Below are 121,028 nucleotides of genomic sequence, written 5' to 3'. Positions count from 1 at the left end.
GGAGCTGGTGGAGACCAAAGCAGAGCTGAAGGGATAGTGCGTATTGGAGTGTATCAAGTATATGATCAAGAGCAGGGGTGCCCACACTTTTTGGGCCGGTGGGCTACTTTTGAAATGACCAGCTCACCGAGGTCTACCAACCAAAAATAAAATCCCAAATTGCAAGGAGCTGAATAACACGTGTTATGTATACATGGGATAACTACAACAACTCTATTTGGGTTCTTGAACAGAAACAAATACATGAATACATAAAACTAAAATGGCATGTCAACTATTTCTCTCTCTCTCTGTTAAGAAACACATAACAAGCAGGCTAAGAAACCACTCTCCATGTCCTGAAATCTTAAACATAAAACACAAATATAAGTACAAGGAATACAATAAACGAGTAGAACAGTCAACTTAGATACCAGACTCAAATGGGTCCTATGAACAGTCTCTCAAAGTTATAATGAAATATACATAGGTCCAATATAGGTCGGTCTCTCTCTCTCTCTCTCTCTCTCTCTCTCTCTCTCTCTCTCTCTCTCTCTCTCTCTCTCTCTCTCTCTCTCAAGTGAACGACGGGAGCCGGCTCTCGCCCGCGAACGAGCCGTTTTTTTTGCGGAGGGATCTAGATCGGCATGAAGGCACATTATGCAATCTGCAATGTGCACATTATCCCGCTTATTACACATGGCCACATTCTCAACAACAAGTAACAAGTAACGACATGACTCCCAATATTAATTGAAATGTTTTTATGGATTTAGAAAATGATTTTAGCCTAGCAGCTGATCTCAGAGCACGCTCCCCTCTCCTGCAGGGGGGCGTGGTCAGCTGCAGCTCACAGAATCAGCCCCCTGCAAAAACAGCGCTGGAAAGAGCAAATGGAGCGAAATGAGGCATGGCATTTGATTTAATTATAAAAGGTATAATATGTGGTAAACTGAAGAGCCCTTTGGGAGCCGAAAGAGCCGGCTCTTCTTGGTGAGCCGAGCCAAATGATCCGGCCCATCACGACCCGGCACTTGACTGATGTTATATCGCTTTGCATTCTGGGTTAACAGACTGGAAAGCGATAGGTCGCTTTTTCTGTCAATCAAGTAAACTCCTGAATTAAGTGGCAGGGAGGACAAGGGAGGAGGGATCAAAACCTGTTTTGTCTATTTTAACGGAGTTTTATTTTTTTTATTTTAATGAATGACTCGCGGTCTACCAGCATTGCCCGGTCGCCCGTACTGGGCACCTCTGATCAAGAGTATATGTCAGACATGTTTAGAGCTTACCAAAAAAAACAATGAATGCAGCTCCAACAGCAGAGGTATTATTCAATCAATGCTGAGTGATGACTGACCTTAAACAATGCAGAAGGTTGATTGGATATTTAAAAAATGGATTTGTTGAGATCACAGCTTTCAGATGCAACATTAAGTATTCAGCGTGGATGGATTTATACATGTTGTTTTCCTTCATGAATCTATTGATGCCTGCCAGGATGTGAGGTGCGGTCAGGCTCTGACACCTTGACACCATGGGGGGCCTGTCAGTGTGTCAGCCCCCCCCCCCCCAACTGCAGCACAGAACACAGTCATGAGAAGCCCAAAGTTCACTTCTTAACATAAACAGTTTCACCACTCAACGCCTCAGGAGAAGAAACAAAGCTCTGATTGAGTGATGGTAAGTAGCTCTCATTTCTCTCTTTTGCAAAAATGTAAACCTATAAAGTTTTTGGCGCAATTCATGAAAAAAAATGTTTGGGAAGTTTTGTATTGCTTTAAATATTTTCGGAAGAAACTTAACATTCGACCGACAGCCTGCCCTGGGAGCCACTTGGTTAGAAAAAGTGATGGGGACACTTTCAGATTTGAAAAACCACTACTGCATTAAGGGCCCCCAAACAAGACATGTATACATACATATGCTTACAATGCTTTTTTTGAGAAATAGTGCAGTAACTATGCTACGCTGCAGCAAAGCTATTCTCTATTCAATGATCACTAATATTAAATGTGTCTCAGGTCCAAACTGCACCTTTTGGGTTACCAGAAGTACAGCCACAATGTGAGAACAGTCCTCCAGGCTCTACATGTTCTCTTGTCCAAATAAACCTCAAAGTGTACAATTCTCTGTGCAAACTATCTTCAGATCATTTTAACAAATGATCCTAATGCAAAGTGGTGGGGACGAAACTGGCCACTTCCAAAAGTGGAGGGGACATGTCCCCAGCGTCCCCAGTATAAATGACGCTTATGGCTGACACATTGTTCTGCGGCAGTAGGCTAAATGGAACAATGTCATCAGTCAGGTCAGCATGGATGAGGGGCTTTGAAGGCTTTTGTCTCTCCAACAGGGGGCGCTGCCGACGCCTTTCTGTAACTGACTGAGGCTCTCCCTCAGGGCCGGTTTTTGGCCTAGGCGACATAGGTGGTCGCCTAGGGCGCCAGATCCAGGGGGCGCTGCGCTGGCAGTGCTGGGAGGGAAACAAACATTTTTGACCGTTTGCGTTCATCCTAATTGTTGGCCTTGATGTAACAATATTCATAATTAAGTAAATGGAACAGCCTTCCCCCCTGTTTACACGTTTCATTTGCCCTGTACGATGGGCGCTGTAAGTGATGAAAGTGGGGGGTGTTGGCTTATCAGGCGCCCGCAGCTCACGGCCAAAGTGGGCGTGGGAGCGAGCGAGAGAGATAAATGCAATTTATGTAAACAAATATTTCCAAGGCACTCCTTTATAATTATTGGGATAAACAGGTTTGAAATAATTTCAATGTATACTATAGGACAGTAAACCAGACATATCGTTTAAAACTTGATACAAAAATATCCATAAATAAATGTAAAGGTAAAATAGGTAAAATAAGATATGAATGAACAACAAATATAAAATAAGTTACATTTATTTGTTATTGGTTATGGTAGGTTATTGGTTATGTTCACATATTTGGTTATTAAAATGTAAACTGATCTTTTTCATGGGTGTTTAGAGTTGTACCCCCTAGTCTCTAGTAATTGTCTGCTCAAAGTGCACCAGATTGAAGCATTTTACTTTAAAATCTTCAAACATTTTAAAGCATACCCCCGGACCCCCCCCTAGAGGATGTGACGTCCACACTCCAATTAAAACATGTTCATACAATACTGAATACATTTGAATCCTTTTTTATGTATATTACCTACGTCCAGGGTTCGAGTTCTGTGGGAGCCAATGGGAGCTGAGCTCCCATAAGGAGGGGTCTGAGCTCCCACGGACGCAGTGAAATCATACATCTGTGGGGTTCGCTAATACATTACCAACAACCATTATTTTAATCACAAATAATGCATGTGTCAATGTAAGTATTATTTACGTTAACGAGGTAAATAGGCTAAAAGAAAAACATGTTTTCCAAAAGAACAACGCATCTCTTGAATGACAATATGCCTGCACTGCACCTCCAAGGTGCGCAATACATTATTGCGCAATCTATGCCTGTGAGCGTGCTGCGCGAGCCGAGATGATGTGTGTGTGTGCGTAGTTGAACCTTTTCATATTTAAGTTTGTAGCAAGTAAAGGGCTGCTGGCAGGCCCGGACTGGCCATCGGGAGGACCGGTAGGTTTCCCGATTTTTTTTTTTTAATGTAGGCTATTGTGAACGCAACGCTGCGCAAATGTGGGTTTTCCTCACACAGGGTGACAGTCTGTCTACATGATGTGGCATTTGTTTCATATGGGTGTTTCCATAGGTCTAGTCTCTTTATTTCCCCCTCAAAATGCACCAGATTAATGCAACCTTATCTCACCAGAATGCGTGACTCCACCACGACTCTTTAACACCACATTGCGTGGTGGAGTCACGCATTCTGCTACATTTACGTGTCACCACGCAAACAACCCAATGTAAAGTGAATGAGGCTCCTTTGTCGTGGTGCACACACGCATTTCTACAACGTCCCGCAGTGAGCTTTTATTCTATAAAACGTTTTTAAAATCTACTTTATAGCTTGTAGTAACTCACGGGAGGCTTCTTTTATTTTATTTGTATTCATAATTATTTTTATTTTTCGTCAGAATGTAAAAATTACATTAGTTACGAATTTTTTTTCTCAAAAAACAGTGCATTGTGTATAATACAACTCTGATTTTTATTAAATTAGTTAGTTTTTAAGGAAGGCCAGAGCTTCAGCTGTGTCAAATAGATTGTTCCCTTTAGTTAACGTTATTTAAAAGATAATGATCATGTCCCCTTTATTGTATTACGAGCGTCCATTCCCATTGGATAACGGAGGATTTTTCACCCGGAAGTAAGTATTCTCCTTAATGTCGATTGATTTTACAGTGATATCTGAACTACTCATCAACTCAAACACACCAAATTATCCTTGTTAATTACACAACATTGATTGGTTTAAATTGTGTACAATGCTTTTGTATTTTTCCCCTTCGATTCGGAGAAACGAATATTTTTTCGGAGTTTTTGGATGGCAGAAGACACTACACTACCCAGAATCCTCAGCTATCGTTTGGGACTACACCATGGCCCTTTCTCATTTCTCTAACTCCCCTCCTCGACTCCTATCCTCGAGTCCCGCCCACAGGAGATGGGAGCGGAGGAGCCGAGGAGGGGAACCGAGGAGAGAGGAGGGGAAGCAGCAGGCGGTTAGAGAAATGAGAACTCCTCTCCTCTGAGCGGTCATTTTAAAGAGACGTCCATTAATGATGACAGGAGGCACAGCAGCCCTCTGTCTGATGGACAGATGTGTTCATGACCACTTATATATTTACTTTGATTCATTCACAGTGCGGTATAATGAGACAATAATGGCTACAGATGCGAACACACACACACATATATATATGTATATATTTATATAAATATATACAATTTCAGAATCAAGCAGAGCACTCTCATAATAACGTAACACTATCAGAGACTGGATATGTCCCCCCCTCTCCCCTCTGGTCGCTACAATGTGGAAAATAAATTACGGGCCAAAAGTTTTATTTACAAGTATTAAAAGTAAGCAGAGGACACCAAACCAACTGACACCTGTCTGTCCGCTGCATCTATGCACACACTGTACCAAACACACCTACACCACACACACGCATATACAGCTCCTAAAACAGGCTACAGCCGTGGTGTATTTTATTGTGAAGCACTAAATGGTTTTAGAAAAATATCGACTCTTTGTTTGTAGATATCTACTAAACTAAAGCAAAAAGAGTAGGCCTGTTCTACTGAGTGATATATATTATACACACTGCTCTGCTTTCTGCACCTCACAGCTGTTCTCACTGTAAACATCGCGTCACGATGAAATCAGTTAATAAAATAATATCCAGGGGATGCATGCAGAGCTGTCATTGGCTGAGATAAGTCTGGCCGTGCGTCACGATTCTTTGAAACATCTCTGTTGCCAGAAATGCATCCACGAAGGAGCCGTGGAGGACCGTGGAGGACCCATCAGTGTATCCTCGGTTATAGCTCCTCCAGAGAGCCTCCTCGACGCTCGGTCCTCGGTCCTCGAAGTGCATTTAGAGAAATGAGATGTCCTTCAACATGGCGCGCTGAAATTCATTTCCGGGTCACTACCGGAGGACCGAGGAGTCGAGGAGGGGGATTTGATGAAATGAGAAAGGGCCCGTGTGCTTAGCTTGACAAACCCCGTGATCAGTCCTCAAGCTCTGTGATTGGATGTTGGAGTGGCAGTGCGCAAAGTTTACACGGAGCGTCAAAAAGCACCTTGAAATGGATGAAACCCATCGACGGCACAAAACAGGAATCGAATGTGTCCTATCCCCCCCCCCCCCCCCCCCCCCTTAGGTCGCAGGCTCCTCCAACAGTGCAACACAATAAATCAGATACACAGAAAAAATAGTGAAATAGTGCAATAAGAGTCTATATACAAGTGATTGGAATCTTTTTATTTTTTTATTTAACCTTTATTTAACAAGATAAAAGCATTGAGATACAATCTCATTATCAATGCTGACCTGGCCAAGAAGGCAGCAACGTTACACATAACACATAACACACACATATAAAAGAGAACATAACTAAGAAAACAAAAGACAAAAAAGCAGTCATTGTGAATATGATATATTAGATAAATAATTTCTAAGTAGCAGCCAGATGAATGTTATGGATGTTGTTTCTAAGTTCAGGTGTTTAATAGTCTTATGGCCTGTGGGATGAAGCTGTCCCTGAGTCTGGTGGTTTTAGTCCGGATGCTGCGGTACCGCCTGCCAGACGGCAGCAGACAGAACAGTTTGTGGCTGGGGTGATGGGGGTCTTTTATAATCCTGAGGGCTTTCTTTAAGGTTAATGTGGTGTTTTTACTCCACTATATTTATTTTAGTTACTTTACAGATTTGGATTAATGATGTGAAATATAAACAACCCTTAAATCAGACTTTAGTTACACCTGAGTAAAATTCAGTGAAGGTGATCGTCAAGTGCCAACAATCAGGCGAGATATTTGATAGTTGGTGCTTGAGAAGACTAAATATTTATATGCAGATCCGTATAAAGCATATTCATTAGGGGTGTTGAAAATAATCGTTTCTACGATGCATTGCGATGCGGACGTGGACGATTCGGTCTCGATGCAGTGACGGAAGATAATCGGTTATAGAGTAGTAACGTTGCTTCCTGATTTTCCGGCCGCGGCTTTACTATAACGTTTTTTCTGTCACTTTAATATCAAATCGGTCGGTGACTCAGAGATCAGGGAACATACGTGACAGCGGCACAGCAACACGGAGCAGTCTGCTTTATCCACCAACACAAGAACACCAGTCCAGAACCGACAACAGCAGGACCCGCTCTGAATCACTCCGTGCATGTCGCTGCGGCTCAGAGACACAGGGAGGGATTTATGTTTTTCAAAAATAATCGCGTTACAATCATGTCAGGTTTTTGGTGGATTTAATTAAGTCTTGGATTGCAAAGTATGAATGTCCTCTAGCAATTTGCAGACGATATATACGTGTGTAAAGTTTGTGAAGGCAGGAGGAAAAAAGCTTCCGCGATCACCGTCTCCTCTCCGTTACTCCAAGCCCCGCCCCCTCCCTGAAAATAATGAGTGACAGGCTGATAGTGACCCGATAGAAACGTTGTTATTCACTTAATCACTGAGATATAATGAAGCTAATTTAATCTCATACATTCATGGGATTTATGTAACAGTAAGACAGAGAATGTAAGTGTGCACCCACATGCAGTATTTTTGTTTGTATATGCTGTTGTAAATACTCCTGTTGTCTGCTGTGTTCAGACTCAAGTCCTGTGTGTGATGCCACATTCAGGACATTGAGAATGGAACAACTTCACACACGGAGGCTAGACCTATACAATTCATTTATTTTGGTTTATAAATTAATGTCAAGACATTTATGTAATTGATTTCTGAAGCACTTTCTAAATAATAAAAAGAGAGTTCATATGTATTTACATACATGCAGTATGCATTGATGAAAAATAAGCCATGTGCAGTAATATAGAAAATTGAGGATGCAACGCATTGGTATGAATCGTGATGCACCGTGATGCACCGGGATATCGAACCGAATCGAATCGTTGACAGGATAATCGTAATCGAATCGAATCGTGAGACCAGTGAAGATGCACAGCCCTAATATTCATTATTCGTTATTCTCTAATCGTTCATTAAAGACTGTATATAATTAATATTTTGCACATCCCTTTCAAGATTTCAAGATTTTCTAAGGTTTATTGACATAATTATCATATACACAACTACGGTGTAGTTATGCAATGAATGCAAAACTTGGGTCACAGGTTCCTCAACAGTGCATTACAAGACATCTATCAATATGTGTATACCTCCACCACTAAACTGTCATATTATGCACATTTCTTATTCTATCTAACATCTTATAAGTGTATAATAAATATGTATAATATCGGTTAAAATAAGTGCTTCAACATAGTTAACATTGCAGGAAAGTTTATTGTCAAGTTCCAAAACAAACCATGCAATATATTAGATGTTAAGTACTTTGTCAGGCTTAATGTGTAGATAGATACCCCCAAACCTTTTTTCTTATTTAAAAGAAGACCTTAGCCTAAAGTATTCTTTAATGTTTAAATAAAGCCTTATTAGTTTGTCTGTTTTGCACATCCTCCTATCAGGCACTACACTGTTTTATTGTAGATATTATTTACAGTATCTTCTTGATATTTTCTATTCTATATATATCATTGACCTTCTACTTTCCCACTATTTTGTATGTACTCTTAATATTTAAATGTTTTCATCAAATATAACACATTCAAAAGTGCTTTACAAAAATGAAAGACATTAAGAAAAAGGCATTTTAAACAGTCATTAAAAAGCAACACAATCTACCTGCATTGCAATTACTCTAAACGTGTAATAACGTGCTTTAACCAGTAGGAGGTGCGGGTTAAAAAGCTGTCAAGTTTACAGTGTTAACAAAATAAAATATACTGCTGTTTTTGGTTTAATTTACGACGGATATATTTAGTTATTGTTTTGATATTTGTAACACAAAAGCGATGGAAAAACCCCACAGCAACACAGAAAATATGGTCTTAACATGACCCAGAGGTCTAGTAGTTAATAAAAAACAATAATATCAAAACAGATTATTACTACTAACTTTATTGTGAAATTAAAACAGAACAGTAAAAGGATAGTTTCCGGTCTATTCTGATGCCCGATCTCTGTACATAAATAAAGAACTACAATAGATGTGTAATATTTAATGCAGCCAAACCATTTATTGCAATGCATTCATGTGATGACTTTCAAAGAGTAAAGCAAGCACTGCTGAATAAAGTATGATTTTATCTTTTACGAAACGTTTTTTTTTTCATATGGAATGCAGTTGGAGGTCAACAATCACAGATCACAGAGCTTGAGGACTGATTACGGGGTTTGTCAAGCTAAGCACATGGTGTAGTCCCAAACGATAGCTGAGGATTCTGGGTAGTGTAGTGTCTTCTGCCATCCAAAAACTCCGAAAAAATATTCGTTTCTCCGAATCGAAGGGGGAAAATACAAAAGCATTGTACACAATTTAAACCAATCAATGTTGTGTAATTAACAAGGATAATCTGGTGTGTTTGAGTTGATGAGTAGTTCAGATATCACTGTAAAATCAATCGAAAGTAAGGAGAATACTTACTTCCGGGTGTAAAATTCTCCGTTATCCAATGGGAATGGACGCTCGTAATACAATAAAGGGGACATGATCATTATCTTTTAAATAACGTTAACTAAAGGGAACAATCTATTTGACACAGCTGAAGCTCTGGCCTTCCTTAAAAACTAACTAATTTAATAAAAATCACAGTTGTATTACACACAATGCACTGTTTTTTGAGAACAAAAATTCGTAACTAATGTAATTTTTACATTCTGACGAAAAATAAAAATGATTATGAATACAAATAAAATAAAAGAAGCCTCCCGTGAGTTACTACAAGCTATAAAGTAGATTTTAAAAACGTTTTATAGAATAAAAGCTCACTGCGGGACGTTGTAGAAATGCGTGTGTGCACCACGACAAAAGAGCCTCATTCACTTTACATTGGGTTGTTTGCGTGGTGCCGACACGTAAATGTGGCAGAATGCGTGACTCCACCACGCAATGCGGTGTTAAGGAGTCGTGGTGGAGTCACGCATTCTGGTGAGATCAGGTTGGATTAATGCATTTAACTCAAAAATGTAAAAAATATCTTACCGAGGGGCATGCCCCGGGACCCCCCTAGAGGATTTGAGGTCCACCCCCAAAATATGTTCACATGGATAGGTTCCCAAATACATGTGCACATTTTTTTAAATAGTAACCCCTGTCCATATGTTTATTATTGGTGTGTGTTTGAGTTTGAGTGTTTCAAAGACCCCCATAGAGCTCAGTTTATAACTCGAACCCTGCCTATGTCAATACGTTTCTGTTTTTGTAGTGTATTGGTCTTTTGTAGAGATTTTTCATTTATTTTGTATCTATTCTATTGTGTATTCCTTGGATACTTTTATCTTTTCTACTGTACGATTTTCTGGCAGGGGGGGCGCCAGCTAAAATCTTGCCTAGGGCAGCAAATTGGTTAACCGGCCCTGCTCTCCCTCTTGTTGTGTGTGTGTGTGTGTGTGTGTGTGTGTGTGTGTGTGTGCGTGCGTGTGCGTGTGTGTGTGTGTGTGTGTGTGTGTGTGTGTGTGTCGTTGTGTGTTTTGGGCTCGAGACAGCTCCAGCCAGTCAGACGCCAGCAGAGTTGAGCCCCCCCCACCCCCCCTTCTGTTCTGTGCTCCTCTAACGGCAGCTACACACGCTGCTGTGTTGCAGACAGGCAGGACATTACGGAGAGGACCAGAGACAGCTAGTGGACACATTCACTGTGATTATACCGGAGACCGAGACCCCGGAGGCCGGTGGACCCGCGGAAGGACCGGGCTGAGTGACACAGCTCCCGGTGTTCACGTTGTACACACCGAGGCGCGATATTGGATCTTTCTTCAGGAAGGACCCTCAGCCTCGCACAGGGATGTTTCTGTCCTGGGGCGGCATGTAGGGGATGTTATCATCTTGGAAAAGTAGAGGTTAGACAACTTTCTCTGTTTCTGGCCTCAGTTTGATAGAGTTGATAAACTCGCCATATCACTCTGTCGGCAGGGAGCCTATGCTGTCACTCATGACAGCTCATGACTTTTGAGATCAATTCTGGAACGAATCCAATTGGATTCCCCCCCGGTTGCATTGAAAACGTGTGTACAAAGCAGTGCCTGTGAGAGGAGCTTCAGAGCTGTTCAACATACCATATGTTGTGAGTGTGACTGTAATTGGAATGATCATTTGCACCAGAGCTGCCAGCCACTGCTCTGTGTGTGATCCGAGCTATGCAGACTGACTGGAGCCACTCTCAGACAGCTCCTCTGCACACCCAGCTCTAAGGTGCTCTCACAGAGAGGAACTTTTACAGCTGAGGAAAGCTCCCTGCAAGCCTCGATCCAGAGGGACGACTGGTGCGGAGTAGCAGATGTTACACAGCTTTGTATATCATGTGTGTATGTGCGGATTATTCAGATGCTGCTATGCAGACAGAGTGGAGCCACAGAAAATCTGCTTGTGAAGTTTGAGTAACTCTCCGGCTGTGCAGCCCCTGTCAGAGCACTCAGTTGAAGAAATGTGTTGCACTGTTGGCAGCTGAAGTTTTCTTTATGAGGGTTTTGTTGTTGCAGGATTGAAGTATTATTTAAAACAAAAACTCGTACAGGTTATGTATATTATGAATTGGTAACTTTCACATAGACTGAGACCCACAGTTGTGCCTGAAACACATGGGAAAATTCCCATCTGTAAAGAAGCAATGTTGTTCACTCCACTGTTGGTTACACTAATTGTCGGGAAATGAAGAACCCTCATTCGCTGAATAATACCTGGAATAGATCCATTAACAAAGACGAAGTACTAATGTCGGTGCCTGGCAGTAACAAGAAGTTCAAAAGAAAGTCTCAGGAGCCTAAAAAGCTTTATAGTGGCCCCGAGTCGGACAGGATGAAAACCCAAGCAGGGTCGGATGTGGACTCAATGGATGACACCCTGCCTGAGGCATGTCACTTCAGCAGGTTGGCACCATTAAGGAGACAGCTGATCCTATCACAAGAAGGGATGGCTGGTTCTACAGCCCTTCTGTCAGGACTACCAGAGAGCGAAATGTCTCCAGCCCAGGGGGGTGCCATAGACATGAGAATTGGAACTAATGTGCCTGCCATCACTTCCAAACTGTCGCAGCTACCTGCCTCTCCATTCTCTCACTCTGAGATCTCCCAATGGCCCACATCCATATCCCAGCCTCTGTCCAACAGACTCAAACTGGGCCTTCGCCCCGCTTTCCTTCAGTCGACATCGACCTGCAGCAGCCCACCCCCCAGCCACCAGGCCGTCTCTCTGGAGCCCTGCCTGTCAGCTCAGGCTCTGTCTATGGAGACCCAGCTCCACTCACCTATGGTAAATATTTGGGATTCATGAGAAATTCAAATATGCTCTGAAAGATATAGCCTTGGAGGAATAGCTATTATTAATACAAATAATAGCTTAAATTATTAATAAATAAGAATCTGTCAGTCAATGAGCAATAATATTGAAAATGGATACTTCATTAAATCTTAATTTATTAAAGGAGCTCTATTATCCTTTTAGGGGTTTTCCCTTTCCTGTGTGTGTAATAATATAGGTTTTTGTGCATGTAAATGGTCTGCTAAGGCTAAAATCCCTGTGTCCTCTCCAGAGGGAGTTTCTAACAATCCCCGCCTTCCTGAAACGCCTCTATTGGACTCCTTTGTTTACTTCCATACCATAGTGACATCACTTTGTAATAATCACACTTCTATTGGCTAGCCCTCCAACACATTGTATGTGATAAGCTAAGGCAGGGCTATTCAATGAGTTTGGAATGGGGCCGGTTGATGGAAATGATCTAAAGCAAGGGGCCGGGAAAAAGATGGCTTGAAATATGAGCAATCATATTAAGAGCTTCAGATACAGAAAATACTACAACAGCATAGTGGAGTGCATATATTGTGTTTAATGAAATCAAACAACATCGCCCCAAGGCCTTTCTAGATCTAAATGGCAAGTTCAGAACTCAGTAGGCCGACATGTGAAGCTCATTTAACCATCAACATCATTTAGGTGAAATGATCTAATCGTTCACGCAGAGATGCAATAAATGACAGTTTGTCACTACAGTAGCTGGTAGGTGGGTTCGAAACCCGAGCCCGCCGAAGTTTTCAGGCAATGTCTTCCCCTCTATGTCTCAATTTAACACCCTCTCTAATAAATAAAAGAATAAAGGCACTCTTTATCTTTTAAAAAAAGAAAGAAAATGTATTTGATGATTACTTTTTAACGTTATACTCAAAGGGCCAGTAAATATCACCCCGGGGCCGGATTTGGCCCGCGGGCTGCCAATTGAATAGCCCTGGTCTAAGGGGCTGGACATCTCTAGGCGGTTGACCAATCACAGCAGAGCCAACTGTTAACCAATCAGAGCAGACTGGGCTCTGGTTTCAGACAGAGGGTGAAAAGAGGTGCTGCAGCACAAGCAGTATGAGAAGAATAAAGAGCTTTTTGAACATTAAAGCATGGAGACATGTCCCAGTAGAGACACTACGTACTGATATACACCTGAACATCAGCAGGAGAGGACTCTTTAAAGTAGAGACACTACATACTGATATGACCTGAAAATGAGCAGGAGAGGACTCTTTAAAGTAGAGACACTACATACTGATATACACCTGAACATCAGCAGGAGAGGACTCTTTAAAGTAGAGACACTACATACTGATATGACCTGAAAATGAGCAGGAGAGGACTCTTTAAAGTAGAGACACTACATACTGATATACACCTGAACATCAGCAGGAGAGGACTCTTTAAAGTAGAAACACTACATACTGATATACACCTGAATATCAGCAGGAGAGGACTCTTTAAAGTAGAGACACTACATACTGATATACACCTGAACATCAGCAGGAGAGGACTCTTTAAAGTAGAGACACTATACTGATATGACCTGAAAATGAGCAGGAGAGGACTCTTTAAAGTAGAGACACTACATACTGACATACACCTGAACACCAGCAGGAGAGGACTCTTTAAAGTAGAGACACTACATACTGATATACACCTGAACATCAGCAGGAGAGGACTCTTTAAAGTAGAGACACTACATACTGATATGACCTAAAAATGAGCAGGAGAGGACTCTTTAAAGTAGAGACACTACATACTGATATACACCTGAACACCAGCAGGAGAGGACTCTTTAAAGTAGAGACACTACATACTGATATACACCTGAACATGAGCAGGAGAGGACTCTTTAAAGTAGAGACACTACATACTGATATACACCTGAACATCAGCAGGAGAGGACTCTTTAAAGTAGAGACACTACATACTGATATACACCTGAACACCAGCAGGAGAGGACTCTTTACAGTAGAGACACTACATACTGATATACACCTGAACATCAGCAGGAGAGGACTCTTTAAAGTAGAGACACTACATACTGATATACACCTGAACATCAGCAGGAGAGGACTCTTTAAAGTAGAGACACTACATACTGATATACACCAGAACATCAGCAGGAGAGGACTCTTTAAAGTAGAGACACTACACACTGATATACACCTGAACATCAGCAGGAGAGGACTCTTTAAAGTAGAGACACTACATACTGACATACACCTGAACACCAGCAGGAGAGGACTCTTTAAAGTAGAGACACTACATACTGATATACACCTGAACACCAGCAGGAGAGGACTCTTTAAAGTAGATACACTACATACTGATATACACCTGAACACCAGCAGGAGGGGACTCTTTAAAGTAGAGACACTACATACTGATATACACCTGAACATCAGCAGGAGAGGACTCTTTAAAGTAGAGACACTACACACTGATATACACCTGAACACCAGCAGGAGAGGACTCTTTAAAGTAGAGACACTACATACTGATATACACCTGAACACCAGCAGGAGGGGACTCTTTAAAGTAGAGACACTACATACTGATATGACCTGAAAATGAGCAGACATTGAGTTGTTCAAGTTTCACCTAAGAACAAAAGCAGCCAATGTAAACATTGGCTGCTTTTGCATTAGAGGTAGAAGGGGGTTGTCTGTTAACATTATGATTGGTCTGTCTGCTAAATATATGACTTTCAAATATTGCAGGGAAAAAATAGGACCTAATAACTGAGCTTAGAAATGGTGGAGATCACTGTTTGTGACATGTGTGTCATCAAGTTAACCCTATGAGGGAATTGTGGGTGAACATCTCTGTTCTCAAGGTCATTTCAATTATATTGTGCTGTTGTTTCGTCATTTGATTCAGAAAAACAAATATCCTTGTGCTTTCAGGATTCTCCCAGGAAACATGTTGGGGGTCACCATGAGGTCAAAGCCGTCCAGCAGACCAGGAGGCTTCTAGCCAACGCCCGAGAGAGGACGCGCGTCCACACCATCAGTGCTGCGTTCGAGGCCCTGAGGAAGCAGGTCAGACTCTCAGACCACACTAAAACACACAAACAACAATTTATGTAAAAGCTTAAACAAAACGTTCAAACATTGCACAAAACCAAATACAAGACGGTTTGGCTTTCGGTAACGACACATATTTTAAAGGTGGCTTCAATAAGCAGATGCTCGCTCTACTCTGCAGGAAATAAGTCAAGAAAATATGTCACTATCCGAGTCTGTAACTGAAATGAAGCACAGTTTTCCTGAACACATGTTCACTGTACTGTATCATTCACTGGATAATATTCCTACAACAGGCCAACATCAGGCTCGCCCCCAGCAGTATGGACCAGAGATAAAGAGAGACTCCATTCAGATGAGATTTAAACAGTAATGTATGTGTGAAAAGAGCAAACATATTTTGCCACCATGCTATAACAGAAACACTCCCTACGCGCATTAAGCCCTCGTGACGGAATTTAAACTGTAATTAATTTTTTACTGCGTCAGAATAATGTTATATTATAGGTCTATATATATATATATATATATATATACTATATATTAGGCTAGGCTACTGCCTGACTCACTGTCACTCACTGCTGCTTTGTCCTTCTGATCCCAGTCTCCCCATATTATAAGGGAGGGACACACCTTGAGAGGCAGAAGTGTGTTCTGTGTCTCGCTCACAAATGAATCCGGCCTCTGAGAAGATGAGCTCTGAAGATGTGGATGTGGAGGGCAAATATTTCCTTGCAGAGTTTGCATGTCATCCCAGGGGTTTTCCTTTGCTTGTTCCAAATGATTCCACCAACATCAGCCGTTAGCTGTTAGCACTCAAGCTCACAGCTCCTCATATCTGTTCAGAAACTAGACAAAAGTTAAACAAGTACAAACCACAGACTGTCTGTGTCATGGCGAATACAGTCGCTGGTTTATTTATGTCTGTAGGCCGTTGTTGTGAGTGTGGACGGTCGGAGCATAACGTGTTAGCTTAGCCGATCTCCATTCAGAAAACACGCATTTTAAACGGTTTTTTGCCTGCCGTCTGTCTGCAGACTTGTCAAAGCATTGCAGTGGAAATGCGCCATTACATGCTACTTTGTTTTTATAAATGAAAGCAATGTTTGTAAATCACATCATCTGTAGAAATAAAAGTAATGTCAGAGCTCAAAAACGGGCAGTTAAATTGAATGATACATATTAGAAAACATACCCAACTGGAATCAAATATAGCAATCAGCTGTAATATTAACAATTTCAGAAATATCATCATACTTGTTAACATTTAATTTATACAGGTCAACCTAAATTGACAATGAAGCAGGGTTTCTGCGTACTCGTCCCTTCACTATGGTATAATGTAAGGTGTTGAGACATAAGAAAAAAAGTTGGGACTATGATGGTTGCAAGAAAGGACAAATGTGGTGACATTTCACTTTTCTTGGACCTCTGCATTGACTGGTTTAATAATTTGTCTACGTCCTGAACAGCCTGGCTTCACAGTAAATCTCTAACTTACCTATTCAAAGTGTGAATAAAGAAGTTCTGGCTCAGGCCTTTAGTTGTTCCAAGGGTTGAATTAACTGAAAAACCTTCTCGCTGTGCGGGGTATTTGATTTGTTGTGTGCTGTTTAAAGTATATCCCATTGTTTCAGTTGCTTTTGTTTATGAATATGTTCTGTATGTGGGCTATATGTTTATATTTGCCAATCTCCTTAATTTCCTACTCTCTCCAGGTGCCATGTTACTCTTATGGGCAGAAGCTATCCAAGCTGGCAATTTTACGTATAGCCTGCAACTACATCCTGTCTCTGGCTCAATTGGCAGAGCTGGACTACAGTTCAGACTGCGACAGTGTCAGCTTCTCTCAGTGTGTGGAGCAGTGCACCAGGACCCTGCAAGCCGAGGGGAGGAGCAAGAAGAGGAAGGTGAGGCTGCCTTCTCTATATAACATTAATTCTCTGCTTCTCAATCGTGGCTGGGGCGACTGCTACAGGAAGAAACCTATAAAGCACATGTTTTTTTCTGCTTTATATTTGATAAGATTATCGTAAGAAGCCTCCCTATGTTCTCTTTTAATTTGCTGAAACTTCTATCAATAAAAGTTATTTAATATAGTCAATAATATGGATATTTGGAACATAATAACTGAACGCTGCTTCTCCATGTTTGGTTCTGACTGGGGACCGAAAACAGACCAGTCCCAGAAGACCTGAGAGTTCTGAATGGTTCATAATTTAGCAGGAGGTCAGAAATGTATTTTTGGCCTAAACCATTCAATGCTTTATAAACCAGCAGCAGTATTTGGAAATCAGTTATTTGACAGACAGGAAGCCAGTGTAAAGACTGGACTGGACTGATCCACTTTCTTAGTGTTAGTGAGGAAACAGTGTAAAGACTGGACTGGACTGATCCACTTTCTTAGTGTTAGTGAGGAACCAGTGTAAAGACTGGACTGGACTGATCCACTTTCTTAGTGTTAGTGAGGAAACAGTGTAAAGACTTCAGAACTGGACTGATCCACTTTCTTAGTGTTAGTGAGGAACCAGTGTAAAGACTTCAGAACTGGACTGATCCACTTTCTTAGTGTTAGTGAGGAAACAGTGTAAAGACTTCAGAACTGGACTGATCCACTTTCTTAGTGTTAGTGAGGAACCAGTGTAAAGACTTCAGAACTGGACTGATCCACTTTCTTAGTGTTAGTGAGGAACCAGTGTAAAGACTTCAGAACTGGACTGATCCACTTTCTTAGTGTCAGTGAGGAACCAGTGTAAAGACTTCAGAACAGGACTGATCCACTTTCTTAGTGTTAGTGAGGAACCAGTGTAAAGACTTCAGAACTGGACTGATCCACTTTCTTAGTGTTAGTGAGGAACCAGTGTAAAGACTTCAGAACTGGACTGATCCACTTTCTTAGTGTTAGTGAGGAACCAGTGTAAAGGCTTCAGAACTGGACTGATCCACTTTCTTAGTGTCAGTGAGGAACCAGTGTAAAGACTTCAGAACAGGACTGATCCACTTTCTTAGTGTTAGTGAGGAACCAGTGTAAAGACTTCAGAACTGGACTGATCCACTTTCTTAGTGTTAGTGAAGACTCGAGCAGCGGCGTTCTGAATCAGCTGCAGCTTTCTAATAGATTTTTTAGTGAGACCTGTGAAGACACCATTACAGTAGTCCAGTCTACTGAAGATAAAAGCATGGACAACTTTTTCCAATTCCTGCTTTGACATTAGGCTTTTAATCCTAGATATATTCTTTAGGTGATAGTAGGCTGACTTAGTAATTGTCTTAATGTGGCTGTTGAAATTCATTTCGGAAACTATGACTGCACCTAGATTTCTGCCGTTTTCTGTTGTTTTGAACATTGCAGACTGAAGCTCAGCGCTAACTTTTATCCGGTCCTCCGTTGCTCCAAAAACAATTACCTCAGTTTTATCTTTGTTTAATTTAAAGTTCTGACACATCCAGTCGTTCAATGCATTTACTCAGTGTTTGAATTGTAACATCCAGTCTGCTGGTGAAATGGTTATGTAAATGTGTCATCCGCATAGCTATGGTAACTTCTTTTGTTGTTTTTCATTATCTGAGCCAGTGGTAGCATGTAGATGTTAAAGGGAAGAGGCCCCAGGATGGAGCCTTGAGGAACCCCACATGTCATATCTGTCATAACTCAGATGTGTAGAAACAACGTTTTTCTGTCCTTTAAGTAGGATTCAAACCAATTTAGAACTGTTAAAGAAAGTCAGAAAGTCCCACCCAGTTTTTTCAACGATTTTAGAAATCGAAGGTTTGATATGGGCCTGTAATTGTTCATTACTGAAGCATCTAGATTATACTTTTTTAAGAGCGGTTTAATAACTGCAGTTTTTAGGGCCTGTGGAAATACACCTGAGTGAAGAGACTTGTTTGCTATATGAAGTAGATCTGAGGCCATGCAATGAAAAACCTTTTTTGAAAAAGCCTGTTGGTATAATATCAAGGCAGCATGAGGAGGATTTCAGATGTTGTATAATGTCCTCCAGGTCTTTGTTGTTGATCAGATGGCATGGTTTCATGGTGTTTGAATTGATTTTAAGTGGACACAGGGACAACACATTTCCTGCTTGTCATTCAGTGCAGGCCGTGGTGGATAGACGTTCAGAGGCTACTGACACTGGGGGGTTTGTTGTTGTATGCACATGAATTAGTGAGTCATCATTAGTGAGCCATCATAGTGAAAGTAATAGCAAGCCTTATTTATGCTTTTATTTGAGAATCCTTAAAAACTCTTAAGGACCCCCCCCTGTGCCTTATTATCCATTGATAATCAATTTCAAGTTTGTGTTGAACACACTTTCTCTAAGCCATGCTATATATCAAATGTACTTTATAATTGCTATGGGTTGTAATCGATGAAAGGAAATGTTTTATACTTGGAGTTGTTGACAAAATGAAAGTTAAGCCTAATTCTAGGTCTAACATTCTGCAGCTTGCCCTTTTTATTTTATGTTTGTGGACTAATGCACTCTTGTTGCTCTTTTAGATTCAAAGTAGCTGAGAGCTTTTCTCTTCCTTGTGGGCAGTTTCTCTCTGCTTTGTGTGTGTATGTGTGTGGAAGCACATTTATGCATGTATGAGTTCTAAAAGTTCCAGACACCAGATGTTTAGAGTGGAGGGGAAGTAGAGCTGGCGCCATGAAGGGCAGAGGGCAGGGAGAAGGCACGCGAACAGAAACCACACAAACACACACACACACACACACACACACACACACACACACACACACACACACACACACACACACACACACACACACACACACACACACACACACACACACACACACACACACACACACACACACACACACACACACACACACACACACACACACACACACACACACACACACTTGGCACATTCCCCAGCAGTCTCTCCAACACATTCCCCCACTCTGCTTCTCCAGGCCATCTGCTCCAACATACTTTAAAACAAGGAGGGGAAAAAACAGTCATCATCGGCCTGTCAGACACCGGCAGCTGGTGGAAAGACCGGGGGGGGGGTGGGGGTGGGGGGCTGCGGGGGGGATGCGTGTAATAGTGTGAAGTGGGTGTGCTGGGGGGTCAAATACTTTTTTTTCTTTTCGCAGAGACAAAGAGTCTATGTCAGCAGGAAAAGAAAACGTTTTACTTAATTGTGATTTTTATATTTTTCCACCCCTCCCTGAGGTATAACAAATGATTGTTTGCTTTTTATATTAAATCATTGTTTTGAATGCAGAGTCTATTATTCGGCATACCTATTGATATTATTATTGTTATGTGTGTGACTGGTGAAGCCCCACAATTACTAATTGTAATCAATATTAATAGAACTATTAATATTCACAAAACCGTATATAGGCTAGAAAAACACTGGCTCTAAAGTTTAGTATGGGTGCAATGGCTATCAGAAAAAAAATCATAATATCAAAATAATAATTATGATGTTTAATATAATTATTAATTATAGTAAGAATTGGTTGAAGGGTGTGGTAATTCCTAACTATAAGAGGTTGGCAGAACTCACGCTTTTGCAACATTAAACATTAAACCAGCATATCAATTCGAAAAGCATTTAATAAAAATAACAAAGAACTTTCAGTCTTCATCCATGTATGTGTTGTTGCGTTCAAAAGGCAAATTCACAATGTGTGATCACAACGTGTATGGTAATGGTTCCAGGTTAAATGATGGTTAGTTTGTATTCGAGTCTGCGTTTTCACAAAATGAACATAAACTGGAATTAACCACATGTTAACAATACGCTCACTACAACAGATCATACAATCAAGCTCAGTAAATACAGCCAAACAGCACATGTACAATGCAGCTGCTACTTTGCTGATTAGCTGAAGAAAGGCGAGTGTGCTGTACTAATGGTTGCAGCGCGTTGTAGATTGTACGGACCTGTCTTTGGTGTTCAGGTCCGTACGCTGTGCGCAGGACAGAGGAACCAGTTGCGTCGTTGTGTTCCTAGAATGCAGTGAGCTTGTTGCTAACTCGTTGCTGTTCTTTGGAAGTTAGCCATTTGTGGCTGACTCGTTGTGGTGGTTAGCAGTGCAAGTTACTGGATGGCTCTCAAGCAAGTTCTCGTGTCTGTGAGGTTAAAAGATGGGACCAGTGGGGCTATGGCCCATACGCCAAGGAGGCAAGGAGCAGGGTGAAGAGCTAAGACCGAGAGAAAAGAAGGCCGCTGCTGTTTTTAAATTAAGTTTTCACACCTATGTTTTACATGGTGAGGTCATAGGTCACAGCTATACTGACCAATGTCTGCTGGTTTGGGATTTTCACAATAAAAGAAGAACATGTGAATTAAGAATCTATGGCTCAATTGCCATAATAAGTAGTCCCACATCCTCGCGATATGATAAAAATATCTAGTTCAAAACCGAAGACCTTAAAGGAATGGTCCACTCATTAGATAATTAATCAAAACTTCAGTATTTAGTGAAACGTTATGTTTAAACCATACCCTGAAGAAATCAGCGATATTCCCCGGTAAATAATGATTTTATAGCTCTTTTTTATCAAGACCTGTATATTCCGTCTGGCCGCCGCCATGTTTGCCATTTTCAGTAGTCACGTGATGGTCGTGACGTCATCCATGCGTTCACTTTGTCAACACACGGAAACATGGTGGGGTATTTCAGTTCGGACTCGTCAGCAGAGGAACAAGTTTTGACCAATGTGAAGAGATTGGATGGGGGAATTCAGCCATACATATCAGTATGACAATACGACACCCTCTGTCCTTAGACCCTCACATCGTACAAGGAAAAACTTCCGAAGAAAACCCACAGTTTAAAGGGAACATGGGAGAAACCTCAGGGAGAGCAACAGAGGAGGGATCCCTCTCCCAGGACGGACAGACGTGCAATAGATGCCGTGTATAAATTGAAAAGATAATACATTTGCAACATAGGTAGTCCAAATGTTTGGAAATGCATGTGTGTATAATGGGAAGATGATATAAGATACTATATGTATGCATGTAGTACCACCCTTGCTAGCGATTCCCTCTCTAGTTTAGCATACTCAGCTTCGTTGTCCCTGGCCATAGAATCACGATTTTATGGGGCCGGAAAAACTGGGGGGAAATACACACTAGCCGGTACTACGCTATATGGAAAGGCCACCAAAAACTGTCCTGGCCTGGACGTTAAAACGGGGCTAGCCGCTGCAATGGAAATGCGCTATAACATACCTTATTCTTACTCCGAGCACTACTTCTGCTCCTCCGTCGCTTCACACTTGCAGAGGGCGATTTCTCTACTGGCCGAACTGGTGTCCTGGTCGGTGATGACACCAGAAAGACCGATGGTACTGCATCTCCATTGAGTAATGGTTGTTCTTTAAATCCCATGTTATGTTTGATCATACTCTCAGAGTAGTCGTCCGGAAATGTGAAATGTTCGCTGCATACATGAGCCTGTAAATCTCTCGGTTCGGGCCGGCCACATTTCGCTAGCCACTGCCTCCAAATGTACTTCTTATGCTTACCTTTTGGCAACAGATGGAACCGAGCATTCCGTGGATTGTTCCTATCCGAATTATGGCAATATCTCGCGATACAGTGAGGCATATTTGAATAGAGAAACTACAGTAAATAACATGGAGATCAACGTGTCTTCGAAAACCAAACGCATGGATTACGTCACGTCCGGGAAATGGCGGCGCCCACAGTGTTGATGTTATTTCGGTATATAATCAGTTTAAAATCACTGATAATGTCATCGGATTAAAAAAAAAAAGAGAGAGACTGGCAGAGACTGGTCTGTTTTATCGGATGATAATTTTTAAAAAATGAGTGTCATGAGCATACCATTCCTTTAAGGGCAAATCCAAAAACAAACATTTCACAGGTCCTTAAAACAACTTGAAAGTTGTACAGTCCAAAGAAGAAACCAGAGGGCTGTCAAGTTGAAACTTTATTAAAGAAAGTTCACTTTTCCATTCAATTCAACAACTATGCAATTCATTAACCAACTGGGCATTTGTTGATACTTCCTATCTTTGATAGGCAAGAACAGTCTTAGAGTTACAAAAAAATGATAAATAATAATGGCATAGTATAAAATTCCTAAACAGTTTGGTCATTTATTTATTCTAGTAATAAAGCTCGTTTTGCAGTTTATTCATTGAGCAGGCACGTGCAGAGGATGTCAGAGGGGAAGGGTCTCAAATGCATAAAAGGGCACACCGGTGATTTTATTAATTTAATAAATTATTATAAATATAAATTATAAGTATTTAAAACAAATCCTGTTGTTATCTAGCCCCCACTCTAACCCACCTCTCTGACGGACAGAAGCTCTTTCTCAAGCCTCATATTCCTCTCACCACCTTCTCCATAAAGGCATCAGTGCTTCAGTGATGATTGGCATTAAGAAAATGCTGATATTGTATGTATGTGTTCATACATACATACAATATATTCCTTAGCAATATGCTGCGCCTCTCCCCATGTAGGGATGGGTACCGAGCCCCGGTGTTAAACGGGCCCCGGGCCGGAATTATTAAAGACAGTGGTAACGTTAAGCTCCGACGTTATCGGACTTTTGATCGGTACTGGAGACATTTAAAAAATATATGTCATATGTATTATTGCTAAATACACATTATATCGTAGTTTTAGTTTCGCCAACTCCGTTTCTAATATGCAATAAGACTACAACATGCGTCTATGATGTATTTTCGAGCTTTCCAATCCAAACGAGATCTCTCTCTCCCGTCTGTGTGCGAGGAGGCGGGGCCATTTGTAAAGGCCTCCTGACTGTGTTACAGACTGTCATCCTGTTAGTGGTTACTCTGGGTTCTGTCTTCAGGACAGAGTGTTGGATTGTTTTGTTAATTGGATGGGACTTGATTGGATTAATTGGAGTAATTTTCTCATTTGTTTAAATATATTTGGCCTTTGTTTATGTGATTGAATGATTTACTCAAATAAAAAGGTTGATGAATTATCATCTAATGATTTGTATGATGTTTTATTTATGTTAAAGGGCACTTTGAATGATTTTAACTAATGATAATGTAGAAAAACTAACATTTTAAATTTGGGACGGTCCACATTAATTTTGGGACGGCTTAGATTGTATTTCGGGACGGTTCCGGGAGGATGGTGAAAAAAGTTAGTCGAGAGCCCTGGGCCGAGTACGTGAACTCGCCTCGCAGGTGCACATGCCAGAATAGAGGACATCAGACTCCAGAGAAAATTAGCTTGAGTCCGAGTCCAAGTCGGAGCGCCAATGTACAAGTCGAGTCTGAGTCATCGTGGGGGGAAAAATTCACGTGTCCGAGTCCAAGTCAGCGTACGCGATAATTCACGAGTCCGAGTCCAAGTCATCGTGTGTGAGAATTCACGAGTCCAAGTCCGAGTCGCGTCAACCAGTGCGCGAGTCAGAGTCGAGTCACGAGTCCCGAAAAATCGGCACTCGAGTACTCCATCTCTGGCAACAGGCGGACCGCGGTCCGGATCCGGACGCCGACCTATACGGACCCGGACCTATAATCAATACATTAATAGGGGATTTCAATTTTGACGGGGCGATTCTATTTTAACCGCCGCCGACAGGGGGCGAAAGAGATGAGTGAGCGATACAGGGAGAGAAACACAGAAGAAGAGATGAGAGAACGATACAGGGAGAGAAACACAGAAGAAGAGATGAGTGAGCGATACAGGGAGAGAAACACAGAAGAAGAGATGAGAGAACGATACAGGGAGAGAAACACAGAAGAAGAGATGAGTGAGCGATACAGGGAGAGAAACACAGAAGAAGAGATGAGAGAACGATACAGGGAGAGAAACACAGAAGAAGAGATGAGAGAACGATACAGGGAGAGAAACACAGAAGAAGAGATGAGAGAACGATACAGGGAGAGAAACACAGAAGAAGAGATGAGTGAGCGATACAGGGAGAGAAACACAGAAGAAGAGATGAGAGAACGATACAGGGAGAGAAACACAGAAGAAGAGATGAGAGCGCGGCAGAGAGAAAAGTGTGAAGAGAATAATTAGCGATACAGGGAGAGAAGCGGAGAGTGAACAGGCGTGTTAGCGGCAGACAGGGAGAGACACATAATTACACATGGCGCTCTCCAAGAAGAGGAAAGTGGACAGTGAGAACAGAGCTTTTAACCCTGAGTGGACTCATTCATGTTCATCCTGCCCACTGGGAGCACAGAACCAGTGTGTCTCATTTGCTCAGGGACCGTGGCGCTCATTAAAAGTGCCAACACGCCACTATGAGACAAAACACAAAGTGTTTGACCAAACATTCCCTCTCAAGTCAGAACTGAGGTCACAAAAAATAAGCAGTCTCAGAGCCCGATATGATCAGTCCACCAGGATCAAAATTAAAACTAAATATCGTTCCAGGGCAGGCTAACCGAGGCTAACCAATGAGCACCTGCATGTGTATGAGAATGGCCCTGACACCATTTCAGCCCAGATTTAAACTCCTGCAGGACAAGCTCCAGATCAATTCTCGCACTGAATTTAAAAAAAGTGAGTGATGGACTGCAATATAAGAGGGAAAGAAAGAGAAACTTTAAAACTGTTCAATTGTTATGTGTAAAGACTGATATTGTTCTATAATCGTCTGAAACAGTTAAGTCATGATGTGAAACGGTTAACAAAGAAAAAGGGAAACTCAAGCTGCTGCTACACTTTATTTTATTTATCTAAAATTAAGCACTTTTAAGATGCACATATTTTCAAAAGCTATTTTATTTATTTTCTCTATTTCATTTGTAAATGCAGCCAGAGAGGAACGTTACACATATCCACAGCATTTACTGTATATCTGTATAGTTCAATGTTAATTGACAATACATATTGTTGTTTATGAATTGTACTTTCTTTATTTGATTGGCAGTCAGTCGTTGATTACATGCAGACGTTGATAAAGCTACAGCTACTTCAATATATATCACACTAATTCATAAAGCATGTTAGACATTTTGATGTTCCGGATCTTTGCATGGGGACATTTTCTCTAACTGGACCTCGTTGAATTTTAGTTGAATACCCCTGCCCTATACGATCATTTCCTGATAACGATGAAGCCATAGCCCCACCTCTCCCCACCTCTGCTGCTCACTGCTGTAGCATGGTCAGTAGCTTGTCAGTAGCTACTGCTACTGCTACTGACCATGCAACAGATGTTAGTGCAAAATCTACAGCTCCTCTACCACAACCATCAGCAACAAGTGGACATGGAGAATTACATGAACTACATGTTGCTAAATCCACCGCGGGGCATAAACAGAAGGGCAACCATGGCAACCATGCTCGGGGGTCTTCTTCGCTGCTTTTGGTGTATTTTGTGGCGAAAGTACAGCGCCACTTACAGGCCCGGCATATGGACTACAGCGTCTCCAGCACTCCCGAGCGCTCTCGTGTGAACGGAATACTTTTTTGATATCGTATTCGGTTCGTTTGCGTTTCGAATGCGTTTAAATGGGGTCTTAGCTAACTTCCAGTGTTTTAATTTTTGCGTTCTTCTATTTTGATACCTTGGAGAGAAAAAATTCTAGAACAATATACAAAACAAAAATATATTCCTATCAAAGAATCCTCCAACTGAAGATATTTTCCAAGATTACCATTACTTAAAATACAACTTTACATTTGTACCATTGAACAATCACCATTATGTAGATTCTGTGATGAACAAGATGCATTTGTTTTTCCACTGTCTTTATGTTGCATGTGGTCCAAGATTAAAAAAACAACTTTAATTTTACATTTACACCTTTCAACATTTTATTTGGGCTTCAGAATGAAAATAGTCCACAGATTATAAATACAATTATTCTCCTGGGTAAAGTACTTCAAATCAATCAAGAAGTGATCTGAATTCATGGTGTATAAAAATATACAAATTACAAAAACTATTTATTTTGTAAAAAACTATTGCCACAAACAATCAAAAGGCCAACATCAGGACAATCAGCTCGAAAGACAAGTGGGATGGAATAATAGATGTGCTGTGTTTGGGTTGTTGGGTGTAGGGGGAGTTAACCTAGTGATCTGAAACGTTGACGGTGTCCTCTTGGCTGTTTTTGTTGTCTTTTTATTTTATATGTGTATCTTTTTGTAAGTTCGGAACTCCATCTCACCAACACTGTTGTGTCCCTATCTGTGTCTGCTGCCCTGTACACAAATATATCCTTTGTCCAACTGACCCACATTTCCCAATAATAAGGGACACCTACTGTTTAATGAACGAATCACTATTGGCAACAGTAAAATGCTGTTAATTGATGGCACCGTGCGTTAACAAACTCATTCTACAGATTTCGTTCAATCGGCTTCATATTAATCTGTATGTTTATTTTCTTTGGTTTGAGTATATCATATTTGAATTGGCTCATTTTCAGGTCATATCAGTATGTAGCGTCTCTACTGGGACATGTCTCCATGCTTTATTGTTCAAAAAGCTCTCTTTTCTCACACTGCCTGTGCTGCAGCACCTCTTTTCACCCTCTGTCTGAAACCAGAGCCCAGTCTGCTCTGATTGGTTAGCTGGCTGGCTCTGTTGTGATTGGTCAACCGCTTAGAGACTTGTCGGAAATGTCTCTCCACTTTCTGAGTCCATTCATACAGTATCAATAGGTCACATAGCTATTTCAATTTCACTGCAAATATGTAACATTAATATTGTGTGACGCTGGAGCTCCTCAGGTTATTTAGTATGTAAACATGTACTAATCACACACGTAAACACGTGTGATGTGAACACTTCTGAATTCCTGTTAAACTTAAGCTGAGACTGTTTTGATGGACTCTTTCCTCTCTGTGTTTCAGGAGTGAAGCTGAAACAAATGGAAGGCGCCAGGACGCAGAACACTGGCATCCCAAACGACCAGATGGAGAGGATAATGAAAGAGTGATGCGGATGAATTATACTTTGTTTCATGAATAGCTCTCCCCACTCATTACTTAATAATATTTATCTGAACAGAATTGTAAAGGCTCTGTTCATCAAGGGAAAAAAACTGAGAATAAAACAGATGTAAAGTGACGTAGGGACTGAAATACTGAACTGTAGCTGTATGCTACATCCTTTACTGTGCTCCAATTCTGTGTCGAGCAGTGGCTGCCTTGTCAATACCATCAAAGTAGAAGTATGCATTGCCTCGCGCTACACTCCCTTTCAGCTGACACACTTATGACAAGCACGAAGCTCGTCTGGTCACAGATGTGTGTAAAGTTGAATGAGAATCCAATCTGACCTCAAACTGAGGACATTACTGCAGTCGACGCAGCTCATTCTTGAGGCAGTCTTTTTTTTACAATAGATTTAATTATAGTAGACCATAACGTGCCTACTATTACAAATACATTTAAATATTTTTAAAATATATTACCCCGCTGTAATTTTCTTACAAACACATAGCTGCAACAGACTGCAGACATTGTAAGAACAAATAATCAAAGTCCACAATTAACTTTTATAATAAAACAAATATTGAAGGGCCACGAGAGTGATTTAGTATCCCACATATTTAAAGGTAGGGAACTTTTGAGAGACAGACTTTATAAGAAATGTTGCACAGTAAAAGGTGAGAGATATTGACGTTCAGGATACATCCTCACTTGTCGTGTCCATTTTTAAAAGCAAACGTCAACTGCGCTTATGCCTAGCTTCCACACTGCTCTAAGTTTAACAACCCCTGAAACCCAACATTTGAGAAAGATCCTGACTCTGTTTTAGCCGAGGTTTTACAAAAAGAGACGGCGCTAATTTTCCAAAAGGACAAATCAGGATGAAGTTCAAGGTGTTTTAGACTATTCTGCCTGTATCAGCAACACACTGTTGTGAGATTTGGCAACACATTAACATAAGTCTAATGTTTCAGTAATATTTGTAATGCTAAACCTTTATATATACAGTCTATGTGCTAAACATGTTTGTTAGCTGTGTACATATCTAGTTTTGGCTAAATAAACAAGGTTTTTAAGCCCTACCTGTTTGAAGGCACACGTGTTGACCCAGTTTCTTTGTCCTTAATGAAGTAAAACTTTGATTGTAACTGGACACTTTTAAAAGATTCTTGTTGGTGAGAGGAAAGATTGAGAAAGACGTAGGCTATGTTTAGCAGCCTTGTAACTGCACTTGAACATTAAACCATTTTTCCATGGTTTTTACCCACTAAATATATTGTAATTTGTGTGAGTTGAATGTGATTGGTGAGGAGTGTAACCCCGGGATTCCACCGGGTCCGTCTGTGGCGCGGTTTTGTTCCGACCTTCTACAGCGTCAAAACCCACCGGGATCGTTTCAGAAGCGGAGCGTCTTGCATGCCGGCTCGCAGTGTTTGTTGATTTGGGCATATTTCCTGGACAGGCTACTTTGTACAGACAAAGTTAATAATAATTACAATAGTCCAGTTATAAATGACATGAATCGAAAATAGCCTATGTTGCTGTATTTTAGCGATAACAAAATGCATTCATCATCATAATTATTCTATAAATATAATTTCCACAGTGCCTGTAAACCGGAGGAGAACGCTGGCATTTATTCTCCTGCTTGAAAGACTACGGAGGGATAGGGTCTGCAAAATTAGTTTATTTTGGATTGACTGGATGCTCTGACCGGTCCACTTCCTGCCCGGCGCTATGCAACGCCTCGCGTCTAAAATAGACCAGCCGCCTATTTTTAGCGGAGCCCAGCGCCGAGACGCTTCTGGGACGCTCCTGAGCCGTAACGTGGCGCGTCTGGTGGAATAACGGCCCCTACACACGGCGGCGTGCGTTGAAGCTTCAACGCTTCTGCCCATTCACTTTGAATGGGGTGACGTCACGTTTTGTCGAACGGCATTGTGGTTCCGTCGCTTCGCTTTGCTCGCTTCAAAAGTTGAGCAATGTTCAACTTTTGAAGCTTCGACGGAAGCGTCAGCCAATCAAATCATATGCCAGTACAAGCTCTAGCCAATCAAACAGCGTGCTTGTGTGTCCGGGGCGGGAGATTCATGTGATTGGTTATTAGTCGAGTTTCAGATACGCCCGCCGGCAAGCGTCAGCGCATGCCGCCGTGTGGACGCTGCGTAACACCCATTGACTACAGTGGCCGCGATTGCTGTGAACGCCGCGGCGCAGCCGTAACGCGGCGCAGCCGTAACGCGGCGCAGACGGACCCGGTGGAATCCCGTGGTTAGCATGGACAGAGCTCATTTCCTCACAGCACTTACACTAATGGGTCCATAATATGAAAAGACTGGAGTATATTAATAAAGTATATTTCATAAGAACATCCCTGCCTGATGATTATGGCTGAAAATGAAACATTGGCATAGAAACACGAGTAATGGGAACGTTTTCACTTTTTTCTGCATTCAATCTTTATGCTAAGTTAAACACATTGTGCAAGTCTCCTCACAGACTGCTCTGGGATCAGGGTAACTGATGTCATATGTCCCATCTGACAGGAGGTAATAACCAACAAATCAAATCTCCCAAAATGTGAAATTGATCAGGCCATTTTACACAATGATATGGTAAAAGCAAATGTTTACCAGTGTCATGTCCCAACTCTAAATAATGACTTCGCAGGGAGTACGCAGGTACACGTTCAGTGTGATGTTCTGTACACCACTGTACACCACTGTACACCTCCACATTATTAAAGAGCGAACTGTCTCTTTGGATCTGTATTCAGGTGTTGTCAGTGGACCACACATATGTCCAGTATGCAGAACTTGGCTCTACAGGTGGGGCAGGGCACTCGGCTGGAGAGCCAGGTCTCAGGTCTCTGCTGGTCCTGTCGGCTGGCGAACCATCGGCCCAGACAGGACAGACACCACATGGGTCTGCAGAAACACTGCTGGCACTCTGACTCCGTATCAGCTCCTAGAACACACAGCGGTCACAGAGGAAGAGTCACAATCACAGGATATCAACTTAAAACTAACAAGAACATAAGAGCTGGACGAGTCCGGGCAGGGAAGAAACAGGACGGTGTGCAAAGGGCATGGGGACATTACACAAACTCATCCTTTAACCCGGGCAATGTACTTATATACCACTGTTTATATTGTAATATACACAATATATTCTTTGATCTTTTTTTCTTCTTTAATATAAATGTATATGTTTATAAAATGTTTTCTATGTACAAATAAACTTCTTTTCTTATATATGAATAACTTTGAAGGATATTTTTACTCAACTTTTCACGTTAAATATTTGTATTTCTCTGTGATTTCGTTCGGTAACTGAAACCCAACTTCCCGAGATGAACTAAGCGTGGTGACTGACCCTCACCTTCTGCGTGGCAGAGTCTGAGCAGCTTGGTGCCTGCGGGCGCCTGCATGCAGCCGATACAGGGCTCCACCTCCTATAGAGACAGCACGCTTGTGAATAATGGTGCATTGATACTGTGATCAGGATAGCACAGGATGTTAGCAGTAGCATACACACACAGACAGTAGTGTACCTGTCCACTGGGGAGTGTGTACGGGCGATTGAGATCCACCTGAGCTCGAAAGGTTTCCAAGAAGAGTTCAGTGATGGTTTGGTGGATCACTACATTGGCAGCGTTTCTGATGGGAGCGTGGAGCTTCTCCCTGAGCTCCGCATACTCTGTGGAGATGAGCCTGGAAACAGTGGAAAAGTGACTTTTACTGACACAGACACACACACACGCACGCACACACACACACGCACACACGCATACACACCTGATATCAAAGGGTCTAACAGCCGGGTTGATGCTGCCCACGGTCAGGGTGAGGATCTGAGCCGGGGAGGTGGAGTCTGGAGTCAGCTGGTGCTGTCGAGACTCTGTCACGGTCACATGACAGTCCGTCTGTAAGGCCATGTAGACATGGTAGGTGGTCACCTGGAGAAGGACAAAGAAGATCAACCATGTGGATAAAATATATTTTTTATAATGGTTTTTTTGTTGCAAGAATTTCAACAATACTTTGTTGTTGTTGATTTGCATAAAGGTGTTGATTTGCATAACCTAAACATAACATAAGCTAAAGTGTAGCATGAGCCTGAAAGTGCTTACTCGGACTGCCCCTAAATAGTCGACTAAACATTAGTCGACTAAACATTAGTCGACTAAAAAAGTCTTCATTCATCTTTATGTCGCAGGAAGAAAAAGAGAAACCGCTCTATCGGGCGCGGTGTTTTCTTTGTCACCCAGAGAACCAGACTATGAGCTGCTATAACCTATTTCCCTGTCCACTTTGAAGCAGTACAACACCAGAGATAGCATAACGTGTCCAAGGCAGACTTGTACTCAGGCAGAGAGCAACATTAGCTTGAGTTGTGTTCCGTCCCTGATACGGTCAGTCCAACTGAAGGTGGTAATTAATGGGGTCTCAACAGCATTGCTTGCTGCTGGAGCCCTGCGGTTTGTGTTCCCTTTATTCTTCTTTCCTATTCTTTTTCTATGCCAGCAGTTTTCAAGTCCTGAACATCAACTTGTTTAAATATTGGAACTGTTGCCTGATATGGTTATACAAAAAGGTAAAGCTGTACCAAAAGCCATTGTGGCACAGTGCACTCGGGTGATTCAAAGGTCGAGGGTTCCGTTATCTCGGTGACCAGTTCCTATGATTTCACCAAAATCTTTGAAACACCATTCATACGCTTGGACAACACGGACCGACGCTGAAAAGAACAAGACGCTGGAATGTTTGACGCTGGAATGTTTGACTATTCTTTGTAGGACGGGTGGCGCAGTGGTCTGTGCATCCGATCATCAGATCAAGGGGGAGTGCTGGGGAACTCCAGTTCGAAACCCGCTCCCGCCGCCACTGCGTCAGGCCGTTGTGTCCTTGGGCAAGACACTTCACCCGGATTTGCTCCTGTGGGTATTGTCCACAGTTTCTGACCATTGCATGTATGATATATGTGTAATGTGTGTATATGTAAAGCGCTTTGAGTCATTGTAAAAGCGCTATAATAAATGTAAGGAATTATTATTCTGTGTGGTTCTGGTGAGTCTCTTTTATTTTGCATCTCGTTTCGTGGTGTGCTGGTCCTTCTGCCTCATTACCACCAGAGGGCAGCGTTGAGAAAGAACCACATTCTCCACAAGAATCCTCTCCCACTCAAAGCCATTTGTAATTCGCTTGATAATGTCTTTGTATTCCTTCATCAACTAACAGCCTTGTTTTCCATTAGTTCAAGGTTTCTATGTCCCTCGTTAGAGATGTCTCTTTTGTCTGCCGATACATTATTTGGATGTGCAGTTTATCTCGTCTTGTTATTATGTGTCCTCCCATCTGGGATGCCACTTTTATGTTGATGTTAGACTTCAAGTTGCTTGGGTGCTGGTCGGGCCTGACCATTTGAATATTTAGAGTATGGTCAAAGCCTACAAAGGGTACATGTAACACATAATAAGTATAAATCACATGTCCCCTTTAACACATTGCAATCATTCTCATTCAAACCTAGTTAAAGCCACACCCCTAAACAAATCACAAGAAAGGCAACAAAAGAATAAACGGAACGTTCTGTTATAAGTTAGTCTGCAGTGGGAAAAAGTGTGAATTCATTGAACAGATTCTGCCCAAAAAATGATCCAAAAGTATAATCCACAGAACTCTAGACTTCAGGAGTTCACTCCCAACCAAAGTGAATATTCCCAAATAATGTTTTTTAGATAAATTCAATAAAAACAAACAAACAAAAACACCCACCTTAAATTAGCTTTGGCAAATGTATTTGCAGATCTTAAAAAGGTCCCCTATTATACTATGTTTTAACAATATATAACAGGTCTCAGATATATACAGAACATGTCTCTGAAGTGTTTGGCTGAAACACCAAACAGATCATTGCAGCATTACCCATAATCCCCTCTGTTTCAGCCCTGTTTCAAAAGTGCTGATTCTCTGTCTGTGACTTTAGATGAAAATAAGGAGCCCCTCCCCTCTGGGAGACATTTGGTTAAAAAGAACACAATAGCTGCTTTCACACCAAGTACTTTGCCGTACTTAGTGCCCTGGGGTACTTAGTGCCCCAGGGCACTAAGTACCCCAGGGCACTAAGTACCCCAGGGCACTAAGTACCAATCGCGTTCACACCGGAATAAATTCCCTGAGGGAAGAATACGCAAATGAGCCGCTGACGTCACTTCTTCTTCTTCTGCTTTGGGTTTACTGGCAGGCCGCAGACCACTTCACGGCGTATACTGCCCCCCGAAGTCCCCGGCCGGAAGTCCCCGGAGTTGGGGACTGGCTTCAGTAGAAGCTGCTGGGACTCCCAGCAGCTTCTACTGAAGCCTTCCGAGTAAATCGCCAGAACGCCGACTCCTCCTCATCTCCACCGCTCCCATGTTTTTCTTTGTGTTGCCATAAATCAATCAATGTTTATTTATATAGCCCAATATCACAACTGTTACATTTGTCTCAGTGGTCTTCACAGTTTGTACAGAATATCAGTATGAGAATACGACACCCTCTGTCCTTAGACCCTCTGTCCTTAGACCCTCTGTCCTTAGACCCTCACATCGTACAAGGAAAAACTTCCAAAGAAAACCCAGTTTAAAGGGAACATGGGAGAAACCTCAGGGAGAGCAGCAGAGGAGGGATCCCTCTCCCAGGACGGACAGACGTGCAATAGATGCCGTGTGTAAATTGAAGAGATAATACATTTGCAACATAGGTAGTCCAAATGTTTGGAAATGCATGTGTGTATAATAGGAAGATGAATCCACGAGGATGTCCTGTGGGAGCCATCAGGGAAGTAGTGTGGTGAGAGTCAGGCAGGACTGCATATAAGTCATTCTCTCTCCGTTGGTGCGCGGGGCTAATGCTAATGCCACAAATACAATGGCGGCTTCACAAAACTTTGCAGAGTTTTACGGGGGGCGTGGTTTGCAATTCGCCCAGCCAATAGAAATTAGTACTTTTTTTGGTACCACCTCTCTAGCAGGCACTAACAATGCAGTGTTTCCCCTACCATTGTCTTGGTGCGCCCTGCCAACGGAGCCCTGCCTAAAATTCAAGGTGTTTTTTTTAATTAAAAATATATATATACAGTGGGGCAAAAAAGTATTTAGTCAGCCACCAATTGTGCAAGTTCTCCCACTTAAAAAGATGAGAGGCCTGTAATGTTCATTCTAGGTACACTTCAACTATGAGAGACAGAATGGGGGGAAAGAATCCAGGAAATCACATTGTAGGATTTTTAATGAATTAATTGGTAAATTCCTCGGTAAAATAAGTATTTGGTCACCTACAAACAAACAAAATGTCTGGCTCTCACAGACCTGTAACTTCTTCTTCTTTAAGAGCCTCCTCTGTCCTCCACTCGTTAACTGTATTAATGGCACCTGTTTGAACTCGTTATCAGTATAAAAGACACCTGTCCACAACCTCAAACAGTCACACTCCAAACTCCACTATGGCCAAGACCAAAGAGCTGTCGAAGGACACCAGAAACAAAATGGTAGACCTGCACCAGGCTGGGAAGACTGAATCTGCAATAGGTAAGCAGCTTGGTGTGAAGAAATCAACTGTGGGAGCAATTATTAGAAAATGGAAGACATACAAGACCACTGATAATCTCCCTCGATCTGGGGCTCCACGCAAGATCTCACCCCGTGGGGTCAACATGATCACAAGAACGGTGAGCAAAGATCCCAGAACCACACGGGGGGGGATCTCGTCATTGACCTGCAGAGAGCTGGGACCAAAGTAACAAAGGCTACCATCAGTAACACACTACGCCGCCAGGGACTCAAATCCTGCAGTGCCAGACGTGTCCCCCTGCTTAAGCCAGTACATGTCCAGGCCCGTCTGAAGTTTGCTTGAGAGCATTTAGATGATCCAGAAGAGGATTGGGAGAATGTCATATGGTCAGATGAAACCAAAATAGAACTTTTTGGTAAAAACTCAACGAGACGTGTTTGGAGGAGAAAAAAGGCTGAAGGGAGGGAGTTGAAAGTCCGTGTTGCCCAGCGACAGCCCCAACACATCACTGCTCTGAGGAGATCTGCATGGAGGAATGGGCCTCCAGCAGCAGTGTGTGAACACCTTGTGAAGACTTACAGAAAACGTTTGACCTCTGTCATTGCCAACAAAGGGTATATAACTAAGTATTGAGATGAACTTTTGTTATCGACCAAATACTTATTTTCCACCATCATTTGCAAATAAATTCTTTAAAAATCAGACAATGTGATTTCCTGGATTTTTTTTTTTTTTCTCATTCTGTCTCTCATAGTTGAGGTATACCTAGGATAAACATTACAGGCCTCTCATCTTTTTAAGTGGGAGAACTTGCACAATTGGTGGCTGACTGAATACTTTTTTGCCCCACTGTATATAGCACCAAATTGGAACTGAAGTAATCTATCTACGGTCACTTTTCACATTGAACATGTGCTCTTTTATTACATAAACTAAACGCCTATGTTATTTATCCAATGTATGTGCATGTTTCAGTGTCCACTGCTTTGCGTATTCACATCCTCCCTCCGCTTTGGTTCCTGAAACGTTCAGAATCTCTTAACACAGAGGGGACACATGTTGATGTATGAAATACATAAAGTGGATTTTGCATAACAGGGGATCTTTAAATAATACAGTGTATTGAAACGAGCTCGCAGGGCAGCCAATGATCGAGCGGGGGATAAGTCAAGTCTCTCAGACGCACAGCCATTTTGGTGAGATGGGTTTTTAAAAGTTGTCACAGGACGGGCTTGTTCTAACCAGTTTACCCTACTGCAAATCTTACGCGATAATCAGATGTGTTTTCATTTATACCAGCTGTGTCCACACTTTTCATGTGCCAAATGGACTCAAATGTGTATCGCCACGGGCATGAGATTTTCATGTAAGGGTCAACCTTATGATAGACTTTAAGAACAGCTGATGAAGTGCTATTGATCAGATGAGATCAGATGACATCACCCAGTACTCACTCACCTTTAACACCCAGCTGTCAGTCACTATCACTCGGGCTCCAGGGGCCCCTGTAGCAAACTTGTCGATGCGTCTGAACTCATCGTTGACGCTGGTTGCCACGGAGCCCCAGCTGGAGTGAGGAGGCTGTATGTGGGACTGCAGGGCGCGGCTGATTGGATGGTTGTGCCAGCGACGACGGGACCAGTAGATGACGAGCGTCCAGCTGGTCAACTGGAGGCAGAGGGAGAGCAGGAGGAAGGCTCTCCAGCTGTCACTCACCTGTTCAAACACAACACATCTGAGACCAGGGTTGCATTCCGATAGTCCAAAGATCAGCTCCTAAATTCTAACCCTATCGTCTATTCCTTGACCTCTGAGTGAAACGCCATGGGGTTAAGGGATAGTGGATAGGAGAATTCAAAAGGACCTAGGAGAAGAGACTGCGGTACTTAGAGAATCCGAATGCACTTTCACTATCCGACGTGTTTATGATGCGCCAGCGGACGTCATGAATGTGCGTCTGCTGCTGTGGGGAAACCATGGAAACCACAGTTTTCTATACAGCGGACTACAACATGGATGTTTAATAAGAACGAGGGACTACTGTAAACTCATCTAGAGACTCTGCACCGGGATCTGATGCTGCTGCTTTGCTCTATGAACGTGGACAACAGAGAAACAGATTCTTCAGGACCAAAGTTGGAATTGAAATAAAAAAGGAAAGTGAAACTTCTGCTCGTCACCCTCTCCCTCCGGTCCACATTAATACAAATGATCCCAATACGTATGATTGTATGAACTAAAGATCTTAAAATCAATAAAAATGTATTTATTATAAACGTTAGTCCTTAACATCTATCACTGTGTATATCACCATTCAAACATCTTTTAAAAGTTGAACAAACTCCACACAGCTCAGTAAAGACTGTGAGATGTTGACTTTATTTGATCATTTCAGTGAAAACTAACGTTCATATTTCTCTCTTTGATTATAATACTGATGAACGTTCAAAACAAAGCACTTTGGCAAGTGACTGTTTTTAAATGGTTAATAAGCACCGTAACTTTCATGATATAATTTCTCCGTCATAATCGGTTGTTTCCGTGAACGGCCGAATGTTGTGTGACGGCAAATGCTGCGGCTGCAATGCATTGTGGGGCAGCATTTCTCCTCTCCTTTCGGTGAGGGAGGTCCAGTGGTTCCTAAGCTAAAGGAGGTGATAAAGGACACTGCAACCCAAGCTCTAAGAGAGGAAGTCTGGAGAGCGTCCACAGGACAGCAGGAGCAGGACCGGTGCAGGGAAAGATTGCACATTGAATAGCTGAGGCAGAAACTAAAAGATCTCTCAAAGCATTGTTTCATCAAATCCCTAACTTTTGTTATTACCAGCTAAACATACAATTATGAAGTATCAAAAGTATTGCTCCAAAGGAATATCATTAACTAAATACAAATGTAATAGGGGCGTCAAAGTAATAACACTAATCATCTGAATCTGTAGAGTAACTAGAAGCTGTCAGATACCAATACAAAATATTGGCATCTAAGATAATAGCGAGTAGAAGTTGAACATAGCATTAAAGTAAAATACTAACCAAGTACCTCAAGATGTTACTGTATGTAATACTCAATACTTAAGTGCAAGTTAATGCACACACTTTGACTACAGATTGCATGCCGATTACCTTCAAGTAAATCAATCTTTGTTTGGAATTGTTGCAATTATTATAAATATACATTTTGTGTAAAGTAATTATATTGTCCACGTTAATAAAAGTATAAAAAAACTTGAAAAATATCTGTTTTTGAACAGATTAAACATTTGCGATTATAGACTATAGAAATCATGCCATTAATTGCAATTAACATCCTAATTGATTGACAGCCCTAAAATGTTAATATTCATAAAGAATATCATTTATATGTTTGATGGAGTATTACATCTACAAGCAGTGATGGAAGGCGCCTCACACATGGACACGTGTTGGTGATACTGGAGGGCCGACGGTTTCACGGTGAACATTTCTTATTGCATGAAGTGTGATTTGCTTGAAGTACCATAGATATTGGTAATATTGCACCACTTCCTGTGTCCACTATGTAGCATTAGAAAAAGGCGCTTAATTTATGTTAATGTCGCTCTAAATCATGTGTGGACCAAACCCTGTCATGTTCATGTAAATTGGATGTTGCTCATAAAAGGCTGACTTCCTGTTTTCACCTGGCCACACCAAAGAACACTAGCCAGTCATTTAAGGGGAGAGACTCGACTAAATGCTTTGATGACTTTTCATTTGTCACAAGTCCACTCATATGACGGCTGAAACTAAGATCAACCATTAGTCTGAATATTGGGATATTAAACAGTTGGTCAAAGCGTAATGCTTATTTTCCGACTGATCCAAGTGTGTTCTGCAGACAGACATTAGAGGGACAGGCTGACCTGGTGAATGGATCCCAGGTTTTTCTCTGGAGCAGCGATGCACATCCCCAAATAGTAACCTGCAGAGATGAAACCCATTAGTTCCAGTGACACACACACGTTATTTGCAGCCTGTGACGACACAGTTCTGTTAGTTGTATCTAAGCATATTGGTTTTAAAATGTAATGATGACGGTGTCTACAAGGTGCTAAACGTTCCACTGCTGACACATAAAGCTATCAGGTTCTGTTTTTAGTTTGTAAATAACCGTGGCCAAAGTATAACATGCAACTTAATTTAAGCCACACCAACCAACAAGTTAATTCATTTGATATATTCCGATATATAGCTGTAGTGCAGGTACACTGTGTGACTCCTTCAGTATTTATCAGTAACGCAACATTAAATGAAATGTTGAGAACCCCAAAGTGCTATGTTAGAAATGCACATAGAAACTGTATTATCCAGGAAGTGGCCTCTCGGTGGGCTGATTTTGACTATCATGAGAAGCGTTGTGATGATTGGATACAGAGAGCACAAGATGAAAATGATTACCTCTACTTTGAACAATTATTTTTCAAATAAATAGACAATTTGTCCAATCCAAATGATCCCCTACATCTTCCAAATTGATCTAAAATGTATCAGCCCACAGAGAGTACATACAACTGCCATTTTTTAATAACACAACACATAATTGTCCAACATATGCAGGTTAGCATCCATCAGTTTCTATGTGCTGAGGACCCGACTATACATTCCTTACATAGGACTTTGGGATACTCAACAGTTCCGGGTTCAGGACTCTATGAGCTGGCAGTCAGGCTGACACCTGTCCTGCAGGTACACTGTGGGTGAACTCCTCCAGTATTTGTCAGTAATCGACTCGCTCATTTCCCCCTCATGTTATGTCTCTAAACACATTTAGAGACATAACATGACTTAGATATTACCTAAGGGCAGTGCAGAGTGGACCAGCAGGGTAATGCTGGTCCTCCGGACGTGGTACTGGATGAAGCCCACGTCCTCGCTGCCCAGCCAGGACGAGAAGAGGTTCTGGACGGTCAGTCCGGCCGAGCGGAACTCGTTGGGCGTGAACACGAAGCAGAGGGAGAACACGAAGTAAGCCAGAGTGAAACTTAACTCCGGACTCTCCATTCTTCAGTTCAGGTAGGTCAACCGATATCACATCGAGAGTTATGTTTGCTTTAACTCCGTCTTCTTCTTCTTTGTATGCTCCTGCTGCTGCTGCTTCTTCTTCTTCTTCTTTAACGGCTTTATGAAGGCTGGTAACCAGCGTTAAAGGTGCATTACCGCCACCTACTGTATTGGAGTTTGGACCAGAACTGTGTAGGCTGCGGCCCCACGCCCCCAAAATCTTGTCATAATATGGAGCTAATTTCCTGCCATAACTCCACAAACAAACTAAACAAGTTTTACAAATGCCTTATAATTCACTAACAAACACAATGTGGTTTGCAAATACAAAACACCATCTACAAACTAATGCATTTAGTTTTGCAAAGAAAAAACGTATCTATCAAACAAACACATAACATTTGTTTGATAAATAATGTTTCAGAGACTAATTCAGCATAGGTTTTACGTACAAAACTTTTTTTTACAAGTACAAAACTTTTTCTTCTCACGGTGGAATATTACTGCCAAAAGTCAGGTGACTCACTCCCGTGACTTTTGGCAGTAATATTCCGCCGTGGTTGTGCTCATACCATCAGGGCCGGCCCTGACCAATTGCTGCCCTAGGCAAGATTTTAGCTGCGCCTAGTAATGTGTCGGTCTTTTAAAGCCCTGACACAGCTGTTTTGGCTGTTTTCGTAAGTCAGGAGACGAAGCGTGTCCTGTCGTCCAAACTCAATTTGGTGTGTCCCGCACCGTCGACCGTGACACGCCTTATTTGGACTGCCTGTCTGGCAGTCGGACCAAACAATCACTCTGATTGGCTGTTCAGCTAGCGAATCAGTGCATGAGAAGCGAAACGGAAGTGAGGGACGTAAATAAACGCTTTAAGAAGGCACACACAAGAGGCTTCTCAATACTCAAATTTCCCCTCCTCGACTCCTCGACTCCTCGGTCCTCCGGTAGTGACCCGGAAATGAATTTCAGCGCGCCATTTTGAAGGACGTCTCATTTCTCTAAATGCACACCGAGGACCGAGGATCGAGCATCGAGGAGGCTCTCTGGAGGAGCTATAACCGAGGATACACTGATGGTTCCTCCACGGCTCCTCCGCGGATGCATTTCCGGGAACGGTGGAGGCGTGACGCACGGCCGGACTTATCTCAGCCAATGACAGCTCTGCATGCATCCCCTGGATATTATTTGAGAACCTGCTCTCATCGCAACGCGATGTTTACAGTGAGAACAGCTGTGAGGTCCTGCAGAAAGCAGAGCAGTGTGTAAAATATATATCACTCAGTATAACAGGCCTACTCTCTTTATTTGCTTTAGTTTAGTAGATATCTACAAAGAGTCCATATTTTTCTAAAACCATTTAGTGCTTCACATAATAAAATACACAACGGCTGTAGCCTGATTATGCTTTAGCAGCTGTAGGTGTGTGTGGTACAGTATGTAGGTGTGTGTTGTACAGTGTGTAGGTGTGTGTTGTACAGTGTGTAGGTGTGTGTTGTACAGTGTGTAGGTGCGTGTGTTGTACAGTGTGTAGGTGCGTGTGTTGTGTAGGTGCGTGTGTTGTACAGTGTGTAGGTGCGTGTGTTGTACAGTGTGTAGGTGCGTGTGTTGTACAGTGTGTAGGTGTGTGTGTTGTACAGTGTGTAGGTGTGTGTTGTACAGTGCGCAGATGCCGCGGACAGACGGGTCTCAGTTGGTTTGATGTCCTTACTTTTAATACTTGCAAATACAACTTTTGGCCCGTAATTTCAATTCCCCATTTCAGCGACCAGAGAGAGAGGGGGGGGGGGGGTATATCCAGTCTCTGACTGTGTTACGTTATTATGAGAGTGCTCTCATACTTTACATTGTATATATTTATATAAATATATTTGTGTGTGTGTGTCCGCATCTGTAGCCTGTTATTGTCTCATTATACCGCACTCTCAATGAATTCAAATAAAATATGTGGGGGAACAATGTTCAGCTGATCTAACAGAGATTATAAAATATGACAAAACACTCGACAGCTGATGCAGCTGTTGCCACGTCATAATGAACGGACGTCGCTTTAATATGACCGCTCAGAGGAGAGGAGTTCTCATTTCTTTAAACGTCTGCTACTTCCCCTCCTCTCTCCTCGGTTCCCCTCCTCGGTCCTCCGCTCGCATCTCCTGTGGGCGGGTCTAAGTCTCGAGGAGGGGAGTCGAGGAGGGGAGTCGAGGAGGGGAAATTTGAGTATTGAGAAGCCTCTACAGACTGCTATTCATTTTCATCTCATCATGGCGATCTGGAATGACGGAAACGAAGACCTGCTCTTCACCTTGATCCAAGAGAGGCCAGCTCTGTACGACATCACAGAGAAAAGGTACTCGAACCGAGTAGTGAAAACCGGACTCTGGCGAGAGATTGAAACGCAACTTGGTTTCTCGGGTAAGATTATCTTTTTCATCAATTGAGCTCTTTAGCAGATACTGTTGGCTTTTTATTGTTTGCCAGCGTACAGTGACGTTAACGTGAAATGTAATTAGTTATTTCAACCTTGTGTTTTGTTGTTATCTTGTTGCTAGCTGTTGCTAGCTGTGCAGTTTGGCACTGCATAGATATAGATATGAATTGGACATGCTAACTAGCCACAATGCTTACATTGTTTATTTGTGTGCTTCAGAGAAAGAGCTGAGGAAGAAGTGGGATTCTCTGCGAACCCAGTACACCCGGTACAGGAGACTTGCCCCTTCGGGTAGTTGAGGAGCACCAAAGACGGGCAGACAGCAGTGGATCCTGACCAGGTTGCAGTTTCTAGAGCCCTACACAAGAAGGAAGGAGAGTACTTCGAACCTCACCGTCACGGTAACTATTTTATTTGTTGAGTACAAATAAGTGTTTCTTGCTTCTTTCATTTACAAAAACATTATTTTCATTCATTTGGTGGTTACAGTGTTAAATATAACAATAACAGAATAATATATATATTATTGTATTATAATTATTGATGTGCTCATCACCTTAATGTTGCAGCTGGTAAAGGAGGAGCTAATTGAAATTACATTATATACTGCTGGGTAGCTTATGAAATTCACCATGGGATCAATAACGCTTGTATCTTAACCTATAATAATACATGATAAAATATGTCTTGATTATATTTTGTAGTGTTTGTACGTTCGGTGGCTGCAGAATCAACCCCCGGTGGCACCAGCAGTGAAACCTCGACCAGCACCACCGAGGAGTCCTTCCACTTTGATGCTGAGCCCTGCCTGGCAGAATCCACCATCTGCACCACACCGGCACCGCGGCTCGGAGAGAGGCCAAGCACACTCAGCACTCGAAGGCCTCCGGCGAAGCGCAGGATGATGATACTAAATGAGATACTGTCTACCGCTGTTCATTGTTCAAGATTGAAATGTGCATGTGCAAGCCGTTTTTCTGCCCCTCTATTCACATGTAGCCTTTCATACGTGATGGTTTCTTCATGCTCTAACTGTTCTGGAGCAGAACTATACAGTTGCAGGATTAGTCTCAAGTACCTCAATATAATTATAGTATGTCTGCACTTTGTGCTCATTTCATCATTCATTCATGTATTTTATATTCTACTAAAACTGAATCAAACCATAAACAAGGTGGCCTGTTGGGATTAATATAGATATATATATATATATAGATATAGATATATATATATATATATATATACACAGTTGCAAGAGAAAGTATGTGAACCCTTTGGATTCTCCACACATAGCGTTGTGTGTTCCTTCCAAACAACTCAACTTTGGTTTAATCCGTCCACAGAACATGTTGCCAGGAGTGCTGTGGAACATTCAGGTGCTCTTTTGCAAACTTCAAACGTGCAGCAATGTTGTTTCTGGACAGCAGTGGCTTCCTCCGTGGTGTCTTCCCATGAACTCCATTCTTGTTCAGTGTTTTACGTATCGTAGATTCGTCAACAGAGATGTTAGCATGTGCCAGAGATTTCTTTAAGTCTCTAGCTGACACTCTAGGACTCTTCTTCACCTCATTGAGCATTCTGCTCAGTGCTCTTGCAGTCATCTTTACAGGACGGCCACTCCTAGGGAGAGTAGCAACAGTGCTGAACTTTCTCCATGTATAGACACTTTGTCTTACCTGATGGACTGATGAACAACAAGGCTTTCAGAGATTCTTAACCCTTTCCAGCTTTATGCAAGTCAACAGTTCTTAATCGTAGGTCTTCTGAGAGCTCTTCTGTGCGAGGCATGGTTCACATCTGGCAATGCTTCTTAAGAATAGCAAATTCAAAACTGGTGTGTATTTTTTATAGGGCAGGGCAGCGCAGCTTTAACCAACACCTCCAATCCCGTCTCATTGATTGGACTCCAGGTTGGCTGACTCCTGACTCCAATTAGCTCTTGGAGAAGTCTTTAGCCTAGGGGTTCACATACTTCTTCCACCCTGCACTGTGAATGTTTACATGGTGTGTTCAATAAAAACATGAAAACATATTGTTTGTGTGGTATTGTGAGATGAAGATCAAAACACATGTTATGACCAACTTATGCAGAAATCCAGGTCATTCCAAAGGGTTCACATACTTTATATATATAATATATCTGCATTATTTGATCCCACTTTATGCTTTGCTCTTGCTGCTTGTTTTACACTGATTTTATATCTTATTTCTTACTGATGTAAAGCACTTTGAACTGCAATCCCCTGCATGAAAGGTGCGATACAAATAAAGTTATTATTATTCAGATGGATGTTTCTCTGTTCATTCTCCCATTCTCCTCCTCAATCTGCCTAGAAGTATTTTAATGTTGTAGCTGTTACTATATACAATACTAATGCTAGGGCTGCAACTGACAGTTATGTAGGCACATTGTTATTGTTTCTTATCGCTGTGTGATTAAAAGAATAAACACAAATAGCAGGATAGGCAATGCAAACTTTATTTCGCACCTTCATACACACATAACACATTAGAATGAGCTTTTATCAACGCCTACATGATGATAACCTGTCAACATGACATTAATACAGAGCGGGCAGAACCCAAATCTAGCTCCAGTGCCGCACGAAACATGTTTTCGATGTGAAAATGGAACGCACACGCTATTTGTTGTTTGTTTATATCACGGTCTGTTCTTCTTCTCTGTCTTCCGGTTGTTGCCTCTTTTGAATGACGAATACACACTACCGCCGCCTGCTGGTAAGGAGAGTTATTGCCACTCACGCACTGAAGTCTTTGCGGTGTGTTCCCGTGCGACACATGGCCAAGACGCAGGAGAACACCGCGACGCAACAGCCGACGTCGGCATCGGCGAGTCCTCTGGTGACTGCTTGGTGTGTCAGGGCCCTTAAGTGAACGACGGGAGCCGGCTCTCGCCCGCGAACGAGCCGTTTTTTGTTTTTTTGTTGTGGAGGGATCTAGATCGGCTTGAAGGCACATTATGCAATGTGAACATTATCCCGCTTATTACACATGGCCACATTCTCAACGACATGACTCCCAATATTAATTGAAATGCTTTAGAAAATGATTTTATGGATTTAAAAAATAGTTTTATGTATTGATTTAAATTGACATGCATCCGCTAAGACACATAGTCCGTTGTTACTGTTTGAACTAACGTAGCAACGGCAGGAACTGCTTCGATAGTGTTAAGCTCCGTGATCGCTTTTCAGGACTGAACCCACAATACAAACACGGACAGAAAAACAGGAGTTTGTAGCAAAAGGTTTATTCTTGTATCGTGACAGGGGATATTAACTGAGTAATATAGTCCAGGAAAGGGGATTCAAAAACTAGGGAATGGAGATCCTCAGCCGAGGCTCCGGTGTGAGCTGGGGATATTGCCAGGCAGATGAGAGGTGGCTTGAGCCTGAGTCTGTACGCTCCCGAGAGCGAGTAGGTTGGAGTAAGGGTTAGTGTTTGTCCTACCAGACAGGAGTGTGGCGAGCAGGGGTTTCAGAGCGAGGGGAGCGAGCAGGCTGGAGCGGGTAGCGTGGAGAGCGGATGAATCCGATGAGGAAGTGGCTGGACGTGGCTAGCGGAGGAGGTGATGATGGGTTTCTGGATAGAGAGACAAACAGGTAAGACAAAAACTTATTCCAGAGTTGTGTCAGGCTAAGCTAGAAAGCAATACGTTTACCAATGTAATCTTGACGACGAACTGGTGGAGACTGGATGGTACCTGGCAGGTATGAGGAAACGGCGCAAAGTAGGGGCAATAATTGAGGTAGGAAGTGTACTCGTCAGGACCCCCAAATTCACCGACGAGCACCTGCGTTTGGGCGGACAGGGCAACCGGCCAGGAGATGCCCCAGTTTGCCACAATACAGGCACCCACCTGTCCTCATGCGGCGAAGGCGTTCCTCAGGTGATAATCCTGCACCTCCCACCTGCATCGCTTCCTCCTTATCCAAGGTGGGCATGTGAGATGGCGAGGAAAACGCAGATGGTGTGGAATCAAAGGGAGCACTTCTGGGAGGATAGCTCGGCTTACTGAAAAAGGCACTTGGTGGACGCTGTCCTCGCTCCGCACGACGTTCCCTTAGCCGGCTGTCGAGACGAGAAACCAAATCAATCAGGGATTGAAGGTCTGCTGGCACATCTCGAGCGGCCAGCTCGTCCTTCAGTTGCTCCTTTAATCCTTTAACGAACACTGCCCTTAGAGCCGCCTCGTCCCATCGGGCTTCTGCCGCCAGTGTACGAAACTCAATGGAGTAATCTGCCACGGTCCGATTCCCCTGCTGTATCCTAAGCAGACGATTGTCAGCCGAGCCAGAATAGTCAGTGTGATCAAAAACTAAAGACAGTTGTTCAGAAAAAACTCCAAAAGAAAGGCTGTCATAATCCACTGATGAACTTAGTGCCTCAGCCCAAGTTAAGGCTTTACCACGAAGCAAACTCAACACATAGTTTATCTTGGTAACATCAGAAGAAAAAGACTGGGGGCGCTGGCGAAACACCTTGCTGCACTGAAAGATAAATCCCCTGCATTTCTCCATCTCACCATGAAACGGCTCAGGGTCGGTGATGGGGAAATCCCGGCATGGAGTGGGTACTGGAGGGGGATTAGAGGGGGCAGGAGTTATAGCTGCTGTCGTCAGGGTGGAGATCTGAGCAGCCGTGCAAAGGTTACTTTCCACCAATGCACGGATTAACCGTTCATGTTGACCCAACAGATTGCCTTGATGAGACAGGGTGTGCTGGACAGTGGAAGAGTCCGGTCCGGTGTTTGTGGGGTTCATTTTATGACCAGTTCGTTCTGTTAAGCTCCGTGATCGCTTTTCAGGACTGAACCCACAATACAAACACGGACAGAAAAACAGGAGTTTGTAGCAAAAGCTTTATTCTTGTATCGTGACAGGGGATATTAACTGAGTAATATAGTCCAGGAAAGGGGATTCAAAAACTAGGGAATGGAGATCCTCAGCCGAGGCTCCGGAGTGAGCTGGGGATATCGCCAGGCAGATGAGAGGTGGCTTGAGCCTGAGTCTGTACGCTCCCGAGAGCGAGTAGGTTGGAGTAAGGGTTAGTGTTTGTCCTACCAGACAGGAGTGTGGCGAGCAGGGGTTTCAGAGCGAGGGGAGCGAGCAGGCTGGAGCGGGTAGCGTGGAGAGCGGATGAATCCGATGAGGAAGTGGCTGGACGTGGCTAGCGGAGGAGGTGATGATGGGTTTCTGGATAGAGAGACAAACAGGTAAGACAAAAACTGATTCCAGAGTTGTGTCAGGCTAAGCTAGAAAGCAATACGTTTACCAATGTAATCTTGACGACGAACTGGTGGAGACTGGATGAGGAGACCGGGTTAATAAGCAGGTGTGGATGAGTAGATGATCAGGATGAATGAGAAGCAGCTGCGGAGATGAATTGGCAGGAACCAGAAGTAGGTCAACCACGCCCAGCCCGGGAGACAAACACAGACAGACAGACAACAAACAAAAAGGGAAGCAGAAGGAATAGAGTACTGCAAATCCTTACAGATAGTGTTTTTGAGGAGCTTTTTGATTACAGATTTGAAAACATCGTTGCTTGCTTTAAAAGTAGCACACTTCATGATGTCAAACCTTGGGAAGTATCTAGATATCCCTGCCCTAATGCCAAAGTAACTGCACACTGAATATGTGTTGCCGTTTGATGTCTATGTCTGGACCGCTGCGTAAAAAGGAGGGTTACTGCCCCATTACTTCTCTTCTTACTTCTATAAGGATAAAACACGGAGGACGGAGATCTCTTTTTCTCCCCCTCTTCTGACAGCCCAGCAGCTGATCTCAACATGGGAGCCTGCCTGCAGACCTCCACTCTCAGGACAGTTCCGGTGCAGACCTCCACTCTCAGGACACCTCCACTCTCAGTACAGGAAGTGACGATTCTGACGCGTTTTTCCCCGCCCACCGAAGGACTCGTTTGATGGAAGTTTTTAAATCACAATGGAGACTCATCACGGAGGTGATGAGTCCGACCACAGTGCACTTTGGGTCGGCCTTGGTCAAGCCCTTTTGACCCCCCCCAGCCTGGTTCTCGTAAAAGTGTTTCGCTTAAATGACACCATGGAGGAATGTAACGGGAGTTGACAGGGGACTCTGCCCTCCTCACGAGTGCCTATTTTCGGACACTTTTTTTCACTTTTCCCCGGTTTTATTATTTTTTTGGCTATTTCACCCGGTGTCTACCGGGGACATTGCCCGGTCTCGGGTGTCCCCCCACGGCCTGTGTCCAGCCCCCCCCCCACACTCATCCATGTATTAACGGATTTTGACCATTTTTGTTGCATTTTTCTCCTCTCTCACTGATCGAATGGCAAACGCGACCCACTGTCGGAGGGCCTCCGCGCCGGCCGATATGAAGCGTGACCAAGACGCACCGTCCAAGGGTCCCACGGGTCCCGCAGCGGGGTGGAGGTTCCCAGCTGGAACCTCCCCACCTCCGCCGCGGTGCACCCGGCAAACACGGTTGTTTCTCGAACCTTCCACTGTTGTCTAGCGGGTGTAACTAAAATACAAGATGTTGTATTTATATATATATATATCTATATAGATATATCTATATAGATAATAAGTGTCAGTGCTATTTTATGTTGTATTAGCGTGCATTTCCTGTTCGGAAAGTGGTGCTGTACTGAGAGTAAACAATACAAGGTGTCCCTATTTTTATATATATCTATATATACTTTATGTATATAATAAGTGTCAGTACGATTTTATTTTGTATTTGTGTGCATTTTCTGTTCGGAAAGTGGCGCTGCGGATGTACTGATAGTAACTACAATACAAGGTGTTCGTATATATCTATATATATATATATATATAGATATATACATATGTATATAATAAGTGTCACGATCCGATTTTATTTTGTATTTGCGTGCATTTCCTGTTTGGAAAGTGGCACTGTACTGATAGTGGTGATTTTATTTTGGAATTCTTAGCGTGCACTTCCTGTACTGACAGTGGAGGTGTCCTGAGAGTGGAGGTCTGCACCGGAACTGTCCTGAGAGTGGAGGTCTGCAGGCAGACCCCTCTCACAGAATCTGCCCCCTGCAAAAACAGCGCTGGAAAGAGCAAATAGAGTGAAATGAGGCATGGCTAAAATGCAGGATCTTTTTGGTATTTTGAAAAAAAAACTATATTTATATACTTTATATAGGTCGATACAGTAGCCCATTTTTTAATATTTTGTATAGGTGTTGCTATCTGTTTTGTGTAGGTGGTATCAGAGAGTTACACGGGTCTGTAAATGCAATGAAAACAATTGGCCACAGCAAATCATTTATATTAAACATGTAATTTTTACTTTTGAATACTTCAGTACAAAGGATGCATTGAATAATTTAAGTGATATATATGTACACATATAATTAGTCAAAACAGGGCTACATTTGATTTAATTAAAAGGTATAATATGTTGTACACTGAAGAGCCGTTTGGGAGCCGAAAGAGCCGGCTCTTCTTGGTGAGCCGAGCCAAATGATCCGGCTCACCAAGAAGAGCCGGAATTCCCATCACTACGGCTATACATTAATGGAGGCCTATTGTTTTCAAATGTGCTTCAGAAAAACTAGCGTGTTTCTTCTCTGTGCATATTAGCTAACCTGGGCTTTCACATAGTGTTAGCTAAAAAGATTATTAATGTTAAATCATTTAACCGAAAACGTTTTAATTTTTTATTAAAACTTAATTCATTTGTCTACTGCTTGTTAATGAATGAATGCATTATTAATGAAAACTGAAAAGTATTTCAGAAGAACAGGTATGTTGTGTTCAGCTAACCCTGGCTAAGCTACGTCTGCACAGATTAAAAGGCTAAAAATGATTGTTATAAATGTTAAATATGTATAAATATATGTACATGTAGTTTTAGTTTAAATGTTTTTTTGTGGCTGGCTGGAAAGTAATTCATATATAATGTATTTGTATTTAAACAAGCTTAATTTATTACTATTTGTAATAAAAAATAAAAAAATGCTCTAATTTCCCAAAACAGCTGGTCACTGTAGTTGTTAAAAACATTACAGGAGTACATCATGCTTTATTATTAGGGACTATTTTAAAGGTGGGGTAGGTAAGGATGGAGAAACCAGCTCGAGTGCGCTAGAATTTGAAAGTACACAACCGAAAAGAATCTGCCCTTCCTTCAGACTCCCCACAGAGCCCCTCCCCCACCTTTAAGTGGTGTTAGTGAATATTTGTGACAGCAGGAAGGTGTAGGTGGTATTAACTAAAAAATATACAACAGTGTGTGAGTACGTTACACAAAAGTGTTGCTTATTAAAGTGTTTTCATAGTTTTTTGGAGGAAAAACATATATAATGTTTTTATTTATTTGTTGACAATATTCAGCTGAAAATGAAATGAACTCTGCTGGTCTACTTAATGTGGCCTGATTACATTCTTAGACTTTTCGTAGGTGAACTGGAGGCCATTCAGCTCAAATGGGCTTTACTAGGCAAGGAAGCATAGAGAACTCCGTGGCAGGCTTCCGCACCTTCATGTGTTCTAGAACAGAATGCCTAAGACAGGCCTGCCAATCTAGAACTCTCACGCCTTCTGAAGCTACCTCAGAACCAACCCAGTTCAGACCTAAACTCACTCTGTGCAGGTTCGCTCACACGTTAGTCTAGTTGTATCTCCCACAAGACTGCAGCCATGTTTCATTTCCTAAGAAAGGTTTGTCTTACACTTTCTGAGCCATTTAGTTCAACCGAATGATACATGTTAGTTTGGCTTTGATCTTCTTTGAAAGCATTTTAAAGGCACAACTGTCCATCTTATATCAGTATTCATGCCACTTGTGTAATTAAATATGTTTATTTCTCCTTCTCCTCTACAGAACAACACCAGTGAAAAGGTTAAGGAGACCAGGAGCAAGCCGTGCTCCATCTCTAGTGGAAGGTAAGAGAAGTGAAAGTAGATAACTAAACAAATACCTGGGTAATGTAGGAAATGTGAGGTGGTGTCATATTAGACTAGTTTACTGGAAGATGTTTTGTTCACATGGTTTATGAATGAGAAGGAACACATATGTTATAAAACATGCTGTCAGCCAATAGAACGGTCACTACACTCTGCACTTCTAAGGGCAGTGTGTTAGGGACACGCACATAAAGCTGTAGTCAATCCTATGCACACTGTTGAGGAGAGGGCAGATTGTTGTTGGTAATGTATGTTGACTTTTATATTGTGTTCATGTTTTTATATCAATATTTTAAATAAATAAGCATTGAAAGTTAACAGTGATAGAAAGAAGGGAAAACAATTAGCAAATCTACATTTAATTGAGCATTTCTTGCTCAATTAATTACTTGACTAATCGATAGGTCGGTTGAGTGAAAAATTGTTGTTCCATTTTTCAAATAATGCCATTTCAGAAAATGCTGTTTTCAGCCACCAGAATTGTTTTCATAATATTAAACTGACTATATTTTGGTTACAGATCAAGAACGTTATCTTGGACCTCGTGAGAATCGTTCGCTATTATCTGACATGTTATGGACCAAATGCTTAATCTAGAAAATAATTGCCGGATAATTTATAAAATAACATTTACATAAAAAGTTATTTCAGGCCCGAATTCTCTGGAATGTTAGTCAGATATGTTTGAGTTCCTGACCAATAGCTGTCTCACACTTCCAGCTGCTTCCTAACATGTGTTCAGAGGTATTAACCCTTTGTGTGTCCGTCTCTCCAGAGTCCCAGACGCTGCTGCTGCCGCTAAGCCGTCCTCTGAGACCCGCACGGGGAGGACTGCGTGGATCTATCGACTGTTCAGACCAACACAGGTATGTTTCACAGGAAGTGCCCAGCTCCATGTGAACTCAGTTATATTCTTTAAAGGGTTTGAATTAAGACTATGTGAACAAAAGAGGCCTGACAGTTTATTCTCATGTTGTTTTACAGAAGAAAATTGGAGGAGAGAGTGGACCGCAGAAGAGGTAAGGAGACGTCCTCCATCAACAGAGCAGTATTGGCCTGTTTGTGAACATGTAGTGTTTAAACCGGGTCCTCCACATGTTGTTCACCCCATTGAATGTAAAGCCTTGATTCATATTAAGATGTCTTGAATCAATGCTTCAAAGTCTTGCTTAGAAATGGGAAGTAAGATTTTATGAATCATTTGTAAGAACTCCACGTATTGTTGTAAATAATGTTCCTAATGCCTCTTTGGTAATGCAGGTGCAGACAGCGGCTTACATTTGAACTTGACTGCAATGTTCGCAAAGGAACATCTATAAATATTATTTAAATAGTATCTTTTATTTGATCAAATGCACCATGTTTGGCTTTCCCAGGCCGACCCCCATAGCATTAGCCTGCTCGTAGTGAATACATGTCTTCTTGCAGTGTTGTTAAATGTAAGTGTAGCTCACGTCACTGAGCAGTAGATTAATCAGCTGTGTGTGTTCATCAGCCCAAGGTCAACAGGAAGTGATAACGGCTGGATCTTTCCCTACTTCAGAGTGAGTCTCACACTGCCACTGCTCCAGTGCAACACATCTCACCACATTGTTGTAAAGAAGTGTGTCGCTGTAACATTGAACTTCCTGTTTCCTCACAGAAAAATCGTAAAGTCGCACCATGTGAAGGGACAGAGCAGAAGACCCCTCACACACCTCACAGGAGGTAAGCACACTGATCTCACACACACACATCCCTGTGTGTCTCACTGAGAATAAAACACACACTGACAATCTGTTTCTCCCTCCATGTTGCAGCCCAGCCAGAGAAGCTCCATGTGAGGTCACTGAGGTGCAGAGGTTCAGTCCCTCTATTGATGACGAGGAAGAAGACCAGGAGCAGGAAGCAGAGGAGGAGGAGAAGAAGAAGGTACCTGAGGTCCAGAGGAAGGTACCTGAGGTCCAGGAAGAGAAGAAGAAGGTACCTGAGGTCCAGGAAGAGAAGACGAAGGTACCTGAGGTCCAGACAGAGAAGAAGAAGGTACCTGAGGTCCAGGAAGAGGAGAAGAAGGTACCTGAGGTCCAGGAGGAGAAGAGGAAGGTACCTGAGGTCCAGGAAGAGAAGAAGAAGGTACCTGAGGTCCAGGAAGAGAAGAAGAAGGTACCTAAGGTCCAGGAAGAGAAGAAGAAGGTACCTGAGGTCCAGGAAGAGAAGACGAAGGTACCTGAGGTCCAGGAAGAGGAGAAGAAGGTACCTGAGGTCCAGGAAGAGAAGACGAAGGTACCTGAGGTCCAGGAAGAGGAGAAGAACGTACCTGAGGTCCAGGAAGAGAAGAAGAAGTTACCTGAGGTCCAGGAAGAGAAGAAGAAGGTACCTGAGGTCCAGGAAGAGGAGAAGACGGTACCTGAGGTCCAGGAAGAGACAGAGAAGGTCGAACTTCCTGTGATCAGGGGGAAGAAAGAAAGAATGATCAATATTCCCGTAACCAAGAAGAAGGAGGATACAAATACGGTGCCGATCCATGACACATCCCCCATCAGGTAAGTCCACCAGTACAATCAGGTTTCATTGAAAACAACATCAACACATGTTGAAGAACCATCTGGAATGTGGCCGCTTCAGTCTCCACAACGTTAATCTGACCGCTACAGATTCTATCAGAGTAGAATGACACTGATCTTGAACAATGTCCACATACTTTATCACCGATGCTAAATGTGTTTACTATACTTCATTTTCCTGCAGTCGTATGCCTGTCATGTTTCCTGACCGTATGTGTTTCTCTGTCTGTAGGAAGGGAGAGCGTTATGTCCCCGTCAACGAGGGGGTCCGCGGTGGGAGGCAGGACTGGCTCGGGTGAGTAGATCTGCTGAAAACACACACGACACAAATCTGTGGATTTTTGTCATCTTGGTACTGAATTGCTGACAATGACAACAAAGACGTTTTATTCAAATGCAGTGTTTATTTTGTTTAAAGATAGTATTTTATGAGAACCGAGCCTGATGAGAAATCAAATAATATTTCAGCTGCTTTTGTTGTCCCTCTCCATGTCCTGTGAGTATTGGCTAATGAATTCTGCATGTTGACGTCAGGTTTCCGAACCCGGGCAATCTGTGCTACATGAACTCCAGCCTGCAGGGCCTCCTCACGCTGAAGGGCTTCATCAGAGACCTCAGCCAGCAGCAGGAGGTGTGGAGTCACCTGCCAGAGGCCGAAATCATCAGGTACACACTCACACACATTCTCAGCTTGCTCCTTTGTGAGGTCTGCATCCTTCTCGGTTGTTCCACACTTTATAACATCAACATATATTATCCCTCTGCAGAAGATTCATGAACATCGTGGGGTGTCACCGCTCTGCTGACCCCACCCTCAAATACTGGGCCCTCCTCTTGTTCAAGAAGGCCCTCTCGGTCCGGGCTCCTGAGTTTAGAAACAACCGCCAGAAAGTGAGTCCTCCACCTTGCTTCTCTCTGTTTCACCTCCTCCTGATGCGTCTAACTGTGTGTCTCTGTGTGTTCAGGACGCTCACGAGTTCCTCACCACCGTCCTGGACCAGATGAGGGGTGTGGCCCCCCAGCTGCAGGACATCGCTGCCTGCCTAGGGAGGGCCTACAGATGCCCCGTGGAGGAACACCTGGTGTTCAGGATGCAGAACACCAGGACCTGCAGGAGGTAAGAGCACGCAGCAAAACACAGACCGTCATCTCCCTGACTTTTCTGTGACTTCTGGGTTCATGTCAAAAATACGCTTCTCCGTGTAATTACATCATGAATTCTTGAGCTAGGGGCAAACAATATGTTTAATAAGGTCCACTAATATCTAATCTGTATATATTTAGTAACAATTTAAGAAATTAGCATGAGCTAATGCTAATGAATTAGCCTCCGTTAGCTTACAGTAACAAAGTGAGTCTGAATCACTCCCTTCAGTCGCTGCTACTGATATAATGGAGCCTCAATAGTGAGCTCCACACAACCAATCAGTAGTGGGCAGTGAATGCGCAGTGTGAGTGTATTTGTAGCGGTATAGAAATTCAAAGTGTGTTTCTTGAGAAGTAATATTGTGCTCTGTGTTGATGACCTGGATGTGGTCCACGTTGTCCCGTGGCTGTGAGTTCACTGTGTACTGTCCCTTTAATGTGCAGCTGTGGAGCCGGGTCAACAGGTGAGGAAGACTACACCAACCTGTCACTCAAACTGCTGCCTGGAGCCTCAGTGGGGGACATGCTCCAGAGCTACCTCATGGTAACACACACACACACACGCACACACGCACACACACACACACACACACACGCACACACACGCACACACACACACACGCACGCACACACACACACGCACGCACACGCACGCACGCACGCACGCACACACACACGCACGCACGCACACACGCACGCACACACGCACGCACGCACGCACACACACGCACGCACACACACACGCACGCACGCGCACGCGCACACACGCACGCACACGCACGCACACGCGCACACACGCACGCACACACGCACGCACACACGCACGCACACACACGCACACACACACACACACACACACACACACACACACACACACACAGTCCTTGTGTGTACAGTATCTGACAGCATGTTGTGTGTTCAGGAGACAAAGCTGGACTTCAGGTGTGACTGCGGCTCCAACAGATCAGTCCAGCAGCCGGCCTTCAAGACGCTGCCAAAGTGAGTGAACTACTTCACGGTGCTAACAAGTGTTTGATTTAAAAGTGTCTCCTAACAGTCTGTCTGGTTGTCTTCCACAGAGTTCTGATACTGCACGTGAGGCGGATCTGTTTCACTCCCAGCAAGCAGCTGGTGAAGCTGAGCGACCCGGTCACCATCTTCAGAGAGCTGATGGTGTCCTCTACTGAGGTAACAACAGCACATTGTGTGTGAAGCTGCTGTTTTAAAGTGTGTGTAGCTAACTGTTATTACTGTGCTCCTCTCAGGATACTGGGTGGTACAGCCTGGTGAGCATCATCAACCACCTTGGGAACAATAGAAGCAGTGGTAAGAGTTTATTTCTTGTTTATTTTTGAATGTTTGTTACGACAATGTACAACTTTGATTTTGTTCTGGTAGGTTTGTGAGCTTTTTTCTCTTGACTTTACCACTTTAAATGCAGGATATGAATGAATATCCCCCCCTCCCCATATTAATATATGTTGACCTCAAATAACCCTAATATGCCCCAGTATGTTTGACCTTTGATCTAACAGTGAATTGTCTCCTGTCAGGACACTACATCAGCGACGTTCTCCATCCGGAGGCGGGGCTTGATGACCCCTCCGACAGATGGCTGACCTGCAACGATGCGGAGGTCACTCGCACCACCGGGGAGGCTGTGTGTCAGGAGAGGAGAGACACCGCCTTCATCCTCTTCTACCAGAGGAGACAGGTAAGAGGGCCGAGGATGAAACGCTGTTTCCAGCTTTGCTCACAACACAACTCTGAGTGTTCTGTGTTCTCAGTTGTAGAGGGGCGGCGGTGGATGGAGGCGGGCTGAGGACGAGCCCAGGTGAGGGGTTACGGGGGACCAAAGAGGTAAGTGTGAGTTCCCCTCAGTCTCTCCCCAGGGGAGGGGGAGACTGAGGGCCAGGACGGGGATCAGGAGGCAGGCAGCGACGTGGGACCACACAGGTAGGTCTCTCCCTCTGCTTCTGGAGGTGCTGAAGATGGAGGACCAGCAGATGATGGGGCCTGCAGCAGAGAGAGGACTCCCCCTCTCCACCGGCCCTCAGGAGGAGGGGCTTCTCCCAGAGAGCCAGGTTCCTCCCGAGGTCTCTTCCTGTAAAAGGGAGTTTTTCCTCGCCGCCGTCGCCTCTGAATCTTTACCAGGCCAGTCAGAACTCATCTCCAAGTCCTCGCTCTGAGTTGGCCGCGGATCAGACAGCTCATATATATATATCGTTTTTAAACTTAGAATTTATTTTCAGACAGTTCATATTTTTAACATCATATTTGGAGATGAGTCGGCCTGGCTTGCTCTCTGGGAACGACTGTAAATAATTTGTATAATTAGGGATGCACGATATTGGTTTTTTGAAACCGATACCTATAACTTCCTGCTTCTCAAGACCGATACCGATAACTGATAATAATATAATATATATATATTAGGGCCGGGACTTTAACGCGTTAATTAAGATGAATTAATTACACAAAAAGTAACGCGTTAAAAAAATTCACGCATTTTAATCGCACTTATTTTTGCGCAGCGGAACGTTTCTCACTGGATGAGTTTCAGGCGTACCGATTATACTGGAGCACCAACTAACGTTCATGACTTCAGCATGGGACTTCAAACAACAACAAACCACGGTGAACAATAGTCAAACATGAACGAACAAGCTGATGAGACCGCTTTGGTCGGCCCCGTGGATGGGACATTTTGTTTTAAAAAACGGACGGATGGAAGCGTCGATAAGAGCACGGTTGTGTGCAAATTATGCAAAAAAGAATTTAATCCTAGGTATATTCTTTAGGTGATAGTAGGCTGATTTAGTAACTGTTGAAACTCAGGTCAGAGTCCATGACTACACCTAGATTTCTGGCTTTTTCTGTTGGTTTGAACATTGCAGACAGAAGCTCAGCGCTCACTTTTATATGTTCTGACTTTGCTCCAAAAACCATTACCTCAGTTTTATCTTTGTTTAATTGGAGAAAGTTCTGACACATCCATTCATTGATTTGTTCAATGCACTTACTCAGTGTTTGAATTGGAGCATAGTCTCCTGGTGAAATTGTTACGTAGATTTGTGTGTCATCTGCATAGCTATGGTAACTTATTTTGTTGTTTTTCATTATCTGAGCCAGTGGTAGCATGTAGATGTTAAAGAGAAGAGGCCCCAAGATGGAGCCTTGAGGAACCCCACATGTCATATTTGTCAACTCAGATGTGAACAACTTTGTTTCTATAGGTAAATACCTATAGAAACAAAGTTGTTTCTGTCCTTTAGGTAGGATTCAAACCAATTTAGAACTGTTTCCGAAAGTCCCACCCAGTTTTCCAGTCGGTCTAGTAATATGCTGTGGTCAACAGTGTCAAACGCAGCACTGAGATCTAATAATACTAACACTGAAGTTCTGCCACTGTCTGTGTTTAAGTGGATGTCATTAAAGACCTTTACAAGAGCAGTCTCAGTGCTGTGGTTTGGACGAAAGCCTGACTGGAACACATCGAAACAGTTATTTAAATGCAAGAAATGTTGAAAAAACACTTTTTCAATGATCTTACCTAGAAATGGGAGGTTTGATATGGGCCTGTAATTGTTCATTACTGAAGCATCTAGATTATCAAACAAGGCAAACAAGGCACGTGCGCTGTTTTTGGTAATGATGTCCGAGAAGAACGATTGTCGTGCGTTTTTCAATTCCAAATTATAAAGGCCAAGTCTCTCTTTATAGATTTCAAAGTGAACCTGGAGATTTGTTTTTCGCCACCTGCGTTCAGCTTTTCGACATTCTCTTTTTTCTGTTTTCACGGCCATGGCCTTTCTCCATGGAGATATTTTCTTGCCAGACACTTCCTTTACCTTAGTTGGAGCAATGGCATCTATAACATTTTTAATTTTTGAATTAAAATGATGTAATAGCTCATTTACTGAGATGTTAGCAGGGGCAAGTGTGGAAGAAAAATTCTGAGTAAACATTTCCCTAGTATTTTCAGTTAAATATCGCTTTGTGGTTATCTCGTTTTTAACATTTGTGTGAACAGAAATAGAGCTCTCGAAGAAAACACAGGAATGGTCAGAGAGTGCAACATCAGTCACCACAACCTTAGAGATATTCAGACCCTTTGAGATAATTAAGTCCAGAGTGTGCCCCTTATTGTGCGTGGGCTCCGTCACATGCTGAGTCAGTCCATAGCTATCAAGAACACAAAACAGTTCTTTAGCCCCTCTGTCCTGGGGGTTGTCAACATGGATGTTAAAATCACCAACGATGACTAGACGGTCAAAGTCAATACACACTATAGACAGCAGTTCGGTAAAGTCATCAAAAAAGCTTGCACAGTATTTGGGTGGCCTATAGATATTTAGGAACAGAGCTCGAGAGGAGCATTTCAGCTGAAGGGCCACATATTCAAAAGAATCAAAGTTTCCATAAGATGTCTTCCTGCATTGAAGGGAATCATTGAACAGAATAGCAACTCCACCCCCTTTCTTATGCATTCTTTCCTGACTCATAAAACTAAAGTTGGGAGGGGTTGATTCGATAAGAACAGCTGCACTGTTATTTTGTTCAATCCAAGTTTCTGTTAAAAACATAAAATCGAGATTGTGCTCAGTGATAAAATCATTGATTAAAAATATTTTTCCTGCCAAAGACCTGACATTTAATAAAGCTAGTTTAAGTTTGTTAAACACACTATCAGTCATGTTTTTTGTAACAAGCTGTGGCTGACATGGAATCAATGCTAAATTAGATAAACTCACACAAACGTTTGAGCGCTTCCTGTTTCTAAAATGATTCACTGCTCTTAATCTTTTACCTATCAACACAGATATCGGCAAAGCTATAGGCAGGCCGGGCCCCGGCATGTCCTGGAAAGAGTTGAGTGCCATACGCCCCGTACATCCATCGCTGTGTGGTTTGGATCCCAACAGGACATAAAAAGGCTATATTCCTTGTATGTCTACATGCCAAATAAAGCTTATACTGAATCATTACTATCATTGTTGTTGTCTTTCCTTCTGTCACACTAATGAGTAAGTCTATGTACTATACAGAAGCAAAGCTTGCATTGCATATTAGAACATGCATTTGGCCACTGTTATTATAGTTGCAATATGTACCATAGGGGACGTGATGCCTATGCTGTTAACTATTTTATTTTTGGTGAGTCTGTCGCAAGACAGAAAAGACAGCCAGTATTGCTAGAATATAAACCTTTTTTTAATTGCATTCTGTTTCTAAGCTTTGGTCCAGGTTTACATCCTATCAGCTACTGCATTAGCAGACATAGCAACAGGAAATGGGGGGCCTATTTAGAAAGTTAGCGTTTAAAAATGTCTATATTGTGAGGCTAAATATTATATTGTATAGCATAATGTTGCATGGCAAATATAACGAAACACATGGCCTGATTTGCATATTGTAATTTTATGTGTGCACTAGAACACATTTTATTTAAATTAACACACAACATAATGTGGGCTCGCAGGCTGATAAACTAAGATATCTGATCTCAGTGGGTCTTAATGAGATTTGATACAGACCTCAGTCAGTATATACTATTTCTAAGCAAATGCCTACTATAATAATATGTATATTATAAGTGTACATAAATTACATGTCACTTGTTAGATGCTTTTATCCAAAGCGACTTACATACTCAACACTGTGGACAACCCCCCCACAGGAGCAATTTGGGATGAAGTGTCTCAGGGACACAACGACATGCTGACTGTAGTGTGGTTTGAACCTTTGACCCCCTGATCCAAACACCAAGGCACTACCCAATGCACCACACGCCTCCTACATTAGCATACATTATAAATGATGGTCAGGTTGCATTTTTATGGAACTTTTTAACAAGGTTAATGTAACAAATTGAAGTGTGGTGGTCTAATACTTTGTGTTGATCGGTGGTGCACTCATAACTCGCAGGGCTTGAGTGATTTTTGCTGTTGGGACTCGGGTTTGAGTCCAGGATGAACTTTTTTGTTATTTTCATGTCGATGGACACTGAATATTATGTTTGAATAGAGGATTCCTAATAGACCAACATTAATACCCATCAGCATTTTAAAGTCTAAATATCCCTGCACACCATGCAGCAATGACATTTCGGCTGCTATCTTTGCAAAACGAGTTAACAGTCTGGATGAGTGCTGCAGAATACTTTTTTATAAGGGATACATGTTTAAGTAGTCTTTCATATTAAACATGTCTTAACACAGTTTAACCTGGGCGGATCCCATTTTTCCCTGGGCGGAACACAGTTTATCACAGCTGAAGACTTCTCCACGCTGCTTTCAAACTGTGAGTAAAGAACGTACGCTTGACTGGGAGGCTGTCTGAAGGTGTACACAGGTCTCAGATGGACTTGGTATCACATTAAGAACAATATTCAGTAATAAGTCTGGCAACAATAGCTGGTTTAAATTATTTATTGGAGCTCGCAATGTTTTGAACAGACATCACCAGTGATCTCGTTTTTGTTTTTGTAGTCCTCGCTGTTCGCGTCCGGATATCACCATCGTAACCACAACCTCACACACTGGTACTGAATGTGCATCAAAGTCTTCCTACCGAGCCAATTATACCAAAAGATTTATGTAAACGACAGAAGGAGCGATCGAAATGTGTATTTCAGTCGAAGGCCACGCCCCCCACATCTGTGCCCCAGTTGATCGGAAAACAAGTTAATCTGGAAAGCCGGCTCCGCTGCGGCTGAAACAGTGAAGAACCAGAGCTAAATCAGGATGTAGCCCGGAACTGGCTCTGGAACCGGTTTGGTTGAAAAGGGGCAGAACCAGAGAAGAACCAGTTAAGCACCAGAAAAGCACAGGAACTGTTCTTGAACCGGAACCGGTTTGGTTTATTGGCAGTTGTCAAACCACTTAAGAGTACTGGGTTGCGTTCCAATAGTCCATTTAGCTTAGGAACCTTCCTAACCTAGTGAAATGACCCGGAAGTACCTTAGTGGCAGCCATGTTAAGTGCCATTCCAATTCTCCAAATGAAAGGAAAGGAGGTTTCAAACTTCCTTTATAACCTCCTTTAGCTTAGGAACCACTGGACCTCCCTTGACGAAAGGAGAGGAGAAAATGCTGCCCCACAATGCATTGCAGCCGCAGCATTTGCCGTCACTCAACAGTCGGCCGTTCACGGAAACAACCGATTATGACGGAGAAATTATATCATGAAAGTTACGGTGCTTATTAAGCTTTTTAAAACGTAGGTGGTAAGTTGCCAAAGTGCTTTGTTCTGAACGTTCATCAGTATTATAATCAAAGAGAGAAATATGAACGTTAGTTTTTACTGAAATTATCAAATAAAGTCAACATTTCAGTCTTTACTGAGCTGTGTGGAGTTTGTTCAACTTTTAAAAGATGTTTGAATGGTGATATACACAGTGATAGATGTTAAGGACTAACGTTTATAATAAATACATCTGTATTGATTTTAAGATATTTTCATAGTTCATACAATCATACGTATTGGGATCATTTGTATTAATGTGGACCGGAGGGAGAGGGTGACGAGCAGAAGTTTCACTTTCCTTTTTTATTTCAATTCCAACTTTGGTCATGAAGAATATGTTTCTCTGTTGTCCACGTTCATAAAGCATAAAGCAACAGCATCAGAGCACGGTGCAGAGTCTCTAGATGAGTTTACAGTAGTCCCTCGTTCTTATTATACATCCATGTTATAGTCCGCTGTATAGAAAACTGTAGTTTCCATAGTTTCCCCACAGCAGCAGACGCACATTCATGACGTCCGCTGGCACATCATAAACATAGTGAAAGTGCATTCGGATTCTCTAAAGTACCGCAGTCTCTTCTCCTAGGTCCTTTTGAATTCTCCTATCCACTATCCCTTAACCCCGTGACGTTTCACTCAGAGGTCAAGGAATAGACGATAGGGTTAGAACTTAGGAGCTGATTTTTGGATTATCGGAATGCAACCCTGGAGAAACAAGAGCTATTGAGTCAGTGTTGTGGTGCTGTTGCTTTGGTCTGGATCTGTGAGTTAACCACGCCCTGTTCATTGGAATATAAGAAATGGAAATGTCGTGGCATTATGAAATACAAGTGCCCTGAAATAAATAAATGTGGGATTATGAAATACAAGTCTCTTGAAATAAATAAATGTGGCATTATGAAATACAAGTCCCCTGAAATAAATAAATGTGGCATTATGAAATAAATAAATGTGTATTTAAATGTACATTTATATATATTTATATATAAATATTTATTTATTTCAGAATGTATTTCATAACCTTATTTATTTCATAGGCATATTTATTTATATATGTATTTAATTATTTATGTATTTATTTATTTAATTTGGGCTTAAACGGCATTCCATAGAGGATAACATCATATGTAGCCTATATCCTTTGTTAAAATATTCCCTAAGGATTTCCATCTCTTCTTCTTCCAAACTCAGTTTAAAATTTGTGCAGAAACAGCTGAATAGTACCAAACAGGAAATACGTGGCGCTGTCGGGTGCTGACCAATCACGAAGCGTAATTGCTTGACTGGCAGCGAAACAACCAATCACAGCAGTGCTTCTCCGGCTGGCTCTGTCCAATCAAAAACAAGAAGTGTTCTCCCTAAAGGAATACCCTTTCCGTAATTTGTGAAATGCTGTAGTGTTTTGTGAAATGTTGTTTTGACTTGCACTTCAGGGCTACCATATATTTGTACTCCCGGTGGGCTGATTTTGACTACCATGAGCAGTGTTGCAACCATTGGATATTGAAAATTATTATCTCTACTGTGGACAATTATTATTAAAATAAATAGACAATCTTTTCAATCCAAATGATCCATAGTCCCCTAAATATTCCAAATCGACCCAAAATGTAACAAAATCAGACACTTTCTGCAGTTTTTTATCCTTAATTGCAAGAAATGGACTCAGCATCCTCAATAACCCCAACAACCACTCCAAAATTGTCCAAATAACGCTAATAATTAAGTGATGCTCTGATATGGCCTAGCGTGAATATAAAACGTGATTTAGACCCTGATTGTTTTAATCCAGTGTGTGTTGATGCCACATACTGTTGTGTTGTTGGTGAATACTATCAGTTGATGCACAGGGCCACAGTTTCACACAATGGTATGTGGTGTTGGTTGTAAAAGGAGGACATGAGCAGTCTGACAGTGAAATCTGACCAAACAGTGGCCAGACTTCGTTCTGCATTGCTGAGAGTTTTGTCCTCAAATGTCATATCCTGGGAAGGAAGTGTGTCATGGTCATAGTGGGGGTGACCCGGTTGCCCCTCTTGGTTTTGCCGGTCTTGCTGAGGCCGATGTACATGCCAGGGTAAGCCGCTGATTCGTAGGCGTTATAGTTGTTGGCCAGGAGATTCTCCTTGAACTTGCACTCATCGTTGAAATTGCCCTGAGGAAAGGAAAACAGAAAACAGACATGTATTAGTTCAAACTAGTCACTGTTTAGCTCCTGAAATGTGACAACTTCTTCACTTTATTCTCACATCATGACAGATCAAAATCACAATACACACTAGAGGAAACAATGTGATATTTTCTGTTATTCATCCCAGTCTAATTATCCTCATGTCTTGCTTGTTCAATTAGTTTGGACTCATTTAAAACCAAAATAAAGCACACTCAAAGTGAATCTGACAGTGAGGGAATGTTTTCTTGTAATGCTTTAAGTTATTAACACTGATTAAAACATTTAATTGTTTATTGAATTAAAAAAGGAACATGAACCTCATCCGACTCAGCAGAAATTTGAAGTTAACAGAGGCCAATTCAAATTCAATCTGAAATGAAGGGAATCCTTGTCTCATCTCTAACACCTCCCATCAAACTGGCTTTATTTAAAGGGAGACTTTTCATTATCTATCAGACACATGCAACATCACAGTCATCTTACTCAGAAGATCACAAGATAAGTCTTCGAGCTGATGCTCCAGTGCTTGCATTCTGACATCTATACGGTTAGATTTGGAGAAATCACCGGGGAACTATCCTCGTGAGTCACCTTCACCACAGACACTTCACCCCCCCTCCCTTTTACATTAATGTTTGCTAATGTAAGGAAACACATCAGCGGCTCGGCAGGCTCCCTCACTGATGCTGGGGGCCTCACCAGCCAAAGGTCAATCTGACACCCCCGACCCGCCCACCTCTGTGTATAGGCCTACAGGCCTGCTGTTACATGAGTAACTGCTGGATGACTAACTGTTGTTTGGATTACGGCTGAGTTGGCCTCATTCAGCGTTCAAAACAATTTTAACTGCAGTGTTTTGGCGCTCGCTGTAATAAAACATTACACCTATAGCTCAGGGCCACAGGAAATGACCTACAATTAACTGTGAGATTAATAAACTCAGACAAAAGCAGCCAGCTCAGTGTGTGTACGTCATCAGGTTATTAATAGTTCTAACAGTTATATGTTTCAATTACTGAATTACGGCAGTTCCAGAGTTCCCGTTAGCCGGTAATTACCGGACTACGACCGGTAAAATATGCTGAAGACCGGCAAATCTAAATCTCTCCGGTCAAAGTGTCCGTTCAAAATAATTTCTGTTTAGCGCAATACTGCATCAGTTGCGCAACTTGCGCCACTTATGAGACAGACAAGAAGAGTATGTGACAGACAAGAAGAGTATGTGACAGACAAGAAGAGTATGTGACAGACAAGAAGAGTATGTGACAGACAATAAGAGTATGTGACAGACAAGAAGAGTATGTGACAGACAAGAATAGTCCATTCTAATGTCTAACACTTAATGTGGAGAAAGAGATGTCCTGTATGGGTTGATTTTTAGTCTTACGCATCCGACCTGGAAAACTTTGCAGCCAATCTTATTTCTCGAAGCTTCAGTTACAGCGACCTCTCCTGGCGAAGTGCAAGGCTGCAGTGGGTTTAACGTAGCTTTGCCTTGAAAAATATTCGATGCACACACACACACTAAGACTGAATATCATGTTCTATTTGCAATTAAAGATTGGTAATTGTGTGTATTGGGTTATTGAGAAGAGACTAGAGAGTGCTGGAACATTTTTTGGGAGGAGAGGGCCTTTTATCAGTCATTAAAGTATTAAAGTTGAAAAGCAATGATTAAAATACATCCATTCCGGGCTATGTATTCCTTAAAATATTGGACTGTTTTTATATTAGTTATAATTGTCTTTTTGTTCAGAACTTCTCCACATTTCGAAGTGTTTCCCGAGCCAGAACGATCTATCTTTCTTCCTGGCTTGCTCTATAATCATACTACAATTCCAATGCAATACCAACAACAACTCAACAGCAACAACGCAAACTACGACAACAACCCACACATTGCGCATTGTTTAGAGGGGTCATAAGATGTTGAAGCGCTTAAATTCAAAACTGTTTCAACCTGTCACCTGTCAGAATCGAGCCGAGGCAGTGCATTGAATCGCGTGAATGGACCGTGAACCAGTCAAGTGATTCATTCAGGAAATGAAGCAGTTGCTGCTTCAGACGTCACATGTCACGTGATTTGAAGCAGTTGCTGGTTCGGACGTCACATGTCACGTGATTTGAAGCAAGCTTCGAAGCACTGCTTCTATGAAATAGGAAGTCCAGGGTTGAAGCTCCGTTTGAAGCTTCAGTGTAAAACTGTCATCACTACCTGTCTGTCGTGCTCCCCGGTTTTGTTTCTGTTAATTCGTTTCTTGTTATTTCATGCCTTCGGCTTTTTATAAATAAAGCTCACTTTTTGTTACCTTACCTTTTTTGTCCTTCTTAAACTGCACTTGGGTCCTATTTTCCCCTAACCTGACAACAATGCCTTGCAGCCGCAGCATTTGCCGTCACACAACAGTCGGCCGTTCACGGAAACAACCGATTATGACGGAGAAATTATATCATGAAAGTGACGGTGCTTATTAAGCATTTTAAAACATAGGTGGTAAGTTGCCAAAGTGCTTTGTTTTGAACGTTCATCAGTATTATAATCAAAGAGAGAAATATGAACGTTAGTTTTTACTGAAATGATCAAATAAAGTCAGCATTTCACAGTCTTTACTGAGCTGTGTGGGGTTTGTTCAACTTTTAAAAGATGTTTGAATGGTGATATACACAGTGATAGATGTTAAGGACTAACGTTTATAATAAATACATCTGTATTGATTTTAAGATATTTTCATAGTTCATACGTATTGGGATCATTTGTATTAATGTGGACCGGAGGGAGAGGGTGACGAGCATAAGTTTCACTTTCCTTTTTTATTTAAATTCCAACTTTGGTCATGAAGAATATGTTTCTCTGTTGTCCACGTTCATAAAGCAACAGCATCAGAGCACGGTGCAGAGTCTCTAGATGAGTTTACAGTAGTCCCTCGTTCTTATTAAACATCCATGTTGGAGTCTGCTGTATAGAGATCTGTAGTTTCCCCGCACCACCAGACACACATTCATGATGTCCGCTGGCGCATCATAAACACGTCTGATAGTGAAAGTGCAGTCGGATTCTCTAAAGTACCACAGTCTCTTCTCCTAAGTCCTTTTGAATTCTCCTATCGACTATCCCTTGACCCCATGACGTTTGATTGAAACGTCATGGGGTCAAGGAATAGACGATAGGGTTAGACGTTAGGAGCTGATTTTTGGATTATCCGACCGCAACCCCAGAGTGTAGGCATACTCTGTTACAGTAAAAGTACTGCATTCAAAATGTTACTCAAGTAAAAGTATTAGCATCAACATATAATTAAAGTATCAAAAGTAACTTGTGCAGATTGGTCCATTTCAGAATAATATATATGATATGTTTTATAATGATTGATCATTAAAGTGTTCTCAAAGCTGGTAAAGGTGCAGCTAGTTTGAATGACTTGTATTCTGCAGGGTAGCTTGTGAATTTACTCCAGGTGGAACTAAAGTCTGATTTGAGACTTGATTGTGTTTCACATCATTAATACACATCTGCAAAGTAACTAAAGGTATTCAATAAATGTAGTGGAGTAAAAGTACTAAGTAGCAAAATACTTAAATACTCCAGTTAAGTGCAAGGACCTCAACATTTTACTCAAGTAGGCTACAGTACAATATAATAACATAATTATATATATTTTATTTATAACTTATATAAATATGACTGAATTAGTTTAAAGAGAGAAAACATTTTGACTAAAAGTTCACTAAAATGTAAAGATTTTTCATCGACTACAACTGGACTAAAAAGTTTTGAGTTTTCGTCGACTAAAACTAGACTAAAACTATGAAGGATAAAAAGGACTAAAATGTGACTAAAACTAATAACCATTTCCGTTTAAAGACTAAATCAAAAATAGCTGCCAAAATTAACACTGGTCCAGGGCTGTTTTTCAGTCCCAGTCTGCCAGGCTCCATTTAAAATCACGACGTGAGTTGTTGAGTTAGGTGGGACTTTATAAAGTTTAAAGAAGGTTGTCTATTCACCAACAAAGTTTGAATTTTTTAGACCAGTTTAACCTTTATTTGAGATTAAATGGATTTCAACCCCGTGCCCTCTCAACTGAGCTCCAGTACATGGGTTGTTGTCACACACAGTTATTTCTTACTGAAGGCCCATATCATTGATAACCTATTATTCATTTTCATCTGTTGAAGAAATTACATTGTAGCTTTCATAAACCAAATATGAGGTATTATTAGTTGCCAAAGGTGTGTCACCTTCAACTGTCTCCCTTTTCATTGCAAAGAAAAACATCTTGATTGATTGAGCTTTTACACAAAACATCTCCAGCATAATGTTGTTTAGTACATTATGACAGCATCATGATGGGATAGTTCTCACTGAATGTGTGCTCTGTGTGGGAAGCACATCTCTCACGTCATAAAGATAATGCCAGATTATTTCAGCTGCAGTAAACTGTGGATACTACATTAACCATTACAACGGGTTCCCACATGATGTGCCACAGGGGCGCTACGAGTCGGCCACGCGTTAACTGCGTCATCTGCGGGGGATTTATTTTCAGCCAAGAGTTTCCCGATGACCCAGCAGGGACCCCCATTGACCATTGAAAAGAGAAAGATAAAGTGCTGCAATGATCTGTTACACCCAAGCACAACTGCTACAGTACTCAGATGTGCCGTAACCAGCTACTAGTTAGAACTTGCATAAGTTTAAAAACAGTGGTTATGGAGAAAAAAAGTCTGAACCGGTTCTTACCGAGCCGTAGAGCTTCCCTTTGTCGCTCATAGCGATGAAGAGGCCGCTCCTCACTCCAAAAAGAGTCAGCACTCCTATCTCCACCGGGGACAATTCCAGAAGGCCTGGGATGAAACAGAAATGATAAAGGGCATCTTAAAGAGACAGCCGAACAAAATGATGCTCACTATGATTGTTTCAGAATTGTTATATAGACTCAAAAGACAATTTTGGAAGTTTGAACAACCCAGAATAATGTTCGCAGCTTCAAACTGCAGGGCTTGAAAGGACTGTGGCTCACTTGTGTTGCACTTCTAACTGAACACATTTACCTTCTAAAGGCCAAACCACTTAGAGTGTTCTTAGAGGTACTTAATATCTGCTGGACTCAACACATGTATCACACTGAGTCAAAGACACGCACGTCTTTCTGTCCAAATCTATCGACTCTCTGGCTCGCTGAGTGAATCAGAATCCACTCAGACAGCGGTTGAATTCACACAAATATCACAGAGTTTATAATGTAAACTCATAAGGATTTATTAAGTTATTTAACTGAATGTCAGATGATTTAACAGAAATCTGAAACCGAAATCTGTAAAAACTAGAATTTTGGCAAGGAAAAGTAGTACCTAGAATAATAATAATAATAATACAACTAATACTAATAACAGGAGGAGATTTAGGAAAGTGCAATTGATTTCATGAAGCATAGGCTCCTCAAGCACAGAATATCCACAGAGGTAACATCATTACAACATGAAACCCTTTATATAAAACATCAGAGATTTTGACGAAAAAGTAAGACCCTTTCCCATTGTGCCCAGTGAGCACCTGGTATGCTCACACACTGTAAACAATCCATACTCATTCGAGTAATTGAAGTAACTCAAGTCTTAGTTTAAAAAGACTAGGTGAATGTGTGCCGTGAACAGTAACACATGTGTAGCTGCTTTCCATGGATTTGAACAGCAGAATGCAAGGTGACTTACTGTATCTATTTTCATTATGCACTCCTGTGACCTTGCCGTTTGGTAAGACCTGGATGTGGAACCCGATGCCCACGTTACAGTACAGCCTCCTCAGTCTCTTTATCCCCAGAAGGTACTCTCCATCTCCAGCCATATCCTCCCTCTTATCCCAGGAGCGCACCAGCGGCCCGGCGCTCCGGAGGCTCCGGACGCTCCGGAGGCTCTGTCTCCTGCTGCTGATGACCGGGAGAGGAGCGAAGGAGCTGCACAACAGGATCCCGTGCAGGAGCAGAGGTAGCCTGGACCTGGATGAAGACATGTTCTGCGCAGCAATCCTGGAAGCCTTAGAGATTTGACTATTCTGTACTTCTTAGTATAAATTTGTAAGTCTAAGTATCAATTTATTCTTAAAAATGTACCCAAAATGTTTTCCAGCTTCAGTCTCTCAGAGAAAAAGCCATGAAGAAAAAGCTACAACTGATGCGCTCTTTGAAGCCCGTAAAAAGTTTCAGTTTGCATATTTAGACATGTCTAAAAGCTGAACCCGTGTGGGGTCCAGTTGGCCAGTGAGAGTCTCCAGTTTGCTCCTCAGGTAGATCCAGCAGACAGACTTATATGTGCCCCGTATTACATCACACACCACCTGCTGTCCTGTTTGTCTGTGAGTCACAGATGCGGTAGAAGCACACAAACTAAGGAATAAATAAAACCCATAGTGACAGAAAACAAAGAGGAACACGCAAGTACACAAACCCAGAGTACATACATTGATAAAGAGATTGGACGGGATGGATGTAAAGAGTGTCCTTGTTAGTGTTGTGTATTTTTAGGGTGGAGATCATTTCAACATATTTGAGACTGGGGAATGGTCTCTACAGTCAATTACCTTTACCGGTGATACAGTTTGCCTTAGAATATATTTTATTATGTGTATATTGGAGAGGTATTGGTGGTGCATCTGAGACTCGGGTATTTCCAGCCACTGAGGTGGTTCAACTTCTCCACTGCTGTAAAGCCCCGGGGAGTGATGAGACCTGTCCAGAAACGCTGCAGGCTCAGGGTGTTGAGGGACACATCTCATCAACTTTGTGTTGAAGTTGGGGGTTGTACCGAAGGAACGGTGGTGGTTCCCCAGTTCAAGAAGGGGGGCCAGAGGGTGTGCCCATTATGGGTTTTACTTTGTTAGAAAAATGGGTGGGGATACTTTTTTCCGATTTGAAAAAACACTACTGCATTAAGTGCCCCCCACAAACAATACATATGCTTACAATACTTGTTTTGACAAATAGTGCAGTAACTATGCTAGGCTACTGCAGGGCGTGAGCAACTACTGCTTTACTATTCTCTATTCAATTATTACTGATATTAAACGTGTCGCAGGTCCAAACTGCACCACTTGTGTTACCAGAAATACACCCACAAAGTGACATGTCCCCAGCGTCCCCAGTATACACTTTTTCTCGAGATACACTTTTTGTTATATTCCATGGAATGCTCTTAACATCCCGATAGCAATGAATATCTGAAGTGCTTTGACAAAAAAAACATAAAATGTCATCTGTGGAAGCCGTAGTACTGTAAAAAGCACGACCAATAATTTTAGCCGGCCCGGCTAAAATAACTGGATGGCCTACCTGCCTGTCAGCCTTCCATCTGTGCACAAACTTATCTCGCACCCCATTGGTCATGTGCGCGTTCGTGTGTGTTGGAGGAGGGGCTCTGAAAGGAAGTGGCAGATTTTTTCCGGTTGTGTATTTTCAAATTCTAGCGCACTCGAGCTGGTTTCTCCGAAATTACCTACCCCACCTTTAAACGCATTTTCAATCAATCAATGTTTATTTTTATAGCCCAATATCACAAATGTTACATTTGTCTCAGTGGTCTGCACAGTTTGTACAGAATATCAGTATGACAATACGACACCCTCTGTCCTTTGAACCTCACATCTTAGAAGGAAAAACTTCCAGAGAAAACCCCACAGTTTAAACCTCAGGGAGAGCAAACATTTGAAATTTGAAATGTTATGTTATAATTTGTTTGCAGTTCATAAAGTCACCACTAGGAGTGCTAATGGTCATGTTATCTTTAAGTTCGCTGTTCTTAGCGTCACTTCTGGTTTACGGCATCGCCACTTCCGGTTTAGCGTTAGAGAAACGGCATAGCCAGAGAGTGTATTTCTCCAAATGTAATCTGCTTCCATCCACAAGGAACATCCTAGAGGCAATGCTGTAAGTTCGTCTATTTGACCTATTTGATGTGAAAGATCATTTATTAGGAAGAATATTGTTAAAAAGATCATTGATTAGTTTGTTTAAAAAACGATTTATTTACAATTATATTAAACACTGTAAAGAATGCAGGAAAGCAATTTAAGTTTGTATTTACATTAAGAACAATGTATTGTGTTTATTTACAGTTTTATGTCTTTGAAGAATTGTGACAGTAAACGGTCAAACCTACTACGACTCTGTCATTGGATGTCTCCGAACTGCTCACAATGGCAACAAGCAACAAGTCATCAGCATCTAGTGCTAGGAGCATTAAGAGTTCATCTTCATCCTTGAGTGTGGCTCACGCCCGAGCTAAAGCGGAAGCCGCTAAGGTAAGAGCCTTGTATGCTAGCGAAGAGGCTAAATTGAAAAGGCTCAAAATCAGCTGGAAACAGTAAGAATAGACACAAAGTTGAAAGTATTAACGCTTCAGCGGGAAGCTGATGCAGCCGTAGTGGAGGCACAAGTATTGGAAAATGCTGAAGTCATGCAAATTGAAGTTGAGAAATGCAAATCGGAATCTGAGAAGGTTAAAGCTGATCGCACAAGTGAATATGTTCAATCACAAATCGACCTTCAGATTCTTCATCCTCCCTCACAACGCTCGTCAGTTTCGCCTGTTGCTTTCCGGTCACTGTATGTTTTGGTCATTGGATTTTCTTTTCACAAATGGATATTCAAAAACAAAAAACAACTGGATATTTGATTTTCGTTTTCAAATTGAAAAACCAAAATTGAAATACAAGGCGTTTTTCTTTATCATGGTCAAAAATGGATTTACTAAACTTAAAAAACGGGATGATTTTCATTTTCTACTTCTCAAAACAAAAAATAAAATCACTAGAAAACAGAAACAAAAAACCCCCCCGTTTTTTCATATTCTTCTACCGGAAGTTGTCTTTCAAAATAAGAGCGCAGATGAGGATGGTCAATCCGTGTATCTACGGTCCATTTGTTTTCACAACGAAAACAGCCAAGACACATATTGAGCCCAGAAAATGAATGTTATTAAGGGCTGTAAATATAATAGGCCTGTGTCTAAAATGGACAACATTGTTTGGAGATTTCAACTATACAGCGATTCTGCACTGCGGTCAACTCAGCCGTCTCTCGAGTTTGTTATTATTTTTTCTGCCAATAGTTCTTCGTGAGATCGATCCTGTTGGACTCAGTAGGCTAGTAGTGAAACTACTCCCACAACAAGTACTATGAAGTACTTACTGTGTACTTTTTGAGTAATCCTCTGTCTTTGTCCCCTCCTGAGAACAAGAATGCATGTTTCTCTGCTATTTTGAATCAGCGTTAAAAAACCTTTCTTCATGAGAGTGATATTGTTGGACAGAGTATTTTAAGAGGATATGGTGGACATGATATCAGCAATACTTCCAGTCAGTAGTCCGGCAGCAGCATTTTTACCCCTTGGAAAGTCTTGCCCGCTATTTAAATTGACTTTGATTGAAGTTAATAACAATATTGATATTATATAGATATATAGCATATGTGATGCAGTCTTTCTGAACACTTTTAAAATAAAATACTGCAAATTAAGAATTGTTGTAATGTTCTGCACAGATAGTGCCTTAACCCTCTACGGCATGACTTTTTATTTTGGAAGGAAAAACATGTTTCACCATGTGTTTAAGGAGCTTAGGGGTCCCTGATATTATATCAATTATAAAATGTGACCCCCCCACTCCCCTCAACCAGGGGTTGGTTTGTTGCCTCAGGGCAACAATGTGCTACAAGGGTATTGAAACACCAAGGATTTCTACAATTCAGAAGAAATAGAAAACACAACTCTATATGAATTCAAAAGGTTGTGTGTGTGTGTGTGTGTGTGTGTGTGTGTGTGTGTGTGTGTGTGTGTGTGTGTGTGTGTGTGTGTGTGTGTGTGTGTGTGTGTGTGTGTGTGTGTGTGTGTGTGTGTGTGTGTGTGTGTGTGTGTGTGTGTGTGCGTGCGTGCGTGCGTGCGTGCGTGCGCGCGCGCGTGTCTGTGTGTCTTTGTATGTTTTAATCAGCGTTAAAAAAAACTTTCTTCCTGAGACTGATATTGTTGGACAGTGGGGATGGTAGACATGATATCAGCAATACTTCCAGTCAGTACTCCGGCAGCAGCATTTTTACCCCTTGGAAAGACTTTAGAGACTGGCCTGGAAAGCTGGTCACAACTATCCTTCAGCAAAGTAACACACTCTGTCACATGGTTGCCCTCTTATGATGCTGCTGTCTTTTAATATATAACTATTTCTCTGCCGCTAATTCGTGCCTCGCAGATTCTTCAGTCTCATCAGCCTCATCCTTCCATCAGTCCCAGTCAACGCCTCCAGCACGCTTCCAGTGTCTGACTCCATATGACATTGTCCTGATGCTGTAAGGGTGATGCCCCATGATCACAAAATGACCCCTCTAAAGCCTGAGTGCCAAGGACCTCATATTATGTCTGTCATTATTTTGGTGTGTTCCAAGATGGCAGCAAGTTGATTTGTTACTGTCTCTGTTAGTGTTTGTCTCATTCTCGTTCTTCTTGTGCATACTGACATTTTATAATTTTTAATTAGCTTTTTAGACCCGTTTTTAAATTGGTCTGCTGCGCTGTTCTGTGCCGGTGCCTCGCTGTGACGGAGCGTCCACACTACAGCTCCAAAAATAGCTTGGAGCTGGGCGTGTCTGGAGCTTGGGGATTTTATTCAAGCAACACGGCCAACAACCAATCACATGAATCTCCCGCCCCCGACATACAAAGCAAAAACCCCCGGGGATTTTATGCGAGCAATATATATATAAACTCCCCAAACAGGCGAAAACATACCAGTTTCCCCCACTGTCTCTGCCACCTCCCTCCATGCCTGGTTCCTCCGGTTTGTATCCCGGGAGGTGAAGAGGGTCTGGTCATACAAAACCGGGTGATTCGCTACGGCGATAGTTAGTTTCTCCTCCGATTTTTTTTGAAAATATAGAAATGAACGGCGGGATATCTCTCCCAGCTTAGACGCGGTTTGATTGGCTAGCGCTTCAGCTGTCAGATTTTGGGAAACGGGATTTGATTGGCTGGCGCTGGCTACTCCGGCGTCCAGGCGACCAGAAGTTGAACAATGTTCAACTTCTGGTCGCCTGGGTCGCCTGAGACGCCTCGCTCGGCTACCCACAATTCAGTTCGGCGAAAAAGCGCGGCTACGTGACGTCATCCCATTGAAAGTGAATGGGCAGCTTGGAGCTGCTTGGAGCTTTCGACGCTGTAGTGTAGACGGGCCGTCACTGGATTGTTTGCTCTCTGCCTGAGCTTTCACTGTCTGTCCTGCCGTGCTGTCGGGGGCTGATTGACCTGAGCTGCTGATCGACCTGAGCTGCGGATCCTGAATTGGGTGTGTTAAGGCACAATGTTGCCTAAAGCTACCCTTGTGTTCGCTTTTTTCCTGGGATTAATTGTCAGCCCGCATGTCGGCAAAACTGACGGATTGCCTCCCAGCAATATCTCTGTTCACTTCGGACATTCGGATGGTGAAACCTCTGGAGCGCTGACTCCATCGGATAGTTTTTACCAAAAGCTGACGTTTCATGGCACGAAATGCGCTCTCCCGTATGCCTTTTTTACTCTGGACTCGCTAATATCGAAGGATCGGAGCAGCCCCGCCCCCATGAGGAGCGACGCGTCCAGAGCCCATGTGAAAAAATCATCTTCCAGACTGTTAATATTGTTACTGCTTTTACTCTCTGGTAACGTTAACATTAACCCTGGTCCTGAGTGTTTTCTGCTTCCCTGCATCATTTGCCAACTCCGAAAGAGTTTAGCTGTAGGCAAGGATTGGGTTTTCTGCATGTTAATGCTAGAAGCCTATTGCCCAAATTAGATGTTTTCAAGACCTGGTTTTCAGTTGCTAAGCCTGATATTGTTGTAGTTTCTGAAACCTGGTTAAAACCGTCTGTCACTGACACTGTTATTCACATTGATGGATATAATGTATTCAGAGCAGATCGTAAGGGCAGAGCTGGTGGTGTTGCAATATACACTGCTGAGAAACTACAGCGCTCAGTCCTTCACTCAATTTCAATTCCAAGGCAATTTGAGTTTCTAGCAGTCCAAATAACTATAGCAAATGCTCCTCTCACTGTTATTGGCTGTTATAGGCCTCCATCGGCCATCATGGATGCAACTACTAGCCTTACTGAATTGTTGTCTACGTTTTCTTGTGAAATCATATTATTGGGTGATTTAAATTGGGACTGGTTGAGTGATAAATCTTCACAGTTTAAGCAGGTTTGTGATTCTTTGAACTTAACTCAGTTTATTGATAGTCCCACTAGAATAAACCCTGCCAAACCCAATAACGATACCCTTATAGATGTCATTCTAACAAATGCAGCTCATAAGTATGTGTCTGTTGGTGTTTTTCCTAATGATATCAGCGACCATTGCACTATTGCTTGCGTTAGGAGCACTAAGTTGCCCAAAGCCAAGGGCCTTATTGTGCTCAGGCGCTGCTTCAAACGCTTCTCTGAGCAGGCTTTCCTACACGATCTGGCGGAGGTTAAATGGCACATCATAGCGTTAATTCCATCAGTCGATGTTGCCGTCCAATTTTTTATTGATCACTTTTTATCGATTATTAATAGACATGCCCCCCTTAGAAAATTCAGAGTTAAGAATAGGAACACTCCATGGTTTACTAGAGAACTATCGGATCTAATTCATGATTGAAATAAGCAATGGTCCTTAGCTAGAAAGTCTAACACTAGTGATGACTGGCTTCTTTTTGGTGTCCTCAGAAATAAATGTTCAGCCCTTATTAAAAAAGCTAAAGCTGATTACTATCTGAGCTTAACCACTGATTGTTTTAATGACCATTCTAAGTTCTGGAAAACAATTAAGGGTGTGTTCACACCTAATAGTCCGCTCTCTGGTGTGCACCAGACCACAGTTTGTTACATTGTTTCATTTTTCAGAAGGTTCGGTTTGCGTTCACACGGGCAAAACTCAAACGGACTATAAACTTTAAACACAAGTCATGTGCTCGGAAATGCTGTTCAACCATTGGTCAGACATTAAGGGGGTACAAACGCAAATCCCGGCAATTTCCAGCGGAGCCTCCGCCATGGAGCATCGGCACTTTCGGCAGGTTATTCTCATGCTGCTGTTAGTCTGGAGATCAACAGACATATGATTATATAATCAGACAACGTCCGTTAAAAAACGTTATTACATGGCTTTGTTGACTGTATACAGTTTGGCTGAAACTAACTGACGAGACAAGAGCGACAAGAAAACAGCGGAGAAGTAACGGGCAGAAACCCTCCTTTTTACGCAGCGGTCCAGACATAGGTCAGACGGCGAGACATATTCAGTTGCCAGTTACTTTGGCATTAGGGCAGGGATATCTAGATGCTTTCCAAGGTTTGACATCATGAATTGTGCTACTTTTAAAGCAAGCAACGATTTTTTCAAATCTGTAATCATGAAGCTCCTCAAAAACGCTATCGAAGCAGTTCCTGCCGTTGCTACGTTAGTTCAAACAGTAACAACGGACTATTTTTCTTAGCGGATGCATGTAAATGTAAATACATACAACTATTTTTTAAATCAATAAAATCATTTTCTAAATCCACAAAAGCATTTCAATTAATATTGGGAGTCATGTCGTTACTTTGTTGAGAATGTGGCCATGTAATAAGCGGGATAATGTGCAGCAGCGCGGTCATTATGGGGAAAAGAACACCTTCATGCCGATCTAGATCCCTCCGCTTCGCGTCGGGCTCCTGATCAGCCTGTCGGTGTTCTTTTCCTGCTTATCCATGAGAGACGTTCTGCAGTCTGCAGAGGAGGGGCGTTTCACCGACGACAGGTGTTCTTACTTTTATGTAGCTGACGGAGAATTTTTACTTTACACGTCACTGTTCAACACTTCATTCTGCTTTACTCTTTAACTAAACAACCGCGGATGTCTTGAAAGACTCTTTCGCTAAAGATTTTTGAAGATATCCGCGTTCTTGTGACACGTAAATACTGCGCTTCCTATGTTTTGGTGCGGACTGCGTTCACACCAGCAATTAACCGCTCCAGAGTTCGCAAGCAAGTGCTCCGAGACCACCTATTTTAGCGGACCAGAGTCCGGTTGTTTAGTTCACTTCAGAGGTCTCGGACTGCGTTCACACCGACCCAAATGAACCGCACCAAGCGGCTAAACGCACCATGGTTCGATTCAACCGGACTACACAAGGCAGGTGTGAACGCACCCTTAATCACTTCAGAACAAGAAGGTTTCTAGTTTCCCAAAAAAATTGAAGGTCAGTGATTATTTTATTTCAGATTCAGATGGTATGGCTAATGCCTTTAATGCTCACTTCAAAAAGGCTGGTCACATGTTTGATGAGCAAAGTCATGACTCTCTAAATGGTCGTACTCACAGCCCTAGTCAAGAGATGAACTCCCCTGTTTTTGATTTAGCTTATTTCTCGGTCTCTGAAGTCTTACAGGGTTTGCAATCAATTGATCCTAAAAAGTCTGCCGGGCCTGACGGCCTCGACTCGTTCTTTTTAAAAATTGCAGCTCAGATTATAGCACAACCAGTAACTGATATTTGTAATCTCTCCCTGTCCACTCACACACTGCCAGCTGTGCGGAAGCAAGCTCTGGTATCGCCCCTCTTGAAAGCTGGTGATCCCACAGAGTTAAATAACTATCGTCCTATCTCAAATCTTTCTGCGTTATCAAAGATTCTTGAGTCCCTAGTTTCTACTCAGCTAAAACTTTTTTTAAATTCACACAACATCCTTAACCCTATGCAATCTGGATTCAGATCAAAGCACAGTACTGTGACTGCCGGTCTGAAAGTCTTAGACGATATTAAGGCTGCTTTGGATAACAAATCTGTATGTGTTGCATTGTTTATTGACCTAGCCAAAGCATTTGACACTGTAGATCACCACATTATGTCTAATGTTATGTTGATGTCTCGTTTCGGTCATAATGCCATTTGCTGGTTTCAGAGTTATCTAACCGACCGTACTCAATGCGTCAGGTTGGGTAGTACTGTCTCTGACCCTGTCACCTTGAAGAAGGGAGTTCCACAGGGCTCTATTTTGGGGCCTTTGCTCTTTTTATTATATGTAAACAATATTTGTAATCAGATGCAATTTTCTACCTATCATATGTATGCTGATGACACTATTGTATACTCATATGCTCCTTCTCTGGATATGGCCGTTTCCAATTTAAAATCAGATTTTATCACGCTGAAGAATGCACTTCTTGATTCCAAACTGCTTTTGAACAGTAAGAACACCAAAGCAATGATTCAGCGTCCTCTTGCCTCTCCATTGACACCTTTGATGGCGTCTCTGTTGAGTTTGTCGATACCTACACATATCTTGGCTTTTGGTTGGACAGTAATCTCAACTTCAAACACCATGTTGAAGTTCTAACTAATAAATTGAAATTCACTCTTGGCTTCCTTTACAGACTTAAATGTTGTTTTTCAACTTCATCCTGTAAAAAGTTGGTCTCTGGCTCATTCCTGTCCCAGCTGGACTACGGTGATACCATTTATAGATTTGCCTGTCCCACTGTTTTGGCCAAACTTGACCCACTCTACCATGCTGCGCTGCGTTACATTTCAAATGCACCCTATAGGACTCATCATTGCAAACTGTATAGCCTAACTGGATGGTCCTCACTTAGTATGCGTAGGATGCAGCATTGGTTTTTATTAATGTATAAAGCCATTTTAGGTAAGCTTCCACTGTACATATGTGCAGGATTTGCTCCAGTTTGTGACTCTTACAACCTCAGATCCAGTGCCTGGATACGGTTCCAGGTACCTGCTGTGCGGACTGAGTCTGGGAAAAGGAGTCTTTTTTATTATGGTCCTTGGTCTTGGAATGACCTTCAATCACGCCTCAAACTGACCCTCAAAAAACCCTCATTAGAGTATGCAGAGAAAACAGCATATATCAGGAAATGGTATAGTTGTTTTAGACAATGTTTTTAGAAGCATTTGGTTTTAGCATATAAGATAAGATAAAGAAATTGCCACTACAAAATCATCCCGTTTTTAAGTTTAGTAAATCCATTTTTGACCATGATAAAGAAAAACGTATTGTATTTCAATTTTGGTTTTTCAATTGGAAAACGAAAATCAAATATCCAGTTTTTAGTTTTTGAATGTCCAAGAAAAACGCAAGAAATCTACCCTCGTGGGGGCGCGCTCATGTGATTGGCTTAGAATTGAGGAGACATCTGATTGGCTATAGATTAGAAAAAATTACAAGTACGAATCGGCTGACCGTCAGGGGAGTCTCAAAAAACCCACACACGAATGCACAGCGATCCATGCACAGAAAGCAGTCTGTGTTTGCAGGTGCAGAGGTTTTAAACGGAAAACAAATATGTGTGGATCAAAAATACACATTTAAAACTTTTTTCTGTATTTGGATTGTATTTACATGTATGTGAAACGGAACACATTTGTGTGTGCATTGAAAAACACAAGTGTGGATCCGGAAATACAAGTGTTAATCCTTCTGTGTGCATGTGTGTATTATGAGACTGTTCTGAGCCCATACTCTTCCACCACTCATTGAATGTCACAAGATCCCAAATAATTGGTCTGAGATTCCCACACCCAGTGCCGTTCTTCACCAGCCTCATCTTCATCATATTGCCAATCACATCCCAGAACTGGACCAAGAAGCCAAAATACTTCTGCTCCTTGGAAGAGACGTCTTTCAGGCACACAAGGTCAGGCAGCAGGTCAACGGACCACACAACGCCCCCTTTGCCCAACGACTGGACCTGGGCTGGGTGGTGATAGGAGAGGTGTGACTGCATGGGTAATGTGCATAAGCCCATAGTCAACTCGTTTAAAACCAACGTGGTCGTCATTCAATGTTTAAACCATGCACAAGTTTTATGCATGTTAAAGAGACACAGCAAAGCTTCAACAGACCTGGCAAGGTTACTGAGAAAATGCTGGGACAGACAGTGTTCAATCAAACTGAACATGACAACAGACCAGCTCCGTCGGTGGGGGACGACACCTTCTTAAAGATAATGGACAAGAGTGTCTACAGAGATGACGCCAACAGTTGGGTCGCTCCACTACCAGAAAACCCTGCAGACCACGCGTCTAGATGCTTACCTGTATCCCGCCTGTCACAGACCTCTTGGTTCAACGGACCCCCCTTCCTGCGTGAGTCAGTCGAGGATAAAACACAAGCAGGTGAAACATTTGAGCTCATTGAACCTGAAAAAGACTTGGAAATCCGACCACAAGTACAGACTTGTGCTACCTACTTGGGAGAACCACTACTGAGCTCGGATCGCTTCCGACGCTTCTCCACCTTTGCTTCTCTGTTAAGAGGAGTAGCATCTGGTTCAGATTGTAAAATCTTTCAAACATTCAAACCAAAACAAGAATTGCAAAGGTTGGCACTGATGTAACTTACCTCGCACAACAGAAGAAATGGATCAAGCAAGGAATGTTATTCTCAAAACGACACAAAAGACTGTCTTTGCAAAAGACATTTCGGCTCTCCAAGAAAGCAAGACAGTACCAAAAACAGTCCTTTGCAGAAACTCAACCCAACATTGGAGAATGATGTAATCTGTGTTGGAGGCCGACTGCACTCAGACCAGAGTCCTGCACGGGTCTGATTTTCAAGACCCGCTCCCGCAACGTGCAATACCGAACCCGCCCCGCTACCCGCACATATTGCCAATTAGTTCTGCAACCCGACCGACCCGTCGGCACAAGATCCGCAACCCGACCCGAACCCGCATATATATAAGCAGTGAAAAGGTGCAATTATTAACACACGCAGTTGCATATTTGTCTAAAAAAGCGTGGGATGTTGGTTATTTTCTCCATCTAGGATGTCACCAAAAGTCTCCCAGACGTTGGATTTCGCTTTTGAGGAAGTGTTATTGAAAATGCTGTATTCTCCGCTAGAGAGCTTCACCTCAGCCATTTTGAATGTGGCGCGCACAGCAGCAGATTGATGCGCTGCAGAGGTTATGATTATGCGCGGTCCCGCGGGGGAGAGGTCTGAGGATTTTAATATATTTATTATGCAACACCCGCGACCCGACCCGCATCATCTTTGTTTTACCCAGAACCGAACCCGCGGGTACCCGACCCGATGCAGGACTCTGACCTCACAACTTCAGAGAAGAATCCAATCATTTTGCCTAAAGACAATCACATCTCTCTACTACTCACTCGACATCAGCATGAGCAAGTAAAACATCAAGGCCGTCACCTCACAGAAGGAGCAATCAGGGCAGCAGGACTGTGGATCTTGGGAGGCAAGACGCTAATCAATTCAGTACTCCACAAATGCCTAATCTGCCGCAAGCTGCGAGGAAAGCTCGAAGAGCAACTTATGGCAGACCTGCCACCTGAAAGTCTGAAAACCTGCCCTGCTTTTACATATGTGGGGCTTGATGTCTTTGGGCCCTGGTCCATCACAATTAGACGTACCAGAGGAGGACAGGCTGAGAGCAAGCGGTGGGCCATAATGTTCAGTTGTATGAGTTCCAGGGCTGTGCATATCGAGATCATGGAGTGTATGGACACATCCAGTTGCATAAATGCTATCAGGCTTTTTTTCGCATTGAGAACCTCAGCGAAACAGTTCCGATCTGATTGCGGTACCAAACCTTGAGAGCGTTTGATAGCTGTAGCCAGAAGAATCCTGGATTCAATGTTTTTACAGCAGAACACTCGCTTAAGTGTGCTTTGCACACTGATGGCAGAGGTCACCGCCATCATGAATGCACGACCACTACTACCTGTGTCTGCGGATCCAGACAACCCCTTCATACTTTCACCATCGATGCTCCTAACACAGAAGACAGGAGTTCCGTCTCCTCCACCAGGAGACTTCTCTGACAAAGACTGGAGACAAGTTCAAACTCTAGCCAACCAGTTCTGGACCCGCTGGAGCAGAGAATATCTACCTTCTTTGCAGCAAAGACTGAAGTCGACAGTGCAACGCAGAAACCTTCAAGTTGGAGATCTAGTTCTGCTCAGAGACAAGCAGGTAACCCGCAACTACTGGCCTATGGCCAGGATCATATCCACATTTCCTGGAAAGGATGAAAATGTAAGAAATGTCTAAGTGAAGACGATGGACCAAGGCACAATTAAGATATTTCTCAGACCAATTGCAGACGTTGTTCTACTTCTGCCAGAAGACTGATTCTAAGTTTAGTGACCTCACATAGGTCAGACGGGGAGTGTGCTGCCTTAAAGGAATTTTATAATGTTATAATTTGTTTGCAGTTCGTAAAGTCACCACTAGGAGTGCTAATGGTCATGTTATCTTTAAGTTCGCTGTTCTTAGCGCCACTTCCGGTTTAGCGTTAGTGAAACGGCATGGCCAGACACCGTATTTCTCCAAATGTAATCTGCTTCCATCCACAAGGAACATTTTTATTTACATTAAGAACAATGTATTGTGTTTATTTACAGTTTTCACCGCCATATTTTTGAAGAATTGTGACTTGTGAGTAAACGGTCAAACCTACTACGACTCTGGCTGCGGTTTAACTCAGCGTTTACATCAGAGTTTCAACACACTGCATGAGAACACTCCAGAACCCATTACTCAACCCTCCCCGGGAAAGTTCACTCTAGGGTCCGGCCGAAAGTGAAAACTCAGATTGAGGAGGAACAATTCAAGTTCTGGCAACGATCCTGGAGAGGGCCTGGGAGTATGCCTATCACGTTAACATGTGTTTTGTGGATTTGGAGAAGGCGTAGAACCAGTTGGGGTGGAAAAGGGCATCTAGTAAGGATGACAACGGGTTGCTTCAGAGAGAGGTGTTCCAGGTACTTACAGCTGAGAGGAGAACACCGGGCAGACCCAGGACCTGGTGGAGGGATTTTATCTCCACTCTGGTCTGAGAGCGCCTCGGAATCCCCCAGTTAGAGCTGGTTAATGTGACCAGGGAAAGTAACGTCTATTATTGCCTAGCTGTACCATGGTAACCATAGTATGTTTTAATTTGGTTCTGAAATGTGCATTTAGGTTCAGCTAACAAGAAGTGAAGGGTTAATTGGAAGCAGCCCCACCTGAGCAGCACCTGTTCTGCAGCCCTTAACCCTCCTGTCGTGTTCGTTTCTCCCCCCTTACTTTGGTGTTCCTGGTCAAATTTGACCAGTCTGTTTAAACTGCTATAAACACAAAAACCATTAATCATCCCCAACTTCTATTTAACACCCATTTAAGCTGTAAAAAATACATAGTATTGTGTGTACTATCTGATGGATGAACATGGTGTAACAAAGATGACTAAACCACTCAAAATTCAATAAAGTGGTGATCAGCAATGTATATGTTCAAAGCCTAATGTGGAGGATATCATAAGGCCTCGAGGAAACAAATTAAAACACAATATTTATGATAGATTTGACCCAAACACGACAGGAGGGTTGAATACCTCATGGTTTTCCAGGTGACATGGAGCTTTTCATCTATCAGAACGGTTGGAAACACATTGTGGATAGCCTTCCATAAAGCATTTGTTTAATTTTAAGATATGTGCATGTATTAGATAAAGAGGATGGAGAGACTGGAAATGGGGGAGAGACTGGATAACAAGAGGCCAGGAGTCTGATTTGAACCCATCATTTCAATTCATTTTCATCATATAAAACTATGATACTTCTCCAGTAGCAGCTCCCACTTGATGCTTATTCTGCTGCTGCTGCTGCTGCTGCTGGGCACCAAACAAGTAGTTCAAGCATAAAGACACACTGTAAACAACACAATGATTCATACCAACAAATGTTGGCCTATCTACACAAACACGCTTTAATACAGCAGAGGGTTGATATCATGTGACATGTGGTGCGTCATAGCACTGCTCATGGGGCTCATTGAGGTCCAAGAGAGCGGGACACAGTGGCCACGGTAGATCATGTGTGTACACATGTGAAGGAACAGCCTTCATGGGGAGGAAACCCCCCAGCAGCTGTGACGTGGGGAGACTTTTCTCAACATGTTCTCTGACATCAAACCTCGTCACAGCGCCGCCAGGAAATCTCACAAGAAAATACAAGTTATGTATTAGAAAAGTAGATAATTATACATATTAAAATATATTAATAAATATATTAACATATATCAATTTCACTACATGATAAATTATAAAAGATGCCCTTCATGCGTACCAAGGCATTTAAAAAAACAACTTTATTGTCCTTTTCTTTTTTTTAACACATACAGCAGGGATCACCAACTACATTTGTCCAAGGGCCAAAATGTATCCAATAGACACTATCGCAGGCCAGCGATTTTCATATAGCCCAGACAGGGACACCGCATAAAGCTTAGCAGACTCTTCACGCTAACGAAGGATCACTTCTAGGCAGGGTTACTTTGTAAATGTAATCAGTTACTGAATACAGAATACATGCTCTGAAAGTAATCAGAATACAGTTTTGGTGAACAGGAGACACTTGTTTTACTGTTTTAATGGCTTATCAAGAACTCAAACACAACATCTTGGTGTCATTCTGGACAGCTCCCTCTTATCTGCACCCTACATAAAAAACATCACCCGAACTGCATTCTTTGTACGGTCTTAAAACCTTTCCTTGGAATATGTTATGAATTGTAAGGTGTCCTTGGGTGCTTTGAAAGGCGCCCCTAAATAGAATGAATTATCATTATTATGTATTATCTGAAACGATGTAATTTCATTTCATTTCAAACCTTTATTTATACAGATAAAATCCCATTGAGATCATTGATCTCTTTTACAAGGGAGACCTGTTCAAGTAGTTCCACATGAAACATAAAAACATAAACAAAAGGACATCATACAGCATCATTTACAAAATTATCCACATAAACAGGTACCAATAGCTTCCGATTGAGTAGCATCCAACCGAGCTTCAAAAACATTTAGTGGAACCAGATTGTTTAGTTTCCATTTAATTTGCAGACTATTCCAAGACAGAGGAGCTGCGCATCTAAAAGCTGTCTTCCCTAAGACAGTCCTAGCAGTTGGCACATTTAATAAAACCACAGCATTCGATCTCAGGCAGTAGCCACTTACAATTCTCCGTGAGATCAGGGAGCAGATATAAGATGGAAGTTTCCCTAGCATGGCTTTGTATATAAAAATGTACCAGTGACTGAGCCTCCGTACAGTTAGTGAAAGCAAACCAGCCCTTGCATACAGGGTACAGTGATGGGTTAATGCTTTACAGTTTGTCACAAATCTTAGTGCACTGTGATACGCAGCATCTAACTTGACCAGGCAATTGGCAGGTGCATTCATATAGACCAGATCCCCATAGTCCAGCACAGGTAAAAAGGTCACAGTGACTAGCCTTTTCCTGGCCTCAAGCGAGAAACAGGACTTGTTTCTGAAAAAGAACCCTAGCCTAACCCTCAGCTTTTTAAGCAGGTTATTGACATGAAGTTTAAAAGAGAGACAATCATCAAGCCAGATACCCAGGTATTTGTAACAGGCAACAACTTCAAGTTTTGTTCCTTGCGTAGTTACAATATCTAAAACAGGCTCTGGTGTCTTTTTAGCTTTAGAAAACAGCATTACCTTGGTTTTATCCACATTTAAAAGAAGCTTTAATTCAGAGAACTGAGTCTGAATAATGTTAAAAACAGCCTGTAATTTAACAACAGCCTCCTTAATGGTGGGACCTGCACAATACATCACAGTATCATCCGCATAAAAATGTAAAGTAGCTTCATCCACATTATCACCTACGCTGTTAATATATATGGAGAATAAAAGTGGTCCTAAAACAGAACCCTGTGGTACACCATTAGAAATGTTTAACCACTCAGAAGACAGTCCATCAAAATGAACACATTGGGACCTTTCAGAGAGGTAGTTTACAAACCACCCCACTGCAAGGCTGGATATGCCTATACTGAGTAGCCTCTGCTTTAAAATGCGATGATCAACGGTGTCAAACACTTTGGAAAGGTCAATAAACAGAGCTGCACAACTCTGCTTATTATCTAAAATACTAGTAATGTCATTCACCACTTTCATTGTGGCAGTGATGGTGCTGTGTTTCTTTCTGAATCCTGACTGATGTTTAGACAGGATGTCATTTGTACATAAAAACTCCTTTACCTGTTCACTCACTAGGCGTTCAAGAACCTTAGCCAGAACTGACAATTTAGAGATTGGCCTATAGTTATTTAAAATAGTTGCCTCCCCTCCTTTCAGTAAAGGCAAGACATAAGCAGACTTCCATACTTTTGGAATTGTATTTGTGCTGAGGGAGAGGTTAAAAAGAGAAGTAAGAGGTGGAGCAATAAAGTCTGCAGCTATCTTTAAAAAGAAAGGTTCTAAGTTGTCTGGGCCAGCCGGTTTCCTAGGATCTAGCTTAGATAAGGCTTCATGAACAACATCAACAGTAAAAGGGGTAAAACTGAAAGGGTTTTCCAGACCACGTTGTTCAGAGTCACAGACTGTGGTGTTTACAGAAGCAGAGTTAGTGACAGAATCAAATAGAGAACGACAGGAGACAAAATGCTCATTAAAGCAATTTAGCATAGTGGCCCTGTCCGATATAGAGCCAGATGCTGTGGTAAGGCACGGAGGTAGCTCATTACGGATCTCACCGGTTGATATCGATTTTATTGCTTTCCAAAATTTCCTAGGATTATTTAGGTTTTCTGTGGTAACTGACAAATAGTACTTCGACTTTGCACTTTTGACATTTGAAGTGAAGCTATTCCTTAGCTGCCTAAAACGCAGCCACTCTATCTCTGAGCCTGATTTCCTAGCCTTTGCCCAGGCCTTGTTTCTCTCATGAAGGAGACTAGACAGCTCAGCAGAAAACCAAGGATTGTCTCGTCCCTTTACTCTAAATTTACGCAGGGGTGCATGTCTATCAATGATCTCCATAAAACCAAGATAAAAATAAGACCATGCGGTTTCTACATCAGCACACAGATCGATTTTACCCCAATCAAAATCAAACAGATCATGAACAAAACCCTGCTCCACAAAATGTTTTATGTCTCTCTTAATGATAATGCGAGGTTTAACCTTTTGGACCTTAGTGTCCCTAATTGTGGCTACAACACAGTGATCGCTCAGATCATTTGAAAATACTCCCACAGATGAATATTTATGGGGAACATTAGTTAAAATGAGATCAATTAGAGAGGATTTATTAGGGGACTTAATATTTGGGCGAGTAGGACTGTCCACAATCTGAGTAACATTTAAAGAGATAAAGGTTTTTAAAATCCTCTGACACTGCAGTTAACCAGTCCCAGTTAAAATCTCCAAGTAGCACTATTTCCTTGTAGTCTAGTTGTGATAAAAGATTTGCTAGTGAAGACAAGGAGTCTTTGACAGCTGAGGGGGGTCTGTAGCAGCCCACCACCATGACCTGTTGACCCTTTGCCACTTCTATATTTAAGGCTAAAAATTCAAATTGCTTACTGATCGATTTGGAAACTAATGTGGTTACACTGAACTTATTCTTAACATAAATTGCAACGCCACCACCTTTATTAGGCCGGTCGGTACGATACAGATTAAAACCATTTAAGGCAATGTCAGAGGCCAAAATAGACTTATTTAGCCATGTTTCAGATAAGACAATGACGTCAGCGTCAGTCGATTTTGCCCAGATACGGACAAAATCTAGTTTACCTAACAGACTGCGCACATTCAAGTGGATGAAACCCAACCCAGACCTAGCTTTAAAATCAGCAGGAGTAGCGATCTGACTATTACTACTGGGCGGACCAGGGTTAGGTTGTACATTTCCTGATAGAAATAGCAACAAGAAAACCAGGCATCTTTTCCTCTTAAATGACACACATACATTGTCATCTAATTTAGAAACACCGGAAAAGTCTGCGAGAGTGTGATTAGAGCTTAAGAAGCAGTCCTGAAGAACCATCATCGCAGGAAAACAAAAAAGACAAACATATTTTGTCGAGCAGATTGACTGTGACAAGGTAACCGGTAATTGTTTGAGCAACACATCCGAACCTTTGCAGGGGATGCCCACTGCAGGTGGCAGAACAGACCTGAATCCAGTAGTCTTCTCAGAATGACTAGAGATCTTCTCATAGTCCAAAACAGTTAACAGGCACAGCAGAATCCCGATATGGGCCATTTTCCCAGACCAGCAGAGCATCCGGATAGGCGTGCAAGCAGGCCCGAAATGTGGAGGCGCTCCGTTCTCCTCGCGATATCCCCGGTGCAGAACCTCCTCAGTACAGCAGGATAGGCGAAGCAGGACCAGCTCGAGGCGTAAAGGCACTCCGGTCTCTCAGCGATATCCCCGTGGTAAAACGTCCTCGGCACCGTAGAGCACGACAGGTGGAGCAGGTGGATACAGGCCTCCGCTACAGCAGGTGTAAAGCAGGCCGCAGCCCGAACGCGAAGCCGCTCCGGTCTCTCCGTTACGCCCCCCGGGGTAAAATCTCGCCGGGACAGCAGCACACGACAAGTGGAAGCAGGTCCCCGCCACAGCACAACTGGGCAGGTGGAAAAAGGGGGCACAAGCAACAACGTGCAGCCGCTCCGTCTCTCCGCGACTTCCCGGGAAAAACCTCCCCACAACAGCACAGGTAAACCTCCTATCCACGCCGACGGAAGAGAGGCAGCCCTGCCCCTCACTTTCCACGCTCCGTGAGGCGGATGAGAAACTGTGCTCCGCTCGCGAAAATGCGCTCCGCTCGCTCTGATCGACGAGTGAAACGCTGAATGGATGGGATACTGATGGGATGCTGAAACTGTTGCAGACTGAGCTGCGCACTTCCTGACCTGCAGTAGAGTACACATGAATAAGTAATAACTTGTTCCAGTCACTTGTCCCATGCATTCAGCAGCAGCAGACCATTCACTTTGATTTCAGCAGCTCTCTCTCGCTCACAGACATGCTGCAGCGCTGTGCAGTGTGCACGGCACACAGTTCTGCCGGTAATGAATATTACTTTTTGTGAGGAAACTTTTCCACCAATAATTCCAATAAGTATTCCAAAATGTATTCACTTCAGGTTTACGAAAGTAACTGTAATCAGATTACTCGTTTTTTAAATGTAACGCCAGCTGAATACAGTTAGCCTACTTGATTTTTGTATTCTGATTACGTAACGCCGTTACATGTATTCCGTTACAACCAGGGTTCGAGTTATAAACTCAGCTCTATGTGGGTCTTTGAAACACTCAAACTCAAACACACACCAATAATAAACATATGGACAGGGGTTACTATTTTAAAAAATGTGCACATGTATTTGGGAACTTATCCATGTGAACATATTTTGGGGGTGGACCTCAAATCCTCTAGGGGGGTCCCGGGGCATGCCCCCCGGTAAGATATTTTTTAAATGTTTGAGTTAAATGCATTAATCCAACCTCATCTCACCAGAATGCGTGACTCCACCACGACTCCTTAACACTGCATTGCGTGGTGGAGTCACGCATTCTGCTACATTTACGTGTCTGCACCACGCAAACAACCCAATGTAAAGTGAATGAGGCTCTTTTGTCGTGGTGCACACACGCATTTCTACAACGTCCCGCAGTGAGCTTTTATTCTATAAAACGTTTTTAAAATCTACTTTATAGCTTGTAGTAACTCACGGGAGGCTTCTTTTATTTTATTTGTATTCATAATCATTTTAATTTTTCGTCAGAATGTAAAAATTACATTAGTTACGAATTTTTGTTCTCAAAAAACAGTGCATTGTGTGTAATACAACTGATTTTTATTAAATTAGTTAGTTTTTAAGGAAGGCCAGAGCTTCAGCTGTGTCAAATAGATTGTTCCCTTTAGTTAACGTTATTTAAAAGATAATGATCATGTCCCCTTTATTGTATTACGAGCGTCCATTCCCATTGGATAACGGAGAATTTTACACCCGGAAGTAAGTATTCTCCTTACTGTCGATTGATTTTACAGTGATATCTGAACTACTCATCAACTCAAACACACCAGATTATCCTTGTTAATTACACAACATTGATTGGTTTGAATTGTGTACAATGCTTTTGTATTTTCCCCCTTCGATTCGGAGAAACGAATATTTTTTCGGAGTTTTTGGATGGCAGAAGACACTACACTACCCAGAATCCTCAGCTATCGTTTGGGACTACACCATGTGCTTCGCTTGACAAACCCCGTGATCAGTCCTCAAGCTCTGTGATTGGTTGACCTCCAACTGCATTCCATATGAAAAAAAAACGTTTCGTAAAAGATAAAATCATACTTTATTCAGCAGTGCTTGCTTTACTCTTTGAAAGTCATCACATGAATGCATTGTAATAAATGGTTTGGCTGCATTAAATATTACACATCTATCGTAGTTCTTTATTTATCTACGATCGGGCATCAGAATAGACCGGAAACTATTCTTTTACTGTTCTGTTTTAATTTCACAATAAAGTTAGTAGTAATAATCTGTTTTGATATTATTGTTTTTTATTAATCTTCCATCTTATATCTGCTCCCTGATCTCACGGAGAATTGTAAGTGGCTACTGCCTGAGATCGAATGCTGTGGTTTTATTAAATGTGCCAACTGCTAGGACTGTCTTAGGGAAGACAGCTTGGAATAGTCTGCAAATGAAATGGAAACTGAACGATCTGGTGCCACTAAATGTTTTTAAAGCTCGGTTGGATGCTAGTCAATCAGAAGCTATTGGTACCTGTTTATGTGGATCATTTTGTAAATGATGCTGTATGATGTACTTTTGTTGTTCTTTTTATGTTTCATGTGGAACTACTTGAACAGGTCTCCCTTGGAAAAGAGATCAATGATCTCAATGGGATTTTATCTGTATAAATAAAGGTTTGAAATTAAATGAAATTAAATTAACTTCTAGACCTCTGGGTCATGTTAAGACCATATTTTCTGTGTTGCTGTGGGTTTTTTCCATCGCTTTTGTGTTACAAATATCAAAACAATAACTAAATATATCCGTCGTAAACTAAACCAAAAACAGCAGTATATTTTATTTTGTTAACACTGTAAACTTGACAGCTTTTTAACCCGCACCTCCTACTGGTTAAAGCACGTTATTACACGTTTAGAGTAATGCAATGCAGGTAGATCGTGTTGCTTTTTAATGACTGTTTAAAATGCCTTTTTCTTAATGTCTTTCATTTTTGTAAAGCACTTTTGAATGTGTTATATTTGATGAAAACATTTAAATATTAAGAGTACATACAAAATAGTGGGAAAGTAGAAGGTCAATGATATAAATATAGAATAGAAAATATCAAGAAGATACTGTAAATAATATCTACAATAAATCAGTTTAGTGCCTGATAGGAGGATGTGCAAAACAGACAAACTAATAAGGCTTTATTTAAACATTAAAGAATACTTTAGGCTAAGGTCTTCTTTTAAATAAGAACAAAGCTTTGGGGGTATCTATCTACAGATTAAGCCTGACAAAGTACTTAACATCTAATATATTGCATGGTTTGTTTTGGAACTTGACAATCAACTTTCCTGCAATGTTAACTATGTTGAAGCACTTATTTTAACCGATATTATACATATTTATTATACTCTTATAAGATGTTAGATAGAATAAGAAATGTGCAGAATATGAGTTTAATGGTGGAGGTATACACATATTGATAGATGTCTTGTAATGCACTGTTGAGGAACCTGTGACCCAAGTTTTGCATTCATTGCATAACTACACCGTAGTTGTGTATATGATAATTATGTCAATAAACCTTAGAAAATCTTGAAATCTTGAAAGGGATGTACAAAATATCAATTATATACAGTCTTTAATGAACTATTAGAGAATAACGAGTAATGAATATCGTCACCTTCTTAAACTAATGGCCTAAGTCATATTTTGGAGAATTTTTTTTTTTTTGCCTAAATCATCTCTTCTTGATGCTGGTCACCTCTGGTAAAATTCCCTACATCCTTATTGAAAGGATAGTGCTGTTCCTACCCTGATAGTATAATGGCCTATGTCAAGAGTGTGACTTAGGCCATATATTTAAAAAAAGATAATGGCTTAAGTCACATTGTCTTGTGACTTAGGCAATTTTACAAGCTTTACAAAATGGCTACTTCAAGAAAAAGAAAAAACTAACAGATAAATTAAGTTATTTTCATGGTTCAGGGCTTGTCCCCTATTGGCAAGTGATGTTTACTATACTATAGGCTATGCTATAAATGTTGTGTAGTTATTTAATCTTTTATTTTCACAATGTATAGTTACTGTAGCTACCGAAGCTATACTGTAGGTACTATAGTTACTGTAGCTACTGTAGCTCCATGAAGCATGCACACATTCCCTTCTGGGACAATAAAGACTAATCTAACCTTTCAAAAGTAACAGTTACAATTACTGCATATTTATGAATTAGGAAAAGTACATTTTGCGTTTGTCTGTTTCAATTCTTAATATTGTATTATTGTCTCCTTTTTCCACATTACATTTCCATCTTATTAGGAAAGATTACATGTTTTTTTAATTGAATTAGGCCAAATTATATTCATCAAAATAGCTTTAATGTATTAATGCATAGGACCACGGTGCAATTACAAAACATTTTTTCATAATGATCACAGTTGTGACCGTACGCCTACTCCTCTTTGGTAGGAGATGCACTTGACTTTTCAGACACCGATCAGGAATCATCCAATGAAAACGAGACCGTTGTTAAAGAGATGGAGCAGCATGTACCAGGCCAAGACCCTGTATCAGATGGAGCAGACAATAACTTAAACACTCTCATTGAAGAAGAGAGTGTTGCTGAAGATGCCAAGCAGACCCGTCCACACCATGAAGAAGACTTAGATGATGATGATGTTATCATTGACCCAAACTACAATCCATCCTCTGATGAGTCCTCTGTCCCTGAAAATGAAGACATTCTGGCAGCAACTTCAGAACATTATGGTCCTCATCTAGAGGATGTATGAAAACAATATGGTCCAAAGGAAACAACATAAATACCTCAGCCCAGAAACATGGAAGCAAAATGAATCCAGGAAGAAACATCTCAAGGGAATAGCATACAAGGCCAAAGGTGGCAAATAAATAGCTGCAAAGGCTATGGGCCTTCCCTGCAATTCGAAGTTCTGTCAACGAGTCACGACTCGAGACTGTCAATCCATTACAGAAGAGCAGAGGCAGTGAATATTTCAGAAAGTTTGGTCAATGGACAACTGGGAAGAACATCGGTTATACGTCACCACTTTGATCACAAAGGTTACCATGAAGCGAAAGAAAGAAAGTTGGTGAGGGATCCAGGCGCAGTTCATCATTTTCCTACCAACTGAAACTTCAGGATGGAACGAATCTTAAAGTGTGCAAAGCTTTTTTTCTTCTACACTTGGTATCCCTGAAAGAACCATTACACACTGGCTGAACAAAGACACCATCGACCATGACGAACAAGTGGCAGACCCGCCAACTACATCTCCACCTCAGGGTGGCAAAAATGCAAAGCTGGAAACTGCTGTCACAAATTTCCTTAAGGAGGTTGAAGGATCTGCCCACTGTTGATTCACACTACTGCAGAAGCACAGCGACCTACAAAGACAAGAAGTTCCTTCACCCAGGCACAACCCTCCCAACTACATCAGGAATATCAACAGGCAGCCGCAACTGCTGAAGTTGACGCTCTGCCAATCAAGGAGAGGAAATTTCAGGACCTTCAGTCCATGAAACATGTCATGCCCTTCGAGTGTCATCAGCTTTTTGACAATTTGCCACATAATTAGACATACACACACAGTAATCAAGACGACTGAGAAAGATTCAGGGGATAAACTGATTTAAAGGGCCCATGTCATTCTTTTCCGGTTCTGACCCGTCCCCTTGTGTGTTGTGTAGTTGTTCTGTATGTAAACGGTCTGCAGAGTCACAAACCCTCAAAGTACACCCTGTAGCGAGTAAAACTCTAACACAGAAAAGACCTGTCTGCTGCCCCAGAACGCCTCGTTGGAGATTTCTCTTTTTCCATTGTTTCTTCCTGAGTATAGTGACGTAATCCACCAATCCGTGGAGCGCCACACACACACACACACACTATCTTTTCTCAGCCGAGATGTTCTGCTGAGTTTTGCCGGCACACTCAGCCGCAGCTGCGTGTTTTGCTAAATGTTTAGACAAACTGCTCGTGTTACCGCCCTTACATGATAAACTGTTATTGCACTTTTGGTAACGAGCATTGTCCACATCGAGACGGCTAAAGTTTAACCACACCTCGGAGCGCGTTCTCTCCGCCATCTTCTCCGTGTGTGTGTGTTGCATGCATGTAGCAGCTGCGTGTGTGTGTAAACTGCCCCGCCCCATCGCAAGCAGGCGGGGGAGAGATCTCTCGTCTGAATTGGGAAGATCGAAAACACATTATAGACGCATTTGGTAGTCATATTGCATATTAGAAACAGAGTTAGCGACACTACGACTGCGATATAATGTTTATATAGCAATAATACATATGACATATGTTTTAAATGTCTCCAGTACCGATAAAAAAAGAGCGTTAACGTTGGAGCTTAACGGAGTGTAGAACACATGTGATGACGTCACCAACGAATCGACGACTGAATTAGTTGCCAACTAATTTGGTAATCGATTTTAATCGATTAAGTCGATTAGTTGTTGCACCCCTAGTTAGCTGCAATTAAAAACACAGCAAAGAAGTGTCACGATCACAGGTACAGATCAGAACCCAATAGCACGACTCAGATACAACCAGTATATAGTAATGTTCAGTTTATTTCAGGTCAAGGACAGGCAGGGTCAAAACCAGTAAATCCATCAGACAGGCAGGCAGGCAGGAATCCAAAACTGGGCAGGACAAAACTCGGGACTAGAGCACAACACTCACTGGAGAGCTTGGCGGAAACGACAAGACAATCTGGCAAAGGACAACTGATAATGAGGTGGTATAAATACTGTGGAGTGATGAGGGAATGAGTAACAGGTGAGGGGAAGGGCTGAGGAGACCAGGTGAGGGAAATGAGCTGATTACAAGGGCCTGGAGGAAAGCGGGATCTGAAATGACAGGAGAGTTTAGATGAGGCATCAAACAAACAATAATAAAAGTGTCTAACTTGTGACAGAACCCCCCCCTCTATGGACGGTTCCTGACGTCCTATGAGGTTGATCGGGATGGGCCTGGTGAAAGTCAGTAATGAGAGATGGGTCATAGATACTGCGAGCGGGCACCCATGACCGCTCTTCAGGACCATAACCCTCCCAGTGTACCAGGTACTGCAACCCTCTACCACGTTGCCGGGACTTGATGAGGCGACGGACAGTGTAAACAGTCTCCCCGTCGATAGTCCGGGGTGGTGGTGGGGGTGTAGAGGGGGGCTGAAGAGGGCTCACATGAACTGGTTTGATCTTGGACACGTGGAAGGTAGGATGAATCCTCATAGAAGGGGCAGACGCAGGCGGACAGCTGCAGGATTGATAATCCTAGCTATGGGAAATGGGCCTACAAAACGGGGAGACAACTTCTTTGACTCCACTCTGAGAGGGAGATCCCGTGTGGAGAGCCAGACACGTTGCCCTGGGGAGTACTGTGGAGCTGGCTTGCGACGGCGATTGGCGGTCCGTTGATAACGGTCGGAAGAGCGCAGGAGCGCGGAGCGGGCCTTTAACCACATGCGTCGACATCGGCTTACAAACGCCTGTGCAGATGGGACGCTGGCATCCCGTTCCTGTGCCGGGAAAAGGGGCGGCTGGTATCCCCGGGAGCATTGGAATGGAGAAAGCCCAGTAGCAGAACTAGGAAGGGTGTTGTGGGCATACTCAACCCATAGAAGCTGCCTCGACCAGGAGGAGGGAGTGGAGGAAGCTAGACAGCGTAAGGCAGTCTCCATCTCCTGGTTCATTCGCTCTGCTTGACCATTGGACTGGGGATGAAATCCGGACGAGAGACTGACACTGGCTCCCAGCAGCCTGCAAAACTCGGACCAAAAACGAGAAGTAAATTGTGGTCCCCGATCAGACACAACGTCACTGGGGAGACCATGCAGCCTGAACACATGTTGTAGCATGATTTCAGCCGTTTCCTTGGCAGTAGGTAATTTGGTTAATGGAATAAGCCGGGCAGACTTGGAAAACCGGTCTATGACTGTGAGTATGACTGTGTTACCGTCTGAGGGTGGTAGTCCGGTGACAAAATCCAAGGTGCTGTGGGACCAGGGACGATGAGGGATAGGCAAGGGATGAAGAAGACCGGAGGGAGCTTGGCGTGAGGTCTTATTTTGGGAGCAGACTAGGCAAGCAACAATGAATTCCTTGGCATCCTTCTCCATGGAAGACCACCAAAATCGCTGTCGAATCAGGGCTAGGGACCGTCTCACTCCTGAGTGACAAGCCAGGCGGGAGTTATGACCCCACTGGAGAAAAATCAAAATGGGAGCAGAGGTGAAGCGTGACTTGAACTCACCAAAAGCCCCTTCAGCCACCGAGGACCACCGGAAGGGAATGTTCTGAGAGGTGAGAGCTGTGAGAGGGGTTGCCACCAAACTGTAGTTTCGAATAAACCTCCGGTAGAAGTTGGCAAAACCCAGAAAGCGTTGGAGCTCCTTGCGTGTTGAAGGGCGTGGCCAGTCAGTGACCGCCTTGGTCTTTTCAGGATCCATCTTGATGTTTCCGGTGGAGACCACAAATCCCAGGAAAGGGACTTCTGTGGTGTGGAACACACACTTCTCTGCCTTGACAAAGAGGTGGTTCTCCAAGAGCCTCTGGAGGACTAGGCGAACATGGACCACATGCTCCTGTTTAGACTTGGAAAAAATCAAAATGTCATCCAGGTATACAAAAACACAGATATTGAGAAGATCCCGCAGAACATCATTCACCAACCCCTGGAAAACTGCAGGTGCATTGGTGAGTCCAAAAGGCATGACTAAATACTCATAATGTCCACTAGGAGTGTTAAATCCCGTCTTCCACTCGTCCCCCTCCCTGATTCTCACCAAATGGTACGCATTACGTAGGTCCAGCTTGGTAAAAATAGTAGCGCCTTGTAACAGTTCAAATGCAGAGGAAACAAGTGGAAGGGGGTACCTGTTCTTGACAGTGATGTTATTGAGTCCTCTGTAGTCAATGCATGGGCGCAGAGTCTTATCCTTCTTACCCACGAAGAAAAAACCTGCACCAGCAGGAGATGATGAAGGCCGGATAAGCCCTGCATCCAAAGAGTCCTTGATATACTTCTCCATTGACTTAGTTTCAGGAGCCGATAAAGAAAAAAGTCGACCTCTAGGAGGAGAAGTACCAAGTCAATAGGACAGTCATTAGCACGATGAGGCGGGAGTGAGGTGGCCCGAACTTTGTTAAAGGCCTCTTTAAGGTCCCAGTAATCCTTGGGAACACCGGAAAGGTCTTCACACTCAGAGATACTCGGCTGACTGGAATCAATTGAGGAACTAGATCTTAAGCAGACAGCATGACAATGAGCACTCCACTCTCTAATAGTCCCTGAAGCCCAATCTATATGAGGATTATGCCTCCTTAACCAAGGGAACCCCAAAATGACAGGCTGAAGTGGTGCATGGATAAGGTGAAAAGAGAGTGTTTCGCTGTGATTACCTGACATGCTCATTTGAACTGGAGTTGAACGGTGTGTTACTCTGCAGAGAAGACTACCATCTAGAGCTGTAGCATTGATGGGCTTCTCCAAAGCCTCCTGACCAAGTCCCATTTGAAAGGCCAATGTTATGTCCAAAAGACTGGCATCAGCACCAGAGTCAATAAGAACTGCCACAGTGTGCATTTTCCCCAAGCAGCTCAGCATGGGTTAGGGGTCGAGAGGGCATTTCTAAATTCATCATACGGCTCACCAGCGCCCTCTGGATGACTGGTGAGCCCTGTCTTTTACAGGACAAGAGAAGGCAAGATGACCCTGCTGGCCGCAGTAAAGACCGCAGTTGTCCCGCAGGCGGCGCTGTCGTTCTGCCTCGGAGAGCCGGGTCCGCCCCAGCTGCATTGGTTCAGACGAGATAGAAAATCCTCCTCTCACCTGTTCAGTAGCATGCGCTGACGGGATAGGCGGAGCCTGAGGGGCGACGGAGAAAACCCTCTCTCTCCTCCGCTCCTGCAGACGGCAGTCAATGCGGATGGAGAGAGCCACCAGCTCATCTAAATCAGCAGGAAGGTCCCTAGCTGCCAGCTCGTCTTTAAGGCGATCCGAGAGACCGTTGTAGAAGGCATCGAGAAGTGAAGAAGCATTCCAGTTAGGGCTGTAGCGATACACTAATCTCACGATACACGATATCACAGCCAACGATACGATATATATCACGATATTCAGCCAACGATACGATACACTTATATCATTTGCTGAAAGATTTTAAAGGGACAGTGGGATTTTGGTGACATCTTGTGAGTGTTCCATTGACTTGGATTGAATTAATTCAACTGAAAACTGAAAGCATCAATTATACAATATATGGCTCTGACAGAGCGTCTCCAGCTTGCAAATGCTGGACAAAATGAATCAAAAGATGTGGTGAGAACATTTGTTTCATTTATTGAAACAGTGCAAACTGTAGCTGTAAAGTGCAGTATCACAATGGACAATGGAGAATTAAAAGGTGCAGCAGGTGGCGGAACACGGGGGATTTGAATGACTTGTTAGAAATTAAAATCAATGTTTTGATGGCATAAAGTACCTTAAACATACCGTCAGTTTAAATGCTGTTTTATACTGAAAAACCAGAAGTTCTTGTGCACAACCAGTTTTTAAGCTTTTATTCTGAAAATCCTTCATCTCCGGTTAGCATTTAGCATGTGGCTAATATACCATTTACTATAGAGGTGAATTTAGTAGCGATATGACACGGAGTGTTGCACACCGAAACCTACTGATTTCAACACTACAACTATAGACGTCGAGATATTATTATTGCTGAATATTAAATGAAGGTACAGTTTATTTGAATACGTTTGTTTACAGACGTGGATAGCATGAGACAACATTCGGAACTACCGGAAATTATACCAGCCGTGAGGTATTTTTTGGAGTATTGATTACAGCGTTTAAAATGTATTAAATGAAAAGTCATGAAAGAGATAAGGAGGAGAAAAGGCGTGTTTAGTTATATATTTAATGTACAATGTCTGAATCCTCTGTAATGCACAACAACGAACATTGGAGACGTGGAGGGCCGGCCCCCAGCAGCGCCAACCGGCCCACAGAGGATATTTAACAGCTGGAAAGGTGGAGCTCGCTCTCTTCCCTTCGCTCACGAGAGCCAGAACACAGCTGTTTTTCTGACTGAACAATCATTTGCTTGTAACATTACCGCGCTTTTTATTAATTAAAGTATACATTTGAACCTTCTCAGAGACGCAATTAGTCTCCTTTTTAAAGCTTCTCTCCTGGACGCGAGAATAACGAACACAGTTATCAGACTTAATGTATCGATACCCGCGGCTGAAATATCGATACTTTCTCGGAAAACTAAATATCGATATATATCGCAGGATCGATTAAATTGCACAGCCCTAATTCCAGTTACTCTCGGCGGCTATGGTACGAAACTCGATGGAGTAATCGGACACAGATCTCCCTCCTTGCACCAGGTTAAACAGTCCCCGAGCTACCTCTCTTCCGGGTGTAGCGTGATCAAAAACTTTGCGCAGTTCATCGGAGAATACCCTTACAGACGAGCAGGCAGAGGATTGTCTTTCCCATTCGGCGGTACCCCAGTCTTTAGCTTTGCCCGTGAGAAGAGAGACAATATACGCCACCCGGGATCTTTCTGTTGGGAAGGCGGAAGGCTGAAGCTCGAAGGCGAGGGAACATTGGACCAGGAATGGTCTGCACGAACCTGGAGCTCCAGAGTAGCGTTCCGGAGGGGGCAGGCGTGCATCCGATGCCGGATGACTCTGGATTCCAACAGCGGAAGCTGGAGTTAGTTCCGGGCCATGGACCGTTGCAGGACGGGTCTGAAGATGATCACGGAGATTCACAAAGGTCCGTTCGTAGCGAGCGGCCATCTCCTGCATCGCTTCAGCCATGAAGGTAAGCTGCTGCTCGTGGCGTTGTAACACGATATCGTGCGAAGGCGGTTCTGTCGCTGAGTCGGCTGGATTCATGTTTGGCCAGATTGTACTGTCACGATCACAGGTACAGATCAGAACCCAATAGCACGACTCAGATACAACCAGTATATAGTAATGTTCAGTTTATTTCAGGTCAAGGACAGGCAGGGTCAAAATCAGTAAATCCATCAGGCAGGCAGGCAGGCAGGAATCCAAAACTGGGCAGGACAAAACTCGGGACTAGAGCACAACACTCACTGGAGAGCTTGGCGGAAACGACAAGACAATCTGGCAAAGGACAACTGATAATGAGGTGGTATAAATACTGTGGAGTGATGAGGGAATGAGTAACAGGTGAGGGGAAGGGCTGGGGAGACCAGGTGAGGGAAATGAGCTGATTACAAGGGCCTGGAGGAAAGCGGGATCTGAAATGACAGGAGAGTTTAGATGAGGCATCAAACAAACAATAATAAAAGTGTCTAACTTGTGACAAGAAGAGCTGGAGGGAGTAGAGAGGAGAGGCACATGCCTCCTCAGGGTTTGATTTACTTGCCTTTTGTTTTATTTAGCTAAGATTTAAGTTGTACCTTTTGAGTTTGCTATATTGAATTAAAGGGCCAACAACGTCCAAACTGCCCTCTCTTTTCTGAGTCTCTGTATGCTCTTCTAGCATTTGAAACTGTTAGTGGCCGACCCAGCCATGGTCTGTCACAGTAATGGGGAAGAGAGAAGTGCACTGTTTTGCCTAAGTCACTTACTCCAGAAGTAATAAGGCCTAAATCAGGTTTCAGATTGCCTAAGTCACAACAACATGTTCGTAAATTGGCCTAAGTCATCTATTCCTCTTATTTTACACAACTGACAGACAGTGTTCTTTGTACGTCAATAGTCATATATTGTCATAACCTTTTTGTGTGAAATAATTAATATATATCATATATTCTATATTTGGTTCAGTTTTTTCTGTTTTTTGAAAAACTTTCAAATATGACTTAGGCCATTAGTTTAAGAAGGTGACGATATGCTTTATACGGATCTGCAGATAAATGTTTAGTCTTATCAAGCACCAACTATCAAATATCTCGCCTGATTGTTGGCACTTGACGATCACCTTCACTGAATTGTACTCAGGTGTAACTAAAGTCTGATTTAAGGGTTGTTTATATTTCACATCATTAATACAAATCTGTAAAGTAACTAAAATAAATGTAGTGGAGTAAAAACACCGCATTAACCTTAAAGAAAGCCCTCAGGATTATAAAAGACCCCCATCTATGAAGGTAGATATGGTGCAAAATGCAAGAGCGTGAAAACCTGATGTGAGCACTTGCAGAAAAAAAATCTGTGCTTGTGTGCATACATTTACACTTGTATAAAATATCCACGTAACTGTGAACCAAATGTACACTTGTATAAAATATCCACGTAACTGTGAATCAAATTTACACTTGTAAAAAATATCTACGTAACTGTGAACCAAATTTGAAGTCACAGAAGAAAAAAAAATGTTTTGTAGCTTGTAGGAAAAAAATGAACTTAGAGATGAAATGTTCACTTGCAGAAAAATAGACATTTTTAAAATATATTTTCCATTACAACTGCAACTTTATTTATTACAACCTCTCAAATCAGTCATTACAACTTGACGAATCTGCTCTGTGGCAGTATAAATCGACGAATCTGCGGTCTTGACTTTTGCTACACTTCTTGCGATAAATGTGTCGCAAAAGTAATTTTCACCTGTAGATGTGGGGGGAGGGAGGGGGGTTGGAGCAAAGGGGCGGAGCTATCAGAAGGACGAGGCTCGGGTGACTGGAGACTGCGGGGCTAACGGTTCGTGTCGCTACCAGTCCGCTGACATGGCGCATCAATGAATGGTACATTTTGGCCCATTACTTGCCCAGTATTACTTTGAATATTATTATTGTGATTGAGGATTACATCCGCTTTGAAGACCACCGTTTTATATCGTGCAGTTTAGCGGCAAAATAACGTCAGTTAGCCAGCTAACGATAGCTTTGTTGAGTTTATTCTAGCTAAACAAGTAGTGGTTGTCGTCTATACAGCAGTAATTCATATATTATAGCCTACTGCTTTGGCACTAACGGTTGATAACCGTTTATGAAAATAAAACCAATTGAACTTCAGAATCTTAAAATCCCTTAACGTTTGTATGCAATTGTGCTAAATTCAACTCTGGAATCAAGCAAATATTAATATGTTTGCATGACATTAGTTATTTATATTTTGCCATCACTGAACTATACGTTTAATACATTTAAGTCAAGCTAAGGTACATGTGTTACATGTGTACAGCTAGTTAGTGCTCTTACCGATGCCTCCTCCAAACAGCATAATAACCAGACTGTATCATTAAAACTAAGTACCAGTTCTAGATCCTTGACTTTAGACAAACAATTCAAAAGACAACATGTATTTAAAGACCAATCTTTATTTGAAGGTGCCTCTTAACCTGAGATATTAGTTATACAGTAATAGTATTGACAATCTAAAAAAACTGAGCAACTCAACAGTCAACTTTATGTTTCTTATTGTCTCTAAAGCATTTATTATTTTCATTTTTCCCCTCTCATATTCAGTGTGGACGGATTGAGACAGCGTGGTGTCCAGAGGGCTGCAGAGACCTCAGGGAGAAACCTCCGTGTGATGGACATCCTGTCTGTTGGTGTGGAGAGGACTGAGGGTCTTTCCTCAGCGAGGAAGACCAGGCCTGATGGAGGAGCCCATGCTGGGCAAAGCTGATACCAACTGCACAGGCCTAGTCTGTCATGTTAGTTGACTAAATGTGTTTACTTATACATTTATTAGGTTTACACCTTCTGTCCATATGTGCTTTTTATTTAAAACATTTGATTAACTTTTGGTTCACATTTCAAGAAATTGTATTTGCACTCGTTTTGTCCATTATTCTTACTGAAAATGTTAGATTACACATTCACATCTGACTGAAGATTGGCCCCATTTATTTGTGACGTTGCAAACTCTGCGGTACAAGGCACAAGTGATGTGAAGCTCATAAAGTGAGGCACATAGAATTAATCAGCTGATGGAGTGTAGATGTGGAAATAGGTGCATTCAATCAGCTGACTATGTTTTTCGCCACACTTTATAAGCCTGACTATAACCACCCCTTCTCTAAGGTGCAGGCAGTGTCACAAACAAATGATGGTCCTGATAGACTACAAAAATATTCGGTGTGCAGATCTTTGTTTTCACAATAAAAGTAGTTTCTTAGTGAATGTCTTGTACTGGTCTTAAAATCTCATAACATCAGCTTTTAATGTTCCTCTTGGATGTTCTTCTTGACCCTCAGAGAAGGAGAAGATGTCGTGTCTTTCAGGCATGTCCTTTCCTAACAAAAATTACAGGAAACATAAAACATTATTGCAGAACAAGTGTGTTATTTATGAAAGAGGTGTGTTTGTGTGTTATGGGGCTGTTGATATAATTATTTTTTAATTGTAATCAGATTATGAATGAACAGTATGAAATTCATCAACATTGAAATATATGTTATTATCAAAATAATATTTAACTGTTATCAAAACATAGTGCAACTGTAGAAGCTTGCTCTGTTGTCTCACTGAAAGAATAACTTTTACCACGTTTTTTACAGACAATATTGAGAGATAAATAGTAGCAGTTCTCACTATGTGTTAAATATCTTTGCCTTCAATACATTAAATTAGAAAACTGACAGTCATATTGCTTGTTAACATCTAAATGTGACTTTGTGCATGGAAAACCCCCTCAACTTAACTGATGTGTAGGTGATCTAGTATTTAGTATTGTTTAATGGAATGTATATCAGTGTATTCAAGTAAATACTTCATTCATTTAAACCAATATCTTTCTTGATTCTTTGTACAGTATGAAAAAAGAGTCTTAGTACCTGAGCTGAAGTTCACTGCTGTGAGGAGTCCAGTTCTGTCTCTCACTCTCTGGTCCAGCCTGTCTGCATCACCTGGACACCTTAAGCTTAAACAAACAGATATATATGTAAAGTAACCATGTGTACAAACAATATAACCATTCTCTTCTGTTGAACATGTTGGATTGTGTAGAGTCAGGGTCCTTTTTATTTTACTGTAACTTTGGAAATTGTGTTACCAATGCTTACTGTTTATTTGATATCAATTTGTAATACAATTAATAAAAACAACAAGGTTTGGGTTTGTTATTCAGATGACTGTGACGTTAACTTGTAAGCTCAATAATGAACTCCAGCTCAACCAACCATATTGTAATATCTAAGTAATCATCTTGAAATATGACATTAATAATTGTAATATACACACATCTTATTGTGAGGTTTATTTCACATACACTACTTCGACGTTAGCTAAATAGAAAATAGCATGGATAATTTACAAAGGCTTTAAAAACACAGCAGGAGCCCAAGACAATTATAAAATTATTTCAGTACAGTTCAATTGGTTTTATTTTCATAAACGCTTATCAACCGTTAGTGCCAAAGCAGTAGGCTATAATATATGAATTACTGCTGTATAGACTACAGCCACTACTTGTTTAGCTAGCATACACTCAACAAAGCTAGCGTTAGCTGGCTGACTGACGTTATTTCGCCGCTAAACTGCACGATATAAAACGGTGGTCTTCAAAGCGGATTTAATCCTCAATCACAATAATAATATTCAAAGTAATACTGGGCAAGTACTGGGCGAAACTTACCGTTGATTGACGCGCCATGTCAGCGGACTGGTAGCGACACGAACAGTAGCCCCGCAGTCATCCGGTTCGACCTGACTGTGACTGTGACTGACCCAAGCCTCGTTGTTCTGATAGCTCCGCCCCTTCGCTCCAACCCCCCTCCCTCCCCCCACATCTACAGGTGAAAATTACTTTTGCGACACATTTATCGCAAGAAGTGTAGCAAAAGTCAAGACCGCAGATCCGTCGATTTATACTGCCACAGAGCAGATTCGTCAAGTTGTAATGACTGATTTGAGAGGTTGTAATAAATAAAGTTGCAGTTGTAATGGAAAATATATTTAAAAAATATGTATTTTTCTGCAAGTGAACATTTCATCTCTAAGTTCATTTTTTTTCTACAAGCTACAAAACTTTTTTTTTTCTTCTGTGACTTCAAATTTGGTTCACAGTTACGTGGATATTTTTTACAAGTGTACATTTGGTTCACAGTTACGTGGGTATTTTATACAAGTGTACATTTAGTTCACAGTTACGTGGATATTTTACACAAGTGTAAATGTAAGCACACAAACTCAGATTTTTTTTCTGCAAGTGCTCACATCAGGTTTTCACGCTCTCGCATTTTGCACCATATCTACCTTCATACCATCACCCCAGCCACAAACTGTTCTGTCTGCTGCCGTCTAGCAGGCGGTACCGCAGCATCCGGACTAAAACCACCAGCCTCAGGGACAGCTTCATCCCACAGGCCATAAGACTATTAAACACCTGAACTTAGAAACAACATCCATAACATTCATCTGGCTGCTACTTAGAAATTATGTATCTAATATATCATATTCACAATGTAGTGACTGCTTTTTTGTCTTTTGTTTTCTTAGTTATGTTCTCTTTTATATGTGTGTGTGTTATGTGTTATGTGTAACGTTGCTGCCTTCTTGGCCAGGTCAGCATTGAAAATTAGATTGTATCTCAATGCTTTTATCTTGTTAAATAAAGGTTAAATAAAAATAAAAAAAGATTCCAATCACTTGTATATAGACTCTTATTGCACTATTTCACTATTTTTTCTGTGTATCTGTTTTATTGTGTTGCACTGTTGGAGGAGCCTGCGACCTAAGGGGGGGGGGGGGGGGGGGGATAGGACACGTTCGATTCCTGTTTTGAATAGTGTGCCGTCGATGGATTTCATTCCATTTCAAGGTGCTTTTTGACGTGTAAACTTTTGCGCACTGCCACTCCAACATCCAATCACAGAGCTTGAGGACTGATGGGGCTTGTCAAGCTAAGCACATGGTGTAGTCCCAAACGATAGCTGAGGATTCTGGGTAGTGTAGTGTCTTCTGCTATCCAAAAACTCCGAAAACATATTCGTTTCTCCAAATCGAAGGGGAAAAATACAAAAGCATTGTACACAATTTAAACCAATCAATGTTGTGTAATTAACAAGGATAATTTGGTGTTTTTGAGTTGATGAGTAGTTCAGATATCACTGTAAAATCAATCGACAGTAAGGAGAATACTTACTTCCAGGTGAAAAATCTTCCGTTATCCAATGGGAATGGACGCTCGTAATACAATACAGGGGACATGATCATTATCTTTTAAATAACGTTAACTAAAGGGAACAATCTATTTGACACAGCTGAAGTTCTGGCCTTCCTTAAAAACTAACTAATTTAATAAAAATCACTTTGTATTATACACAATGCACTGTTTTTTGAGAACAAAAATTCGTAACTAATGTAATTTTTACATTCTGACGAAAAATAAAAATTATTATGAATACAAATAAAATAAAAAAAGCCTCCCGTGAGTTACTACAAGCTATAAAGTAGATTTTAAAAACGTTTTATAGAATAAAAGCTCACTGCGGGACGTTGTAGAAATGCGTGTGTGCACCACGACAAAAGAGCCTCATTCACTTTACATTGGGTTGTTTGCGTGGTGCCGACACGTAAATGTAGCAGAATGCGTGACTCCACCACGCAATGTGGTGTTAAGGAGTCGTGGTGGAGTCAGAATGCGTGACTCCACCACACAATGTGGTGTTAAGGAGTCGTGGTGGAGTCACGCATTCTGGTGAGATCAGGTTGCATTAATCTAGTGCATTTTGAGGGGGAAATAAAGAGACTAGATCTATGGAAACACCCATATGAAACAAATGCCACATCATGTAGACAGACTGTCACCCTGTGTGAGGCAAACCCACATTTGCGCAGAGTTGCGTTCACAATAGCCTACATTAAAAAAAAAAAATTCGCCAGGCAATCGGGGAAACCTACCGGTCCTCCCGATGGCCAGTCCGGGCCTGCCAGCACCCCTTTACTTGCTACAAACTTAAATATGAAAAGGTTCAACTTCGCACATCATCACACATCATCTCGGCTCGCGCAGCACGCTCACAGGCATAGATTGCGCAATCATGTATTGCGCACCTTGGAGGCAGGCCCGCCTTAACCTGCCATCAGGCCCTGGGGCTGATGGTTTTGTAGGCCCCATACTTAAACAACAAATCAAAGTCATTTATAGCCTCGGCAGGCTCTGTGATCGCACTTCTCCACTCTGCTCTACGCGCGCCTGGTCCTCTCCTCCAGATGAGTGACGTATCGGGCCTCCCTCATGTATTTGTCCGGTTGCCGTTGGCTCCCCTCCACGTAGCAAGTCCTCGTCGTCCTCTCCATCTCCTCCCCTCCCTCCCTCCTGTCTGTTTTTCCAACACACTCTCACTCCCTAAGCGTCCAATAGCGACGTTTGGTCAGTGTCCGTGGCGTCCAATTGTGACGCTCCTAGGCTCCTTCAGCGTCATAAAGGAACGCAAATAGCTTTCAACTGATTGCAATGTATTCCCATCTGCGTCGGGATTTGACGCTCATGGAAGCACGGCATTCGTTTATTGGCTGCCCTTAAAGGCAATGTGAGCGTCCATTCCCATTGGATAACGGAGAATTGTACACCCGGAAGTAAGTATTCCTCTTACTGTCGATTGATTTTACAGTGATATCTGCACTACTCATCGACTAAAAAACACCAGATTATCCTTGTTAATTACACAACATTGATTGGTTTAAATTGTGTGCAATGCTTTTGTATTTTTCCCCTTCGATTCGGAGAAACAAATATTTTTTCTGAGTAAAGGATGGCAGAAGACACTACACTACCCAGAATCCCCAGCTATCGTTTGGACTACACCATGTGCTCTGTTTGACAAACCCCGTTTTTTTCACCATTCATTCCGATGGCTGGCGTCTATGTCACATGATCTTCAAATTTCTCCCTGCAGAAAAACAAAACATGGCCGAAATTCGTTTTATTCTCGGTAGAAAATGCCTATTTTAAAGTTAGTTTGGCCATTAAAATGCGTTTTGATGTCATTTGATGCGAGAAATATGAGTTGTTATTTCAGATTATGTGTGCAGTGGATGTACATGATCTTTAGTTTGCTAGTTATTACGAAGATTACTTCAGGAAATCGCGACGTTTTCATTGTTACCAAGGTGGTTGCTAGGGACGCTGCTATCGATATTATTTCTGTTATGTTGTGTAACTGTTTAATGGTGTTATCTTTATTGCTACCCCCTTCCCCGTCAATGTATAGTGTTGGTCCACAGCCTAAACATATTAGTTTAACAAAATCCGCATCTAAAGATAGCCTACGTTATTTTCCCCCTGTGCAATTCCAGTCTCACATCTCACAGCACATCGTCATTAACAAATACCGGAAACAGACTGAAAACATAAAAAAAAAAATAATAATAATACTTTATTCCGAGTGTGCTTGCTTTTCTCTTTGAAAGTCATCACATAACGGCATTGTAATACACGGTTCGGCTGCATTACATATTACATATCTGCCGTAGTTCTGTATTTATAGAGCCCTGATGAGAAGACAAACATGAGGAACTGAAAACGTGACGTGGATCATAAATATATCAGCCATTAAACAACATCTTACATTTCTTTTCACACAATACGTCTCCTTGCAGTATCAACACTAATTCGGCTCACTTTTATATTTGATCCAATTGGTAGATAGGCTGTATTTACACCATAAAGGTGCACAGCTGATATAAAGGGACACCTGGTGGTTAAAGCATGTTATTGAATTTAATTATTTTTATTATTAGATATTAATACGATCCCTATAAAGTATATTCATTACTCGTTATTCTCTACTAATAGTTAATTAAAGACTGTATGTAATGACTATTTTGCACATCCCTTTCAATATTTCATGATTTTCTAAGGTGTATTGACATATCATATAGGCCTACACAACTGTGGTGTAGTTCTGCACTGAATGAAAAACTTGGGTTGCAGGTTCCTCAATAGTGCATTACAAGACATCTATCAATATTTGTGCATACCTCCAGCAATGTTAACTATGTTGAAGCACTTATTTTAACTGATATTATACATAATGTATTATACTCTTATAAGATGTATGTAGATATTTCATCTCCGGCCTTGTCAGGTATTGAACAATCAATAAATAAAGAACACAGAATTGTTGAATATAAAACACAGAATTTGTGTGATTATACTAAATGATTTTCAAATAAACACAACTGCATATTTAACTGTTACACATGCTGATGTAACGCAAATGTTCCAACTTGGGATCAATAAAGTATATCTTATCTTAAGCTGATCGATGGCTACTGCCATATTTGCAAAATGTGCCTCTGAACCTTGACAAGTGCATGTTTCAGGCTTATCAATTAATGTAATGTAATGTTATCACAGGGGTCACACACATAAGACCAGCTGTTAAATAAAGCTCTTCTGACCTTAGCTGGCATGTGGGTATATATATTAATACTGCCCATAATGGGCACAAGCAATTTTCACCCATTTATTAATTATATGTTTTAAATGTGAGTGTTTCCTGTCCCCTAAACCTCCAGGGATGTACACAGTTTAATACTGGCAACTTCTTATTATGGGAAATACGAAAACGTCTTTTAAAACTACAACTTCCAGTAGAGACGTGCCATAGAGAACATGTTGCGAAACAGAATAGCCAGCATGTGTAGTTCTGGGGACGGGGTGGGGGAGGGGGGACGCGGTGGACCCAGAGCCATATAATAGAAGAGTTACGACATCTCCGTTCACTCCAATGGACCACTTTTTTACAGCAATGGCGGATCGTGGAGCCTCTCAATCGTTCCCCGGAAGTTAGCGCCAAGGCTAGCAGAGCTGTGGAGTTGCAGCATAATAGACCGTTCGTGACGGACTTTTACAGGTAAGAAGAAGTTTAAAGATTTATATTGCGGATATTATCAGTACATCTGATTCAAATTAACATGTGTATTAAAGGATGTCAGTGTATTATCCCTAAATTAGTAGATTTAGGGAACGTTTACAGATAACAGATTAAGCTAGCATACCGAAGCAAGTTAGCAACACACGTTGAACAGCCTTTCAATTGTAAATTCCGTTCTCTTAATGTCATTTGGCCCAACGTTGTTGAATTAGAGAAGAGGGGCTTCTAAACGGGATTGTATGCGTGGGTGGAGGGAGTTAAATATTAGATAAATATAACTTTGGTGCGTGTAAGAGTGAGTGTTTTTAGCAGAGCCATATTGTGTCCTTGTGATTCTGTTGATTATTACCTGACTGTATAATGTTGCAGCTCAGCTGATTTTGGATTGATGGCAAAGGGAGAGGGACTTAAGTGAGAGTGAAAACACAAGCTAAGTTTAATACTACTGTTTTATATAAGTAAGCATACTAAACATGTATTATATCACTGTATTATATAAGTAATCTTGTTAGTAACCTACTGTATGGCAGGTGGAGGGGCAGTGATGTTACAGGTGGAGGAGCAAAACTGCAAGACTGCAAACTCACAAGACAGAGAAATCAAAGTTTGTTCTCCAGAGAAGAGGTTGATTTCACTTCAATTTGTTCATATTTTCTAAAGATGTGGACATGGCACAAAAAAAAACTTGAGAGCTGTAACCAAGACAATTGTAACAACATGAGTAGAGAGCCACCAAGGTTTTTCAAGTCCCTCTCTTACTCCATTTTGCCAACCCAAACTTCCAGGTACATGACGGGACACCTTGCTTGTTTTTGTTGTTTGCGCTCCTCTGGCTGGGTGCTTCCTTCAATCTTTGAGACTAATGTAAGTAGAAGACATGGCACTGTAAATGTTCGAACATTTAAAATATTATACCACTTAAAAATAAGAAATATTACTTTTGTTACTAAGAGTTCATACTTATTATACCTGTGTCACCTTTCACACTATCGCTGTGATCATGAGCTATGGGCTTTGTAGATTAGACCCTCCAGAAATACGCGATTCCGCGATCGCAGAAATTACCGCATAATCAGCAAAATGGCGCATATTTTTCAAAAGGCCGCATAATCCCCGCATTTTTCCACACAAAGTAAAAAAAAAAAAAAGTTAACTCGTCTTGAATTGAAGTGATTGTGATGCGCGACGTCATCAGCTCGCGCATCACAGAAGGTAAACAACACCGTAGAGTGAACGTGTGGAGCCAACACACTCTCACTCCCTAAGCGTCCAATAGCGACGTTTGGTCAGTGTCCGTGGCGTCCAATTGTGACGCTCCTAGGCTCCTTCAGCGTCATAAAGGGACGCAAATAGCTTTCAACTGATTGCAATGTATTCCCATCTGCGTCGGGATTTGACGCTCATGGAAGCACGGCATTCGTTTATGTCGGCTGCCCTTAAAGGTAATGTGAGCGTCCATTCCCAGGAGTAAAGTATGGCAGAAGACACTACACTACCCAGAATCCCCAGCTCTCGTTTGGACTACACCATGTGCTCTTGACAAACCCCGTGATAGTCCTCAAGCTCTGTGATTGGAGAGTGTGCTCCGAGGGTTAAGCCGATTATCGAACAGCACTTGAAATGGGATGGAACCACGGCAGACTGTCCAAAACTGGATTTGAACGGGTCCACCGCGTCCCCCCCTCCCCCATCCCGTCCCCAGAACTACACATGCTGGCTATTCTGTTTCGCAACATGTTCTCTATGGCACGTCTCTACTGGGAGTTGTAGTTTTAAAAGACGTTTTCGTATTTCCCATAATAAGAAGTTGCCAGTATTAAACTGTGTACATCCCTGGAGGTTTAGGGGACAGGAAACACTCACATTTAAAACATATAATTAATAAATGGGTGAAAATTGCTTGTGCCCATAATGGGCAGTATTAATATATATACCCACATGCCAGCTAAGGTCAGAAGAGCTTTATTTAACAGCTGGTCTTATGTGTGTGACCCCTGTGATAACATTACATTACATTAATTGATAAGCCTGAAACATGCACTTGTCAAGGTTCAGAGGCACATTTTGCAAATATGGCAGTAGCCATCGATCATCTTAAGATAAGATATACTTTATTGATCCCAAGTTGGAACATTTGCGTTACATCAGCATGTGTAACAGTTAAATATGCAGTTGTGTTTATTTGAAAATCATTTAGTATAATCACACAAATTCTGTGTTTTATATTCAACAATTCTGTGTTCTTTATTTATTGATTGTTCAATACCTGACAAGGCCGGAGATGAAATATCTACATACATCTAATGAGTATAATACATTATGTATAATATCAGTTAAAATAAGTGCTTCAACATAGTTAACATTGCTGGAGGTACACACATATTGATAGATGTCTTGTAATGCACTATTGAGGAACCTGCAACCCAAGTTTTTCATTCAGTGCAGAACTACACCACAGTTGTGTAGGCCTATATGATATGTCAATAAACCTTAGAAAATCTTGAAATCTTGAAAGGGATGTGCAAAATAGTCATTACATACAGTCTTTAATTAACAATTAGTAGAGAATAACGAGTAATGAATATACTTTATAGGGATCGTATTAATATCTAATAATACAAATATTGAAATTCAATAACATGCTTTAACCACCAGGTGTCCCTTCATATCAGATGTGCACCTTTATGGTGTAAATACAGCCTATCTACCAATTGGATCAAATATAAAAGTGAGCCGAATTAGTGTTGATACTGCAAGGAGACGTATTGTGTGAAAAGAAATGTAAGATGTTGTTTAATGGCTGATATATTTATGATCCACGTCACGTTTTCAGTTCCTCATGTTTGTCTTCTCATCAGGGCTCTATAAATACAGAACTACGGCAGATATGTAATATGTAATGCAGCCGAACCGTGTATTACAATGCCGTTATGTGATGACTTTCAAAGAGAAAAGCAAGCACACTCGGAATAAGGTATTATTATTATTTTGGTCTGTTTCCGGTATTTGTTAATGACGATGTGCTGTGAGATGTGAGACTGGAATTGCACAGGGGAAAATAACATATCTTTAGATGCGGATTTTGTTAAACTAATATGTTTAGGCTGTGGACCAACACTATACATTGACGGGGAAGGGGGGTAGCAATAAAGATAACACCATTAAACAGTTACACAACATAACAGAAATAATATCGATAGCAGCGTCCCTAGCAACCACCTTGGTAACAATGAAAACGTCGCGATTTCCTGAAGTAATCTTCGTAATAACTAGCAAACTAAAGATCATGTACATCCACTGCACACATAATCTGAAATAACAACTCATATTTCTCGCATCAAATGACATCAAAACGCATTTTAATGGCCAAACTAACTTTAAAATAGGCATTTTACACCCAGAATAAAACGAATTTCGGCCATGTTTTCTTTTTCTGCAGGGAGAAATGTGAAGATCACGTGACATAGACGCCAGCCATGGAATGAATGGTGAAAAAAACGGGGTTTGTCAAACAGAGCACATGGTGTAGGCCAAACGATAGCTGGGGATTCTGGGTAGTGTAGTGTCTTCTGCCATCCTTTACTCAGAAAAGATATTTGTTTCTCCGAATCGAAGGGGAAAAATACAAAAGCATTGTACACAATTTAAACCAATCAATGTTGTGTAATTAACAAGGATAATCTGGTGTTTTTTAGTCGATGAGTAGTGCAGATATCACTGTAAAATCAATCGACAGTAAGAGGACTACTTACTTCCGGGTGTAAAATTCTCCGTTATCCAATGGGAATGGATGCTCACATTGCCTTTAAGGGCAGCCGGCATAAACGAATGCCGTGCTTCCATGAGCATCAAATCCCGACGCAGATGGGAATACATTGCAATCAGTTGAAAGCTATTTGCGTCCCTTTATGACGCTGAAGGAGCCTAGGAGCGTCACAATTGGACGCCACGGACACTGACCAAACGTCGCTATTGGACGCTTAGGGAGTGAGAGTGTGTTGGTGGAGCTCACACGAGAGTTTCTCTTCACCAAGATGAAAAAATCTAATCCATCTCATTTACCGACGAACATTTCTACTAAAGACCGGGCAAAGCAGTACCCCGATGTCTGTGGGGAAACTATTCTGCACCCCGTGCAACTGTGTTGGAGCATAAGAGAACATCGACGGTGACGACTGAAGGATAAAGATACGGCAAAAGTAACAATATAAGATATAGTAAATCCTGTAAAGGAAACGCTAAAAACATTGAGCCGTCTGAGTGAAAAAGTAATGTGTTAAAGTTTACTGCTGAGGTGCCTCAGCAGTTGGCCGGCTACATCCTGTTATCTTCAAGAACAAGAACACCATGTTACGAGTATGTGTGGCCCTGACCTTCAAAAGGCGCAACTGTCTTGTGAGCGCTTCAAAAGGCGCAACTGTCTTGTGAGAGAAAACCAGATAAAGCAGGTAATAATGGACACATCGAAATTAGGAAAAGGGAGTAGGGCCCTGGCCCTGACCTTAGCTAAAACTGTGTGTGGCTGGGCAGAAAAGGCAGATTGCAGCACAGAGAGCACCAAAGGTGGGGGCTTCACAGCAAATACTATAAAGAACATGATATTTTCAGGATTCGAGGCTCTCTTCAACTGGAATCTCACACTGACGAGCTTGTCACGGTGAGAACTCAAGAAGGAGTCCAAGGCGCAGGCGCTTTGTGGTATAGTATCAGATTGAATGTACTTTGCTGAACTGTGATTAAAGTACCACATTTATACCAAATCAAATCGGAGTACGAAGTCCAATTAGTTTTACAAGCATAATCTGTTTTCTAGATACTGCCTCTACTTCCCAGGAACGGCTCACCGGAACTGAGGGATGGTCAGACCCTGCTCTGGCCATAACCAAACGATCTGCGCGGAGTGCGGACCTGGTCCTATAGGCTCCAACAGCTTGGTGACCCCGACGTGATGGTCAGGGCAGGCGACGATCGGACACCGGTGACCTTCTGGGAGTAAGCAGAGGGACTACTTTTCTCAATCAAAAATACAACCAATCCCGGGTAGGACCATAACGAGGTGAGCAGCTGCCTGTTAAAACTAAATGTTGTGATTGATGAAAGCTAAATTTTAGGGTTGTGTTAGAGATTGACGAAAGAAAAAGCAAAAAACATAGTAGCAAAATCATAAAAGTAGAAAAATCAGTAGATTTGAACATTTCAGCAGATGCATAACATATTTGTGGGATAAGAAGCGGGTGGAACCCGACATTTATAAAGGCTCGCCGTAGCCTACTCATACAAGGGGGGTGTCAGCCTGACCGCCGTGTCAGCAGCCAAAGCGTAAACCTAGATAGGAGACTCTAGTTGCAAACAGGGGGTGTCAGCCTGACCGCCGTGTCAGCAGCCAAAGCGTAAACCTAGATAGGAGACTCTAGTTGCACGGAAGATACGTCAGCCTAATAAAGATTAGCAGTAAAAAGCATAAGCCTAGTAAGGACATTAGCAGCTGAAAACATAGTTAAAGTATAAAAGAAAAAAAAAAAGAAAAAAAAGAGAGCAGCCAAGAAAAAAGAAAATGGAAAGTGAATTTGAAAGACAGAAAAAGGAGGGAATTGTAATCCCAGAAACCCGGCTGGCAGTATGGATGACATGGGTAGACGAAGGGAAGAAAGGAATGAAAGAAAAGGATCATAAAAAATGGGAAGGTAGGGTAGCCAGAGTGTACCGAGACATGACAGACAGCGGACTGCTGAAAGCCTTCCGGGAGAAAGAGGTGGATAGTCTAGGTCGTCTATTAGGGGAAAAAAGTCCAACAGAAATGTTTAAAAAGGGACAAGACAATGTGGAGGAGAGACTGACCAGACATAAAACCATAAAAGTAGGATGGACAGGGGGGTAAAAACACCAGGACCCCCAGGAGGGACCGGTGACATGTTTGACATGTTTGTATAAATCCATCAGCCGACAAGGACAATTTTTTAAACATATTTTGGTCTCCCTCCACTGTCATAAGAAGTTGTTATGGTGGACTGTTCCTAAAGGTTTAAAGTGTTCTAAATCCCAGCTTCTGATTGGATTTATATAAATGTTGGGAAACAGACAGCAGAAAAGAATGACAGTGGTTATGTTCCAAATGCTGTGTACTGTATAAGTTGATCTCTGAAGGTGAGATCAAAAAAGGGATTAAAGCAAACAGATATTGTTCTAAACTGTATTAAAGTAAACAGGTATTATCTTGAACTGTATATGTATTATTTGGGACTGTTTTTAAGTAATCCTATATATATATAAACCTTCTTACATACACTTTCCCAGACACCCTGACACACACACACAATACACTACCTGACCAAGATACAAACACACACACACACACACACACACACACACACACACACACACACACACACACACACACACACACACACACACACACACACACACACACACACACACACACACACACACACACACACACACACACACACACACACACACACACACACACACACACACACACACACACACACACACACACACAGACACACACTTTCCCAGATACCCTGACACACATACACTCCCTGACCAAGATATCAACACACACACACACACACACTTCCTCTTTACCAAACGCACACACCTGTCCTTTTCAAGGTTTTTTTTGGGGCCAATGTTTGATACTAATATATCTGTGTACAATGTTTGATTGTTTGAGAAAGAATAGTTTGTGGGAAACCTTCCCTGAGAAATTAATAATTTGTGTGAAACCTTCCCTGGGAAATTAAAGGAGTTGTATTGATCTGTTTGTTGATTGTCATTGTTGATTCGTAAAGACCTTGTTTTATGTTGGTAAATGTTTTGGTATACCAATAGTTTGTTGTTAGTTGTTGAAAGAAGCCCCCCTTCTCTTGAAAAGGCTGAGAGCTCCAGCTGGAGCCAGTATTTGTACTTTCGGATTCTGTAGAAGAGTACTCTTTGTTTCAATCAGAAAAAGAGCAAGCTATTCATCACAATTGTATTTTTAGGTTATGAATAAAACAAAAAGTAGTAGCCTAAGTGATAAGCAGGAGGGTTTTTGAACGCTTATCAGTCAGAATAATGTTTATATAACAGGGGAAGCTCATTTGTGGTCAGCTGCCCTCTGTTCTTCAATATTCTGTGTTGCTCCACGGACATTCAAATAAATAAGAATAAGGACATTAAGAGTAACGACAAGATTTGTCCAGTGTATTAATAAATACAAGTGAACACATATTAACCTAGTCAGATAAATAGATACGAAGTCATTCTTATTTCAAGGAAGCCCCCCCCCCTCCTTCTTTTTTCTCTCTCCTGTTTGCTCTCTAAATGCATGAAGAAAGAGCATTGAATTTAAAACAAGGAGTGAATAACATTGAAAATTAATAGATCAATGTGGGAGCTGAAGTAGTAGATATTGAAATAAATAAGAAACTATAATTTGCTGTTTTTAGCATAGTTTTTGTAGGATACAGTTACGTCACTTTGTGGTTTTATGAGAGGTTTTGAGAACTGATTGGTACCATTGCATTACATTGTGAATGTCATGGTATTTGTCATTAACTAAGGATTGTACTTAATTATATTTCAAGGAAAACAATTATATTACAGACAGTAACGTTAAGGGAAAGTAAAAAGTGGTTCACGTTAAAACAGAGCATTGGTGGCATTTTCAGTTCATTGCTTGCTTCCACACGCCTTTCCTCCTCCTTGTCTCTTTCATGACTTTATTTAATGCATTAGAACGATTGTTATCGTAACTTTCCGTGTTTATAGAATTCAAACTCACTGTTCACATTACGGAGTATATTTCCGGAACGGCCTTTCAAAATAAAAGCCACAGGCCGCTGTTCACCAGAGATGCCTTCACAATAAAACAGTAATTAGATTAACAATATATTTAACTTATATTACGTCCTTAAACATTTATTTTAATTCATTACAGCTTTCAAATACGGCGCGGATTGAATACAGTTATTTGTATTCTGTTACAACATCACCATGCTTGTAACACAACTTAGATAAACAATTTGAAAATGAATAGAATTAACCAAGTAGATAAAAGATTAGTATAGTGGTTGGAGGGTGTCTTTGTTTTGCCTATTAACTTAGAACTGAAGTAATAAAGAATAGGCAGACTACTATCATTAGTTTGTTTTAACACTCACATGTTTCAGCATTCCTGACCTCAGCTGTTTTATTTTGCAACCCGTTGTGAGAGAGATTTAAATTGAGTTTTTCTCAGTGGCTGGATGGCTGGGATTACAACAGCATTGGATAGTTCTGCACCACCTTTTGGGTTCTCTGAATCAGTGTGTTGGTGAAGAGTTGCTCACTGCGAACAGAGGAAGTATGCAAAGAACGCATAGGAGATATTGACATTATGCTTGTGCCTCGTTGTCAAGGCAACAGTGGTGTGAAGAGGTACTGCGGTTTTGGGGGATTTCTGCTGTACAGCCGACAACGTGTGTCTGAAGTGATTCCTTCCCTCATCTCAAAGCCAGGGAGAGTTTCCTTGGAGCCCACTGACCAGGGCCGGTCCTAGCTTTGTGGGGACCCTGCCACTGACTACAGCTGCATCACTGACTGTGCTCATTATGACAAGATCTTGAGACATGCTTGTCTCAGATTGTTCTGGAGGAATGATGCAATGATTTTACAGCATAATTGTGCAAGAGTTTCCCAGGGGGTGGTGTAGAAACCTTAATGCTTAGTGTTTAGATAGGAGGCTGTTTGTTCAAATGATGGTCTGGAATGCTGAAAAGATTAAAGTTTAATATTCTTGTTTAGCAAACAAGACATCTGATTATTATGTCACACATAATAATCTTGTTATAGAAACTAGATATGGGTAAAACGTGTGGTTATACCATTGTTATCATGAACAAAAGATAAATAAGGAAATAGTATCTGCTTAAAGATTAACGGATTTCATACCCTAGAGAGGATTAGTTATTGTGAATACTCCACAAGGTATCTACTAATGTATTGTAAAGAACTTGAATTGACTTGATAAATAAGTGAAGATAAGAAGATGTATTAACCATGAATTAATCAATTGGTAAATAAAAAATAGCGGTAAAGAGAAAACTATTAAAGTGAAGTGAAAAATCATCCTAAAACACACTGAAAAAGGAGG

The 121,028-nt window shown here is 42.0% G+C and overlaps 4 protein-coding genes and 3 long non-coding RNA genes across 7 annotated transcripts; 4 read left to right on the top strand and 3 right to left on the bottom strand.

Annotated features, from left to right (window-relative positions):
• The first annotated feature begins 10,270 nt into the window (after window positions 1-10,270).
• On the top strand, window positions 10,271-29,007 carry atoh8 (atonal bHLH transcription factor 8). The gene is made up of 4 exons (XM_034092833.1): window positions 10,271-11,962; window positions 14,902-15,036; window positions 16,740-16,931; window positions 27,835-29,007. The coding sequence occupies exons 1-4, from the start codon at window positions 11,363-11,365 to the stop codon at window positions 27,838-27,840; spliced, it is 933 nt and encodes a 310-aa protein (XP_033948724.1). The 5' UTR covers window positions 10,271-11,362; the 3' UTR covers window positions 27,841-29,007.
• A 1,342-nt stretch (window positions 29,008-30,349) lies between these two features.
• tmem129 (transmembrane protein 129, E3 ubiquitin protein ligase) lies at window positions 30,350-40,864 on the bottom strand. The gene is made up of 7 exons (XM_034093721.2): window positions 40,283-40,864; window positions 39,350-39,408; window positions 36,927-37,184; window positions 31,713-31,873; window positions 31,469-31,628; window positions 31,297-31,369; window positions 30,350-30,882 (listed from the first exon to the last, which is right to left on the bottom strand). The coding sequence occupies exons 1-7, from the start codon at window positions 40,485-40,487 to the stop codon at window positions 30,698-30,700; spliced, it is 1,101 nt and encodes a 366-aa protein (XP_033949612.1). The 5' UTR covers window positions 40,488-40,864; the 3' UTR covers window positions 30,350-30,697.
• Window positions 40,865-42,502: 1,638 nt separating this feature from the next.
• Window positions 42,503-45,193, top strand: LOC117454268 (uncharacterized). Its single transcript, XR_004552962.2, has 3 exons — window positions 42,503-42,893; window positions 43,129-43,310; window positions 43,614-45,193. It is a non-coding gene; the product is annotated as an uncharacterized lncRNA (long non-coding RNA).
• A 6,325-nt stretch (window positions 45,194-51,518) lies between these two features.
• Window positions 51,519-52,717, top strand: LOC117453361 (uncharacterized). The gene is made up of 3 exons (XR_004552895.2): window positions 51,519-51,611; window positions 51,775-51,836; window positions 52,633-52,717. It is a non-coding gene; the product is annotated as an uncharacterized lncRNA (long non-coding RNA).
• Window positions 52,718-53,097: 380 nt separating this feature from the next.
• LOC117454411 (uncharacterized) lies at window positions 53,098-60,534 on the top strand. Its single transcript, XM_071204509.1, has 14 exons — window positions 53,098-53,108; window positions 53,353-53,401; window positions 53,500-53,564; window positions 53,657-54,379; window positions 54,633-54,695; window positions 54,935-55,066; window positions 55,168-55,291; window positions 55,366-55,517; window positions 55,991-56,090; window positions 56,469-56,545; window positions 56,626-56,734; window positions 56,812-56,872; window positions 57,100-57,260; window positions 57,334-60,534. The coding sequence occupies exons 1-14, from the start codon at window positions 53,098-53,100 to the stop codon at window positions 57,337-57,339; spliced, it is 1,833 nt and encodes a 610-aa protein (XP_071060610.1). The 3' UTR covers window positions 57,340-60,534.
• Window positions 60,535-64,771: 4,237 nt separating this feature from the next.
• Window positions 64,772-70,976, bottom strand: LOC139434641 (fibroblast growth factor 4A-like). The gene is made up of 3 exons (XM_071204536.1): window positions 70,679-70,976; window positions 69,708-69,811; window positions 64,772-64,948 (listed from the first exon to the last, which is right to left on the bottom strand). Exons 1-3 carry the CDS (start codon window positions 70,974-70,976, stop codon window positions 64,772-64,774), a joined length of 579 nt encoding a protein of 192 aa, XP_071060637.1.
• A 33,387-nt stretch (window positions 70,977-104,363) lies between these two features.
• Window positions 104,364-106,755, bottom strand: LOC139434640 (uncharacterized). Its single transcript, XR_011643978.1, has 3 exons — window positions 106,645-106,755; window positions 105,845-105,930; window positions 104,364-105,304 (listed from the first exon to the last, which is right to left on the bottom strand). It is a non-coding gene; the product is annotated as an uncharacterized lncRNA (long non-coding RNA).
• Between the last annotated feature and the right edge of the window lie 14,273 nt (window positions 106,756-121,028).

This window comes from Pseudochaenichthys georgianus, chromosome 10 (assembly GCF_902827115.2).
Source record: "Pseudochaenichthys georgianus chromosome 10, fPseGeo1.2, whole genome shotgun sequence".
Lineage (NCBI taxonomy): Eukaryota > Metazoa > Chordata > Actinopteri > Perciformes > Channichthyidae > Pseudochaenichthys > Pseudochaenichthys georgianus.
This window is presented reverse-complemented; position numbering and strand designations above follow the sequence as displayed.

What these genes read in the sequence shown, in the direction of transcription:
- atoh8 (XM_034092833.1), top strand. Translation starts at nt 11,363, where the DNA reads ATGAAGAACCCTCATTCGCTGAATAATACCTGGAATAGATCCATTAAC. An exon ending in CCCAGCTCCACTCACCTATG is followed by an intron (nt 11,963 to 14,901) that starts GTAAATATTTGG and finishes TTGTGCTTTCAG; the next exon opens with GATTCTCCCAGGAAACATGT. An exon ending in TCGAGGCCCTGAGGAAGCAG is followed by an intron (nt 15,037 to 16,739) that starts GTCAGACTCTCA and finishes TACTCTCTCCAG; the next exon opens with GTGCCATGTTACTCTTATGG.
- tmem129 (XM_034093721.2), bottom strand. Translation starts at nt 40,487, where the DNA reads ATGGAGAGTCCGGAGTTAAGTTTCACTCTGGCTTACTTCGTGTTCTCC. An exon ending in CTGACAGCTGGGTGTTAAAG is followed by an intron (nt 31,874 to 36,926) that starts GTGAGTGAGTAC and finishes GTCCTTCTCCAG; the next exon opens with GTGACCACCTACCATGTCTA. An exon ending in ACACACTCCCCAGTGGACAG is followed by an intron (nt 31,370 to 31,468) that starts GTACACTACTGT and finishes CTGTCTCTATAG; the next exon opens with GAGGTGGAGCCCTGTATCGG.
- LOC117454411 (XM_071204509.1), top strand. An exon ending in GGATCTTTCCCTACTTCAGA is followed by an intron (nt 53,402 to 53,499) that starts GTGAGTCTCACA and finishes GTTTCCTCACAG; the next exon opens with AAAAATCGTAAAGTCGCACC. An exon ending in GCCTTCAAGACGCTGCCAAA is followed by an intron (nt 56,546 to 56,625) that starts GTGAGTGAACTA and finishes TGTCTTCCACAG; the next exon opens with AGTTCTGATACTGCACGTGA.
- LOC139434641 (XM_071204536.1), bottom strand. Translation starts at nt 70,976, where the DNA reads ATGTCTTCATCCAGGTCCAGGCTACCTCTGCTCCTGCACGGGATCCTG. An exon ending in GCATAATGAAAATAGATACA is followed by an intron (nt 69,812 to 70,678) that starts GTAAGTCACCTT and finishes GTTTCATCCCAG; the next exon opens with GCCTTCTGGAATTGTCCCCG. An exon ending in AAGGGAAGCTCTACGGCTCG is followed by an intron (nt 64,949 to 69,707) that starts GTAAGAACCGGT and finishes TCCTTTCCTCAG; the next exon opens with GGCAATTTCAACGATGAGTG.